This window comes from Sturnira hondurensis, unplaced genomic scaffold (assembly GCF_014824575.4).
Source record: "Sturnira hondurensis isolate 20B ecotype Veracruz unplaced genomic scaffold, ASM1482457v3 Scaffold0019835, whole genome shotgun sequence".
Taxonomy (NCBI): Eukaryota; Metazoa; Chordata; class Mammalia; order Chiroptera; family Phyllostomidae; genus Sturnira; species Sturnira hondurensis.
Window position 1 is genome coordinate 755,026 of NW_028092466.1, and position 144,179 is coordinate 899,204.

Below are 144,179 nucleotides of genomic sequence, written 5' to 3' on the forward strand. Positions count from 1 at the left end.
TAGGTGCCCGTCAGTAAATGAATGGATCAAAAAACTATGGTACATATACACAATGGAATTTTATGCTGCAGAAAGAAAGAAGGAGCTCCTACCTTTTGCAACAAGATGGATGGAACTGGAAAGCATTATGCTGAGTGAAATAAGCCAGGTGTTGAAGGACAAATACCATATGATCTCACCTCTAACAGGAAGCTAAACAACAAAACAAACAAGCAAGCAAAATATAACCAAAGACACTGCAATAGAGAACAGGCTGACAGTGACCAGAGGGGAGAGGGGAGGGAATTTCAGGGGAAATAAGGGAGGTATTTAGAGGAACCTATATAAAGGATACATAGACAACAACTGAGAAGGGTGGAAATGGGAGGGAGGGGGGAGGATGGGGGTGGGATGGGATGGGAGTAATAGACAGAAAACTGTACTTGAAAAATAATTAAATAAAAAAAAGGAAAAAAAAATAAAGTAGGTCACCAGTTCTAATGTGTAGAGGGAGGGTTTTTCCCAAGCCACCATGTAATTCTCTGGACACCAGTTAGGTGTCCTACAATCCAACTTAATTCTGACACTCTACATAGGAGTAGCATCAGATTCCACAGGTTAAGGGCTCAGTCCCACAAGATGTCCTCCCCCAAGCACCATTTCAGACACAAATCACAAGTCCCTGTTGTCACCTGTGCTCTACTCATGGTGGATTGAAGTTTCCAACCACCCTTCTCCTGTTCTCTGCACCCTTCACACACCTTGGGGTTGGTTAATCTGCTAGAGCACCTAACAGAACTCAGAGAAACATTTTACTGACTAGATTACTAGTTTATTATAAAACAATATAACTTGGGAAGAGCCAGATGAAAGAGATGCATAGGACTAGGTATGGAGAAAAGTGCAAGGAACTTCCATGCCCTCCCCCAAAACACCATTCTCTACCTGGTCACCAGCCTGGGAACTCTTCAAACCCCATTGTTTTAAAATTTAATGGAGGCTCCATTTTACAGGTGGGATGGATCATTGCCCATTGTTCAGATTCAGCCTCCATCTCCTCTCTCCTCCCTGGAGGTGGGAGGCAAGTGGTTTCAGGAATGAAGGCTGATTCTCCAGGCAATTTCCTCTATTCTTTGGTTCTCTCTCTCTCTCTCTCAAAAAAAAAAAAAAAAACCTCATTAGCATAACAAAAGACACCTTTATAATTCATCCATTAGGAAATTACAAAGACTTTAGAAGCTCTGTGGCAGGAACAGCAAGAAGGCTAAATATATATATTTTTGTTATAAATCATACTATCATACTGTTTGTGGTTTTCAAAAGGAATAAATGGAAAGTTTAGTATTCTTTTTCTTAAATTTGTATATAAATATACATGTATGCATACCTATATCATATATATTAAATATATACTCTCATAATTTTACAAAGCAAGATAACTTTATTATATACATCATTCTTACTCACTTTTTCCCAAAAGTATCACTCTTAATAGTAGAAGCATTTCTAACTTTACAGAGTGTTTCAGTCTCCTGAAAGGACTATCTGGGCATGTGCACTCATTTTTTAAACATTCTTTAGGACACTTAACTGCCTCTGAAAATAATTAAGTAATGGCCTCTGTTCAGAGCAACCTATCTATATCTCACAGTCAACAGTTCTAAATACCTTAGGAGACAGGGTCTTCTCAGTCAAGCAGGAAAACAAAACCCCTTTCCAGTACATTAGCAGAGGGAATTAACACAGGGAGTCTGTGGAGATCACTGAGGAGAGTTAACACTTGGATCAGCTGCTGCAAGAGGGGAAGGTGGTGGTGTTGGGGACCAGGAGAAGAGACATTAGAGGAAGCCAGGCCATGGAGGGCCTGTCCAATGAGAACTGGAGCCTATAACCAAGGCGGAGGAGGAATCTAGGGGGGCAGCCCATCTGTGATGCAGGGAGAGCAGCCCCAGAGCCAGGAAGGGATCCAAGGGCACAGGACTGGCACAGGGACTTAGCAACAAAAAACTATTTAGTGTTTGGCTTTTGATAGCCTTAGCAACAAAAAACTATTCTGTTTTTTGGCTTTCAATACTAAATCAATTTTCAGTCTATTATACTTTTAAGTCAACTTTGTTGTTAGGTCAGTTTTGCTCTTTTCCCTTAGTTCACAATTGCACTGTACCAAACCAAAGTAGATTCAGCAGGAAGTTCAAGTTCCGGGACCATCACCTACACAAGCACTTTCCACAAGTGGTAGTAGTGGACTTAGCCATGTGTGTACATGGCTTCTGTTTTGTGAAAATGCAAACTCAATCAGCTGCAAATAATGTCTTCCTTCAACTCTGACTTTCCTGTTATCACAGTCACCCTGATGTTAGACAGCACAGGGGTGACATTTTTAGAATTATACTAAAAAATTGTTTAGTTGAGGATACATGTAGGTTTCATTTAGTGGAATGTGTTTGTGGGATCCAAAGTCACTTTCACAAGTGGTCAAATTATTGCTTGTCATTCTGGCATAGGAATAGATTTTAGGAATACTTCTATCATCTACTGTTCTGACTCAACCCAGCATCATGAAATAAAAATATTAAATCAGAGGCCATATATCAATAGATACGTGTCCTGCAATGCTTGATATCAGAAATATGTGAATAGGGAAGAAAATAAGGTCAGGTGCCTTTCAACCTTCAAATATACAAAATTATAAAAGGATTCATTTATCATGAACAACTGGCCCAAACTGAAGTCCTCGCCTGTCCAAAATATATTTAATAATGTGCCATATATATTTCTAACTTATTTGATGGGAATAGTATGAAGTATAATTTGTTAAAATTTTTTGTTTGTAAGGGACAGGCTTATAGAAGAATGCATAATGACAGTCAGTTGAAGAGGGTGCTCAAATAACTGTTTACTGGCTGGCGACCAGGAAGTCACAGTAAGCGATGGCAGCAGCAACCAGGTTACTGTGGGTTGAGGAGCAATTAAGAGATGGGATGTCACATTAAAGAACCTTGGACAGGAAGAGAAGGAAAAAATCCCATGATGATTAGAAAGTAAAGGAGATGTGAGATCAGGCATCAAAGATTTTGTTTACATAAGATAAAGGTGACTTATGCATATATTTATGTTGTGGTTAAGAAGTGAGTGGAGAAGGAATAGTTGAAGATACAGGTAGAAATGGTAATCTCAATAGTATCCATTTCTTGTATGAATAGAGAAACACATTTCTCTGTGTTTATCTGTAAAACAAGGGCCATGATGGCTGTCTTGTCTTCCTCCCAGCATTGTTATAAGAATCAAATAGTGTATTTTAAGAGCACATGCATTGCAAATTATAAAGTACCTCGTAATTGCTAATCATGCGCCTTACTTGGGCTGGGTGAGAACTCTTTAGTAGGTTAGTCTAAAAGATCAACTGTAAATATTAATATGCAATGAATCAAAATTAGTGATTTATAAAGTCAGAGTTTTGCATAGTCTCTAAGACCATACTTCTCATGACCTAATTGAGTTGTTAAACTGGGTGAAAAATAAGGATAATGGTGTCAAATTTGGGCAGTTCTCATCCCCATCTCATCTTCTCTAATGAGTGGCCTGACTCAGACTCAACTTACCCAAACTTTGGGACAAGAATTTAGCTATCACTGGGATGGAAGCATTATAGCCCTCTTATTCTGCTTTCATTAAATTCTTAAGTAACTGCCCACACCCAAAGAAACCATTGACTGACATTTGGCTTCCCCTAAAATTCTGCATAGAAAGAAAGAACATGTTAGCCAGGCCGATTTGAGGTTTTCTGGTATCTGTTACAGTAACCACCTGCTGTGACCTGTTATTATCACTCACCATCCTATACACCAGGCCTACATTAACAGGGCCACCGTGTTACAAAGTCCAGCGGCACCATTTACAACAGGGTCTACATGTATGTATCCCCATGGGACACAACTTCGATGGTAGGAACTGCTGGCTAAAAATCAATATTTTCCTCTTCTTCCTTGGTTCATATCTAGAATACATGCCCAAGCCTCATTTGCAATTAGGTGTAAGTTTTAGCTAATGGAATAAGAGTGAAAATGACTTGCTCATTTTCAGGCTTTGTTCATATAAACCTACCACACATTCTCCTTTACCTTTTCTGCCTTTATTCCTGGCTGGATAAAGACAACTTTCAACATGACCTTAGAAACCATGCCAGGAACTAGAAGAAGCATTTTTGTCTTGGATCTCTGAATGACTTCATGGAGCAGAGCCTTCTCATTGACCTCCTTGCCTGCCCTTCACTTGTTACATGAACAAAAAATGAACTTCTGTTGTGTCTAAGCCATTATATGTTGTTTGGTTTCTTCCCTACAGATTTACCCTAATGGAAATAGCATCATGAGCATTTAACCTGAGACCTAACTGATGAGAAGGAGACAGCTGTTCAAAGACTCCTGTGCAGAAGGGGAGCAGAGAAGTGTGTCAGGCAGAAGGGACAGCCAATAACAAAGTGAGAAGGATCTTAGTGTATCGTCTCTCATTGAAATTCATGGATGTCACCTTAGTTTTAGCTACTGATCTGAAAAAGTTCTATTAATATAAATCAGCCTCTAAAAAGATCATTTATATATTAACAAAATTAAGATTCTAAGGCCAAAGTTTAGACTACAGTGTTGTTACTCACTTAGTTAAATTTAAGTTGATAGGGCCACTTGCTAGATTGCTAACAACTCATCATGTCCAATGTTTGATCTTCTATTGTAACATAATTGCACTAAAATTATTAGGATTAAAAACAAACACACATGTGTTCTGTGCTACAATGATTCTGAAGTCTACAAACTTCTCTGGGTCTCTTGAACACTTCCTGGATAGGAATTGCTGAGTCACATCTCTTTTTGTTTTCCTTATTCAGATTTTGCTGAGTCACTATGCTGTCATCTGGACCATCACAAGCCTGTGATTGTTCTTATATTATACATGGGCTAAAGAGCTCAGAGCCACAGTTAGTAATTCAAAATGTAAGGCAACTCGAGAGGAGCAATGTGTTGGTACAATTTTTCCATCTAACCACAATCAACCTTTCTTACCATACCAGAAAGCCTGTTGTACACTTATAGGCCCACAGACAAAGCCAAGATTTTTACATATAATCTTCCCAGAGAGTTCATCAAACTTTCATTTGAAGGAACTCAAGGAGAATTTTCCCAGTTTTTCATTCTATCTCCCTAGTCCCTTCCTCTTTGCAAAGATAAATCTAATGGAAAGCACATCCACATCATGACCTGAACTCTGGAATGATGGCACAGAGCCAACCACACTTTGGGCCTCAGGCAAGTTGTTCAGTCCAGTGTGACTTAGAAAGAAGGGGGTCCCAGGGGAGTGGGGAACCTGACAGGCCCACAGGGTGTCCTTAGCCAAGGTTACAAGCTTCTCATCACCCATTCTCCCCTTTAAGTGTTTATTGTAAAATATAAACAAGTGTGTACCAGCCTTATGGTCTCTCAGGGTCCCATTATCCTACAAAGCTAAATTCAAATGTTGCTTCCTCCATGAAGCTTGCTTGGATGACCCCCATTGGAATTAATCTCTTCTTCCCCTGTGATATCCTACCTGTTATTCAGGATTACGGCATTTAACATTTTCTCAGATGTCATCAGTGGTTGTTTTCTTTCAATGAATTGGAAGTTTCTTGAGGATGGGAATTGTATTTTGTGATTGTTTGGTCCTGGTAGAATTAATTTTTTTAATAATGAGCATTCAAAAAAAGTTTGTTCAACTAAATTAAAATTATATTTAAAATTTGGTCCCAGAGAAACATTTAATTCATTAAAGGATAGTATTTTTTAAAATATATTTTATTGATTATACCATTACAGTTGTCCCATTTCTCCCTCCTTCATTCCCCTCCACCCTACACACCCCCTCCCACCCACATTCCCCCCCTTTAGTTCATGTCCAAGTGTCATACTTATAAGTTCTTTAGCATCTACATTTCCCACACTATTCTTGCCCTCCCCCTGTCTATTTTCTACCTACCGTCTATGCTACTTATTCTCTGTACCTTTCCCCGCCTCTCCTCCTCCCACTCCCCTGTTGCTAACCCTCCATGTGATCTCCATTTCTGTGGTTCTGTTCCTGTTTTAGTTGTTTCCTTAGTTAGTTTTTGTTTTAGGTGTGGTTGTTAGTAATTGTAAGTTTGCTGTCATTTTACTATACATGTTTTTTATCTTCTTCTTAGATAAGTCCCTTTAACATTTCATAAAATAAGAGCTTGGGGATGATGAACTCCTTGAATTTGACCTTATCTGAGAAGCACTTTATCTGCCCTTCCATTCTAAATGAAAGCTTTGTTGAATAGAGCAATCTTGGATGTAGGTCCTTGCCTTTCATGACTTGGAATACTTCTTTCCGGCCCCTTTGTGCCTGTAAGGTCTCTTTTGAGAAATCAGCTGACAGTCTGATGGGAACTCCTTTGTAGGTAACTGTCTCCTTATCTCTTGCTGCTTCTAGGATTATTCCCTTCATCCTAATCTTGGCTAATGTAATTAGGATGTGTCTTGGTGTGTTTTTCCTTGGGCACAACTTCTTCGGAACTCTCTGAGCTTCCCAGACTTCCTGGAAGTCTATTTCCTTTGCCAGATTGGTGAAGTTCTTTTTTATTATTTGTTCAAATAAGTTTTCCACTTGTTTCTCTTCCTCTTCCCTTTCTGGTACCCTTATAATTCAGATGTTGGAACATGTAAAGATGTCCTGGAGGTTCCTAAGCCTCTCCTCATTTTTTGAATTCTTGTCTCTTCATTCTGTTCTGGTTGAATATTTCATTCTTCCTTCTGGTCCACTCCATTGATTTGAGTCCTAGTTTTCCTCCCATGACTATTGGTTCCCTGTGCATTTCCCTTTATTTCACTTAGTGTAGCCTTCATTTGTTTATCTAATTTGTGACTAAAATCAACCAATTCTGTGAGCATCCTGATCACCTGTATTTTGAACTCTACATCTGATAGGTTGGCTATCTTTTGGTTGCTTATAAGTATTGGCTCTGAGGCTTTGAGCTGTTCTTCTGCTGGAACCATAATGTTTTGATCTGTTAGCACCTGTTATGTATAAGGGATGGAGCCTTAGGTGTTCTCCAGGGTGGGGCAACCCAAGTCACTGGGTTGTGACACTGTATGTGGGGGCAGGGTCTGAGAGGGAACTATTGTGCTTTGCTCCACTCTCTGTTGCACCTCAGTCCCTACTGCCACTTTCCCCAAGCAAACTGGGCCTTTCTGGTGCTGATTTCCATGTGGGTGGTGGGCTTTTGTGCATTCTAGGACCCTGTGGGTCTCTCCAATGAACTCTCCTGTGAGGCTGGCAGTCTCTCCCTGCGCCTCAACCTCCACATGTATTTTCAATCAGTGTCTTGAGGCTTTATTTCCCAGCATAGGATCTTAGGTTGCATGATCTGTCTCGCTCCCCAGTTGTCTGTGCTAGAATGTGGGACCACTGCCCAGTCAGCCAGCCACCCTTGTGCATGTGTCCACTTCTCAATCACCGCCTCACTGGGCCTGCCCATTGCCACCCCATGCCTGGGGTCTCCCAGCCACCACCTGGGTGCCCAGGGTCTGCCTGGTGCCATCTTGCATGCCTGGGGTACCTTGCATGCCCAGTGTCACCACTTCCTGTGCCACAACCCTTCTCCAATTGACTGCCCAACTCCCCGCCACCTACCGGTCTGGATGAATGTGTCTATTTTAACTCCTTGGTTGTTGGACTTTCATACAGTTCAATTTTCTCTCAGTTGTGGTTGTTATTTTGTTTCTAAATTGTTGTCCTTATTTTGGTTGTTCGAGGAGGCAGTGTCTGCCTATGCCTCCATCTTGGCCAGAAAGGATAGTATTTTTTAGCCGATTTAAATACCAACACAAAGTCATTTCCTAATTACTACACAAAATTTCCTATAATTTGGATATTTTTATTGTTGAAAAATTTTTGTTTTTGTATACAGTGCTATAAGGATCAGCCATGTATTTTATATTTGTGAACAACTTTTATTATTCCTACCGTGAACTACCTGGAATCATAGGGTATATGACCAGGCCTTAAATTTATATTACCAAATTGCTTCCAAGAAAGTTGTGGTAATATACAATATCATTAAAAATTGTATGGGAGAGGGTTGGCAACAGCACTAAGAATTATTATTTTTGGTCAAGCTTTCGTCAATTTTGTATGCAAGCAAACAGCATCGTTTGGCTTAGTTTGCACTTCTTCACTAATCATCAGGTTAAATTTTTTCTTGGGTACTAGCTATTTGTGCCACTTCCTTTGTGACTTGCCTGATCATGCTCTTTGCTGGTACCTAACAGCTGATGAGGGAGAGGGGCTGTCTGAGGACTTGAGACTACCATGAGAGTAAAAAGACTTTTAACTCACCTAGATATCTTGCTTTCATTATATCTTAAAATGTCCACCTGAGATTTATTAGTTATTTTCTTTCAGTGGCAAACATCAGAAATCCAACTTAAAGTAGTCAAAGCAAAAAAGAAAACAAAAATGGAATTTACTAATTTTGTAAGAGAAATGCCCAGAAGTACATTGGCTTACCACAGAAAGAAGGCATGTAAATCCAGAGAGAGTGTATTGGATTAAGATAACCAGGCCAGACTTGAAGAGGAGGGTAAAAATTACCATGAAAAGAAAGAGCAGTTTCAACAAGGTGGAAGAGTCTGTCATGATGAGAAAAAGCATGCTCTGTGCCTACGTTTTTATCAGGGAAACACTATGAGTAATGATGAAATTGAAAGTGGTTGCCAGAGTGAATGGAAACAGCAAGTGGAAAATGAAGATGTTGAATCCCTCTTAGTCCAGGGAGCTAGAATGATGACAAATGAGTTATCAGAAGTTACCAAGGATGATGGCACAGAAGAATGCTAAGCCAGAGGGTGAACTCACTGAGGGAAGTTGTTCTGACTTTAGAGAACCATCACCAAAGATGGTGCATCATGGGAATGAATCAGGGGTTTCTGAAGGGGCCAGGACTTTGAGAAGCTATGATGGAACACTGAAGATGTCAGGAGCAAAATTTAAGACAGTCCTCTTCTGTCCCAGAAAGGGAAAAAACAATCAAATGTAATGGAATGAAATAAATAACTCAAATTCATGAGAAAAAATGAAGAGAACTAGTAATTTTTAATAAGGTTAATATAACAAATTCTGTAAATACATTCTTGATCCCCTCTTTTCCCTCTACTTCTTTAAAAGATGTAAATTTTTATTTTTTAATTTCTTTTTGTTTTTTAATTAGTTTATTCCCAACATTATTTTTTATTGGTTTCAGATGTATAGCACAGGTGATTAGGCAGTCATACTTTATGGAGTTCCCCCTGATATTTCCAGTACCCACTTGGCCCCACACAGAGTTGTTTCAATATTACTGACTATATTCCCTATGTGTGCTTTACACCCCTGTGACTGCTCTGCAACTGCCAATTTGTCCTCCTCAGTCCCTTCACTTTTTTCACCCAGCCCTCAGCCCCCTTCTGTCTGGCCACCATCAATTCTCTCTCCATATCTATAAGCCTGTTTCTATTCTGTTTGTTTGTGTATTTTGTTCTTTAGATTTTATATATAAATAAAATCATGTGGTATTTGAAAAGACATAACATTTTATGCAGTAATAATTATAATGATAGATTATTGGGTTTTTAACACACACATGATATGTATGACAATAATGCTACTAAAATGGGAGGAATAGAATTATATGGAAACAAAGTTTCAACACTTCACTGAAATTAAGTTAGTGTAAACCTGAGGTATATTCTGATAAGTTAAGATGTATATTGTGAATGCTAAAGCAGCCATTAAGAAAATAACTCAAATGTCTTTTCACTGAAGACATTAAAGGAATTAAAATGTTAAACTAGAAAATAATAAGGATAAGAAAGTGCAAGTAGGACTTCCAGCCGAGATGGAGGTGTAGGTAGACACATTGTGCCGCCTCACACAACCAAAATAACAACAACGACAACTTAGAAACAAAAAACAACCAGTACTGACAGAAAATTGAACTGTATGGAAATCTGACAATGAAGTTATTAAAGTAGACACATTCATCCAGACCGGTAGGAAGGGCAAAGTCAGGTGGTCAGACAGAGAGGGGTTGCTGCAAAGCAGCAGCTGGTGGACCCCAGGTGCACAGGGCAGCAGTGGGTGAACCAAGCAAGGTGGTGAATTGTGGAGTGGTGTGGCACACAAGGAGGCTGGTGAACTAGGCAGTCCCACTTTCATTTAAAGTGGGACTTGCAAAGATAAACCAGACAAAACTGGGGAGCGAGATAGACCGTGCAACCCAGGGTCCCAGCACAAGGAAATAAAGCCTTAAAACACCAATTGAAAACACCTGTGAGGGTTGAGGTCCCAGGAGAGACTACAGCCTCACAGAAGAGGGACCTCATTGGAGGGACCCACGGGAGCCTAGAATGTACCCAAACCCACCCACATGGGAATCAGCACCAGAAAGGCCCAGTTTTCTTGGGGGAAGTGGGGAAAGTGATTGAAATCTGGCAGAGAGCATAGCAAACTTCACTGTTGCCTCTCGGAACCCCTCCCCCACATACAGAGTAACAACCCAGCGACTGGGTTGCCCCACCCTGGTGAACACCTAAGGCTTTGCCCCTCACTACATAACAGGTGCATCAAGATGAAAAAAAATGGCCCAAATGAAAGAACAGATCAAAGCTCCAGAAAAAATACAACTAAGTGATGAAGAGATAGCTAACCTATCAGACGCGCAGTTCAAAACACTGGTGATCAGGACACTCACAGAATTGGTTGAATTTGGTCACAAACTAGATGAAAAAATCAAGGCTGTAGTAAGTAAAACAAAGAAAAATGTATAGGCAACCAAGAGTGATGAGAAGAAAACTGGGACTCAAATCAATGAAGTGGACCAGAAGGAAGAAAGAAACATCCAATCAGAAAAGAATGAAGGATCAAGAATTCAAAAAAATGAGGAGAGGCTTAAGATCCTCCAGGACATCTTTAAATGTTCCAACATCCAGATTATAGGGGTACCAGAAGGGGAAGAGGAAGAACAAGTGGAAAACTTATTTGAACAAATAATAAAGGAGAACTTCGCCAATTTGGCAAAGGAAATAGACTTCCAGGAAGTCCAAGAAGCTTAGAGAGTCCTGAAGAAGTTGTCCCCAAGGAAAAACATACCAAAGCACATCCTAATTACATTAGCCAAGATTAAAATGAAGGCAACAATCCTAGAATCAGCAAGAAATAACGGGACAGTTACCTACAAAGGAGTTCCCATCAGACTGTCAGCTGATTTCTGAAAAGAGACCTTACAGGCACAAAGGGGCCGGAAAGAAGTATTCCAAGTCATGAAAGACAAGGACCTACATCCAAGATTGCTCTATTCAGCAAAGCTTTCATTTAGAATGGAAGGGCAGATAAAGTGCTTCTCAGATAAGGTCAAATTCAAGGAGTTCATCATCACCAAGCCCTTATTATATGAAATGTTAAAGGGACTTGCCTAAGAAAAAAAAGGTAAAAAGCATTTACAGTAAAACAACAACAATCTCACAATTATTAACAATGACACCTAAAACAAAAACAAATACAAACTAAGGAAACAACTAAAACAGGAACAGAACCACCAAAATGAAGGTTACATGGAGGGTTAGCAACAGGGGAGTGGAAGAAGGAGAGAGGGGGGAAAGGTACAGAGAATAAGTAGACACGGGAAAATAGACACGGGGAGAGTAAGAATAGTGTGGGAAATGTAGACGCTAAAGAACTTATAAATATGCTCTGGGAGAAGGAAAATGGCGGCAGAGTAGGACAGAGTGACTGCAGTTCTCCTACACCTGGTGGAAAATCCTGGCAGATTCACAGAAGAACAGCACAATCAATTCCCCAACCAACAATTCCCCAGCATTTATGAAAATAAGAGACCAGAGATAGTGATGAACCAGACAGCTAGAGGTCCTTGGGGTCTCAGGGACACGAGTAAGGACGGAGGCGGCCAGACCAGCGGCAGCCATTAGCCGGCGCGTAAAGACCTCGGAGCTGCGGCTGCCGCAGCGGTCGGAGACCAGAGGCTTCCTTCCGTCTGTGCCCAGCAACAGGGGTGTCAGCCACGGAGAACTCATCGGGAGCCCGACAACCCTGAGAAAAGTCAAGGGCAGTGGTAGCGGTGGTTGCGGGGGCCGGACGGCAGCCATTGGCCGGCCCATAAAGACCTTGGAGCCTTGGCTGCCTCAGCGGTCGGGGCCCAGAGGCTTCCGCCTGCACCCAGCGACAGGGGCGTCTGACACAGAGGACTCATTGGGACCCCAGCACCTGTGAGTAAAGACAAAAGCAGCAGCGGCAGGGCCGGCTGCCCTCAGGAGCCAGGCACCCCAGAGTAAAGTCAAAAGCAGCAGTGGCGGGACCAGCAGCCTTTGGCCGGCGCGTAAAGACCTCGGAGCTGCTGCTGGCACAGCTTCCAGGGCCCAGAGGCTTCTGTCTATGGCCAGCGTTGGGGCGTCTGCCACAGAGGACTCAGCGGGAGCCCAGCAACTGTGAGTAAAGACAAAAGCGGCACTGGCAGGACCGGCTGCCCTGGGCCAGCCCAAAACGCCTCAGAGCCACCACTGCCTCTGTGTTAGGGGTGTAGAGGCTTCCTTCTGTGGCCAGTGCCACGGAGGACTCGTAGGGAGCCCAGCACCCGGTGGAGCATTGGGCCGGCTGTGGGGTCCCTGGAAGAGCTGGCTCCCTCCCTCACCATCTTGGTGGGGCTGGGTGGCAGAGACCTGTCTGCCTAGGTGTGCAGGGAGGGTGGCAAGGACAGGGGGCCATGTTCAGTTGCGATCTCTATGGTTGCCAGCCCACCAGCCTGCCAGCCCAGGAAATTTAAGAGGAGCATTGTCCTAACCAGTCAGGTTGGGGATTGGGCTGGGCTGAGAGGCACGCTTTCTGGAGAAGTTTTTACCGGAAAGTGGACTGAGGTGTTCCCCCATGAAGGCAGCTTGACTTGCTTCTCACCCAGCCACAGGACAGTACCAGATCCCGTGGGACCAAGGCAGCCTGTCAGGTGTGTGGGCACCCACACCCCAGTCTGGTAGCCTGGCTGGTGGGCGGGTGTGCACCTGGGCCTACAACCCAGTCCACAGAGGGGTCCCACCGAAACGAGAAAAACTGCATTGGACAATTTGAAACCAACAAGGAAGGAGTTTTTGTTGTTGGTTTTTTTTTTGTTTTTTTGTTGTTTTTTTTACTTTTATTTTTAAACTTTTTTCAGTAATCGTATATATTTTTTAATTTTATTGTTGCTGTATCTTTCAGTACTCTGTTCTTCTCCTTTCTTTTTTCCTGTTTTAATCCCTCTTCATTTCACCCCAAACTTATTGCTTTTTCCTCACTTCTCTTGCCCTTTTTTTGTGTGTTTGTTTGTTTGTTTGTTTGTTGCTTTCTATAGCACTGTAAATACTTCACAACACATCTCTCCAGTCCTAGCCCACTTTACAGGTTCCTGAATTCTATTACTGTAGTGATTAACTCTACTTGCTCACACGCTACGTCTATTTACTATTCTTTACTCTCACCTTAACTCAAAATCCAACCACCCGCAACCTCACTGCTTTCTAGATACAACTCACAAGCCTTCCCTCCCCAACAAGAGGCTTATCTTTGGTCTATCCTTTCCTAGAGGTGGCAAATTGGGTTGAAGATTACAGTTAACACTATATAGAGCCTAAAGATCTTCTATCTCTTCTCTACTGGCTTTGACTGTAAATATCATAAAGTACTCTCCTGCTGTCATAAACCATTTTGCCTCCCCCTCCAGCTGATCACACACACACAAAGAAAGGAGTAGGTGGAAGCAGAGAACATCAAGATACCTGCAGGAGACTGTACCACTGAATTTCACAGGAATTCTACCACAGAAGTTCACACCATAAACCTAGGGAGTCAGAACAGATCAATTTAAGAAGCTGAAGCTAACAAGAAGAGTCTCATAAGCAATGGGAAGACAAAGAAACAATGCCCAAATGAAAGAAAAGGTGGAAGTCTCAGAAATAATGTTAGATGAAAGAGAGGCAAGTCAGCTATCAGATATTGAATTCAAAGCACTAGTTATCAGGAAATTCAAAGAGCTCACAATGAGCTACCAGAAACTAGAGGGGAGCTACCATGAGCTCTCCGCAAACTATATCAACATGAAAAAGGAAATAGAAACTATCACCAAAGGACAAGAGGAAATGAAGAATACAATTTCGGAACTGAAGAACACAGTAGAAGGAATGAAAAGCAGGATCGATGAGGCAGAAGATCGGATCAGTGAGTTGGAGGACACAGTAGAAAGAATCTCCCAGAAAGAGCAAGAAAGGGAAAAGAGGCTCAAAAAGAATGAAGATGGGCTAAGAGAAATGCAAGATAATATGAAACGTAATAATATCCGAATAATAGGAATACCAGAAGGAGAAGAAGAAGAACAAGGGATAGAAAACCTATTTGAAAGAGTAATGATGGAAAATTTTCCTAATTTGATGAGAGAAAAAGTTACACGAATCCAGGAATCACAGAGAGTCCCATTCAAGAGGAACCCAAAGAGGCCCACTTCAAGACACATCATCATTAAAATGGCAAAATTTCAAGACAAAGAGAGAATCCTAAAGGCAGCAAGGGAGAAAAAGGAAGTAACATACAAGGGAGCCCCAATAAGGTTAGCTACTGACTTCTCAATGGAAACACTCCAAGCAAGAAGAGAATGGCAAGAAATATTTCAAGTAATGAGAACCAGAGGCCTACAACCAAGGCTACTTTACCCAGCAAGGCTCTCAATCAAGATAGAAGGCCAAATAAAGAGCTTCCAAGACAAAAGAAGTCTAAAAGAATATGCCTCCACCAAACCAGCTCTACAAGAAATACTAAAAGGGCTGCTTTAAGGAAAGGAAGGAAAAGAGAGAGACAGAGAGGAACTGTGGTACAAAAATGGCAATGAATAAGTCCCTATCAATAATAACCTTAAATGTAAATGGATTAAATGCTCCAATCAAAAGACATAGAATAGCTGAATGGATAAGAAAGCATGACCCACACATATGCTGCCTACAGGAGACCCACCTCAGGACAAAAGACCATCACAGACTAAAAGTGAAAGGCTGGAAACAAATTTTCCAAGCAAATGGACAAGAAAAAAAAGCCGGGGTAGCAATTCTAATATCAGACAAAATAGACTTCAAAAAAAGGGCCATAAAGAGAGACCCAGAAGGTCACTTCATATTGCTCAAGGGAAGAATCCAGCACGAAGACATTAACATCATAAATATATATGCACCCAACATAGGAGCACCCAAATATATAAGAAAAATCCTAGAAGACTTCAAGAAAGATATTGACAGCAACACAATTATAGTAGGGGATTTTAACACCCCACTGTCAAAAATGGACAGATCTTCCAAACAAAATATCAACAAAGATATAGCAGCATTAAACGACACTCTAGAAGAAATGGACTTGACTGATATATATAGAGCGCTTCATCCCAAAGAAGCTAAATACACATTCTTTTCAAATGCACATGGAACATTTTCAAAGATAGACCACATGATAGGACACAAAATGAGCCTCAACAAATTCAAGAAAATTGAAATCATACCAAGCATTTTCTCTGACCACAAGGGACTGAAATTAGAAACCAACCCCAAAGGAAAAAACCCAAAACACCCAAAATCATGGAGACTGAATGGTATGCTATTAAACAACGAATGGGTCAAGATTGAAATTAGGGAAGAAATCAAAAAGTTTCTGGAAACAAATGAAAATGAACTCACAACAACCCAAAACTTATGGGACACGGCCAAGGCAGTCCTGAGAGGGAAGTTCATAGCAATACAGGCTTACCTAAAGAAAATAGAAACATTTCAAACAAACAACCTAACCCGACGCCTGCAAGAACTCGAAGAACAACAACAAAGACAGCCCAGAGCAAGTACAAGGAAGGAAATAACCAAGATCAGAGCAGAATTAAATGACATAGAGACCAAAAGCACAATTATAAGGATCAATGAATCCAAGAGTTGGTTTTTTGAAAAGATAAACAAAATAGACAAGCCTTTAAGTAGGCTCATTAAGAAAAGAAGAGAGAGGACACAAATAAACACAATCAGAAATGAAAGAGGAGAGATTACAACTGATACCACAGAAATAGAAGGGATTGTAAGGAATTACTATGAAGAACTGTATGCCAAGAAATTTGAAAACCTAGGTGAAATGGACAAATTTCTAGAAAAATATAATCTTCCAAAACTCAATGAAGAAGAAGTAGAAAGCCTGAACAGACCAATAACAGCAAATGAAATTGAAGCAGTAATCAAAAAACTCCCATCACACAAAAGCCCCGGACCAGATGGTTTCACAGGAGAATTCTACAAAGCGTTTAAGGAAGAGCTAACCCCTATTCTTCACAGACTATTCCAAAAAATCCAAAATGATGGGAAACTCCCAAACTCTTTTTATGAAGCGAGCATTATCCTAATTCCAAAACCAGAGAGAGACACAACAAAGAAAGAAAATTACAGGCCAATATCACTGATGAACATAGATGCTAAAATCCTCAACAAAATATTGGCAAATCGCATCCAACAATACATCAAAAAGATCATACACCATGACCAAGTGGGATTCATCCCAGGGATGCAAGGATGGTTCAATATCCGCAAATCAGTAAATGTAATACACCACATAAACAAAAGCAAGGACAAAAACCACATGGTCATATCAATAGACGCGGAAAAAGCTTTTGATAAGGTACAACACCCATTTATGATAAAGGTACTCAGCAAAGTGGGAATAGAGGGAGCATTCCTCAATATAATAAAGGCCATATATGAAAGACCTACAGCCAACATCATACTGAATGGGCAAAAACTGAAAGCTTTTCCACTAAGATCAGGAACAAGACAAGGTTGTCCACTTTCACCACTTCTATTTAATATAGTATTGGAAGTTCTAGCCACAGCAATCAGACAAGAAAAGGAAATAAAAGGCATCCAAATCGGAAAGGAGGAAACAAAACTGTCACTGTTTGCAGATGACATGATAGTGTACATGGAAAATCCTATAGACTCTACCAAAAAACTGCTGGAACTAATAAATGAATTTGGCAAAACAGCGGGATACAAAGTCAATATCCAGAAATCAAAGGCATTTCTGTATACTAACAATGAATCAGCAGAAGCAGAAATCAAGAAAAAAATCCCATTCGATATAGCAAAAAGAAAAATAAAATATCTGGGAATAAATCTAACCAAGGAGGTTAAAGACCTGTATGCAGAAAATTACACAACACTGAAGACAGAAATCAAGGAAGACACAAACAAATGGAGACGTATACCGTGTTCATGGATTGGAAGAATTAACATCATCAAAATGTCCATACTACCCAAAGCAATTTACAGATTCAATGCAATACCTATTAAAGTACCAATGGCATATTTCACAGACATAGAACAAACACTTCAAAAATTTATATGGAACCATAAAAGACCCCGAATAGCAGCTGCAATGTTAAGAAAGAAGAACAAAGTAGGAGGGATCACAATACCTGATATCAAACTGTATTACAAGGCCACTGTAATCAAAACAGCCTGGTACTGGCATAAAAACAGGCACATAGACCAATGGAACAGAATAGAGAACCCAGAAATAAACCCAAATCTCTACAGTCAATTAATATTCGACAAAGGGGGCAGTATCATAAAATGGGGTAAAGATAGCCTCTTCAACAAATGGTGTTGGGAGAACTGGACAGCTACATGCAAAAAAATGAAACTCGAGCACCAACTTACATCATACACCAAAATAAATTCAAGGTGGATAAAAGACTTAAATATAAGCCATGACACCATTAAAGTCCTAGAGGAGAACATTGGCAGGAAAATCTCAGATATTTCACGCAGCAACATTTTTACTGATATGTCCCCTAGAGCAAGGACTATAAAGGAAAGAATAAACAAATGGGATCTCATCAAAATAAAAAGCTTCTGCGCAGCTAAAGAAAACAGCATTAAAATAAAAAGACAACCAACTGTATGGGAAAACATATTTGCCAATGATACCTCAGACAAAGGTTTAATCTCCAAAATATACAAAGAACTCACACGACTTCACTCTAAGAAGACAACTAACCCAATTAAAAAATGGGGAAAGGACTTGAACAGACACTTCTGCAAGGAGGACATACAGAGGATCCAGAGACACATGAAAAGATGCTCAATATCACTAGCTATCAGAGAGATGCAAATTAAAACTACAATGAGATACCACTTTACACCGGTGAGAATGGCTATCATAAACAAAGCAATAAACAACAAATGTTGGAGAGGGTGTGGGGAAAAGGGGACTCTGGTCCACTGTTGGTGGGATTGCAGACTGGTACAACCATTATGGAAAACAGTATGGAATTTTCTCAGAAAACTAAAATTGGACTTGCCTTTTGACCCAGCAATTCCACTGCTGGGATTGTATCCTAAGAACCCTAAAACACCAATCCCAAAGAACCTATGCACCCCAATGTTCATAGCAGCACAATTTACAATAGCCAAGAGTTGGAAGCAACCTAGGTGCCCGTCAGTAAATGAATGGATCAAAAAACTATGGTACATATACACAATGGAATTTTATGCTGCAGAAAGAAAGAAGGAGCTCCTACCTTTTGCAACATCATGGATGGAACTGGAAAGCATTATGCTGAGTGAAATAAGCCAGGTGTTGAAGGACAAATACCATATGATCTCACCTCTAATAGGAAGCTAAACAACAAAACAAACAAGCAAGCAAAATATAACCAAAGACACTGCAATAGAGAACAGGCTGACAGTGACCAGAGGGGAGAGGGGAGGGAATTTCAGGGGAAATAAGGGAGGTATTTAGAGGAACCTATATAAAGGATACATGGACAACAACTGAGAAGGGTGGAAATGCGAGCTAGGGGGGAGGATGGGGGGTGGGATGGGATGGGAGTAATAGACAGAAAACTGTACTTGAAAAATAATTAAATAAAAAAAATTGGAAAAAGGAAAAAAAAGAACTTATAAATATGACACTTGGACATGAACTAAAGTGGGGGAATGTGGGTGGGCGGGGGTGTGTAGGATTGAGGGGAGTGAAGAGGGAAAATGGGACAACTGTAATAGCATAATCAACAAAATATATTTTAAAAAATGTTTAAATAGGGAAAGTCCAAGTGGCTATACTATTATTACACAAAATAGAGTTTGAAACAACAAAAAAAGGTTATCAGAGTTAAGGAGGGCTGTTTTATGATGATAAAAATGTGTCTGCATCAGGAAGGTACAAAGATTATAAGCATGCATTCACCTCACAACAGTGCCCCCAAAATACATGATGCAAAAACCAACAAAATTGCAAAGAGAATCATAATCAACAGTGATAGATGGAGACTTCAATATCCCTCTTACAATAATGGGCAGAACATGCAGACAAAAGATCAACAAGGATATAGAAAATTTGAACACTGTAACTAGACCTAACTAACATGCAAAGAACACTCTACCCATCAGTAGCAGAATATGTAATATTCTTAAGAGCATGTGGAACATTTGCCAAGATAGACCATATGCTAAGTTGTAAAACAAGCCTCAATAAATTTAGAAGGGTTGAAATGATACAAGTATGTTCTCCAGCCACAGTGGAATTAAATTAGGAGTAAAATGGAATTCAGTGTAGGGTTTCTGTAGAGAGACTTGAACAGGGGTGGTGTGTGTCACCAAGAAAAGCAGAAAAAGCAACTCAGTTAAGGCTGGGGATGGAAGGTGCTCTGGTGTGAGAGGTAGCACATGCATGATCGCTTAGACCATGATCCACGTGTGGGTATCAGGAGGGTTAGGCTGCTAAAGTTGCTATGTTTAGTGTAGGTTCTTCTACAGAGCGTCCACAAATTTATAAGACTTTAAGGGGCTCATTTCCCAAAAAAGGTTAAAAATCCCTCATGTGCTCCCACAGGATACAATAGAAAGAGAGAGTAGAAGAGCCGCTGAGAGAGAGTGATGGGAGACTAAGTGAGACAAGGAACCTGAGTCAGAAAGGGAAGTAGAGTGAGTCTGCTCTGAATTTGCATGTATATTACAGGATCAGAGGCAGCAGGGAAGGGAGGAGGCAGTAGGGAAGATTTTGGAGTGAAAAAGTCCTCACATCACAAAATTCTGTGATGACTGGACAAACATCTGTACACGTCTTTGTTGTGTGCTTTGGAAAACAGTGCCGTCTAAAATGTCCAGTGAGTCATCAATCAGCCATCAAGAAAGAGGCACCCCCTACAAGTCAAACTATTATCTAAAATGTCCTTTTTTATCTTGACATATAGAAGGTGAAGAAAGTTTTAAAATATTTATAAAATGTCAGTAGTAATATCTGAAGCACACAAATGAGGACATGGAAATTATTTCCAGCCCTTTCATCTTCAAGTCAGATTTATTTTTTTAAACATTCAAATATATAAAACTTGGAAGTCAGTTGTTGCCTTGGAACCATGAAATCTGTAGGGCTGTGCAGTTCCTCCATGTAAACATGTGTCCAGCAAATCACAGGGCCCAATTTTCCAACCCTTGGGTCCAAGAAAAGGCTGACAGCAGCTGGGAGACAGTGGTTCTGTGGAGGGCGCTGGGCTTTGGGGAGAGACAGGATTTGCCAAGACACATCCCAAACAATACTGGAGAATATTGGCTCTTTCTTATCAGGGAGGTTTAGCAATTCAATCTAACCAGGAAACAAGCCCACTAGATATTTAAAACAGAGGAGCTTTCAGGCAGGAAATTGGTTCCCCAGGTGATAGATGAGCTGAGGAGCCAAAAGGAAGATGGTGATGCAACTCAAGATCAGCAAAAGCAAGAAGGTCCTCGTGCTCCGAGCTGGGGGGTCAGGAGAGGAGGCAGTGTGGTGGAAGTCCAGGGCTGTGATCACCCACAGAAGCTCCCAGTGTGGTAGGCCTGTCTCGTGGCACCTGGAGCCACAGAGGAGATGCAGGGCTGCCTGAGAGGCTGCAGAAACAGAGAGAGAGGGGAGGCTTCAGAACATACACTTATTCTGGCCATTTCTCTCCTGGAGCCATTCCCCCATCTCCATCACAGAGACGTTTGGTGGGTTTCAGGAGGCTCAAGTGAGACTGTGTAGCAGTTGGGAAGAAAGTTCTTTTCCTCCCTGGCCCTTCATTCCTAGCCAAAGTATTTCCTAAAGGAAAAAATGCACCTCACTCCACTTTTAATCTCTTAAGCCTCTTAAGGCTTGGATGACCTCTGGTTGGTGGAGAACTGCAGGTCAAAGTCAGCCTGGTGGGCCTGAGGTCAGGGAGTCTGGTTGGCTAAGAGGTGTACATCAGGAGTCCTGTCACTGAGGCCCCTAAAGGTTCCGTGCATAGCAGGCACTGGATAACTCTGTATTAGGAGAATTTTTGTAGAATCATTGACCACTCAAAAAGGTACATATCATAAAATATGGAGGACTTTCCCACCATCTGTAAAAAGCAGTTTCCGAAGTGCCCTCAGGTCTCACGGGTACAGCTTTCCTGAAAGGGCTGAGATAGGGACTGGGGGACAGGTCTCACCACTGGTGCCACCAGACTTTTCCGTGCTAGGGTTTCATTATCACACAAAAGGAATCTGTCCTCCAAAGGCCTGCCATTTTTATGATTTGAGGTGTTCTTTCCCTAATCCTCTCCCTTAGCCTCTTCATCAAGATCTACTTGTAATCTAATGATGCAATATGATTATGCACATGAAAGAATCACATAAACTGCCAGACATCACTCAAAGATAAAGTGTTTTCTATTCACTGATATTTTCTATGAGCTGAACTCAAGGGAAAGAGACTCTGGTTCTTTCCACGGCTCTAGGAATAAGAAGATGTGGGCAGAGAACTAGAAAACCCAGCTCTGCCAGCAGAAGGGCAGCTTATTCAGGAGGAGAGAGTTTTAGAGAAGCTGAAACCTCAGGAGGGAAAATGGGAGGGGAAAGATAACAGCTGAGAATATTGATCTCTTCTCACCCAAACTTCTCTGCCATCCTCTCTTTTTTGCAAGAATATTTGATTCTCATTAAAAGCATGTCCTCCAGACCATCACTCCTTCCTGACCACAGGCTGACACAGAACTGTGGGTCTTTTCCAACCAGAGCTCATCCAAGCCTATGGGGTCTTTTTGGTCACTCGTATAACTCATATTTATTCTTTTCCAACTTTATTGCATATTTCCAGCATTGAGAAGCTGGCAGCCCAGGAGAACCACTGCAGGATAGACGGTGTACAGATGAGGGAAACATATAGCAGTATGGGGAGGTGTTGGGACTGGAAGAGGAAGCCCAAACCCCTGACTCCAGCAGTCCAGCTCCGCAATGCAGGCCCCAGGCTCCTCCTGCCTTATTCTACACCTCCAATTCCCATTTTCATTCTAATGATTTGATAACATCCATTTATTTGAAAATTCAGGTATTCCAAGGTAACCTCACTCTAGTGATTGGAAACAATGCAAACACTCCCCCTTGGAAGGAGGAAGCTAACAAACCCATTCCAAGAAGGTGGCTCACTCTAACCAGACTTAATGGAGAGTGAAATGTCATTTCGGCATCAGAAGAGGCTTTCAGACCCAGAGAGATTCAGTGAGTGTTGATATATCATATATACCCTGCCATCAAGGTGACTCAGTTTCCTATCAAGTTCTGCTTGCAACACGTCTGGTGCTATATAGTAACTGACTCACTATGTACTTTCAATTCATTTTGACTTTCACTTACTCATAGTTTCTGATTCTCTATAGTTTCAGCTCAATTTCTGCATCTGCTTACTCATGGTACCTCATTGGTCTTTGCTATAATATGGCTCAGAATTTAGTAATTTGGTTTTATTTTCATAATACCTATTTTTAGGTGACCTTTTATTTATGGCAAGTGATAATACTGATCTTTTATTTCCACAGTAAACTAAAGTTTTCTTTGAAATCAATATATTTAAGTTTAAAACATAATGGATTAAAACAAAAACATTAAGTAAACAAAAGCCCAAGCATTACATAGACACAGTAAAAAAATGTGGAAGTAGATGACAAATAACTATAGTTTGGAAATCACTGTCTGGTTTAGTAGAAATCCATGGAATAAAAATTAAATGTTTGGTTTTCTCCTTTACCCACCAGCAAGCTACGAAATGCCACACCAACTGTTTAAGCTTTTCTGCAACCTTTTTTCCTCTCTATGCACCAAACTTTGGCTGATTATACTGCTTATTTTACCTTCCTGATGGAGAAACTTTAATGAGATAGAAATATTGACAGTGTTCTATAAAGCCCGGGACACAGGTGGGGACTGGTGGAAGTCCGATGTGGGGTACTGGCTGTGTCAGTAGCACAATCCTCCCGTTGCTCCATATCAAAGGGGCTCCTGAGGATGCACCTTGCTGCAGGCCTGTCCCATTCCCCATTCTTTCCTTCTGTATGCAGGAAAATTATTGCTGGCACAATATTTTTTATAGGAACAACAAAGCTATATGATGTCATTTACAACTAAGTGGAATATTAAGGATTCACATACAAATTTCTCTCTGGGAAATTAATATGGGATAAAGTTAAGATGAAAAATACCACTCATCCCTGCACTACACTAGACATGCAAATCTAAAAGGTTAAACTGTGTGACCCTTGCTCTCAGGGAGGTTCTAACTCTGGAAAAAAATGAGATGTGACATGATGAAGGAACAGATTCAATGTTGCAGGAAGACAATGTCTCTGGGTAACAATAGTAGCATGTCACCTACATCATGAAGGTTGAGTAACATTTACAGATGAAGAGAAGGAAATAAAAGCATTTCTAAGAATGGGAGCACTGTGAAGAGATCATGGATTTCTTAGCATACATGGCCAACATGTGAAGTTCAGTCTCACAGTGGTACAGGGTGCTAACGCTAGAGAAGAAGGTTAGATCTTGACTGTAAAAGATGTTGAAGACAAGGCTGCAAGGCTGCATTTAGTTGAAGGTGTCTGAGTAGACTGACATCGTGATCAAAGATTTGTTTTACAATATGGAGTTTCCTCGGGAAATTAAGACTGGAGCGACTGTATGACACCGAAATCCCTCTTCTGGGTATCTACCTGGAAAATTTGAAAACATTTATTCATAAAGATATATCACTATGTTCATTGCAGCATTATTCATAGTGGCCAAGACATAGAAATAACCTAAGTGTCCTTTGATGGATGATTGGATAAAGAAGGTGTGACCCAGATATACAGTGGGATACTACTCAGTCATAAGAGAAGATAAATACTTCCATTTGTGACAACATGGACCGATCTAGAGAGTATTATGCCAAGCAAAATAAGTCATATAGAGAAGGGTAAGAACCATACGACTTCACTCATATGTGGGAGATAAAACAGAAAGCAATAAACAAACAAATAAACTTGTAGACACAGACAACAGTGTGAAGGTAACAGAGGGGAAGGGAAGTGGTGGTAGGGGGAGATGAAGGGGGTAAAGGAGGTAAAAAATATGGTGATGGAGGGAGAATAGAATTGGGGAGGTGAGTACACAGTGAAATATAAGGATGGCATATTATGGAACTGTACACTTGAAACTTAGATAATGTTATTAACCAATGGTACCCCAGTAATTTAATTTTAAAAATAGATTTGTTTCAGAACGATTGATTTAGCTAATGATGTATAGGGTGAATAATGAAGTAAGAGTTCAAGAATTTGTACCAGTCTCAATAAAGTGGTTTAGGAAGTGATAATAATTAAGAAGTGATCATTAGAATGTAATAATTAAGAAATGATGATAGACAGAAAACTGTACTTGAAAGATAATTAAATAAAAAAATTAGAGAAAAAAAATTTTAAAAAAAAGAAATGATAATAATTAGGATGATGATTATAAGCAGCAGTAGAAAAAAGAAAGGAGTTAAACTTTTACTTTTTTAAAGTTTATCTTCACAACTTTTGGAGTAAGTACTCTCCTACATGCACTTTGGATGAAGAAAGAAGCAGTTAACATCATAAAGAAAGTTAAAGTCTTACAAATATTATACAACTACTCAGTAGTAGGGTAGAAAAAAATTAGAAACCAGGTTCCACTAACTATAACTTACCCGTGATGTTTAATTTGTCATGATGCTTTCCAAAATCAAGCCAAACATCATCAAAAAATAGTCTCACGTTGTTTATCCCAGAGAATTATATTTGTATTCCAGTGCTGCCATATACATGGTCAAAACCATAATGCCAACCTTCTTGGGAACAACTGTCATCATCCAAATCCCCTTCTCCCTCATTAACGTGGTGATGAGAATTGCAAGAGAGCAATTGGTTCTACTCAAGTCAACCAGCCACCACCCTGAAACCTCCTGAGAAAGACTGGCTTTGATTATTTACGGACAAAAATAATCTCAGCTTGAAGAGAGTTCCCAATCACAACTTTCTAAATAACAGACACCAAAATAACCAATACTCTAAATAGACGGACTTGACCCCCTCTCTTTCTGCAAGAGGTAATGGATGAACATCACAGTGTACTGTGATGCCAAGGATGTATTATGCTTCCCAGATGCACGAATTGACACACTAAGCAAATTATTTATGAAATGTCTTTTTAGGAGTCAAGAAAAACAATGACCTGCACAACAACCTGCTCCCCCCCTCCAACCATCACCACCAAAGTTAACGAGGCACTCTTCTCAGAGTGGCAGGGAGAGCAGACTCTAGTGCTGTGGCATGGTTTGGTGCAATGGCATTTGCTCACTGTTATTATCTGTGATTTCTCTCCCTAACACTCTGGTTTTACCTTCATTCCAATGTTCCTTAAATAGATGACTATGTTACTGTTGACAAATTGGATGCAAGACTCCCACTGACCCTTTCCCCTCCCCACACCATCAGCAATAACCACAAGGAGCTATTATTCTGTACCAGACCTAGATAAACTAAGTATGGGGTCATACTTCCTCTAGCTTCCCAACACACACACCACCACCACTCCCAGCACCAGTGAGAAACATTTAATAATAACTCACAGATGTCGTAGTCTCAGGACAAAAAAAAAGATGTAGATAAATAGTACTTTAAAAGAGACTTCTTCACTTCATAAAAACTAACCACTATCTCCCACACCACCAGGCTGACTATAACCAGGCGTGTCCAACCTGCAGGCCACATGCAACCAGGGTTGGCTATAAATGTGGCCCAACACAAAACTGTAAATTTACTTAAAACCTTTTTGTTCTCATCAGTTTTGATTAGTGTTTTTGAATTTAATGTGTGGCCAAAGACAACTCTTCTTCTTCCAGTGTAGCTCAGAGATGCCAAAAGGTGGGACACCCCTGTACCTTTTTTCCTCTTATGGTTGCTCTTGAATAAGGAAATAAGTATGAGGGTAGGATGTGTTATAATTTATTCTTGGAACTGGTCCCGTAAGGACAGATTTGTCTGGACTCAGGATATCTCAGGACCATCCTCCCTCCACCCACCAGTCACCCTGAGAAACCAAACTACCAGATGAATTCAAGATTGGAGAGGCATCTACTGTCAAGCCAAGGGATTCCCCCAGGGAACCGAATGCCAGTGCTTTCTTCTTCCACCAACCCTTCTTCTTAACTCCCAAGGGGAGGGAGGAGCTTTAAGCATTCTGTTTAGCTGGTTGCTTCATTTCTGTAGAAACCACAAGCAAAACCATTTTTAACATGACAACCGTGAAAATGAACATAAAGAGAGAAAAAAGAAGTAATTTATTGTCTCATCTAGAGCTGTCTCTTTCAACACTTCCTCACTCTCACTCTCCCAACATCATTGCTAAACTTATTAAGTGTGACTGTTCTTTGAACTAGTAAGAAAGTTAAGAGTACACAGAGTTCAGACTGATCTGAGAAATACAGCATTTTTGTATTTACCTTTCCCTATCTTGGAGAATCACAATGCATGTTATAAACACACAAACTTCTCTGAGAAGTAATCCAGTTAATAAATTTGGCTGCTTCATTTTTGTTGTTTGATCACAAAACTTCCTTTACCTGGCACCAGACACCTCACACACTTGGCACTTAACATTAATCATGTCAGGAAGTAGGGACTACAGAATACTTTGGGAAACAATGCTTTAATAACCTTGAACTAATTATCTAAACTTAAGCACCATTTAAGGAACTGAAACCCTGATCCTCATCTGCATTAAGAACAGCAGGCCCCTTTTAGCAGAATGGGAAGGGGGTGCCTGGCCTTAGCCCTGAACTGCCTCCAGCAATGTTGTTATCACTAACTTCTAAAGTGGTCATCGATCATTGTATATGAGGAGAATCTATTTTTTATGGATTGAGAGGTATGCAAAGAATGTGGAATTCTGTATATTCCTACAAAAAAATCCAAACTCAATATCAAATACACACAGGACATAGTCCAAGGCCAAGATTCAGAAACAGGTCTCTTTCCTTAAAGTTCTACATAAATCTGAAAACTATTTTCCAAAGACGTATTATTTTGTACCTCCCAGAGTATTGAGAAGCCATCACTTTCCCACATTAATAGAAACCACAAGATCCACATCTATAGTATACATTTAACAACTACAGAGAAATTTAGTAACATAAATATAATTCTTCTATTGCCGTGGAAATAGAAAATTACAGTCCTTAAACCCTCAAAATTTTTGCCCTGGCTAGGTGGCTTAGTTGGTTGGAATATCATCCCACATACCAAAAAGTTGTGGGTTCATTCCCAGTCCCCAGTCAGGGAGCATATGGGAGGTAAGCAATCTCTCTCTCTCTCTCTCTTTCTGTGTATATATATATATATGTATAGTGTATAGATATATATATATATATCTACACGCATACATACATACACACACATACATGCATCTATAAGTACTTATATATGTATAAGTACTTCCCCTCTCTAAAATTAATATATATATATTAATTATATATACCTATATAATTAATAAAAACATATTCTCAAGTGAGGATTAAAAAGCTCAAAGTTTTCCAGGAGGAGTACTTTTTAAATTATTTCTGTGACCCTCTTCCAAGATGATCAATGCACTGTATAAGAAAAGGGAATGAGTGTCCCCTTATTGATCAAATATAACTTTGAAGGTCTTCTTGCACAAAAAAATAGGGCTAACCCTGCTAGGCCCTTGGTTCCAGGAAACTAAGATATACACAGAGAAGTGTTGACTAAGTCAAGTATGAAATTTTTTAGATTTCTACCCTAGATATGACAAGTTAGCTTATAGCTTCCATTGAAAACAACTAAAATAGTTAGTTTTTTGAAAAAAATAAGTAATCTGTTTAAAGGAATCCAAGAGCTAACAGGGTAGTTAGGAAATAAACTGAGATCACAGATAGAAAAGAGTCTCAGATCATTTGCTATTTTATAAGCACCATTGGGTTGAAAAACTAAGAAATGAGTTGGCCAAAGAAAAGGACTAAGATCCTATGTAATTTTTCAAACATAGTGCCCAGTGAGCTGTCAAAAAGTATCAGGTTATAAGGACATACAATGAAAAGACCAAAAACCTCAAGGGAAAAAAGTTAATACAAACAGACTCACATATGATATTGGAATTATCATCTATGGCTTCTAAAATTACTAACATTAATATGTTCAGTAAAATATGTGTAAGGTGGAGAATTTCAGTAGATAAAATAAAGTCTGTGAGAATGAATCAAATGTACAATCTAGAACTTAAAAATTAATGACTCAGTGAGTGGGTTAACAGAGGTTAAGCACAGTGATGGAAAAAACATAGCTATATTCCCATACTGAAAAATAGTAAGAAAAATTAATTTAAGGTACAAAAATAGTATGAAAGGCAGTTGGGTCATGGTAAAAAGTATAAGTGAATAATTAAAATCCAAGAAAGAAAAATAAAATGAAGCTGAAATTTTATTTAGAAAGTTAATAAAAGAAAAAATTTCAAAACTAAAGGAAAACATCAAGCTATAAATTCAAGAAACACTATCATATCCAAGTAGAATTATAACAAAGAAAGCCATTATTTGACATATCATGGCACTGCCAAAAACCAACAGCAGAGGAAAAAGTAACCTTCTCTAAAAATGATCAATCATAATACTTACAGACGACTTTTTAAAAGAAAAAATAATAGTGAGAAGACAATGGAATGTTTTGCACCAAAGGAGGGTCCCAATAATGCTACCCACTGCATCTTTCTATTGGAATCACTAAAGAAAACACAATGCAGTCAAGCACTGAACAGAACAGCTCTTTACTTATATGGAAAAGGGGCAGAGCAGTATCAGGTTCAGTAGTGGGCATCAGTCCCCCATGGCCAGCAGGTGTCTCATGTCAGCTGATGCAGGCAATTTGCTTACGTTCACCCTTCTCCTGACACAGTAGAAGGAACCTTGTCCCTTCCCTGGGGAGGATAAATATAGCAGTGGGGTATTCCAAGTCCCATATCATGCACATGTTCTATCAGAGACAAAGAGCATTCATGAGCATAAAACAGGGAAAGATATTCCCATGTAAGTTTATAAGTATGATTTGGCTGTGTGGGCTCCTTCTCTCTCAGCCAAGAAGTATTCTAAGCCCGAGCCCCATTCTTATACAGCTGAGTGAGGACTAAAAGGCCACATCTTCAAGATTGTCTTTCTCACCCTAGCTGGTGTGGCTCAGTTGATTAAATGCCAACCCATGAACCAAAGGGTCACTGGTTCAATTCCTAGTCTGGGCACAAGCCTAGGTTGCAGGCCTGGCCCCCAGTAGGGGATACAGAGAGAAAACCATACATTGATGTTTCTCTCCCTCTCTTTCTCCTTCTCTTCCCCTCTCTAAAATAAATAAATAAAATCTTTAAAGAAAACACTGCCTTTCTCAACAAATATCATCCTTTAAAATACCGAAAGAAAATAATTGTCAAGCCAATTAGGTACCTTATTAAAATATTCCTTTAAAAAGGCAGAGGTAACTCATTTGGTTGGAGCCAGGTGGCTCAGTTGGTTGGAGTGTTGTCCTGTGCACCAAAATGTTATTGGTTCAATTCCTGGTCAGGACATGTACCTAGATTGCAGGTTTGATTCCAGGTCAGGGCATGTACAGGATACGACCAATTTATGTTTCTCTCACATTAATGTTTCTCTCTCTCTCTCTCTCTCTCTCTCCCTTCCTCTCTCTGTAAAATCAATAAACATGTTCTCACATGAAGATTGAGAAAAGGTGAGATGAAGAACATGGAAACAATCCCTCTGCAATAGAGCTGTTTTTAAAGTAATACTAAAGTAAGTCCTTCAGGAAAGTAGTCTCAGAGGAAAGCCCATAATGCAAGAGGGAATGAAGACCAACAGACAGAATATGTATGTGGGTAAATCTAAGTGAATATTTGCTGTACAATATAATAATAACAATGTCTTATATAGTTTAAATATGTGTACATTAAAACATATAAAAATAACACCAAAGAGGGGAAGAATCTTGTGAAGAAATCAATGAAAGTACCAATTTTTTATGCACTTGTAAGTCTAGAAAGAGTGCTTTTGTAACTGAGTAAATGCTAAAGAAAGAGTAAAAAGTATAATTACCATTTGATGAAGGAGAAAAAAATGGAATAATATAAAACCCTAATATAGCACAAAGAGCAAGAAAATAAAGAAAAAATAACTTCACAACCAAAAAAAAGAGATTAAGTACATACACTTCATTCATTAACTGATAAAATAAGCAGACAAAATGTTAGTTAAAATACACAAAATTTTAATAAACTTGACCTGATTGACATTTATAAAGACTGAGCTCCACAGTGGCAGAATGTGCTTTGTTTTTTAAAGTTCACATGGAGCATTATAAAAGTAACACATATAGCCCTGGCCAGTGTGGTGCAACTGGTTGGAGCACCATCCTGTACACCAAAGGGTTGCTGGTTCAATTCTTGGTCAGGGCATATGCCTGGAATATGGGTTTGATCCACACTCAAGGTGCATAACAGAGGCAACCAATCCATGGTTTTTTCTCTCTCTACCCCTTTGCTTCTCTCTCTCTTAAAAAAAATCAATGAACATGTCCTTGAATGAGAATTTATTTAAATAGATAGTTTAATTAGTAAATAAAAGTAAACCATACACTATATGCTAGCCCATAAAGTTTCACTGAATTTTGAATCTGAAGTCATGCAGAATATGTCATCTGAGTTCAGTGGAATTACACTAGAAATCAATACACAAAAGAACAGACTACCCTCAAATGCCTGAAAATTAAGAAATACTCTAATAAATAACTAATGGGACAGAAGAAATAAAAATGGACACTAGAACATATGTTCCATAGAGTGATTATGAAAATGTGTCACACCAAAATTTTAGACTACTAAAGGACAACTTGAAGGGAAATTGTAGCCTTAAACACACACACTAAAAGAGGAAAAGGCTGAAAACTAGTGTTTTAAAGTATTCGTTGCAAGAGCAGAGAAATAAAAGGCATATTACACCCAAAAAAGTAGAAAGATAAAAAATATGAGTAGAGGAAAAAATTCATGAAATCAAAAACAGATGTAAAATCCAATCAATAAAGTTGAGCTGTTTTTTCTAAATGACTGAAACAGCTGATAAAAAAAAGTAATACAACTATTTGAGAGTAAGGTACAAGTTTCCAATGCCAGACATCAAGCAAAAAGGACTAATACATATTCTACAGATAATCAGCAAAGAATTAGAAAATATTTTGATCATTATACAAATACATTTGAAATTTCAGGCTATAGGACACATCCCTAGAAAAATATAATTTACAAAACTAGTGTAATAAAACATAGAAAATCTAAATAATCCTACATCTAGTAAAGAAAGTGAGCCCATCATTTAAAATCTCTTCACAAAGAAAATTCCAATCTCAGGGAGCCTCAATGTCGAGATCCACTGAAAATTAAAGAAAGAAATCTATTGTTGACAGAGAGAAACATTGATTTGTTGTTCCACCCATCCATGCACTCACTGGTTGATTCCTGTATATGTCCTAATGGGGGATGGAACCTGAAACCTTGGTGCTTTGGGAAGATGCTCCAACCAACTGAGCTATCCAGCCAGGGCCAGAAATAACAATTCTAATCAAAACTTCTAGGGACTGGAAAAATAAAAGGGAACACCTCCCAACTGATTTTATGAGGCCAATATAATCTTATTACCAAAACTTGGCAAAAAAAGTTACAAGTAAGAAAATTATAGGCCAGGATCTCTCATGAACAAAGTTGCAAATGTTCCGAACAAAAGAGTTACAAGTCAAATTCAGCAACATAAAATCAATGCATCATGGCACAGTTGGGCTTATTCCAGTAATACAGACTTGCTATAACATTTAAAAATCAATCAATGGGATTTTCAAAAATCATTTGATCATCTGAAGAGATACACATGGCCCTGGCCGGTGTGGCTCAGTTGGTTGGAGCATCATTCAGTAAACTGGAAGGTCATGGGTTCAATTTTCAATCAGGACACATGCCTCCGTTGCAGGTTTGGTCTTCAGTCAGGGCACTTATGAAAGGCTTTCTCTCTGACATCAATGTATTTCTCCCTTTCTCTTTCCTTTCCTTCCCCTCACAATGAGCATGTCCTTGGGTGAGGATAAAAAATAATAAATGAATGAATGAATGAACAAATAAAAAGAGATACATATGCCAAGCCTCAATATTCAATAATGATAGAGTAGAAGGCAATTTTCTTATCTGCCAAAAGTTATCTACAAAAGAATCCACATCAAAAACAATATTTAACAATAACATACCTGGCCAGGTGGCTCTGTTGTCTGGAACATCACACTGTACACCAAAAGGTTGCAGGTTTGATCATCAGTCAGGGCACATATCTAGGTTGTGGGTTCAGTTCCTGGTCTCGTGCATATGGGAAGCAACTGATAGATGTTTCTCTCTCACATCAATGGTTCTCTCTCTCTCTCTTTCTCCCCCCTCTTCTCCCTCTCTGAAATCAATAAATATATCTTCAAGTGAGGATTAAAAATCATAATGATAACAATAATAACAAAATACTGTAAGTTTTTCCTTTTATATGATCTACAAAACAATGATGTTTACTCTCACCATTTCTATTCAACATCATACTAAAGGTCCTAACCAATACAGCAAAACAAAATAACAGAAATAAAAAATGTATAAAGATTGAAAGAGAAGAAATATTGTCATTGTTCACAGATGGTAGTATTGTATGTATAGAAAATTGAAAAGAATCTTCAATTAAATATCGCATTAGAATTATTGAGAAAACTTAGCAAGGTCACTAGATGCAAATTCAATATATAAAAATACATTTTATTTATATTCATTAGCAATGACAATTAGAAAATTAAATACAGTAATACAACAGCACCAAAAATGAATCGAACATCTGGGAATAAACCAAATAGAAGATATAAGAAGCTGCCTGAATATTATAAAACATTACTGAGAGAAATTAAAGATAGTTCAAATAGTAAAATAGAAGGATGCACCATGTTCATGAATTTAAAGGTTTGATATTCTACACTGAACATGTATATTCTCTACAGACTGACCTAAAGATTCAGTGCAGTCCTGCTCAATACACATACCAACAAGCTGTGTGTGTGTGTGTGTGTGTGTGTAAGTGAACATGATGATTCTAATCAAAGACCAAGACAATCTTGAAGAGCAGGAGGATTGACACTACCATTCATCAGTGTGTTATAAAGCTACAATAATTAAAACAGTATGGTGTTTCTATAGGGATTGACAATAGACAATGAACTAAAAGAAAATTAGAGAGAAAAAGAAGAGAGGGGAAGAGGTTTCATTTCTGACAAATATATCAGTTCACAGCAGTGAAGAAGTGCTGATCTTCTCATTGAACAGTGGTCAATAAGATATCAACATGGAAAAAAGTGAACCATTAACCCCTGCTTTATATTATCCATAAAAATATATTCAAGATGAATACTAGCTTTAAATATAAACAGTAAAACAAAAAGCTTTTAGATTCCTTAAATCAGATACAAAAAAAACCCCCATCAGCTCCAAAGGACAACAATGATAAATTGGATTACATTAAAATTAAGAATTTCTGTTTACTATTAGATACCATAAGAGAGTAAAAAGGTCTCACACAATGGGAGAAGGTCCCACACAATGGGAATAGACACATACACACACACACATATATATTCTATAAAATATTTGTGTCTATAATGTATATTTTTACAAACCCTTCAAATCAATAAGAAAAAGATAACCTCCAAAAATGGGCAAAAGAACTAAGTAAGTCCTTTACAAAGCAAGGTATTTTAACGGCCAATAAATATATAAAAGACCATCATTTCACCAATGATCAAAAATTATTCCACAATGAGGAACCACAATACACCATCAGATCAGTGAAATTTAAAAACACTGGCATTATGAAGCAAATGGAACTTTCATATACTGTTAGTATTAGTTAAATTTATGCAATCACTAAAGAAAATTGTTTTTCATTATCTTCTTTTTTTTCAAATCAGTTTTTATTGTTATTCTATTACAGTTGTCCTAATTTTCCCCCCTTTGCCCTCCTGTGTCCATCCTACCCCCTACACTCACAGTCAATTTCCACACTGTTGTCCCTGCCCATGCATCATTAATACATGTTGTTTGACTAGACCCGTCCCCTTCTTTCCATCATTATTGCCCTCTCTCTCCCTTCTCGTCACTGTCAGTCTGTTCCATGTTTCCACGCCTATGGTTCTATTTTGTTCACTAGTTTATTTTACTCATTAGATTCTTCTTATAGGTGAGATCATATGGTATTTGGCTTATTTCACTTAGCATTATGGTCTCCAGTTCTGTAGACTCAACTGTCACAAAAGGTAGGAGTTCCTCCTTTCTTTCTGCTGCATAGTATTCCATTGTGTAAATAAGCCACAGTTTTTTGATCCATTCATCTACTGATATGCAATTAGGCTGTTTCCAGCACTTGGCTATTGTAAATAGCACTCCTGTGAACATAGAGATGCATAAGTTCTTTCAAATGGGTGATTCAGGATTCTTAGGATATTTCTAAAGTTAAATAAGTCCAAATCTCTTATGCAACAATTCTACTCATAGGATACCTGAGCTTTTGTGCAAATTTAAAAAAAAATGTATAAACAGTTCGTAGTAGCACCATTAGTAATAGAAATGAGAAAAGAAGTTTCCTCTCTAGTAAAAGAAATAAATTGTGTATTATGGTTTATTCATACAACAGGTAAATAGCATTGAAAATGAACGAACTATAACCATGTATAACAAAATAAATGACACCTACAAACATAATCTGCATCAAAAAAGTAGACATTAAATATATACTATATAAGCTCATTAATATAGAATTAAAAGCCAAACAAAATGATAGATGGGGATAGAAGTCAGAATAGTGGCTAGTTATCTTGGAGAAGAAAATGGTCATAGTGACTGTAAAGGAAGCAGACAGAGGGCAGAGCATAGTCAACAGACAGAGAGAGATGGGCTCTTGATGATTTTGTTGGAGTCCTTAGATCAAACCCATCTGAATCTACTTTTCTTTACCTGAACTCTTCAGTTCACAAGACTGTGGGGGCGACTTTCCTCACAAGTCCCCCCATGTGCCACGGATGAGAGTAAGCATGACTGAGACATGATGTGATCTGCTTGGGGAGGAGAGGTGGCTAGTTTCCCAGAGGAAAAAGGCCTTGAGCAGTAGCCAGTTTCTCAAGGGAAAAAAGTGTTGAGCCCCCTCCTCCAGGGGCTTTTATTGGGTTCTAATATACAGAAATACAGGCAATAAGGATCAAACAGTAGATAACATTTCAAAGAAACCTGAGGGCTTAGTGTGAGTCAGTATCTGTCAGGAAAGGGAGTTGCATAACTTTGGGGAGACACACTCATTTCCTCTCGGACCCTTATCATATGAACGAAAGCACTCTTAGCAGATTAGCAGATTTCACAAGTTTATCAGGAAGTCTTTATGATGCCAGATTTTTCCCCAGGACATGGTCTAGCAAGGCAAGGAGCTGCATCCCTCCCCAACAGGTATTCAGGCTTAAGGGGATTAGAGCCAGGAAGCACTTCTCCCAGGGAACATGGAGATTCAGGCTATCTCAAAGCCAGGGGGCAAGAGTTCATTGCTCTTTGTTGCAGCCCCCCTCCGCCCCACCCCAGTCTTTCCATGATGGCCTCCCAAGTGATTGTGTCTGGCCTAGGTTGCCCCGCCTCTGAGGGGTCTTACTCATATGACCATGCTGTGGGGACAGGGAGAAAACTCAGGCAGCATTTGCTATCAGAGACAAGCTTTGTCTCCTGTGGCTCCCATTCCAGAGGTTCTTAGCTACAGGGGGTAGAGTTACAATTTCTGAAACCAGGCAGAGAGGTCCACAACACGGGACTTTAGTTTCAAATGAGTTTTTTGCCATTTGCACCATCTTGACCTCTGGCTGGAAGCCACCTCCCATTGGAAATTGAAAGCTGAAAAGATGACTTCATTCCCATTATAAAGGAGAGAAAGAGTGAACTACAGGTCACTAACACAGAGGGGTTTTTTTGTAAACCCAGCTGTGTGAATCCTCTACGCCTCTCTAGGACTTACCTTTCCTCATTCTGTGAAAGCAAGAGATTAGATGGGGATAGCTCTAGTTGTTAAGTGCACTGGGTTCAGTGTGGTAGCAGTGAGTTAATCTTTTCTCCATTGATACTTCTGAACCTGCTCCATCATGTCTTCCTTCTTTTCCCCTGAATAACAAATTCAAGCAGAACCAGTACTTTCTTCTCAGTTCTTTCAGGTTTAGAGAACAGTCTCATTTTTAGAAATTAAGAAGTCCAATCTAAACTAATGCCAAAACATCTATCATGCAGCCACATCTAAGCAACTCCCTTTGTGCAATGCGTTGAATTGCATTTCCCAAAAAGATATATGTTGAAGCTATAACCCTTGACATTGCAGCATGAGACATTATTTGGAAGTAAGGCTGTTATAGATGTAATCAGATAAGATGAGGTCATGTTGGAGTAGAGTGGCCCTTAAGTCAATATGACTGGTGACCTTATAAGAAGACTATGTGAAGACACAGGGAGAGAACAACATGTGATGAGGAGGCAGACGTTGAAGAGGTAGATCCAAGCCAAGGAATACCAACCATTACTGGCAACACCAGAGGCAAAGAGAAAGGCATGGAACAGGTTCTTCCCTAGAGCTTAGAGAGAGCAAGGCCCTGCCTACATCTGGATTTCAGACTTCTGACCTCCAGAGTAACAAAAGAATACATTTTTGTTGTGCTAAGCTACCCAGTTTGTGGTACTTTGTGGCAACCCTAGGAAATCAGTGCATCTCCCCACTGCTGAGGCATATTCTAGGATTCCTCAGACCAACAGCATGGGAGGAGAATGAAAATTTAGACCTGAAATAGGTAACCTTAGATGCCTTAGCCTTTGCCATGAGTCTTTTCAGAGTACACAGCATTTGTCTCTGACTTATTCCTAACCTCCTGCTCCATCATTCAGCCCCATGATAACCACACCAAAATCCAAGACCAGAATCACAGTTAATGATAGACAGTGGGTGGCTGATAGAAAGCAATCATATAGTTTCTTAATTTTCCCAGTGGCTGTTTGCTACTGAATGAGGTGAGTTCCAAAGTGTGAATGGGTCCAAAAGGGTCATAAATAGGGTGACTGTACTGCTTACAGGGCATGAAAGGAAACACTCAAATGCTCTTCATCCAACCCTTCTCCCTTTCATTCAGGGCCTCACATGCTACCTTTAGCCCCCACCCCTGTAGGTTCAAAAATTACAGGCCCTGGGTACAACAGGAGGAAAGCATATTATCAGATGACCCAAGTGAGAGTCTGGTCAGTTTTTTTTCTTTTTCTTTAAAGGGAAAGGCCTCCTAAAGGCAGCCTTGGCCAGGGGCACCCCGGAAGACTGGATGAGAGAGCACATGAGCAGTGGACAGCTTTGGTAGTGAAAAAAAGTGACTTTGATAAAGAAATTTTGCAAAATCCTGGTGTGGATCTTACAACAGATTAAATAGAAGAAATTCACTTTTAAGTAAAAGAAATAAACAAGTAAAGTAAAAGTAAGGCCTTTTTTGCCTGGAATTTGCCAAATAGGCTCAGGGTGGGGGTAATGGAGCTTTACGTTAACTCAAAACACACTTCTTAAGCTCCTATGAAGCCCAAGATGCTCTGAAGTTGGATAGTAAAGGATAAGCAGATAGAGTCCCTGCTCTGGAGATGACCCTTTCCATCTAACAGGGAAGTGAGTCACATGGCTAATTCAGAATGTGAGGCAGAGGGGGAGAAGGACCACTACAGAGATACAGCAATAGCTAGCACTTACATTGAGTGCTCACTATGTACCAAGCAAAACCTCCATCAGTTTATGTCTATTGACTACTGTTATGCTCAGCACAACCCTCTTGTGCTATCACGATCCTTATTTTACCATTTAGACCTGAGAGATCAAGTTACCTGCTCAAGGAGCACAGCCAGCAAGACAGCCCAGCAGAAATTTGAACATCTGGTTGGGGGTGTCAAACCTTTTGGCATCTCTGGGCCACACTGGAAGAAGAGTTTCTTGGGCCACGCATTAAATACACAAACACTTACTAAAATCAATGAGCAAAAAAGAGGTTTAAAGTAAATTTATAATTTTGTGTTGGGGCACATTCATAGCCATCCCGGGCCACCTGCAGCCCAGGGGATGGACACCCCTGCTCCTGAGCCCACATGCCAAACACTGAGAAAACTGACTGGCAGGGCTGGAGGGATCCAGATAGGTTTAAAGGCTGACAATGCCTTGGAGAGGCACTTGGAGACGAAGGTAGGCACTATGGGTCTTCCAATCAGGGGTGAGGGAGGGCCTCTCTCTATACACAGGATTCTAAATAATCACATGGCATTCAAACATAGAGTCTACCTAGAGAAAATAAATCATCAATTCCCCAAATTCCTTCTATTTCCAGAACCACGAATCTTTAAATCCCAGAATGCCAAAGCCATCAGGTCATAAGGGAGCCTGTGTTCCTTATTCTGAGACAAAGGGTGAGTTGGTGAGAACACCGTGGCTTGTGGGCTGAAGAGGGCTTCCGTAGGAGTGAACTAGTGAAACTGCCAGTCTAACTTTGACTTCAAGTGGTACAGTCCATGTCAGAAAATTGTCAGTCTCCGTCATCTCTGACCATTTTCAAAAATAACCTCTCCAGGTAAGTGTTATGTTGATAAACTTTTTCACTTGGATTTTGTTGAGTGTGTGACATAGGCATATACAACATCACCTAGTTTTAAAAGCATGGGTCTGATTTTCTGACAAAACACATCAACTCAGGCATTCTGAAGGTAAATGACTAGAAGAGAAAAAAAAAAAACAGAAACCAGAGGATGTGATTCTTTTGAGCCATTTAGTGTAGACCAGCTCTGATTTGAGAAGGCACGGGAACTGTTAGTTTCTTGTTTTTCCTCCTGGGTCAAGGACCCAGTACCACCACGGGGTTGACATTCGCTCCAGTTCTTTATTTAGCAAAACAAAAACTCTGTGAATACTCTGGCACTAGGAGGCATGAGTTGGCTCCTCCAAACGGAGACCTCTGCTATTTAGGGACTCTACAAAACAGAAAAATGTGTATTACCAAATAACTATTTAGAGAAAATATTGAAAAAATATCTAGAGAGAACTGTTTGTTTTAATATGGTCTGTTTACAATGCATTGCTGCTGGATGGGAGGGTGTGTGCTAAGAGAACAAAAATGCATTTGCATTTTTTCAGGGTCAAAATAGCCATGTTCAGACAGCACACAGAAATTTCTCTTGCAGTTATTTTCCTTCTCTCTCTTTTTCTGGCATTTGATAGATTCTAGAAGTTCATCTAACTTGGCCTTTGGCTAAACTGCCATTGTTGCTATGAAAATATATTCTCCTTCAAATATGGCTTCTTTCTCATAAGGAGTCAGTTTTCCTTAGCCAGTGGCTCCAAACTTTCTCCTGTCCCAGAAATTCCTGAAGGTCTGTGAAACTGCCAATCAGGTCCTAGTCTTTGGTTTTCTGATTTGGTGGGTCTTGGTGAGGGCCCAGTATTTTCTTCCTTACAGGCTCCCAGGTGACACTGATGGTGATGATCTCAGGACCATACTTTGAGACCTGCTGGTCTATACACTGTACAGGAGGGGTGTGATTGTGGACATGCTGAAATGATAGAGAATAGAGTGAGAGGCCTATCTGACAGTCCCAGGCCTGGGTAAACACTGACTGATATAAACTCACTAGCGTACCCCACCTCCCAACCACAGGGATTGATGTAAAAATGTCTTGTGGTCAGCAGGCCAAGTCTGAGCTTTTGCTTCACTGCTGGGAGAGAAAGCTCTTTCTTTTCCTCCCAGTATGAAACTCAGAGAATGTGATAACAGGGCCAAACACAACCATCTTGTGCCTGTGAAAGAAAAACCAGGTGAGAATGAACCAATGCAGCATAGAAAACAGAACTGAGTTAGAGACGAAGAAAATCTGATTCTCTTGGCAACATTGGTACTTGTGCATCAAGCTGAACCCTAGCCTTACCAATTATGTGAGCAAGTGAATGGCCTTTTCTGCTAAAGTAGTTTGGACTGGGTTATCTGAAGTTTGCAAGAAAAGAATCCTGGAGCATCACCTGTTTTCTGGATGTTTTATAGCACATCCCTTTGTTTTAGTTCTTCTGTCATTGTTGCCAAAGAAGACTGCCAGTGCAATAGCCTAGAATCTATCTGTAAGAATTCCTGTTCCCAAGTCTATTGCTTACTTACCTATATCTTTTCTCAGTAATCAATCCAACTCAGGAACTTGTAACACCCGCGCTCATACTTCCTACCCTCAAACTGCATTTTTCTGGCTATAAGCATAGGCATGTTTGAACTCTTATGTTCTTTACTCCCTGGGTTTCTCCTACTCTGAAACATAACACCATACAAATACTTATCAAGAACAGGAACACTCACCCTGATCTGTGTGGCTTAGTTGGTTGGGCATCAACCCATAAAGTGAAAAGCCACTGGTTCAGTTCCCAGTCAGGGCACATGCATGGGGTGGGGGTGTGCAAGAGGCAACTGATCAGTGTTTCTCTCTCACAGAAATACTTCTCTCCCTCTCTCCTTCCCTTCCCCTCTTTCTAAAAATCAATTTAAAAATCTTTAAAAAAACCTGAAACACTGAACATTAGTTTAGTTTGATAAAGCTGAAGACTTCTGCTTACTATATTTCACATTCTTGATTCAGTCTCTTTAGCCAAAAGCACCAATAAAGTTAGCTTTTGAATATTTCTGAGGTTTTTATAATTGCAAATTTTTGTGATTGATCCGAAGACTCTTCTAGCCAAATCTTCTTGCTATGTACATCCCAACACATTCTAGGGTTGGGGGGATTATCTTTGCAGTCATGCCACATGAGTGGGTGTCCATGAGTGTGTAAGATACTATGCAGAGCATGCTGCCCTGAACAGACTTAGGCAGAGTGGAACTACATCAATTTAATTAAGCATGTCCTTAGTGCCTATAAAATACATGAACTTCTAAATACACAGTGGTATAAAGACAATCATTCTAATTTCAAGGAAAAGAGCAATCTATTAAGAAACATGAGATAAAGTATTAACTAAATAAAGGCACTACTGTTGTTTTTAAAATAAAGTGACACAACACATATGATTAAATCAATGCATTCTTGAAATATTCTAAAAAGTCTACCACGGTTTACTCTGACTCTTTTTTGGAACAGTCTTCTTAGCTGCCTACCACCATTCCTATTTGTGAGACACAGTTGGTGGCTTACCACACTTGCATTTCATCCATGTCATCAGAAGCCCTATTCTGTTTGGGAAAGGAATGTGTCTCAATCCAGATGTGGATCCTGATTGGTCTAATTCAATCACGACTTGACTGTCTTCAACTTCCCCAGTGTTCTTGTTGATGGGATGGCAGTGTTACCCTGTCTGACCAATAACCTTGGAGTGATGATTGGTTTTCCCCAAAACTGAGGAAGACACTGGCATAGCTCCTTGTTCTTGCCCTTTCTCCCAGCCTGGCACATAGAAGTTATGCCTGAAAGCAAGCCAGCCACCTTGTGACCTTGGGGCAGCAGTTATGAGTGAGAGACCAAAGAGTCACAGCAATGCCAGTGCTGACATCATGGAGCAACTAAAATGTGTGCCAGCAGCCTCAAACTGCTTAATATGTCAGAAAAATTAATTCACTTGTTTTATCCACCATAAGTGGATTTTTATGTTACTCGAAGCTGAATGTAATATTGTAAGTGATACAACATTATAGTATCATTTTTTATTATTCTGGAAGATCTGGCAAATGTACTCTCCAAACTATAATCCAAAATTTTTAAGACTGTTGCCAAAATTTATATCCTCCTTCAGAGAAATGTATTGTCAGTCCTGAAGGCAATTGGACAAGACAGCTTTGAGAGATGTTTTAAACTGTAGCAATTCTATGACAATGAGGGGCAGAAGTAAATGGAACAATACTCATTTTGGTCATAAAAGTTTCAAGAAAGAGTCATTTATCTTGAGTCTCATGTCACACATTTTATAACTAAAACAAAATGCTGATTAAAATCATAGAAAGATCCTGGCTGGTGGTCTCACTTGGTTGGAGTGCCATCCTGTACATGAAAAGTTGCAGGTTTCATTCCAGTCAGGGCGTGTATGAGAGGCAACCAATTGATTTCTCTCTCTCTCTCTCCCTCTCTCTCCCATTATTCCTTTTGTTCTTAAAAAAATTGGTAAACATGTCCTTGGGTGAGGATTTAAAAAACATAGTAATAAGATTTGTGAGTCTAATAATAAATTAGCTTTAGTTTTAGTTCAGTTGTCAAGAAAAATATTTAATTAGTTTAAAACTATGCGTGAGTGTTGTTGGGCTGAATTTGGACTCAGGTTTGTTTTCATTCTATCTCACAGGGAATGTTGAGTCTTTTTTGGGTTAATTTCCAAAACATAACCTGTGTTTTTAGTTTTCAGTGGGAGATTTTAAATTTGACTAGATGACACTCGTTTGATGTTCTATTGAATTTGTCCTATGATGTTGTCCTAACCTGGTGGTTATTCATTTTATTAGTGCAGAAATTAAATTGTTTAGTCATAGATATAAAATGAGGGAAATCAAAGGTATATCCACATTCCCATTAGAGAGCTATCACCAAGGAAATTTTTTCAAATAATAAAGCATATTGAAGTTCTTTTTTTGTTTTGTTTTTTTCATCCTCAGCCAAGAGTATGCCCATTGATTCTAAAGAAAGAGAGAGAGATGTGAGAGAGAAACAGTAATAGGCCACCTTCTGCATGTGCCCCAACAGGGGATCGAACAAGCAAACTCTTGGTGCATGGGATAACACTCCAATCAATCACGCCACTTGGCCAGGGAAATTTATAATTTTAATGACAAAAAATGCCCTTAAATAAATTTAAGAAGAGGTAGAGTCATATGCAACCAGTAATAATATCAGAGTATCATCTGATCTTAAGGTGGGGGAAAACTAAGCATAAAATTAAAAGAAGAAAAAGTAGAAAGAAATGAACAAATATGACTGCATTATAAAAATATTTAAACTTACATATATCACAAGTTACCAAAAACTGTGAAGTGATAATAACAAAGTAGGAAAATAACTTGTAACAAATAGATTGAGAAAAACATGATATTGTATTATAAACAATAGAAAGAACTGGGCGAGGCCATGAGTATGAATTTTAGCTGAGAAGAAATACAAGTTATCCACAGCATTTATTTAACAAATGCCAAATATGGGAATAGAACAGATCGTGAAGCTCCACCACTTACAGATGATAAAAACAATTATGGTATAAGTGTATTTAAATCATATAGAACACTAATGGAAAAACTATATATATATATATATATATATCTACAACAAAGTGTTAGAAGTAATGAAAGAATGAAAATATATTATCACTGTTATAAATAAGATTCAAAAGTTACTATCTAAAGAAATAAATTAAATATATAAAGTTTTAAAACAAGCATAGAAAAACAGCAAAGAAGCATATTTGAATTATCAGAAGGTACATAAACACTCACATACAAACAAACACATGCAAAAGAAAATTCTACAGGACTTCCAGCCAAGATGGAGGCCTAGGTGGATATACTTTGCCTCTTTGCACAACCAAAAGAAAGGCAATAACAAATTGTGTTATAACAAATAACAAAAGAAGGGCAAAAACAACCTGAACTGCCAGAAAATCGAACTGTTTGGAAGTCTGACAATGAAGAAGTTAAAAAGAAACATTCTTCCAGGTAGGAGGGGCATAGATGAGCAGCCATGGTGGAATATCATGCCTGGTGAGAGGGAGGCCAGAGGACTGGACTAGTGAGGCAGCTGGCTGTCCCACATTTGCATATGGATAAACTGGGAGAAACAAATGGGGAGCAAGACAGACAGGGCAACCCAAGGTTCCAGCATGGAGAAATAAAGCCTCAAAACCTCTAGCCGTAAAAATCAATGGGGGTTGCAGTGGCAGGAGAAATGCCCAGCCTCAGGGGTGAGTTTGTTGGAGAGACCCACAGGGTCCTAGAACACACACAAACACACCCACCAGGGAATCAGCACCAGAAGGGCTCAGTTTGCTTGTGGGTAGCAGGGGGAAGTGATTGAAAACCAGCTAAGACCAAGCAAGCAATGTTGTTCCCTCTCTGACCCCTTGCCCACATACAGTGCCACAATGCAGCATTGAGAGTTGCCCCACCCTGCTGAATGCCTAAGGCTCCAATACTTACAACATAACAGGTGCACTGAGACAAAAAAATATAGCACAAATGAAAAAAAAAACAGATTAAAACTCCCCAAAGAGAACTAAACAATGAAGAAATAGCTAACCTATCAGATGCACAGTTCAAACCACTGATATTCAGGATGCTCACGAAATAGTTCAGTATTGTCATAAAATAGAGGAAAAGTGAAGGTTATAAAAGCAGAAGTAAGGCAAAATATACAAGGAGCCAAAAGTGATGAGAAGGCAACTGGGATGCAAATCAACACTTTGGACCAGAAAGAAGGAATAAACATTCAACCAGAACAGAATGAAGAAACAAAAATTCAAAAAAATGAGGAGAGGCTTAGGAACCTCTGGGACAATTTTAAAAGTTCCAGCATCCAAATCATAGGGGTGCCAGACAGAGAAGAGAAAGAGCAAGAAATGGAGAACGTATTTGAAAAAATAATGAAGTGGAACTTCCCCAATCTGGCAAAGGAAATAGACTTCCAGGAAGTCCAGGAAGCTCAGAGAGTGCTGAAGTCGGACCCAAGGAAGCACACACTAAGCAAGGCACATCATAATTACATTATCTGAGATTAAAGATAAGGAGAGAATCTTGAAAGCAGCAAGAGAAAAGGAGACAGTTACCTACATATGAGTTCCCATAAGACTGTCAACTGATTTCTCAAAATAAATCTTACAGGCAAGAAGGGGTCGGAAAGAAGAACTCAAGGTGATGAAAAGCAAGGACCTACATCCAAGATTATTCTATTCAGCAAAGCTATCATTCTATTCAGCTATCATTTAGAATGGAAGGACAGATGAAATGCTTCCCAAATAAAGTCAAGTTAAAGGAGTTCATGGTCCCTGAGCCCTTATTATATGAAATGTTAAAGGGACTTATCTAAAAAAGAAAGATAAAAAATATGAACAGTAAAATTACAAGCTCACAACTATCAACAACTGAACCTAAAAACAAAAACAAAAACAAACTAAGCAAACAACTAGAACAGGAACAGAATCACAGAACTGGAGATGACATGGAGGGTCATCAGTGAGGAAAGGGGAGAGGGGAATGGTGGAAAAGGTACAGGGAATAAGAAGCATAAATGGTAGGTACAAGATAGGGGGAGGTTAAGAATGGTATAGGACATGTAGAAGGCTAAGAACTTATATGTATGATTTATGCACATGAACTAAGGAGGCAGGGATGCTAGTGGAAGGGAGGTGCAGGGCAGAGGGGAATGAAGGGTAGAAAACATGGGACAATTATAATAGTGTAATCAATAAAATATACTTAAAAAAAGAAAATGCTGAAGGCAAGAGGATTTTAAAAGAGAAGCAAGCACCCCCAAGGAGTTCTCTCTTCTTCTCTCTCTCTCCACTTCCCTCCTCTCTCTCCCTTTCTCTCTCTGTTATGGAAACTCTTATCACCCCTTCTTTTCCATTATATACCTTTCTTTCAATATTTATCCACCAAAATAATACAATGGGCTCCTTTCTTTTCACTTCATAACGATAATACACTATGAGGCACAGATCAGCCATCAATTTAAAATCTTACTGCATGCCTGAATCAAAACTTTCTGTTAATGCAAGAAATTGTTTTGGCTGCCTAACTCTTGAAAAATCTCTTTTATGACAAAACAGTGTTCACTTGCAAAAAGGTTTATTGTGCAAATTGTGGTCCTCTTTCTCTGAAACTGAAGAGGAAAGTATAAAACTAAATTGAGCAAAATGAATCAAGTAAACATCTTTAAAATATGTTCCAACCACATTGGTTACATACATGTGCATATGAATGCGCATATTTATATGTTTGCTCCTTCATAACTTATGTATGAAATGGCCTAAAATGATAACTTTTTCTTAGTTAAAATGAAATAAACTCAGGAGAGTTATCCAGAGTTGCATTAAAAAGTAGCTTTTGGAGGAAAAAATATTTTGGTTCTCATTAGCCAATTAAATAAGACAAAGAGAAGAAATAAAAAAGGACATAATATGAACTAAACCCAAATATAACTATCATATAGATAAATGTAAATAAAGATTCTATATCAAGAAAAAATTCTCAGATTAAAGCAAAGAGCAAAATTCAATTATGTACTCCACTGTATATGAAGGTCAACCCTAAAGCAAAGCAATTAAGCATAGTTGAATAAAAAATGGGCAAGTGCCATCAAGCTATACACAAAATGATCTTTCAACCAAGTAAGTTTGGATTTAGGACAAAAGGAATTAAACAAGACAAAGAAGGCCAATTTATATTTATCAAAGAATAATTCCACAATAAGCTCTTCCAGTAATTAATAACTGCATCAAATAAGAGAGCATCAAAATTATTAAGCAAAACCACTGGGAATCAACGACAAAATACATCAATAAACGGAGATTTTAATTTACTTCTCTCGGTTCAAGATATATTAAGTGTACAAAAAATTACTAAAACTATGGGTAATATGCTAATAAAAAGGTAAGAGAGATCTAACTTACATAGCAAATCCATAATCTGGAAACAGAACAAATATTAGAAAGTCTTCACAAAATTGACCGTAGACTAGCCCACATTGAAATCCTCACTGAAATCCAAAGTATAATCAAAAGTACTTACATTTTCTGATTTTAGTGCAACAATATAAAACTTCATTAAAAATACTGCCAAACCACATTTTTTATTGGTGTACACTATTACTGTCATTATTTAAGTTTGATCTGGATAGTCTAACTAAAACAATTAGATACCAAAAAGAAAAGCACAGCATCAAACTTGGAAAGAAGGAAGTAAGTTTGTTATTATTTGCAAATGATGTGATTATATGCTGAAGAAGACAAAAGAATAACCTTTAAAATTATTGATAGCCAATTAAAAATAAATTAGTTAGGTAAACATATATAAATAATAATAATTGATATATAAACTACAAAGAATTAGAAAACAATTGAAAACTTATTTTACTTATGGCAGCAACACAAATGTAATTTAAAATGTGCAATATCTTTATATCCAGAAAAATTTAGTTCTTGGTCAAGAACATTCAATATTATAAAGATGTCAAGTGTTTCTAAATTAAACCATAACAAATGCAACACATGGTAAAATAGGCTTTTAGTAACACTAGAAAGATATATTCTAAAATTTCTATAGAAAGATAAATTTGCAATGATAGTTGGGGTACTTATGAAATAAGAATGGGAACCAAGACTATCACAATGAAAAAATACATAAAGCTGCAGTGACTTTGCAGCACTCATAATTGAATAGACAAGCAGACTGGTGGAAAAGATTGGGGAGTCCATAAATAAACCGCCCAAATTTGAGTTTTATAAATGATAAAGATATCACCACAAATCAGTGATGAAGAAAATGAGCCATTTATCAAATGTTACTTATAGCCTATTTAAACGTTAAAAAACTAGACACTGAAGAAAACGTGAGAAAAACTTAAAACAATCCTGAAGTGAGAAAGACTTTTCTAATTATGACTACTACTCCTTCCCAGAAGTCAAAAAGCCCTAAAAGAAAAGACTGATACATTTGATTCCAGCAAAATGAAGCATTCTGAAAACATTCAGAAGTCCTGAATGCAAAAATACCATAAACAAACTCAAAATACATGTAACATACCGAGGGAAAAGCTTGTTCACACATACAAACAGTACACATAAACCATAGGTAAAACATAATAATAATAAATGCAATAATAATAATAAAAATAATACAAAAATACAAAACCAAGACACATTTTCCCTGTATCAGAGGGGCGAGAATAAACATTGGCTGTCCTACATGTTGCTGATCATGGGTATTGGCACTGCCAGGAGGAAAGAGATACATGCCAACTTTGGTGGTAGTAGAATAGATTGTTACAACCTCCCTAGTGGGAAATGCAGCACTAGCCAATGAAATCACAACCACCCATGCCCCTTGTTCCAGTGATTTAAAGCACTCAGGTATGAAATGATATACTCAATCGACATCCCACTGGATAAATATTTATTAAGAGCCTACTCTGCATCAGGCACTCTTCTGACTGCTAATGATGCAGCAGAGAATATAACAAAATCCTTCCTCAGGGAAGGAGATAATCCTTGGAGAAGACAGACATTAAACAAAAGGGGCCAACAAAATAAATTCTGGTTAACACATGCAAACCTGTTTTAGAAAATGAAGCAGCTTTATACATATTAACATGAAAGGAAGTCCAAGCCATAGCCAATGAAACAAGCAAAGGGCAGGAATATAGGCATAGTATCACCATTTGTGTAAACACACATGCACACAGTAAAAGACATGCCGGAAGGTAGAAATAGTAAGCTATTTCTGGGTGTATAAGAGTTAGGATAGGAAGAAGAAAAGCTTTGCTGTATACCCATGTGTATCTTTGGAATTATGTGCTATATGCATGTATTAAATACAAAATAATGCATGAAAATTGCTACCAAAAATATCATTTACATTGAAATGATTAGGTGAAAACATGTTCAAACTGTAGTTGAATCTGAGTATACTAAGTAATAGCAAATTTTAAAAGTATAAGGAAAGCATAATCCAAATCTACAAGTATAAACAGTGCTTTGTATCTTTTCTTAAATCCATGCTTGCAAAATTCCAGTTCAACTCCTAGCCACGTGTTTTTTTGTTGATTCCCTGTTCTTTTTTCCTTGGGTCTATTTATATTCCATATCTATGCTATGAAATGAATGATAGCCTGCCCCTAGCCATTTCACCACCACCACAGAGGTCTAGCAGGACTCACGTTGCACTGGCCCTTTATTTTTTCAGTGTCTCTCAGTCACCAGTGAACAGAGGGGTTGTCTGGGTGCCTCAACTACTTGTTTCCAAAACCAGCTGATTTATCTTCTTCCCCAGTATCAGCCCTTTCCTAGTTCTCTAATAATTTTTAGCAATGTCAGGTCTCCATCAGTCTTAGTTGTCTGTTATGAGTTTTTTTTTAATCAATATCAGGTAAATGACTATTATAGACTAAATGTTTATGCCCCACCCATACATATGTTGAAGCCCTAACCCAGTATGGTGGCATATGAAGTTTGGAGATGGAATGTTTGGGAGGTAATTAGGGTTAGACGAGGTTGTGAGGGTGGGGCCCTCGTGGCAGGATTAGTGACCTCATGAGAGGAAACCCCAGAAAGCTTGCTCTCTCTTCATCACATCCATAAAGAGGTCATGTGAGCACATAGCAAGATGACATCTGTTGACAAGCCAAAGGAAGGAGCCTCAGAATGAAACTTACTTTTGGAGCACCTTAATCTTACACTACCCAGCCTTGAAAAATGTGAGAAATGCATTTTTGTTATCTAAGCCCCCCAATCTATGGTATTGTGTTATGGCAGCCTGAGCTGGCAAATACAATCAATTTCTAGACTATACTCTTAGAAATGATTAAAATTGTAATTTTTATTTTATGTAATTTTTACTACAACAAAAAAGTCAACTCAGTTTTTTCCCCACTTGCCCAAAGGACAGACACATCTACAGCCTCTTTGTGGAACAGGATACTATAGGAAAGATGCTCATCACATAGTTATTCAATGTTTGAAAATAGAACTTTGAAAAAAACCCACAGGCATGGCGTTTGGGGATAAATTAACTATCACACTGTAAGTTAATGACTCCCAGGAATCTGGGAAGCTTTTTTAAAACACTGTATTAAGAGCAGTGGAAGAATTTGCGATGAAGATCCAAAATACTAGATACTTGGAGAAGAAAGTGCCCAGCTCACTATCAAAGGCAAAGAAGCTAGAAGAGCATCCCTGGGAAACACTGAGAGAAAGAACAAGGGATGTCTCAAAATGGAGAGGTTTTGGCAGAGAGAAGAGCGGGCAGGGCATTAGAACACTTGTCACCACCATGATAGTAGCTTGTTGGGGGCCACCGGAAGTAAACTGCTAGTCTCTGGCTCAATGCCTTGTTCCAGGTGACTTGTTGCATTAGCTGATTGTATTTCTAATATGTATGTTTCATAGCATTTACATAGCTCTCCTGTGACAGAATATTTAGTAGGTCCTAGCTCCTGGTGGAATTTTCCATTCAGCAGTGTGTGCTTCTCTGCTTCATTCCCTCACTGAAAAAGGATGGAGAAGTATGTCACTCAGAGATAGAAGACAGAGTTTCACACTGTGCCCATGGTCCCTGGTGGGTGGTGTGGCTAATGTGCAATTCCTATTGGGGAAAGCCAGAGAACAGGTCTTTTTTTTTTTTTTTTTTTTTTTGCTACAGTTATATCTGGGAGGACATCCAGCTTTTCTGAACCTGGGCATCCTGGGCTTAGAAATGTGGACAACACTGGATGGCACCCCACACCTGTTCTGTGCTATGAGGAGTACATGAGCCCATGTGCTTACTGAGAGAACATCTTGAAATATTCATCTTTGTGCCTCCCTTTCCCCACACTCTTGATTTCCTCAGCAGTCACCCATCAAGGGGAGCAGCATTGTTCTGAAAACGAGAAGAACCAGAAAGAGCCCAGCAGGGTGCTTCAGGAAACCTTCCTTGGGGTAGGAGCCATGAGTGGGAAAGAGGAATTATGCGTCTACAGAGAATAGTCTTATAAAACCCACTTGGTGATTGTAAACTATAGAGTATAAAATTATAAGATGTAAAGTCTGTAACTAAGTACCAATTAAAATTACAATTGATGCCAAAGGCCACCAGATGCATAATAACAGAAGATTCAAAAAGGTTGAACTATTGACACAAGACATTATACTGAAAATATAATGTACCAAGTAATTTTGTTTTGTTCCATATAGTGTTAGTGGCTAGAAAATATTTGCATGACACTTACCTTCAACTTATGGAGAATTTGAACATTAAGCCAGTTCCTTGGAAAGTTCTTGATTCTGTGTCATGTAATAAAAAAATTCAGTAGTTTGTTTATGGGAAGCTGTCCTGTGAAATTCTACTTTAACTACAATGGTTACTTGTTAAGTTTCATATCATCCCTAAGTCCATAATATTCATTTACTTGTTTGAGACAGAAAATCACATTAAATCATTAAGTGGGTTATGATTAATTTTAACAACATAAAAAATTTATCAGATCCTCTTGAGACTGGAAAAAATGTTTTCTTCCTATTTTCAATTACAATAGAAATATTTTTAAACACAGTGCAAAATCTTGGTCTTTTCCTCAACAAATTCATGCTGTCAATGTTATTATTATTTATTTAATGTCTTTTAATCATCTGTAATATCTTTAGTAAAGCTTTCATAAATTACTAAGTTCATATAGTGTGGGGGAGCTTTGCCCACAGAGCCCACCATCTGCTGCAGATGAGAATAAGTCTACCAAGACATGATCTGCTTGGGGAGGAAAGGTGGCCAATCTCTCAAAGGAGAAGGACCAGGAACCTGTTCCTGAATGGGCTTTTACTGGGTTTAATTTGCATAGGAATACAGGGCATATATGTAAAGCTCATCAATCATTGTCAGACAGAAATGATTAAACAATAGATATCATTCAAAGAACTCTAAAGGCTTATTTTAAGTCAGGGTCAGATAGTTAAAGGGCCAGAAAACTTTGAGGAACAAACTCACTTCATGCTTTGACCCTTATCATTTAAATTGAGGGTATTAGCAAAGTAGGTTTCATAGGATTTTATACATTGTTTCTTAGGCCTGATTGCTGCAGGGATCCCGCCCTTTCCAGCACAGGGCTGTACCCACCTCTGGCATTGTTTCAGGCTTAAGTCAGGTGGGTAAGTAAGGCAGCCAAGAGATTAGGAGACTACTGGCAGACAGAATGAGGACTTGGGCTATGTCAAGGCCAAGGGGTGAGGGTCCATCACGCCCTTTTTCTATAGCCCCTCAAGTCCTTCCCTGTGGGCCCCTTCCTGACTGTGCCTGTCTTAGGTCATCCCTGCTTTGAGGAATCTTACCCATCATTGGCTAACCAGTCATCTGCTGGGGGCCTAGCAGGGTGAGGTGAAAGGGGGCAGAAGTGGTGCCCCTACAAGGAAGATTAGCTTTGTCTCTTAAGTTGCTTATGGTCCCAAGGTCTTTTTACTCAGCCTTAGCCAAGAAGGATTACAGTTTCTGAAACCAGGCAGGGCAGTTCCCAACAATATAAGATTCTTCCATCAGAATAAGAGTTTATAGAGCACATAAAGAAAAGTTCTTGTTTTAAGTGCTTGTTAAAAGTGCTAAGTTGTTTTTTGATATATTTTATTGATTATGCTATTACAGTTGTCCCACTTTTTCCCCCTTCACTACCCTCTGCCCTACACACCCCCTCCCACCTACATTCCTTCCCTTTAGTTCATGTCCATGGGTCGTACATATAAGTTCTTCGGCTTCTACATTTACTATACTATTCTTACCCTCCCCTTTCTATTTTCTACCTACCATCTATGTTACTTATTCTCTGTACCTTTTCCCCCTCTCTCTCCCTCCCACTCCTGTTTTGTTAACCCTCCATTTGATCTATATTTCTGTGTTTTTGTTCCTGTTCTGCCTAGTTAGCTTTTGTTTTTGTTTTAAGTGTGGTTGTTAATAACTGTAAGTTTGTTGTCATTTTACTGTTCATGTTTTTGATCATCTTTTACTTCTTAGATAAGTCCCTTAAACATTTCATATAATAAGGGTTTGATAATGATGAACTCCTCTAACCTGACCTCATTAGAGAAGCACTAAAAGTGCTAAGTTTTAACTCAAGCCTTAAGGAAGGTGAGAGACAAAAGAACTGGTTGAAAATGAATTAGCGAACCACAGGCAAGGTATAGAGGAGATTGTTAAAGAAAGCCACTAAGCCAGTGTGGTGTCCAGGCAAAGTCAAGTCCTTGTTATAAGGTCTGGGAGTGGGAGACAGGTCCAACAACCTTGTCCTGTAACCTGGCTACCAGTTCTAATCAAGTCTTAGGCCAAATTCCATAAGCCCAGAACAAGCAGACATAAACTTTAGCTTGGGGGTAGCATCCCAAGGCCCACCCCCCACCCCAGGCCTCCCACGACCCCCATGCAGAACATGCTCCCTTAAAAGAAGATGGAAGGAATGTCAAGGGTCCTGTAGTCAGAAAAGACAGCAGGACCCATTTTGATGTGTAGATGTATGGCTGGTGGGCTCTAGGTGTTAAACGCTCCACAATCTACACAGGTTTGGGGTTTGGTTGGTTTCTTATTCGTGCAAGGTCAGCAGAGTGTTACACTATTTCTCATTAATCATGTAGCTTAACCACTGCTAATTTCATCAATCTAAAATTATTTCTAACCAACATTCATACTGATTAGACTAAGCTAGTATTAATTCTGATTAGAATATTTTACAGGCTAATTAATCACTCTAGAAGGTTAATAGAAATAACTTGTTGTTACATATCAAACTACTCATGATAAATTACTTAATATGATAATACAGATAATAAAGCCATTGTTTTATATCAAGTAGAGGGGGTCAGAGCTCACAATAATAATTTAAAAGCAATATTTATTAAACACTAGCCATGTGCTAAGTATTATGCCACAGATCTGCTCTACCTTATTTAATAATTGCAACAACCTAGTGAATTGTTTGGATTATCCTCATTTCACAAATGAGGAAACTAAGATTAGATAACTCACTCAAGGTCACCTAATTAACTAGTATTAAAACCACAATTTAAATCCAAGCTTGCTCAACACCAGAGCACACACTATGCACGAAAAGAAAGGCACTCTTCATGCTAAACTGAATAATTTGAATTTAGACCCTTGACCAAGTTGTCTACAGGAGAAACAATTTTTTCCAGCATAAGTAGAGAAATGGGCAGAAATCTGTTCCAGTATATCGGGTATGAGAAGTTGAGGACAACTAAAAGAATAATTCAAAAACTCAGATTTGTGGAGTTAAAAGCTCCCTAATCAGGAAACTATAGACATGGAAGGGAGACAAAGAAGAAGAAATTGGCCAAGTTTCATGAACAACCAGGTAAATGAGTTTTTATTGTCATGTGTTGTGCTTCCAGCTGTGTCTGCCTATAGAATGCCTACTACAGAGTACAGATTCTATCTGGGGACAAGTGTTTCTCCCCTATCCACTGAGGATGGAGGTGTAACCTGGTTCTTTGTTATATGCTCCATAAGACAAATACTAAGAGCCAACAAACCAATAAATACTGAAGGAATGATGGCATTTACTCAATTCAGCTCTAAATGGCATCTACCACAGTGAGATGGTGGAGGAATTTATGGTCTGCAATGCAATGCATTAAGTGCACTGACAGAGTGCCCAGCACATGGAAGAACATAGGATGGGGCAAGCAGCTTGGGAAAGGTGACTCTTAAGTGACCCTTGAAGAATATGCCGAGTGGTCCAGGTAGAGGACACTCCACCTGTGAATGAACTATACCACGGGGCTTGGGGGGAGATGATGGCCAAAATGCAGACTGGCCAAGATGCTGACATGCTTTGGGTTCAAATGTATGCAATTTGAACTTTCACTATGGGAGTGGGGAAGTGTGGGCTGCAGAGCTGGCCCCTGAATTATTTTATGCTAACAAATTTACTACTTCTACAAGGCCAGATTTCTTGGTAACAACAAGGCCAGCCCTATAGTGTGAAGGAAATTAGGTGTGAAGGATTAACAACCATTGAGGATTTCTGTGGATGGACCCAGAAAGAGTGCAAATGTCCTATCAGGAAAGGAAGAGCTTTAGAACTGTCTGCTGCACTGAGCCCCAGAGCAATGCTTGCAGTCTACAGGGTGTGGAGAACCCCTCCTGTGAAGCAGTGGGATCTTTCAGGGTTTGATGCTCCTGCCAGGAGAGCCCCTGGCACTTCAAATGCACACAAGCATTTCTGTGCTTGGATTCTAAATCATGGAGGCCAGGGCTCTTTCTCTCCAGTTTACCCACCACTGTGCCTAACCCCATGGAGCCTGCAATTAGGTACAGACATGCAATTAATGAGAACTACATCCCTCATAGAAGTTCCAAGCCACCAATTGATAAACATATTTGTGTTAACATCTAAAATTTCTGTCTTGTTTTTATTCCTCTGTGGACGCCGCGCAGGAACAGATGTTGTTATTCTGAACCTGGCATGTTATTGAAATGATTTAACTGCATCTTCCATTGCCAGCTTATTGTGTTCAGAGTTTGAAGGCTCTGCAGTGTTTCCTTTTCTTCTTTTGATAAGAACAATGTGCCAAAAACTATATAGAAATCAGAGACCATAAGTCTTTCAAGACCCGATCTTCGCAGAAGCAAAGAGGTGTCTCTGAATAGCAGGGCCTGATCTCCCTCTGTCATTTTTTTCCCCCTTGTCAGAGCTGGCTTCTAACATGCTCTCCTCTGGTGCAACTTGACATGCTGTGTCTAACTGTAGGGACATGGGCTCACATGAGGGAGGGAGGGGCAGGCCAAAGGATCCAGACCCCAGCATTTGGACTTGATATATCTTTTCAACAGAGAGCTTCTGTCCACAGTGGAACACCTAGGAGTGTTCTCACTTTGTCTCTCTCATTATGACCTCTGCCATTTTTCTTCAAACATGCAGCCCTCTCAGTCCATCTTTTGTAGTCCCACATTTGACATAGACACAAGCAGTATATTTTTCTGCTGAGCGAAAACTCAACTGTGCTAGCACAATAATAATGGGCCATGGGCTGTTCACCTAGAGGGTGCATTGAGGGAATGGTGGATGCTTTGGTGAACTAGAGAGAGATCAACTACCACCCCACTTTAGCTAATCTTGGCTTCATGGGCCTGCCTAATAGACACAGTTTTACCAAGTCTTCCCACTGTCTTTTGAAGGAAACTGTGCTTAGGAGAAGTATACTGGCTTTTAAATTTTGGGTTGGGGGGAAGGATTTTTAACTGTGAGGTACATGGCTATGGGACAGATTTTGCCTACAGGGCCCCTGGTGTTTTAGTTATGATCTAGGTCCACTGGCCAGTTTTGCTGATGAGAAAAATAAGGTCAAGAGAGGTGAGCAGACCTCCTCCCAGTCCTAGACTGAGCAAGAAGCCAGAAAAACAGAGCAAGCACCCTGGTTAGTGTATTGTGTCTCAGGCCAATCTTATGCCAGCCCCTATGATTAAACAGCTATTCCTACACATGTGGCTTGCTTTGCAGTTATATTATAAACCCCTTCATATAGCTATAGATAGATATAGGTAGCTCTTTTGTATCTTCTATAGTTCCTAAGATAGTGTTAGGTACATAGTAGATGTTCAGTAAATGCCTGGATGGATGGATGAGTAGGCAGATAAATGGATAGACAAGGATGGATTGGTAGAACAGTAAGTGAACAAAAAAATGAACATGGTTTCATCATGAATACTATCAATTTGATTGTGAGAACAGGTTGATGCAAAAATGGAGAGCTCTAATTTCTGGCTTATTTTAGACTCAGGTTAATTGAGTCAAATGACAATGTATCACTCAAAGTCTCATCAGAGTCCACATGTGTCCTCACCCACCCACCTCAACCCCACACAGGCAACTTCTTCAGGTTCGTTACACTGTGAGATGATGTAAACATGAATGCTTACTGTAGCAATGTTTGTGTAAAAATAATTGGAAACAAAGTGCATGTAACTCATGGAAGAACCACTATACACACTGTAGTCCATCTATTCCATGCAATATTGCACAGCTGCTGAAAATAATAAATTAAAATGGTTTGATGGGCCTGGAAGGAGTTCATAAGTCATAAGTGAGTGAAAATATCAAAATACAGAAAAGAATAGTATCCCAATTTTTAAAAACTCAACCCCCATATATGTATGTTTTTGTACTACAGGGTACAAAACTGTACCCTGTTTTAAGTTATATATGTACAGAGAATATATAAAATGTATGCATTAATACATTAATAAAGATTACCTTGTCATGGGAGACTAATGAGAGGAAAAGAGACATTAAAGGCAGGGATAACCAGGCAAAAAAGTAAAAGTAAAAATGGCTTCTCTTTCAGCCACTTAAGGAAGAAAGGGAACAGAGGGTATCAAGAGCAAAATAGCTCTGTTAATGAAGGATGGAGAAAGTTAGAGTGTTTTTGTTACATATCTGAATAGCTGTTGTTGAACAGAGTTTCTCTACCCAGAGCTAGCAGAGCCAAGCACAAAACACAGAACTGCAATGGAGAAAGATGGATGATTTTATTATGAATGGTGCCACCCAAGAGAACAGGGTGGCTCAAGCTCCCCAATCCAGGCTTTGGGCAGGTTTCTAAGAAGTCCAGGGGGAGCAGGTATGCAGAAGCAATGGTGGGATAAGTCCAATTGGAGGAACGTGGAGTTTGACCGTGCACGTTAGGGGGCGTCAGCACCACACCTTCCTGGACAATGAACCTTCTTCTGAAAGTGTTTCAGTATTCAAGTTTCAGTTATGTCCTGGTCCTCTGGTTCTGTCAGTGGAGGAGAGGGTGGGGAGAAGCAGACTTCGGTTCTGGGTGCAGCTAGGGGTCAAAGTTCTCTCCTGCACGCATGCTCCTGCTGCGTGACTTGTGGTTTTGGTCTGTTGTCTCTGAAGAGCAGCTCAGTGTCTCATTAGACAGTGCAGGACCAATTTGAGCTGGTTCTGTGAGCTGGACTGGCCCAGCTATACTTTGTATTTTCATGTTATAAACTACATCATTCTGTTTTATATTGATGAAACAGTAAGAAGTGCACACAGATAATGGGCCATGCTACAACAATTTTATTTTATGGACATGTCAGTTTTTCCAAACATGTCTCCCAGAGATGTAGAATATTCTAGCAACTTGAAAAAGAAAATACTTCATTTAATACTTGCTTAGTTCACTCTTAGAATTACACAGCAAGTCCCACCTGTGCTAGTTTCATGTCAGTGCACATCAGAACAAAACCCTCTTGCCCTGGCTGGTGTAGCTTAGTGGATTGAGCACCAGCCTGCAAAGCAAAGGGTTGCAGGTTCTATTCCCAGTCAGAGCACATGCCTGGGTTGCAGGCCAGGTCCCCAGTGGGGGACACTTGAGAGGCAACCACACATTGATGTTTGTCTCCCACTCTTTCTCCTTCCCATCCCCTCTCTCTAAAAATAAATAAAATATATTTAAAAAACCCTCTAACAGAGATCAGCCTCTGTCTCATCCATGTACCATACCCTCCACCAAACAGAGCTCCCCCCCCCACCAGGTGCAGTTTGCAGCCTGACCTTTACCTGTAATTGCCTTCTTCCTTCCTTCCCCAGGCTGCAGAGCAGAAACCTTCACTCTGCCCCATCATTTGCTTCCCTGTCCATTTTTTTCTTATTTCCCAGTCTCCAGTCTTTCTCTTAGGTTTCTTTAGTGATGCCTCAGAATCTTTCTATCACTGAAACATTCCTCATCTCTACAACTGGTGGGAGGAACTGAGGTCTCATTTCATTCACTCACCTAAATCTTGGTGCTGTAGCACCCATCTGTTTGGAAACTTGATCTTTGCTGCGCAGTAGCCTCCCAAAATATTGTCAGAGTAGCCAGGTTACCTACCCCATTCTGAAAGTCAGCCCTAGCTCTTCCTGACTGCCCACCAAGAAGCAGCTTATTACAAAAGGATACAGCTCAGGAACAGCCAGATGGAAACAGTGTGTAGAACAAGGTATGAGGAAAGAACACAGAGCTCCCATGCCCTCCCTGAGCCTGTCACTCTCCTGGAATCTCCATATGTTCAGTGACTTGGAAGTTCTTTGAAGCCTTATCCTTTTGAGCTTTTACAGAAACTTCATTACATAGATGTGATTGATTAAATCACTGGCCATTGGCAATTGATTGATTCAATCTTCAGCCCCTCACCCTCCCCAGAGATCAGGAGTGGGATTGAAAGTTCCACCCCTCTAATCACAGGGTTGGATCTTGGATCTGTGGGAAACTAGTCCTAATCCTTAGGTTACCTAGAGGATTTCCAAATCACTTCATTAACATAACAATGTAAAACGTTAGGCTCTTATCACTTAGGAAATTCCAAGGGTTTTGGGAGTTCTGTGCCAGGGACAGGGACAAAGACCAAATATATATTTCTTATTATAAATCACAATATCACACCTTCATTTTCTGTCTTTAACATCAAATAGAATGATACACTGTATCACATGGAAAAAAATTAGTTGGGTTGAAGTATGCACAGTACTAACTGGATGTACAAAAAAATAATAGGCCCTGGCTGGTGTATCTCAGTGGATTGAGCACCGCCCTGTGAGCCAAAGGGTTATGGGTTCACTTCCCAATCAGGGCACATGACTGGGTTGTGGGCCAGGTCCCCAGTAGGGGGGCGCTTGAGAGTCAACTACATATTATGTTTCTTTCCTTCTCTTTCTTTCTCCTTTCCCCTCTGTTTAAAAATAAAATAAATAAAGTCTTTTCAAAAGAAGAGTAACAGAACTTTATGCTTTGTCATTGATTTCATTGCTATTATCAAGGTGTCAGGGGAAGGATGTTCCTGGCATCAGTATGGATTTCTCCACAACTGGTAGCATAGGTAGCTAGATATTAATAAAGGGAAGGAACAAAGGCCGGCTTCACTAGCAGGATGCAGCATTCCTAGGCACTCTGGGATATCACAGCATTTTCCCACTGAGGGGATTAACACTCCTCCCTCCCCTGTGTAAGGAGAAAGGACCAGCTTTCCAATCTCCTCAGGGTACAACTAGTCCATTCCCTGCAGATACCAGGGGAGGGATACAACAATAAAGGGGGAATTCCTCTGCTTGGTGCATGTCCAGGAGAAGCCAAGATGGTGCAGAACAAGGTGCTACCACTTTGAGGCATACATGGTAGGAGCCAAGATGGTGATCGCAGAGGTCTGTCTGTCTAGCCTGGGGAAAGAATCAGATTGGTTAAAGGACACAAGACCCCAGGAGATGTAGGAAATGAATTGGTTAGTGGGAGGATGCAGTGAAGCCTGTGAAAGACCGGGAAGTTGACTGGTTAGTTTGAAAGGGTGTCTGGTCCCTCCCAAGCTCAAGATAACATAATGAAAGCTTTAAAAAGCTCTTGTTCTTTCTCTCCTGGTAACACACACTCACCCCTCTAGTTCACATGTTCTCTCCCCATAGCAGTCATGCAGCCCTAGCCACTGTCTACAGCCCACTGACCACTCAGGGTCCAAACATGGGCCTAGGTAGAGCAGCACAGTGCTGAGCAGAGTACAACCAGGAACAGACTATACTGGCCGAGTGGGGACAGATGTGGATTAAACTGGGCTAATCTTCTGCATGGCACAGAACTTTTGGACCTCAGCATTTGTGCTGGGCTTGTTGAAGACAAGGTTTGACTTATTTCACAGAGTGACACAAGGAGATAGGACATCAGGAACCTGGGGGCAGCCTTCTATTTCCACCTCAATTCATCTACTGCTAGACCTCATTCTCCCATGTGGGTTCCCAGAAACATTTTTCTCACAACACTGTGAAGACTCTATCTCTACTAGCAACAAAACCAGCAGTAAGTCTCCCACTTAGATCCCCTCTGCTTAGGGTTAGTTCCCTCGCAGAGGCTTGAGGGCTTTTCCTACAATTTGGTCTCATTCTGGGCCTACTTTAGTCTGCCAAATAGACCCCTAAAATGCAGTGGGATCAGTGTCCAGTTTATATATTCCCAGATAGGATCCTCAATTTCTTTAATTTCTGTGCAAATGACTCAAGGAAGCTCTACTCCTAACTCAGTTGTGGTCAGAAGTTGAAAAACAAATAAAAAGAGATTGACTTTCCTAGCTGGGTAGATCAGTTGGTTGGAGTGTACACCAATGGGCTGTGTTTTAGATTCCCAATCAGGGCAAATACCTAGGTTGTGGGTTTGATCCCCAGTCAGGGTGCATATAGGAGGCAATCAATCAATGTTCCTCTCTCATATTGATGTTTCTCTCTCTCCACCCCCAACTCTCTCTAAAATTGATAATAAAAAATATCCTTGCATGATAGAGAGATTGACTTCACTCTCTAGTGGTCTCTCCATCCCAATTCCTACCTAGCTGAAGTACCATACCCTATTACCCCCTTTCCACTCAAATCAAAATCTTCAAATGTGAGACAAAAAGTCTATGAAAGTAAATTTTTAAATTTTAGAAATTTGAACAAGAAGGGCCTTATTTGGGGAAGATTATTAGATAATCCACAGAGTCTTAGTGGGCTGAAGTACAGTAGAATGAGGGAAAAATGACGCTTGGGATATGGAAATTCTCTGTAGTATCAGTAGAAACAGCCAGCTTTTATGTAGCGATGGTTTATACACCTTTGCTGGGAACCACTCTGCCTGGTTTCAGGACTTGTAATTGCTCCCCATGGCTAAGGCTGAGTGAGTGACCTTCAGGCTGTGAGCCTTTAAGGAGACAAAGCTTGTCTCTGACAGCAACGCTGCTTCTGCTTCATCCCCTGCCCCCAGTGTTTGGTCGGTTAGTTAATGACAGGTATGACCCCTCAGAGGAGGGGCAACCTAGGCCAGACATGATCACTTGGGAGGCCATCATGGAAGGACTCGGGGGGCTGCAACAAGCAGGGAGTGATGGACCCTCGCCCCCCCCCCCCAGCTATTATGACATAGCCCAAGTCCCCGTTTCCATCTGGGAGGTCCATCTAATCCACTGAAGCCTAAAAACCTGTGATGGGGAAGGCGGTGCATCCCCTTGCCAGCTACAGTGGGATCTGGGGTGATCAGGCACAAGAAAGAGTTCCTAAAGTCCTGTGAAGCCTGCTTTGTTGAAAGTGCTTTTATTTATATGATAAGGGTCCAAGCAGGAAATAAGTATGTCTCCCAAAGTTTTTGCAACCCCCTTACCTGACAGACACTGACTCAGACTAAGCCCTCAGATTTCTTTGAAATGTTATCTACGGTTTGATCCTTGCCACCTGACACTGATTGATGAGCTTTACCTGTATTTCTGTGTATTACAACCCAATAAAAGCCGTTGAAGAAGAGGTTTTTGGTCTTTCTCCTCTGAGAGATTGACCACCTCTCCTCCCCAAGCAGATCATGTCTTGGTAGTTTCACTTTCATCCATGGCAGATGGGGGGACTTGCTGGAAAAATTGCCCCCACACACTGTTGTGAGATTATAAGTATTGCCCTATGAAGTTCTGTGCTCAAACATTTGACCTATTGAGTAATCACATACTTGTACTTTTTACCCCAAGTATTATGACCCTATTGTTCACCAAAGGCCCTCAAATCATCTTAATCATGTAGGAAGATAAAAACTCAGAGATTAAAACTAAGGAATATAGAAGTCTCAAAAGTTATTAATATGTTTTAAAAGAATGTTATATGATGAAAGTAAATTAAAAGGAACATACATAAAAAATACTTCTAGAGCATCAGGCACAACTGAACAGGGAGAGTCATGGGTCTCATCTACTTTTTGGGGAAACCTTACTAGTTGGAGCATCTTTTGAACTGCTCCTCATACCCTAAAATCTCAAAGTTTCAAGAGTGACCAACAAACAACCAGAAAATTCCCTGAGAAACTGACTGCCTGTGTAATAACTTATTGATAAAATTAGAAAAAAGCCAAAATGTATATTGATCATAAAAATTCAAATTTTGAAATGCCATATCCCTCAGCAACCAAGAGAAGGAGGAAAGCAGAGTGGCAGATGTAATCCTTTGTTGTGTAAGTTTGGCCAAAGCATCCATTTTATAAACTGCTAACCTTCAGAAGATAAGAGAGTTATGAGCAATAAAGATGCCTGGGGAATCCCTAAGGAAAGTATTTGCCAGATATCTCTCAGAAAATTATGTATTAGCCAGTGCATAGATTGTGAGGGAGCTATTTAGACTTGTGCAAAGCTCATGATGTTTCCTGAGAAGGGAATACCTCCGTGCATGTGACCATGAGAATTCTCCACCAAGACAGGGTGGCTGGAGAAGGCTTTGGATGCGGCAAGCATGGGGACTTTGAAGTGTGGGTAGATTTGTCCTGATTTACAGTGCCAGCCCTTCCAGACTTTGGAAACCCAGCCCCACCTCCATGAAAGCATTAAATTTCCCCATGCTATTCAGCACAGTTCCACAAACTTTATCTTTACAGGGGGCAGATAGTAAACATCTGAGGCTCTGTGGACAAAGAGACTATAACCAAACAGAAGTTCAGCCATCCGTGGCAAAGAAAGCCAAACTTGTGAGGCTGGTGCAAGAAGAAAGAAGTTTATGCACGTGCCAGGACCTGGGAGAATGGTGGACTCCCATCTCAAAAACCATCTTTTTTCCTGCTCAAGCCCACCATTCTTATCCAATTTTCTATCTAGCTTTTGGTGCTCTCAGAGCCTATGCATTCATCTTTCTAGCTTTCTGGTGCACTGGGGCCCTATCTATTCATCTTTCTAGCTTTTGGCTGCTCAGTGGGAGAACCTCCCTCCTCCATCACTTGGCCAATTCAGGGAGACGCCCAGGTGCTCCCACTGTATACAGTAACAAGACCACACCATTTTTGTCATAGCCAGTCAACTCTGCAATTGGAGTGCAAAAATAGTCATGAACAATATGTGGATTTGACCTGTGGGTTATTCTTTGTGGATCCCGGACTATAGACAGGATAAATTTCAAAGTATTTAGCTTGATGTTGAAGAGTCTCCACTCTCAGGCCCTTATCTGCTTTCATAATCTCATAGACCATCATTTCTTTCTGCAGATAGTGATCAAGTCCCTGTTATGTTTCAGGCACTGTGTTTAGCAGTGGTGATACACAGCGAATACGACAAAGCCCCTGCATTCAGGGGCTTACTGTTGTAGACTGCTCTGCCTGGTTTTAGGAATTGTATCTCAACTCCTTATGTCTGAGGGTGAGGGACAACCTTTGGAATGCCAGCCGCAGGAGACAAAGCTTGTCTCTGGTAGCAAATTCTGCCTTAGTTTCCTCTCTCTGCCCCCAAAGCTTGGTCGGAAGTCAATGATGGGTAAGACCCCTCACAGTGAGGGGCAACCTAAGCCAGACTCTATCCCTTGGGAGGCCTTCATGGAAGGACACGGCTGGGGGGTGTGGGGGGACTGCAACAAAGAGCAATGGATTCTCGCCCCTCCCCGCACCCCCTGCTTTGACATAGCCCAAGTCCCCATGTTCTCTGAGAGAAGGGCTTCCTGGCTCTAATCCCCTTAAGCCTGAATACCTGATGGGGAGAGGTGCAGCTCCTTGGCTTGCTAGAGCTTGTCCTGGGGAAAAATCTGGCATCACAAAGACTTCCTGATAAACCTGTGAAATCTGCTCTGATCAGAGTGCTTTCATTAATATGTTAAGGGTTCAAGCAAGAAACCCTAAAACTCTGTTCCTGACAGACTCTGACTCATAGTAAGCCCTCAGATTTCTTTGAAATGTTATCTACTGTTTGATCCTTGCCACCCTGTATTCCTGTGTATTACAACCCAATAAAACGCTATGGATGAGGGGGCTCCAGGCCTTTTTCTTCTGGGAGAAACTGACCACTGCTGGCCTTTGTCTTCCCTGAGAAATTGGCCACCAGTCCATGGCCCTTTCCCTCTGGGGAAATGACCACCCCTTTTTCCCCAAGCAGATCACATCATATCTTGGTCATTATTCACTCTTATCCATGGCAACTGGGGGGACTTGTGAAAGTTGCTCCCACAGCTTACCATTGTTTGTGGATCAAAAAATTAATACATCTGTATGACACTACAATGGTGGAAACATGTGTCCACATCCACAGAATGTGCAGCAGCAGGAGTGAACCCGTTGGACGATAATTTGTCACTGTAGATTTGTCAGTTGTAACAAGTGTACCAGTCTCGTGGGGGATGCTAACGGTGGGGGAGGTGGTGAATGTGCAGGGGCCGGGGGCATATGGAAAACCTCTGTGCTCTCCACTCAGTTTTTCTGTGACCCCAAAATACTAATAAAAAGTAAGTATATTAAATAATTAAGTATTTCAACTATTAATTCATTTCAATAATAATCAATGTGGTGAAGAAGACACCCACTGGGGTATTTCACCTTATATCAGTCTAACTGCCCAAAGTATAATCTTTACTTTTATTTGTTTAATTCTTACCCCTTCTTCAGATCTCAGCAAAAGTCCTAGGTCTTGTCCAAAATCTTCCTCTGTTAATTCAAGCCTCATTCATTTGTCAATAAATATTGTTCGGGCACCTGTGCTGAATGCCCAGGATAGCAGAAAACAAGAAAGATTCATTCCCTGTCCTCACAGGGCTTGCTATCTAGTCCTCAGGAAGGCTTCTCCCTGGACCTGAACTAGTCCTTACTGTCTAGACCATTTGTTGAGCATACAAAGTAAACTAACATATATTTGATGCCCTCTCTCCAAATAAACTGAGGGAGAGTTTATTCCATGCACCTATTTTCCAGTACCTGATAGGAGGAGAAAGAAAAATATCAGGGAATAGTGAGCAGGAGCTTTGAATATTCAAAAGCAAAAATCCTAAATCCACGTTAAATAAATCAATAGACGACAAAAATTGGTTTCATAAATACAGATTGAGGGTGACTACCTTTTTTAAATGGATAAAGGAAAAGACAGCTATCTAGATCAAGGGCTGGCAAACTTTTTCTGCAGACGGTCTGATAGTAAATGGTTGAAACTGCGTGGGCCACATATAGGTCTCTGTCTCCCTTCTCCTCCTCCTCCTCCTCCCCCTTTTTTGCCTACTTCTCTTTCTTCTTCTTCTTTTACAACCTTTAAAAATGTAAAAACCATTCTTAGACTAGCAGAAGCCTGCTAAGGAACCTGCAGATGGCTGAGCCTCTGATCTATGCAGATGAAACAATACAATGGAGAGCTGTCAATTACTCCTGTCTGATTCATCTGGGAAGGCTGTGGGGAGGAGGAGGTGATATTTTGAGACCTTGAGTGAGAGCCCAGCCTTGGCTTGACCGCGAGGTAGCAGGGGAGCAGGATGACCTAATGGAAAGGAGCTGGGCTGAGAGTCAGCAGACCTGAACAGGAGTCCTGGCTCTATCACCGTCTGTGTGGCTATGGCCAAGTCGTCTCTGAGCCTCCAACGACTTCTGTGAGTTATTGCCATGAAAAACGAGCAGAAAAGCAACTTATTGTGAGAATAAGATGAGATCATATCAGAGCACTTTGGAAACTGACAAGCATCCCAGTAAGACCTTGATAAAATTAGTAAAAGCCAAAAATGTAAGCTAAACTTGAAGATTCCAAATCTGAAATGTCACATTATTTAGCTAGCAAGAGAGGAGGCAAAATGTGAGTCAAATATAATTCTTTATTGTATGGCCTTAGCCAAAATAGCTATTTTATAAGTTCCAAGCCTTCAGAAGATAATAGAGTTGTAAGCAGTAAAGACAGCTGGGGATCCCTGAAGAGGCTACACAGACCCACTGGGGTGACACCACAAGTGTTCAGAAAAGCTCTTCACCCTCACACAGCATGGTCTCCCCAAAATTCTCTAGGCTGTCCTAGAGTTGTGCTCCTCTCGTCCAGTGTCTAATGCAGAGGTGTGTCAGTGGTAGGTCTGGGATGGAAACCCACTGATCTCCAGACAAGAAAAATATAAAAGGCCAGAGAGAGAGAGATCCTGGAGACAAGACAACTTCTGGTTTATAACTCTGGGTTTTTAACTAGCAGAATCTGATAGAGCCCCTCTCCTCTTCCCAGAAAAATACTATTACTACTAAAGACCAAAGAAGCTTGAAATTTTCCCCCCCAAAAAACTTAGTATTGACAAGACTGAAACAGTCTGCTTACAGAATTTGAGAAAAACTATCTACTAACTGAGAAGGCTGATGGCATTAATTGAGAAAAACAGTTGGTGGCCTACCCATCGATGTTGCGTGGCACAGAATCCCCTCAGTCCAGATGACAGTAAGGAAGTCCTTCCAACTTTCTTTCTGTTGGCAGTCTGACTCAGTATTATGGGTTGGATCATGTCCCCCCAAAAGGGTAGGTTGAATTTCCAACTCCTGGTACCTTAGAATGTGACCTTATTTGATATGGAACCTCTGTAGAGGTAAACAATTTAAAGTGGGTCAGCAGGATGGGCCCTGATCCAGTATGACTGGTGTCCACATAAAAAGGGCACATTTGGATGCAGAGGCGGACATGAAGAAGGAAGACAACGTGAAGGGACACAGGACAATGTCATATGAAGGTTAAGTGATCAAGTGGAGCAGCTACAAGCCAGAGAGTGCCAGCCAAAAAACCAAAAGCTAGGAGAGAGACTTGGAACAGATCCTCCCTTGCAGACCTCAGAAGGAACAAACCCTGCTGACACCTTAATTTCAGGCTTCCAGCCTCCATAACTGTGAAACGATGCATTTCTATTGTTCCAGCCACTGAGTTTGTGGTACTTTGTATGCCTCAGGAAACTAATATCATGTACACAAGACTTGTAACAATGAGTCAGTCAAGATGGCAAATAGGGAAATGCAGTACTCACATCCTGCTATGACCACATGAAAATTACAACTAAGTTACAAAACCATCATTGAGAACCACTAGAATCTAGATGATCAGTTCTATCCTATATCTAAGGATACACAGAAGAAGCCATGTGGGGACTGGGAGGAAGAGTGGAGACTTGGAATGAGCTGGTCCCACACCCATGTGTGGCAGTTAAAAATCAGAAAGGATACCTCAGCTGTGGAGATCCCCTGTGAGGATCAAGGAGTCCCAGCCCCATACCAAGATCCCCAGCAGGGTTCCAATGCTGGAAGAGAAGTCCCTATAACTTTTAGCTGTGAAAACTAGTGGAAATTGTGGCTGAGTGAGGTGGAGAACTTCTGAGGTTACAGATATTCCTCTTAAAAGACTGCACACAGACTTACTCAAACTCACACACTCTGAGCTCCAGTGCAGGGGTGGCAGCTTGAAAAGATCAGGGACATACAGGAGGAGCTGAATTGTCTGGCTTTAGGGAAAGGGCTGGATGGGCAGCTTTCTCCCAGACCAAAGTATTGGCAGAGGCCATTGCGTGTTTGCTGAGCCCTCCCTCTTCAGGCATGGGCAGGTGTGTATCAGAGCCTTCACCAACCTAGCTAACACCATTGGCCCACCCTGGCGATGGGCTGTCTGAGACTTTGCCCCACCCAGAAACTAAACAAAATGGAGACAAGCAATGTATTAGATGCAGAACTCAAGATACTGGTTATAAAGATGCTCAATGAACTTAGGGGAAGAATAGATCAATTTATTCAGAACTTCAACAAAGAGATATGAAACATAAAAATAAAAAGAATCAGTCAAAAATGGAGAGTACAATAATTGAAATTAAGAATGTACTCACAAGAGACAACAGTAACTTAGGTGAAGCATATGATTGAAACAGCAATTTAGAAGATAAGGTAACAGAAAATATCTGATCAAAAGAGCAAAGAGGGGAAAAAATCCAAAAACTGAGGACAGTTAAAGGGTACTCTTGAACAACACCAAATGTGCCAACATCTGCATCATGGGAGTACCAGAAGGAGAAGAGACAGAACAAGGAATTAAAAACTTTTTGAAAAAAATAATGACAGAACTTTCCTAACTTGGTGAAGGAAGTAGGCATACAAGTCCAGGAAGCTCAGAGAGTCCAAAACAAGATGAACCCAAAGAGGCCCATACCAAGACACATCATCATTAAAATGCCAAAGGTTAAAGACAAAGAAAGAATTTTAAAAGCAGCAAGAGAAAAGCAATTATTTACCTACAATGGATCTCCCATAAGACTATCAACTGATTTCTCAACAGAATCTTTGCAGGCCAGAGGGGATTGGAGATAAAATATTCAAGGACCTACCACCAAGATTACTCTACCCTGCACAGCTATCATTTAGAATTGAAGGACTGATAAAGAGCTTCCCAGACCAAAAAAAAAAAAAAAAAAAGCTAAAGGAGTGAATCACATCAAACCAGCATTATGAGAAATGTTAAAGAGTCTTCTTTAAGAAAAAAAGATTAAAAATATGAATAATAAAATGGCAACAAATAACTATCTATCAACAATTACTTTAAATACAAATAGGTTAAATACTCTAATCAAAAGACACAGGGTGGCTGAATGAATAAGAAGGACTGGGACATACGTTGTCCACAAGAGACTCACTTTAGATCAAAAGACACATATAGATTGAAAATAAAGGAATATAAAAAGAGATTTCATGAAAATTAAAATCTTTTTCAAAAGCAGGGGTAGAAATTCTTGTACAAGACCAAATAGACTTTAAAACAAAGGTTATAATGAGGGACAAGGGAGGACCCAAAATTCCACTTTGGGGTATCTAAAGAACCTAAAACACTAATTGAAAAGATATATGTATCTGCATGTTCATTGCAGCATCATTTACAATAAGCAACATATGGAAGCAATCTAAATGCCTATGAATAGATAAATGGATAAAGAACATAATGTAATGGAATATAACTCAGCCACAAAAAAGAACAAAATCTTACCATTTGTGACAACATGCATGGACCTAGCAGGTGTTGTGCTGAGTGACATAAGTCAGAGAGAGTCAAATACCATGTGATTTTCCTTATATGTGGAATCTAAAGAACAAAATACACAAACAAAAAAATAGACTAATAGAAACAGAATATTTTGAGAGTTGCCAGACAGGGGAGGTGAGGGTCTGGGTTGAACAGATGAAGGGATTAAGAAGCACAAATTGGTCCTGGCTGGTGTAGCTCAGTGGGTTGAGCTCAAGCCTGCAAACCAAAGGATCACAATTCAATTCCCAGTCAGGACACATGCCAAGGTTGCAGACCAGTTCCCAGCAGGGGATGCATGAGGGGCAACCATACATTGATATTTCTCTCCCTCTCTCCTTTCCTTCCCCTCTAAAGACTAATAAATAAATAAAATCTTTTTTAAAAAAGAAGCACAAATTGTTAGTTACAGAATAGTCATAGGTGAGGAGGAAAGATGGCAGCTAGGTAAGAGGGAGCAGATTCCACTTCCCCCTATACATGGGAGAAAAACCTGGCTGATCTGTAGAGGAATAGAAAGACAGCCAAAAGTACCCCAGCATATATGAAAACAGTAGATCAAAAATGTAGCGGACATTGAAAAACCAGACTGTAAGGAGAGTACTTCAGGACAATAAGGGCCCAGGGATCAGTGCAGCGCCCTCTGGGCCGGCCACAGGGTTCTTGGGAGAGAGCTGGGTCAGCGCTCCTTCCCCAGCCAAATAGGGTTTGAGCAGCACCGGAAGAGATTTCTGCATGAAGTCACAGAGAAGGGAGTAAGGACTGCGTTGCAAACATAAGGAGCCTGTGAGCACCCACGCATAGCCTTCGGAAGAGTGTGCACCAGAGACCGTGTGACCGGAGGTGGCCAGGCCAGTGCACGTGCCTGCAAACCCAGGAGAGAGAGCTTTGTGGAATGCTCCAGGCCCACACCTGTAAACACGGAGTGAGTGTGTGCTCCTCAGGAGGCCTGAAGCCCACACCCAGGGCCCTACAGAGGGGTACCAGGCTAGCTCTAGGGAGACTGTGTGACCAGCCCTGGAGAAAGTGTGCAAGGCTGACTGAGTGCTGAACGGGAAGGGTGAAAAGCATACCACTTGCCCCTCAGCGTGCTGAGGCCAGCAAGAACAGAAAAATTGGTCTGGCCAGTTTGAAACCAGCAAGAGGTTTTTTTATTTGTTTTGCTTTGTTTTGTTTGTTTGTTTCATTGATTGATTTTTAAGTATTTTTAATTTTTTAATTTTTATTATTTTTTATCTCTCAATTCCTTTTGCTTATCGTTCCTTTCTCTCCAATTATCTCTTCTTCCTTAGTCTGCTTTTTTTTTTCTTGAAATACCCACAAGTGAGGCAAAAAAATCCAGAACTGTGAAAAGGCCACAGCTGGATCCAAACACAGCTTATTCAAACAGCTGAGACTGAGAGACAAATTTCACTTTGCTATTAAAGAGAACCTGCAAGTTATTGCATAAGGGTATCATTATTTTTCATTATTCTTACATCTTTTATTTGAATATTTTTTACATTTATTTANGAGTGAGTGTGTGCTCCTCAGGAGGCCTGAAGCCCACACCCAGGGCCCTACAGAGGGGTACCAGGCTAGCTCTAGGGAGACTGTGTGACCAGCCCTGGAGAAAGTGTGCAAGGCTGACTGAGTGCTGAACGGGAAGGGTGAAAAGCATACCACTTGCCCCTCAGCGTGCTGAGGCCAGCAAGAACAGAAAAATTGGTCTGGCCAGTTTGAAACCAGCAAGAGGTTTTTTTATTTCTTTTGCTTTGTTTTGTTTGTTTGTTTCATTGATTGATTTTTAAGTATTTTTAATTTTTTAATTTCTATTATTTTTTATCTCTCAATTCCTTTTGCTTATCGTTCCTTTCTCTCCAATTATCTCTTCTTCCTTAGTCTGCTTTTTTTTTTTCTTGAAATACCCACAAGTGAGGCAAAAAAAACCAGAACTGTGAAAAGGCCACAGCTGGATCCAAACACAGCTTATTCGAACAGCTGAGACTGAGAGACAAATTTCACTTTGCTATTAAAGAGAACCTGCAAGTTATTGCATAAGTGTATCATTATTTTTCATTATTCTTACATCTTTTATTTGAATATTTTTTACATTTATTTATTTATTTATTTATTTATTTATTTTTTTATTTAACTCTTCTTCAAGTACAGTTTTCTTTCTTGTATTCCCAGCCGTACCCCACCCCGTGCTCCCCACCTCCCTCCAATCTCTGCCCCCCACCTTAGTTATTGTCCATGTGTCCTTTATACTTGTTCATGTGAGTCCTTTCCCTTTTCCCCTGTGATTCTTTCCCCTCTCCCCTCTGGACCCTATAAGCACGTTCTGTATTTCAGAATCTTTGGTTACATTTTGCTTGCTTGTTTGTTTTGTTGTTTAGATTCCTGTTGAAGGTGAGATCATATGGTATTTGTCTTTCACTGCCTGGCTTATTTCGCTCAGCATAATGCTTTCCAGTTCCATCCATGATGTTGCAAAGGGTAGGAGCTCCTTCTTCCTTTCTGCAGCATAGAATTCCATTGTGTAAATGTACCATAGTTTTTTGATCCAGTCATTTAGCAATGGGCATCTAGATTGCTTTCAACTCTTGGCTATTGTAAATTGTGCTGCTATGAACATCGAGTGCATAGGTTCTGTTGGTTTGGTGTTTCAGGGTTCTTAGGATATACTCCTAGCAGTGGAATTGCTGGGTCAAAAGGCACGTCCATTTTTAGTTTTCCTAGAAAATTCCATACTGCTTTCCATAGTGGTTGTACCAGTCTACAATCCCACCAACAGTGAACTAGAGTCCCCTTTTCCCCACAACCTCTCCAGCACTTGTTGTTTGTTTCTTTGTTTATGATAGCCAATCTGACTGGTGTTAAGTGGTATCTCATTGCGGTTTTAATTTGCATCTCTCTGATAGCTAGTGATATCGAGCATCTTTTCATGTGTCTCTGGATTCTCTGTATGTCCTCCTTGGAGAAATGTCTGTTCAAGTCCTCTGCCCATTTTTTGATTGGGTTGCTTGTCTTCTTTGAGTGGAGCCGAATGAGTTCTTTGTATATTTTGGAGATTAAACCCTTATCTGAGGTATCATTGGCAAATATGTTTTCCCAAGCTGTTGCTTCTCTTTGTATCTTGATACTGTTTTCCTTAGCCATGCAGAAGCTTTTAATTTTGATGAGATCCCATTTGTTTATTCTTTCCTTTATGTTCCTTGCTCTAGGGGACGTATCAGTAAAAATATTGCTGCGTGGAATATCTGAGATTTTCTTGCCAAGGCTCTCCTCTAGGGTTTTAATGGTTTCACGGCTTATATTTAAGTCTTTTATCCACCTTGAATTTATTTTGGTGTATGGTGTAAGTTGGTGCTCAAGTTTCATTTTTTTGCATGTAGCTGTCCAGTTCTCCCAACACCATTTGTTGAAAAGGCTGTCTTTACTCCATTTTATGTTATTGCCCCCTTTGTCGAATATTAATTGACTGTAGAGAGTTGGGTTTATTTCTGGGCTCTCTGTTCTATTCCATTGGTCTATGTGCCTGTTTTTGTGCCAGTACCAGGCTGTTTTGATTACAGTGGCCTTGTAATACAGTTTGATATCAGGTATTGTGATCCCTCCTACTTTGTTCTTCTTTCTCAAAATTGCAGCAGCTATTCGGGGTCTTTTCTGGTTCCATATAAATTTTTGAAGTGTTTGTTCTATGTCTGTGAAATACGCCATTGGTACTTTAATAGGTATTGCATTGAATCTGTAAATTGCTTTGGGTAGTATGGACATTTTGATGATGTTAATTCTTCCAATCCATGAACACGGTATATGTTTCCATTTATTTGTGTCTTCCTTGATTTCTTTCTTCAGTGTTGTGTAGTTTTCTGCATACAGGTCTTTTACCTCCTTGGTTAGGTTTATTCCCAGATATTTTATTTTTCTTTTTGCTATATCGAATGGGATTTTTTTCCTGATTTCTGCTTCTGCTGCTTCATTGTTGGTATACAAAAATGCCTTTGATTTCTGGATATTAACTTTGTATCCCGCTGTTATGCCAAATTCATTTATTAGTTCCAGCAGTTTTTTGGTAGAGGCTATAGGGTTTTCCATGTACACTATCATGTCATCTGCAAACAATGCCAGTTTTGTTTCCTCCTTTCCGATTTGGATGCCTTTTATTTCCTTTTCTTGTCTGATCGCTGCAGCTAGAACTTCTAATACTATATTGAATAGAAGTGGTGAAAGTGGGCAACCTTGTCTTGTACCTGATCTTAGTGGAAAAGCTTTTAGTTTTTGCCCATTGAGTATGATGTTGGCTGTAGGTCTTTCATATATGGCCTTTATTATATTGAGGAATGTTCCCTCTATTCCCACCTTGCTGAGTACCTTTATCATAAATGGGTGTTGTACCTTATCAAAAGCTTTTTCCGCATCTATTGATATGACCATGTGGTTTTTGTCTTTGCTTTTGTTTATTTCGTGTATTACATTTATTGATTTGCGTATATTGAACCATCCTTGCATCCCCGGGATGAATCCCACTTGGTCATGGTGTATGATCTTTTTGATGTATTGTTGGATGCGATTTGCCAATATTTTGTTGAGGATTTTAGCATCTATGTTCATCAGTGATATTGGTCTGTAATTTTCTTTCTTTGTTGTGTCTCTATCTGGCTTTGGGATTAGGGTGATGCTGGCTTCATAGAAAGAGTTGGGGAGTTTTCCCTCCTTTTGGATTTTTTGGAATAGTCTGTGAAGAATAGGGGTTAGCTCTTCCTTAAAAGCTTTGTAGAATTCTCCTGTGAAACCATCTGGCCCAGGGCTTTTGTGTGATGGGAGTTTTTTGATTACTTCTTCAATTTCATTTGCTGTTATTGGCCTGTTCAGGTTTTCTGCTTCTTTTTCATTGAGTTTTGGAAGATTATATTTTTCTAGAAATTTGTCCATTTCACCCAGGTTTTCAAATTTCTTGGCATACAGTTCCGCATAGTAATTTCTTACAATCCTTTCTATTTCTGTGGTATCAGTTGTAATCTCTCCTCTTTCATTTCTGATTGTGTTTATTTGTGTCCTCTCTCTTCTTTTCTTAATGAGCCTACTTAAAGGTTTGTCTATTTTGTTTATCTTTTCAAAAAACCAACTCCTGGATTCATTGATCTTTAGAATTGTGCTTTTAGTCTCTATGTCATTTAATTCTGCTTTGATCTTGGTTATTTCCTTCCTTCTACTTGCTCTGGGCTGTCTTTGTTGTTGTTCCTCGAGTTCTTGCAGGCGTTGGGTTAGGTTGTTTGTTTGAAATGTTTCTATCCTCTTTAGGTGAGCCTGTATCGCTATGAACTTCCCTCTCAGGACTGCCTTCACTGTGTCCCATAAATTTTGGGTTGTGGTGAGTTCATTTTCATTTGTTTCAAGGAGTTTTTTGATTTCCTCCCTAATTTCAATCTTGACCCATTCATTGTTCAATAGCCTACCATTCAGTCTCCATGATTTTGGGTGTTTTGGGTTTTTTCCTGTGGGGTTGGTTTCCAATTTCAGTCCCTTGTGATCAGAGAAGATGCTTGGTATGATTTCTATTTTCCTGAAGTTGTTGAGACTGGTTTTGTGTCCTATCATGTGATCTATCTTTGAAAATGTTCCATGTGCGTTTGAAAAGAAAGTGTATTTAGTTTCTTTGGGATGGATGGCTCTATATATATCAATTAGGTCCATTTCTTCTAGAGTGTCGTTTAATGCTGCTATATCTTTGTTGATATTTTGTTTGGAAGATCTGTCCATTTTTGACAGTGGGGTGTTAAAATCCCCTACTATAATTGTGTTGCTGTCAATATCTTTCTTGAGGTCCTCTAGGATTTTCTTTATATATTTGGGTGCTCCTATGTTGGGTGCATATATATTTATGATGTTAATGTCTTCTTGGTGGATTCTTCCCTTGAGTAATATGAAGTGACCTTCTGGGTCTCTCTTTATGGCCCTGTTTTTGAAGTCTATTTTGTCTGATATGAGAATTGCTACCCCGGCTTTTTTTTCTTGTCCATTTGCTTGGAAAATTTGTTTCCATCCTTTCACTTTTAGTCTGTGGTGGTCTTTTGACCTGAGGTGGGTCTCTTGTAGGCAGCATATGTGTGGGTCATGCTTTCTTATCCATTCAGCTATTCTATGTCTTTTAATTGGTGCATTTAATCCATTTACATTTAAGGTTATTATTGAAAGGTACTTATTCATTGCCATTTATGTACCTGTGTTCCTCTCTGTCTCTCTCTTTTCCTTCCTTTCCTTAAAGCAGCCCTTTTAGTAATTCTTGTAGAGCTGGTTTGGTGGAAGCGTATTCTTTTAGACTTCTTTTGTCTTGGAAGCTCTTTATTTGGCCTTCTATCTTGATTGAGAGCCTTGCTGGGTACAGTAGCCTTGGTTGTAGGCCTCTGTTTCTCATTACTTGGAATATTTCTTGCCATTCTCTTCTTGCTTGGAATGTTTCCATTGAGAAGTCAGTAGCCAACCTTATTGGGACCCCCTTGTATGTTACTTCCTTTTTCTCCCTTGCTGCCTTTAGGATTTTCTCTTTGTCTTGGAGGTTTGCCATTTTAATGATGATGTGTCTTGCAGTAGGCCTCTTTGGGTTCCACCTGCTGGGGACTCTCTGTGATTCCTGGATCCGTGCGACTTTATCTCTCCTCAACTTAGGAAAATTTTCCGTTATTACTCTTTCAAGTAGGTTTTCTATCCCTTGTTCCTCTTCCTCTCCTTCTGGAATTCCTATTATTCGGATATTATTACGTTTCATGTTGTCTTGCATTTCTCTTAAATTCTCTTCATTTTTTCTGATTCTCTTTTCCCTTACTTGTTCCGTCTGGGAGATTTTTTCTATCCTGTCTTCAATCTCACTTATGCGATCTTCCGCCATATCGATTCTATTCTTCATACCTTCTACTGTGTTCTTCAGTTCAGAAATTGTATTCTTCATTTCCTCTTGGCCTTTACTGATGGTTTCTATTTCCTTTTTCATGTTGGTATAGTTTGCAGAGAGTTCATTGTAGCTCCCCTGTAGTTTCTGGTAGCTCGTTGTAAGCTCTTTGAATTTCCTGATAACCAGTGCTTTGAATTCCACATCTGATAGTTGACTTGCCTCTATTTCATCTAACATTCTTTCTGAGGCTTCCTCCTTTTCTTTCATTTGGGGATTGTTTCTTTGTCTTCCCATTGTTTGTGATACTCTTCTTGTTGTCCTCTGCTTCTTAAATTGATCTGTTCTGGTTCGCTGGGTTTATGGTGTGAACTTCTGTGGTAGGATACCTGTGAAGTATCTTGTTGTTCTCCACTTCCACGTACTCCTTTCTTTATTGTGCATGTGTGATCAGTTGTGGGGGAGGCAAAATGGTTTATGATAGCAGAAGATTATTTTATGTTATTTACAGACACAGTGGGCAGAGAAGAAATAGACAATCTTTAGGCTATGTATAGAGTTAACCGTGCTCTTCGACCCAGCTTACCACTTTTAGAAAAGGGTGGGCATAAGTTAAGTGTCTTGTTAAGAAGGGGGGGCTTGTGAGTTTATCTAGAAAGCAGTGTGGTTGCGGGTAGTCAGATTAGAGGTAAGGTGACAGTACAGGTTAGTAACTGGTTGTAGCGCGTCAGTAAACAGAGTGATAGAATTCAGGCACCTGTAAGGTGGTCTAAGGTCCAAGAGATGTGTTATGAAGTATTACTGTTGTACAGAACAGCTCTTATTTACAATAATATTAGAGCAACACTCACGTGATAGATTCTATGTGATCTGTCTAAATGTGGGTTATAGAGCTTGGGTAGTATGGCAAAGGAAAGCAAGTGAAGTATAGAAAATTAGCAATACACTGTGGAGGAAAGAGCAGTGGGAACCTGTCAGGTAGTACAGCATACCCAGCCAGGACTAAAAACCCTGTACAGAAAGAGGTGAGATACAAAGATATTCTTAAAATAAAAAAGGAGTAAGAATAATGCAAAAAAGAATAATAATACACCTAAAAGAAAACTAAGCAACACACAAACAATCCAACACACACACACACACACACACACACACACACTCTCTCTCAAAAATCAGGAGAAAAGGGGAATAAGCGGAAAATTTGGGAAAAACAGAAGGACTAAAACCGGACAAAAAGGAAAAGAAATGAAGGACAGAGTATTGAAAAATAGAGCAACAATACAGTTTACAAGATATAAGATTAATTACAAGAGGTTGAGAGAGAAAAAAAGGGGGAAGGGAAAACACACACACACTAGAGAAGGAGAAAAAAAAAAGGAAGCACCCTTTCTTTGTTGGTTTCCAACTGTCCAGACTGGTTTTTCTGGTTGCAGTGTCTCTGAGGGCAGGTAGGCAGGTGCGCGCGAGCAGGCAGCCGATTGGTCTGTGGTCGCGCACAGCCCTGGAAGGCACCGTCTTCCTCAGTCCCCTGGCGGGACCCAGGCATCTCCGCCCCTCCCCTGGATGGCTGCTGGGTGGGTGGGCCTCGAGGCAAGCTTTGGCCTTAGAGCCACTCAGTTCACTTTCCAATAAAGACTCTCCACAAAGCCTGTCTCTCAGCCCAGCCCAATCCCAAAAGACCAGCAATGACAGTGTCCTTCTTAAATTCCTCGGGCTGGCGGGCTGGCAGGCTGGTGACCGCAGAGTCCTCAGTTGTCACCCTTTACGTTAACTTAAGCCCACAAGTCTCTGCCTGATATTATCCTGCCTGCCTAGATGGGGAGCGGGGAGTCAGTTCTCTCCCATGGACTGTGTTGCCGACCCACCGGGTGCCGGACCTCCAGCGTTCACTCCGACACAGGCGCCCTGGCCCTGAATTCAGAAGGGGTTTCTGTTTTCCACTGATGGTGCCGGCCCCCATTGCAGTACTCACGCTCCGCTGGAGGTCGCCTGCCCTGGGCATGCCCAGGCGGAGCCCACAGCCTAGGAGGTTGCGGGCGCGCAGCCGCTTTTGTCCTCACTCACCCTCTGGAGTCCTCGCTGACCTGCAGGTGTCTGGTTCCTCTGTCACACTCTCTGGTCTCCTATCTCCACAAATGTTGGGGAACTGTTGGTTGATTATGCTGTTCTTCGGTAGATCTGCCCGGATTTTCCACCAGATGCACGAGAGCTAGGTTCCCTGGGTGCTACTCTGTCGCCACCTTAACCCCCCTCTGAATAATATTTTTGTATTCCTCTTCTTCCTGTTTACCCTTCTTTGCTTGGCTAGTTATATTGTATCCTTTGACAGGTTTCCCCTGTTGTCTCATAGTGTATTGCTAAATTACTGTCCTTCACTTCACCTGTGTTCCGTTAGTACACTACTGAAGGTCCTATAATCCCTATTCTTGGTATCTAGATCTCATAGATTCTGTCATATGATTGTTGCTCTAATACTGTTCTAAATAATAGCTCTTCCATACTATTGTAAATACTACACAACACTCCTCTCAAATCTTAGCCCACTTCACGGTTTCCTGAACTCTATTACTGTAGTGGTTAACTCTAAACAGGTGTAACTCACACATTACACCTATTTACTATCCTTTACTCTGACCTTACCTCAAAATCTGACCTCCCACAACCTCACTGCTTTCTAGATCCAACTCACAATCTTTCTCTCCCCATCAAGAGTCTTACCTTCTTTCCATCTTTTCTAAAAGGTAGCTAGTTGGGTGGAATATCACAGTTAACACTATACATAGCCGAAGGACTTCTTATCTCTTCTCTACTGGCTTCTACTGTAAATAGCATAGAATACTCTCTTGCTGTCTTAAACAATTTCACCTTACCCCTCCAACTGATCACAAAAACAGTAACTGGAAGTGGTGAACACCAGGATACCCGAAGGAGACTGCACCACTGAATTTCATAGGTATTCTACCACAGAAGTTCACACCATAAAGCCGGGGAGCTGGGACAGATTAATTTAAGAAGCTGAGTCTAATAAGAAGAGTCTCACAAACACTGGGAAAACAAAGAAAAAATACCCAAATGAAAGGAAAGGAGGGACCCTCAGAAAGAATGCTAGATGAAATAGAGGCAACTGAACTATTAGACATTGACTGCAAAGCAATGGTTATCAGGAAATTCCATGAGGTCACAGCAAATTACCAGAAACTACAGGGAAACTAGAATAAACTCACTGCAAACTATGTCAACATGAAAAATGAAATAGAAACTACCAACAAGAGCCAAGAGGAAATGAAGAATACAATATCTAAACTAAAGAACACAGTAGAAAGAATCAAAAGCAGGATCGATGACGCAGATCGGATCAGCAAGTTGGAGGATAAAGTAGGAAAAAAACAGAAAGAGCAAGGGAAAAAGAGGATCAGAAAGAATGAAGAGGGATTAACACAAATACAAGACAATATAAAATGTAATAATATCCATATAATAGAGACACCAGAAGGAGAAGAAGAAGAGCAAGGGATAGAAAACCTATTTGAAAAAGTAATAATAGAGCCCTGGCTGGTGTAGCTCAGTGGATTGAGTGCAGGCCTGTGAACCACACGATTGCGGTTCGATTCCCAGTCAGGGCACATGCCTGGGTTGCAGGCCAGTTCCAGGTTTCCAGCAGGGGATGCACGAGAGGCAACCATACATTGATATTTCTCTCTCTCTCCTTCCCTTTCCCTCTAAGATAAATGAATAAAATCTTTAAAAAAAGAAATAACAGAAAATTTCCCTAATTTGATGAGAGAAAAAGTCATATAAATCCAGGAAACACAGAGAGTCCCAATCAAGAGGAACTCACAGAGGCCCACCTCAAGAGACATCATCATTAAAATGGCAAAATTCCAAGATAAAGAGAGAATCTTAAAGGCAGAAAGTGAGAAAAAAGAAATAACATACAAGGGAGCTCCAGTAAGGTTAGCTACTGACTTCTCAAATAAAAATGTTCCAGGCCACAAGAGAATGGCAAGAAATATTCCAAGTGATGAGAACCAGAGGTCTGTAACCAAGGCTACTTTACCCAGGAAGGCTCTCAATCAAGATAGAAGGCCAAATTAGGAGCTTCCAAGACAAAAGAAGTCTAAAAGAATACAGCTCCACCAAACCAGCTCTGCAAGAGATGTTAAAGGGACTGCTTTAAAGAAAGGAAGGAAAAGAGAGAGAGAGGAACACAGGTATGAAAATGAGAGTGAATAAGTACCTATCAATACTAACCTTAAATGTAAATAGATTAAATGCTCCAATCAAAAGACATAGAATAGCTGAATGGATAAAAAAGCATGACCCACACATATGTTGCCTACAAGAGACCCACCTCAAGACAAAAGACCTACACAGACTACAAGTGAAGGTCTGGAAACAGATTTTCCAAGCAAGTGGATGGGGGGGGGGGGGAAGCCAGGGTAGCAATACTCATATTAGACAAAATAGACTTCAAACAAAGGGCCACAAAAGGAGACCCAGGAGGTCACTTTATCATACTCAAGGGAAGAATCCACCAAGAACACATAAACATAGTAAATATATGTGCACCCAACAAAAGAACACCCAAATACATAAAGAAAATCTTAGTGAACTTCAAGAAAGGTATTGACAGCAACACAATTATAGTAGGGGATTTTAACACCCCATTGTAAAAAGGTACAGATCTTCCAAACAAAATATCAACAAAGATATTGTGGAATTGAACAATGCCCTAGAGGAAATGGACTGAACTGATGTATATAGAGCCCTTCATCCCAAAGAAGCTAAATACACATTCTTGTCTAGTGCACATGGAACATTTTCAAAGATAGACCACATGATAGGACACAAAACAAGCCTCAACAAATTCAAGAAAATTAATATCATACCAAGCATTTTCTCCAACCACAAGGGACTACAACTAGAAACCAACCCCAAGGGGAAAAATGTAAAACACTCAAAATCACGGAGACTGAATAACATGTTATTAACCAATGAATGGGTCGAGAATGAAATCAGGGAAAAAATCAAAAAGTTTCTGGAAACAAATAAAAATGAACTCACAATAACTCAAACTTATGGGACACAGTGAAGGCAGTCCGGAGATGGAGGTTCATAGCAATACAGGCCTATCTAAAAAATATACAAACATTTCAAACAAACAACCTAACACCTACAAGAACCTACACCTACAAGAACTTGAGGAACAACAACAGACAGCCCAGAGCGAGTAGGAGGAAGGAAATAACGAAGGTCAGAGCAGAATTAAATGACATAGACACTAAAACCACAATCCCAAGGATCAATGAATCCAGGAGCTGCTTTTTGGAAAAGATAAACAAAATAGACAAGTCTTTAAGTAGGCTCACCAAGGGAAAAAAAAAAGAAGACACAAATAAACACAATCAGAATTGAAAGAGGAGAGATTACAACTGACACCACAAAAATACAAAGGATTGTAAGAAATTACTATGAAGAACTGTATGCCAAGAAATTTGAAAACCTAGGGGAAATAGATAAATTTCTAGAAAAATATAATCTTCCAAAACTGAATGAAGAAGAAGCAGAAAACCTGAACAGACCAATAACAGCAGATAAAATTGAAGCAGGTATCAAAAAACTCCTGACACACAAAAGCCCTGGACTGGACAGTTTCCCTAGAGAATTCTACAAAGCATTTGAGGAAGAGCTAACCCTTATCCTTCACAGACTATTCTGAAAAATTCAAAATGAGGAAAGACTCCCAAACTCTTTTTATGAAGCAAGCATCATCCTAATCCCAAAACCAAATAAAGACACAACAAAGAAAGAAAACTTCAGGCCAATATTACTAATGAACATAGACACTCAAATCCTCAACAAAATATTGGTAAACCATATCCAACAATATATTAAAAAGATCATACACCATGACCAAGTGAGATTCATTCCAGGGATGCAAGGATGGTTCAACATTTGCAAATCAGTAAGTGTAATACACCACATAAAAAAAAGCAAAGACAAAAGCCACATGATTATATCAATAGATGCAGAAAAAGCATTTGATACAGTACAGCACCCATTCATGATAAAAACACTCAGCAAAGTGGGAATAGAGGGAGCATTCCTCAACATAATAAAGGCCATATATGAGAGACCTACAGCCAACATCATACTCAATGGACAAAAACTAAAAGCTTTTCCACTGAGATCAGGAACAAGACAAGATTGTCTACTTTCACCAGTTCTATTCAATATAGTATTGGAAGTTCTAGCCACAGCAATCAGACAAGAAAAGGAAATAAAAGGCATCCAATTCAGAAAGGAAGAAACAAAACTGTGATTGTTTGCACATGACATGATAGTGTGCATAGAAAATCCTATAGACTCTTCCAAAAAACTGCTCAACCTAATAAATGAATTTGGCAAAACAGCAGGATACAAACACCAAATCCAGAAATCAAAGGTGTTTTTGTATACTAACAATGAAATAGCAGAAGCAGTAATCAAGAAAAAAAATTTCCTTCAGTCCCTGGCTGGTGTAGCTCAGTGGGTTGAGCGTGGGCCTATGAACCAGAGGACTGCAGTTCAACTCCCAGTCAGGGCACATGCCTGAGTTGCAGGCCAGTTCCAAGCAGGGAATGCATGAGAGGCAACCATACATTGATATTCCTTTCCCTCTCTGCTTCCCTTCCCCTCTAAAGATAAAACTAAAGATAAATAAAAATCTTTACAAATAAAAAGAAATCTCATTCAATATAGCAAAAAGAAAAATAAAATATCTAGGAATAAACCTAACCAAGGTGGTAAAATACCTGTATGCAGAAAACTACACAACACTGAAGATAGAAATCAAGGAAGACACAAACAAATGGAAACATACACCGTGTTCATGGATTGGAAGTATTAACATCATAAAAATGTCCATACTACCCAAAGCAATTTACAGATTCAATGCAATACCTATTAAAGTACCAATGGCATATTTCACAGACATAGAAGAAACACTTCAAAAATATATATGGAACCATAAATGACCCTGAATAGCTGCTGCAATTTTGAGAAAGAAGAACAAAGTAGGAAGGATTACAATACCTGATATCAAACTGTATTCCAAGGCCACTATAATCAAAACAGCTTTGTACTGGCATAAAAACAGGCACATGGACCAGTGAAACAGAATAGAAAGCTCAGACATAAACCCAAGTCTCTATAATCAGTTAAAATTTGACAAAGGGGGAAGCAACAAAAAATGGACTAAAAATAGCCTCTTCAACAAACGGGGTTGGAAGAACTGGACAGCTACATGCAAAAAAATGAAACTCAAGCAACAACTTATACCATACACAAGAATAAATTCAAGGTGGATAATAGGCTTAAATATAAGTTGTGACACCATTAAAGTCCTAGAGAGAACCTAGGCAGGAAAATCTCAGATATTTCACACAGCAACATTTTTACTGATATGTCCCCTAGAGCAAGGGCCATAAAGGAAAGAATAAACAAATGGGATCTCTTGAAAATTAAAAGCTTCTGCACAGCTAAAGAAAACAGTATTAAAATAAAAAGAGAACCAACCATATGGGAAAACATATTTGCCAATGACACCTCAGACAAGGGTTTAATCTCCAAAATATATAAAGAACTCACATGACTTTACTCTAAGAAGACAAGCAACCCAATTAAAAAATGGGCAAAGAACTTGAACAGACACTTTTCCAAGGAGGACATACAGAGGATCCAGAGACACATGAAAAATGCTCAGTATCGCTAATTATCAGAAAGATGCAAATTAAAACCACAATGAGATACCACTTCACACCAATCAGAATGGTTGTATTTAACAAAGCAACAAACAACAAGTGTTGGAGAGGTTGTGGAGAAAAGGGAACTCTAGTGCACTGTGGGTGGGAATGCAGATTGTGCAGCCACTATGGAAAACAGTATGGAATTTTCTAAGAAAACAAAAATGGACGTGCCTTTTGACCCAGCAATTCCACTGCTAGGAGTATATCCTAAGAATCCTGAAACACAAATCCAAAAGAACCTATGTACCCCAATGTTCATAGCAGCACAATTTACAATAGCCAAGTGCCAGAAGCAACCTAGGTGCCCATCAGTAAATGACTGGATCAAAAAACTATGGTACATTTACACAAAGGAATTTTATGCAGCAGAAAGAAAGAAGGAGCTCCTACCTTTTGCAACAGCATGGATGGAACTGGAAAGCATTATGCTAAGTGAAATAAGCCAGGTGGTGAAAGACAAATACCATATGATCTCACCTTTAACAAGAACCTAAACAACAAAACAAATGAGCAAAATATGACCAAAGACAATGAAATAGAGAACAGGTGGACAGTGTCCAGAGGGGAGAAGGGAGGGAATTTCAGGGGCAAAGGGGAAGGGTTTACAGGAACAAGTATAAAAGACACATGGACAAAAATTAAGAGGGGTGAAAATAGGAGGGAGGGAGGGCTGGGTGGATGGGCTGGGATGGGAGTAAAAGGCAGAAAACTGTACTTGAACAACAATTAAAATAAAAAATAAAATAAAAGAATAGTCATAGGAATTTAAAGTACAGCATAGGGAATATACTCAGTGATATTGTAATAACTATTTATGATGTCAGATGGGTATGAGATTCATTGGGGTGATCACTTTGTAAATTATATAAATGTCTAATTACTAGGTTGTATATCTGAAATAGACAAAATATTGTATGTCAATTGTAATTGAAAGATAAAAAATTATTTTATAAACAGACTTTTAACAATGGCAGCTCTCTTTCCACTGAGTAAGAAATACCTCTTTGAGGCAGCAGAATATTCTTTTCTCAGCTCCATTCACATACAGCAAGAGGACTGTCAGGAACAAACCAACCTAAGCCAATAGTTGAAATAATTTGAGGTCCATTAGAGCTCTTGGTCTGCCCCCACCTCACCTCCTGATTACAGTGTAATCAGAAGTGTCAAATGAAATTCTACCACACATGAAAATATTTACTAATGACCAGGAACAAACACACATATACAACTGGGTAAAGTTCCAGCCCTCTGTTCTTTAGGCACTTGATCAGTACTTAGCATGACATTTTCACTTAAGTCAAAGACTGTGATTCTAGAGGCAGAATTTAGCTAAAGCTCTAGTCTGGCCAAATGATGGAACCATCCATCAAGTGATGGACTCAGATCATAATTGAGTCCCAGTCTAAGGAGACATTGCAGAGTTGACTCAAGTAGTATAAATCCTCATTTGAAAAATAAGCCTACCAAAGAAACTGAGGCAGTTACTATAGCATTACCTCCTAACAAGAAGTTCACCCAGACAGGGTTATTGTCAAGTCAGTTCAAACTTCCAAGGAACAGATAATCCGCATGCAATGTAAACTGTTCCTGAAGAGTTAAGAAATAAAATAGCATTTTAAATGTCTACCGTAGCTAAGAATTATCTTGATACCAAAACCTCACAAAGATAGCACACACAAAAAAAGCCCTATAAACCAAACCAACCATGAACACAAATTCTTAAACACTAAATAAAACATCAGTCAGCTGAACAAAGCTGTATATTGAAAGATGGGGACAACTGTAATGAACAATAAAAATATATAAAAATAAAAAACAAAAGATTATCTATTAGGGTTATCAAGGAATGCTGGAATGTTTTACTTTATATATTTATCTTTAATTGAATTTATTGGGGTGACATTGGTTAATAAAATTATATAGGTTTCAGGTATACAACTCTAGAATATATCACCTGTATATTAAATTGTGTGTTTACCACCCAGTCAGGCCCCCTGCTGTCACCATTTATCTACTCATACCCTCTTCCACCTGCTCTCACCGCCTTTCCGCTGGTAAACACTATATGGTTTTCTGTGCCTATGAGTCGTTCTTTTCTTCTTTGCTTAATCCTTTCACCCTTCTCATCTAGCTGTCAGTCTGTTCTCTGTATCCATGAGTCTGTCACCACTTTGTCAGTTTATTTTGTTCATTGAATTCCACTTTTAAATGAAATCGTATGGTACTGTTTTTCTCTGACTGGCTTATTTCACTTAACATAATACTTTTCAGGCCTATCCATGCTGTTACAAAAGGTAAAATTTTCTTCTTTTTTACAGCTAAGTAGAATTTCTTTGTGTAAATGTACTACATCTTTTTAATCTACTTATCTTCTGGTGGACACTTGAGCTGCCCCCAAATCTTGACTATTGTAAATAGCACTGCAATAGACATAGAGGTGCATATATTCTTTCGAGTTAGTGTTTTGGGTTTCTTAGGATTTATTCCCAGAAGTGGGATCACTGGGTGATAAATCAGCTTCATTTTTAATCTTTTGAGGTAATTCCATACGGCTTTCCACAGTGGCTGTACCAATTTGCAGTTTTTATTTTAATATTAGAAAACCAATTAATAAAATACCTTGTAGATAGATGTGCAATAATTTCAGTAGACACTGAAGAGGTTCTTACTGAAATAAAACACATATTCAGAATGAAAACTCAGAAAAGTAGAAGCAGAAAAGGATCGTAAAAAGTCATATCTTCAGAGACAAACTCTGGACACTTTCCTATTAGAATTAGGAAACAACAAAAACCTGGGCTATCACCATTTGGCTGATTAAATGAGTTATGAGATGGAAATTAGTTATAATCATAGCAGAAAAGTAAAATTATTATAGAAACTTAATTATATACCTAGGAAATCCAAAACTATTTGAATGTGAAAACTTAATAAAGGGACCAGATAACATATATGGATACAAAAATCTGGTTTCCCATGTACCACTCACATGTATTTAGCATGATGAAAAGGTTTGTATTCACAATTAGAAAAAAATGCAAAATATCTTGGAAAAGCCTAACAAGACATGTACAGATTCTTTATGCAAGAAACTATCAAATACTACTGAGACCTGTGTAAATAGTGGCTAGCAGCTCTTCCTACAGGTGTTTTTAATTTCCCCTAAGTATCACAAGAAAAGTGGCCATGTGTGCATTTGGATCTTAATTAGACATACAACAGATAAAACAGGGCCTGATACACAATACTAATCAGCTGTTACTAAGTTCTGCTGCATTAACAAACAATGCCAAAATCTCAGAGGCTACAGTGACAGAGATGTGTTCCCCCCTCCCCATATTACACGGTCTTGATGCTTTGGCTGTAGTGCTCCATGGGCAGTCTATTCAGGGACTTGGGGTAAAGGAGTGAGCCCTCTCGGGACATGAATTTCTTATAGCCAAGGGACTTCTGCCAAGATGGAGGCATAGGTGGAAACACTGTGCCTTCTCCCACAACCAAGTTTGAATACAACAAAGGTTTGGAGAAACAAAGACACAACCAAAGGACAGAAAATTGAATTATACGGAAGTCCGACTACATCTAACCGTTCAAAGGGACGGTAAGAGGGGCGGAGCCAGCAGCGAGCAGGGTCGGGCAGGACAGGGCCCCCGACCCAGGGGCGCAGGCAGATGGGAACCAGTTGGGGTGCGGGGCAGACCGTGGGCGCATATTCGCGCACAGTGAGACAGACCACGCAGGCCCCAGGGGGCGAGGGCTGACGGCGGTGGCACACTCGCGAGCAGTGGGACGAAACGCGTGGGCCCGGTGACGGCAGCAACTGCGGCCGTGGCGGCAGGTGGCGGACAGGACGCCATAGTCCCTCTTTGACCCCGCCCCCACATACAGCGTCACAACCCAGCGACTTAGTTGCCCTTCAGCACCGATGAGGGCCGTGGCAGCAGGCAGGTGGACAGGACGCCAGAGTCCCTCTTTGACTCCGCCCCCACATATAGCGTCACAACCCAGCGACTTAGTTGCCCTGCAAGACCAGTGAGAGCCATTGTCCCTCTTTGACCCTGCCCCCACCTACAACGTCACAACCCAGCGACTGAGTTACCCTGTTCTAGTGAACACTTTAGGGCTCTGATCCTGCTATGGAACAGGCACGAACAACCCGAAAGATGGCACAAGAAAAACTCAAAGTCCCAGAGCCAATAACTCTAAGTGACCGAGAAATTGCCAGCCTCTCAGAAGCACAATTCAGGACACTATTTATCAGGATGCTCACAGAACTGGTTGATTATAGTCACAAATTAGAGGAACAAAGTTACAAATTAGAGGAACGTGTGAGGGCTGGACTGATTGAAATGAAGGGAGATGCACAGGAAACCAATAGTGATGGAAAGGAAACGGGGACTCAAATCAATGGAATGGACCAGAAGGAAGAACAAAACATCCCACCAGAAAGGAATGAAGAAATGAGAATTCAAAAAAATGAGGAGAGGCTTAGGAACCTCCAGGACATCTTTAAACGTTCCAACATCCGAATTATAGGGGTACCAGAAGGGGGAAAGAAACAGCCACGAGTGGAAAACGTATTTGAACAAATAATAAAGGAGAACTTCCCCAGTCTGGCAAAGGAAATAGACTTCCAGGAAATCCAGGAAGCTCAGAGAGTCCCAAAGAAGTTGGACCCAAGAAGGAACACACCAAGGCACATCATAATTACATTAGCCAAGACCAAAATGAAGGAGAGAATCCTAGAAGCAGCAAGGGATAAGGGGACAGTCACCTACAAAGGAGTACCCATCAGACTGTCAGCGGATTTCTCAAAAGAGACCTTACAGGCAAGAAGGGGCTGGAAAGAAGTATTCCAAGTCATGAAATCCAAAGACCTACAGCCAAGATTGCTTTATCCAGCAAAACTTTCATTTAGAATGGAAGGACAGATAAAGTGCTTCTCAGATAAGGTCAAGTTCAAGGAGTTCATCATCACCAAGCCCTTATTATATGAAATGCTAAAGGGACTTATATAAGAAAAAGAAGATGAAAAAGATGAACAGTGAAAGGACAGCAAACACACAGTTATTAACAACCACACCTAAAACAAAAGCAAACCAAGAAGACAGCTAGATCAGGAGTGGAACCATAGAAACGAAGAACACATGGAGGGTTAGAAACAGGGGGGTGGGAGGGGGAGAAGAGGGGAGAAGGCACAGAAAATAGCATAGATGGTAGGCAGAAAATAGATAGGGGGGAGGGCGAGAATAGTGGGGGAAATATAGAATCCAAAGAACTTGAGACATGTGGTTATAAACTAAGGGGGGGAGAATGGTGGGGGAGGGAGGGTGTGGGTGGAGGGGATTGAGGGGGGGAATAGAACAACTGTAATGGTATAATCAATAAAATATATTAAATAAATAAATAAATAAATAAATAATTTCTTATAGCCAAGAAGAAAACAATGGCAGATTCTGCATGGCACTCAAAGCCTGGTGCTGAGATATGGCACATGTCTGATCACATTCTGTTGACCAAAGCAAGTTATATGATAAAACCCAGTTTCCTTGAGGTTGAAAAAATAGTCCTCTCCCAGGGAGGGACACACATACTTATAAATGGTTTCTCATGAATACATATTCAGTGTTCAGTGGAGTCACATGGAAGAAGTTGTCCATGGATATAAATGAATGATTAAATAAAGTATTAAGGAAGAAGCATAAATATAGAAAAGTATGAAAACTCACCTGGCAATGATAACCAAGACTGAACTAGTTTTAGAATATGGTCTAAAGTTCCTCTAATAAAACAGCAACCAAACCAAACTAAGATAAATTAAGCCATGCTGTCCTTTGCACCATCTTCGAGAACACAACTAAAAGACCGTTGGAAGACTGGCTCCACTGAGGGAACGCAGAGAGTGAAACTTGGAAATGCAAGGAGGACTGGACAAAACCATGTCAGGGAGATTGGCTACTATAACGCCTTCAGGCTTTATCAGTCAAGTAGACTGAACACATATACACACATGGGTGAAAAAAAGGAAATCCTGCAAGTTTTCAAGTGGTAGAAACAATGCAGACCGCACTCTCACATTCTCTAACCACAGTGCAATAAACCCAGAAATTCGTAACAGGAAAGCTGTTACACTAGAAATGTTAGACACTATTAAGTGGCTCCTGAGACAAAGAAGAAATCAAAACTACAAGTCTATACTATTTTATAAATTATGGCAGTAAGAACAAAACATATAAAATATAGGAGCTCTGACCACAGATATAGTGAAGAAAATTAACAGCACTAAGGTCTGACTCTTAAATAGGAAAGACTGAGACTATGTGAACTAAATGTCTAATGCATTAAGCTGAAAGAGACTGAGGGAATAAGTCTAAAAAATTCAGGTGGAAGAAATAGATACATATAAAAATATTTTTAAAAATTTACTTATAAAACTGAAAAGTATTTAAATAAATAAAGAACTTTTCAAAAAATAATAGAGCAAGTTCTGCACAAGGTTAATTGCACAAAAAAATCATTAAAGCTCCCTTAGTAAATAGGCATATATTATTTCTATGTCATAAATAAGGAATAGAATTTTAACTTTTAAAAAAGCAAGAGCAAAAACACAAATATAAAACATCAGGGATATAAAAACAACATAGCCACAATTATAAAAAGCAGATTATTTAGAATTGATAAGAAATATTATTAATAACTATGTGCTACTAGATGTTAAAATAATCACTTTATAAAAAAATATTCTAACTATTTGAGCACAGGCCTGTGAGCCAAAGGATAGTGGTTTGATTCCCAGTCAGGACCCATGCCTGGGTTGCAGGCCAGTTCCCAGCAGGGGACCAATGAGAGGCAACCATACATTGATATTTCTCTCCTTCTCTCCTTCTCACCTTCCCTTTTCCTCTAAAGATAAATGAATAAAATCTTAAAAATATTTTAACTATTAAAAATTTTCCGATAGCCCTGGCTGGTGTGGTTCAGTGGATTGAGTGCCGGCCTGCGAACCAAAGGGTCGCCGGTTCGATTCCTAGTCAGGACACATGCCTAGGTTGCGGGCCAGGTCCTTAAGGGGTGGGGGGGGCATGCGAGAAGCAACCCCACATTGATGTTTCTCTTCCTCTGTTTCTCCCTCCCTTTTCTTCTGTATAAAAATAAGTAAAATCTTAAAAAAATGTTTCAATAAAAAACAAACACTTAAATAATGATGAAAGAATGTGTGTATGTGTGTATGTGTGTAATAACTAGTCCCAAAATGAGATCAGGTACAAACAGCTTTCATGGATGACATTTTTCAAGCAATCAAGTTTGAAAAACAAGTATTCCATACAGGTTAAACTTTGCCAACATATTAAAAAACAAAACATGGATTACCCAAGTTTTACTCAGTGGAGCTGAAAAACTGTGCTAGCAAACTGGAAGAGTGAAAGAAGCTGATCTGGTTAGCAGAGCCGCAGTGAGCTGTGCAGCCTCAAAACCCCTGCACACTGGCAGGCCCTAAAGGCCTCGGGTTAGTCTGAGAGCTGGGACAGAATGAGCTGGGACAGAATGAAACCTGAACCACGGTGAGTGAATAGTGCACAGCACATGACAGAGATACACATCTTCAAAGGACTCAGTCAAATTAACAAGTGCACATTCAAAATATTAAAATAGTTATTAATATTTGGGATTGGGGGAGACAGGGAAGAGAACAGGGACTAACTAAACACTACACCAGGGATTATATAAACTTTTTTAAAAAAGGAAAATCTAAGGAAACTACAGACTAAATCCCTTTTATGAATATGGATTCACAAATGTTAAATATTGATAAATATTATACACAAAGCCAAGTAGTGTTTATATAGAAATCAGAGTATAGCTAAATATTAAAAAATTGATTTGTCAAGTTTGTCCTTGATAGATGCAAATGAACATTAAACAATTTTTCTATTAAAGTCAATATCAAATTAGTGCATACGTGGAAAATTAAAGTGAACCAGTTGAAAATCTGTTAGAATTAGTAACTAATACAAAATTAAGTATTTGACATTGTAAATATGCATGTTCTTTTGAATTTATTGCAATTTAACTGCAAATGTAATATAATTCTTTGAAAAATATAATGGATGGAGGATTCATTTTGAAGATTAAAAAAAGCACAAATGTACAAGATAGGACAAAAATATAATAAAGTACTAACTGGCCACCAAAATAAAATTTAATTCATATCCATTAAAATAATATGTTCCAAATGTAGGTCAATACAGAGGATAGAAAGCCCACAGAGAGCTAAATAGACATGACAATTTGGTAGCATATTTCTTGATTGTGATAATACTGTTATCAGGATGTGACTCAAGCATTTTGAACCATTAGGGTTTTTAAACCAGAGGTGAATCTCAAGGCCAATTGCATCTGAGAATCAAGGAAATAAATTAAATGAGATTCCAAACCAAGTTGAAGAAGAATAGATATTGAACAAATGGTTTGGGATAATAGGTTAATCTTTTTGGAAAAAGATTAACGTTCTTCTTTATGACATGCATCAAAATAAATTCTATGTGCTCCAAGGAAGTAAACTTGAAAAAAGAAAAAGATAAACAGGCAACATGCAGTGTCCTTATTTTCATAAGACTAAGTTACTTACCTGAAGAACTTATAGACGATATCAGGCTTTTTTTTTGCTGCCTAGTAAGTGAATGTCACTTTGTCACTGTGTGTTGCTTACAGTAGTAGAGTCCCCTTCCCACTGTGAGCACCAGAAAGTGCCCAATAACAGGGAATGGTGAGGTAAAGTGTCAATATCTAAAACATTAACAGTGTTTATTAACAAGTAGCAAGATTTGGGGTGATTTTTACTGCCTTTGATATTACTTTCTTTTTTTTTTTAAGACTTTTATTTATTTATTTCTAGAGAGAGGGAAGGGAAGGAGAAACAGTTGGGAGAGATACATCAATTGGTAATCTCTCACACATCCCAACTGGGGACCTGGCCCACAACCCAGACATGTGCCCTGACCGGGAATCAAACCCACAACCTTCTGGTTCACAGGCTGGCACTCAATCCACTGAGCCAGGGCTGATACTACTTTTTAAATGTAAAATTTCCTCATTATCTGACCACACCTGAATATTAGAGAAGAAACCAACCCAATATTGCAGCATTTATGGCAGAGCCTGTGTACCAAGCCATGCTCAAACAGAGATAAGAGTTACTGGCTGAATAAATCAGGTTCTCTCTCTGCACAGTGTGAAGTGGAAAATGTCACACAAATGGTACATGGAATGAGCAGTCACGAGGTAGAAAGGGGCTGTGAGTGAGTCACATCAAGCCGTAATATAAGTAATGAAAAGGTCCATGTGAGAAGACACTAGCAGGTAGAGCAAAACTGAGCTTGGCAATTCGTTGTGGGAAGAAAAGCAGACAGATTGAAAGGGCAACAACATGAGAAGAATAAAGACCCCAAATTTCAGCGCTTTGGATCTTACAAGTGCATTGGACTTCATACCAGTGCTGGAGACTCACCAACACCATGGCTAGTGGTTTTAGATGTTTATGAAACATCTTTATTCTCCTTTTGACCTTGACAATTAAAAAACAGAACAGGTTACAACAAATAAAAATGGTGTATTTTGTACAAAAAGTGAAAAAGTCGAATGTATAAACCCACTAAAAAAGACAGGAAACTCTCAAATGTTAACATTAACATTTGTTATCTCTAAGTAGTGAAATTATAAGTGACTTATTTTTAAAATATTTTTGGCATTTTTCAAGTTTTCCACTCTGAACATATAGTACTTTTATAATCATTTATAAAACAAATAAATGCTATTTAAATGGCATGTGTGTGAATGTTCTATTGACCTCACTCTGATAAAAACCTTCATAAATTTCACCACTAGTTTCCTTGCTAAACAAAGACCAAGACCTTTGCCGATATGCATCTATTTCCCACATTTTTTTACAACTAAACTTAATAACCAAGTGTAGTTCTTCTGGGCCAGAGTTTGTATCCAAGGTCAATAGATTTCCCCTGCAGTGACTGAGTGAATCCAACATACTTAGAATGGTCACCCACTGACTCATCTAACAAGCATTGGCATTCTGAAACAGGAAACATGTATCCATTTGAGCACTAAGGGCTCTGTTTATGGAGTAGTCGGCTTGCTCTAAGAATCTTTGTTGAATAAGGTTGTAGAAGCAGGGTTCATATGCATCAGAGAGCAAGGCTCTCTGCCCATGTGACAACCCTCTGAGTCCTTTCCTTCTGAGTCCTTTTTCACCCCACTCTTCCAAAGTGGAGAAGCAACCCCAAACAAACATCAAAAACAGAAACTAAAAGAAGGTGCTTCCTGTGAAAGGAAGCATTCCACCTCTTTCTCCACTTCCCAAAACTGCCACCACGGCCCTCACCAAATGCAACCCTGAGTCCCCGCGCTGTGACCTTGACCCCATCCCATAGGCTTCTTTTGGGGATGAAATGGATGTGCTGAAAGCTTGAAGAGGTTCTAAAACTAAGGTGTGTGAGATCTTAAGAAAGACATTGGACCTTTCTGAGCTTCTCCTTCATCTGTAAAATCCAGGAGTTGAGCTTGTAATGAGGTGGTCCAGAATGTTCCAGTTACTCAAAGATCTGTGCCTAACTAGCTATAAAAATGAGCAGGGCCTACCAGGGAAGACACAGGTGCCATGATGCCCAGGACTCTGTCTCTGGGAGTGTTTGATGCAACCCGGATGACACTCCTATAAACACAGACACGCCTCCATTACCTCTCAGGACAGCTGCTCTCCCTGCGTACTTCTACTGTCCTTGGCCTACCCATTTGCTGCTAAAAATACACCACTGAGAGAGTTAGGAGTTTGCTACACCCAGAGGACCCTCCAAATGCTGAGTTTTGATCTTATTAAAATTTTTGATATGTGTTTTCAAGACACAGTTAGCAAAATAACTATCTGGTTCTAAACGTCCTGAACTTTAAAAGGCTTCTCAAGTACCAACTCATGCTCCAAAGATAAATTTGAAAGGAGTGAAGTCAAAGTGAATCATAAACATGTGGATTAAATTTCCCACAAGTACCCAACCTTTTGAAAACTGAGAGAATTATGCTTGGGGGGAAAAAGTCTTCATTCTACAAAACTCAAAGTCATCTCTACAGGAATGAGGCACTTGCCAAATGCTTGAGTAGAGGGGGCAACACGTCAGTTTAATCTCCTTTGATCTGATCTGCAGAGTCGGATAATCCAAATGGCTGTTTGCTCTGTTTTGCAGATCCTTGTGAATTCCTGCTATCATGAGACCCAACCTCAGGGTCCCAAGATGACGTGAGAACAGGGCACTGGGAGCCCACCCTACCGCACAGTGTGCCAAGCTGCTCATTGGCCCAAGAACCCCACTCATCCTGGGGCAATTCTGAGCACCATAATGGTCAGGTTGGGTCTAGATTACTAAATCCAAGGTTGTCAGTGATGACATAAAGAAATGAAACAGCACCCTCAGGCTTTCAGAGTTTAGAAAACACATGCCACAGCAATGCAATGGACAAAAAGGAACACATCCAGAAGCTTAGCACCACCGGGATCAGGTTCCAGCCACCTTTGTTTTCTTTACTAGCAAACCACTCAGAAGAATCTTCCAGAGTCTGTCTCTACATTCTCATCAGCCACGCATGCCACCCTGTGAAATCTGGCTCCTGACCCAATATTTCTCTGTCATTGTCTTTACCTCTTGGAAGCACTGGATGCATTGAACCACTGTCTACTTTTTGAACCTCTTTCTTGTTTCTGGACAGCACACTGTCCTTCTGGTCCTCCCCTTTTTCCATCATGTTTCTGCTCTTGCTGTCCTTGTTGTTTCTCCTCTCTCAACCATTTTGCTTCCTGGAATAACCAGCATGGCTTACCCATAAAGTCACATGGCTCACTCCAACCTTCAGGGACCTATGTCATCCTTCCCACTCTGTTTCTCCAACCTTAGTTGTTATTTCTTCCCCTACTGTGGTTTACCCTCCGATTACACCAGACCTCCTGCACTTTCCTCCTTACACCACAGGTTGACTTTTATCCTTCATCTGCACTGTGCAAAATCCTACCAATTCACCCAGATCACCCTTAAATGCCAAGTACTTCCTGATAATTACCAGTTTGCACTCCCCCAACAAAGTGTCAATTTCCTAAATACTCAAGCCCAACACAATGCATTATTTATTGTCCTCTCACTTACACCTCTTATTGGACCAAATATTGCAGTTATGTGTTCTAGCTCCTTTATCGTTAATAATGCTCCCTGAGGACAATAACATTGGCCTAGGAAGTGTCATACCTTACCAATGGCCAAACACCATGCTTTGCACAAAGTGGTATTTGTTAAAAAGAAAAGGTCTTTTTTTTTCAGAATATCAATCTCCTCAGCTACAAAAATGGCAGGTTTAGCAGAATGTGCTTCAAAGTCACTGCCAGCACAAGTGTTCTATGGGCCAGAGCCATTCCAGCCATCCCTGCTCCCATCAGAAGCTAGAACACCAAGTGGGACACAAACTTGAAATGGCATAACAAGGCAGTGATAAAAAAGCATTGAGATTTGAAGTCTGCTGGTAAATATTTCATGAAGGTCCCCCTGTTATTTCACAGTGGCATACTAAAGGTGAACTCCCTGCCTATAAGAGAGTGCAGAGTCTAAAATTCACAGTGCTGTTTTGTTGAATGAACCACACGCCCTAGTTGGACAGGGCAAGATAAAGTGAGCAGGGTCCCATTCTGCACAAAAGCAACTTCTCTAAATAGCCTCAAATTGATTTCCTAAGGACGAACCTATAAAAGTTGTTTTCTGAGCCTTCCAGATAGACCCAGTCTATTTTATAAACACTTCCTCAGATTTATGTCTGGCCTATAAAAACCAGGCTGGGACTGTGGTTGAGGGCAGGGAGAATCCTATTTGGCTCCAGTACCCTGGAGCTCCACTATAATGCTATTTGTGAAGCCGATGCTGGGGGCCTTCCCTCTAGGTGAAACTTCCTAATAAGGAGGTCTTTTTTATACCCCAGTAACTATCCCCACTCTGGAGAGCATCCAAGATGGATTGTCCATATACCTAGTTCTATAGCCAAGAGAGATATAGTGAGGTTCCAGTTTATTTAGACAAAGCTTTGATAGCCAGAGTCAACTATTCTTTTTCAGCCCAAGGCTTATAGTGCAGCCAAAAGTCTGCAAGAAACAAATGCACTTGTAAAACATCTACTTTGTGAGCTCTGGGGGGAAATGTCACCTGTAGAGCTGTATGTCCTGCCTGAGTCATCTGGGTTCTAAGAAGGAACTTGGGATCGAAGACGCTGGCTGTGTTAGATACAAGGACTCCTACCTAGTGAGGCCACAGGGAACACGGTCAGGTCTTGAGGGAAAATAAGCCTGTTCCTGCTGGTCTCTGAGGGGATCCAGCTAAAAGACACTTTAGGATGGGAAGATAGAGCAAGTATCACTGACAGAATGACAAATGCGATGTACTTGAACTTTATTCATTTAGGGATTTCTCTTCTTATAGCCTGGGTTGCTTTGTTATTCATTTTAGAAAGCATTAATCCATAACTGTGTGCTCTGGGAAGGCTAGCTTTTTTTTGGGGTTTTGGAAGTAGCTAAGCAGAGAGGAGAACTTGAAACACATAATTGCTGGAAAGTAAAATCTAAATGGATGCTCCATCTCCAGATCTAGATGCCACACTGAGCTCATACTGCAACGATTCCCTCCCACCCCTAACCCTGAGCTTGGCATAAGAAAACAAAGTAGCTTGTAAGTATACTAAAAACCATGGGTGCCCTCCTCAGAGGACCAGAAATTAGTAGAAAATACTGCAAGAGACAAGACAAAGATAATTAGATGGCAGAAGAGCACAGATACAGCCTCCCACTGCCCCACAACCTGCCCCACCCACACCTCACAGTCTTGTTTAAGTTTTAAGACAAAAACTCAAACTCTATCACTCATCAGTTCTCCACAAGATCCCCACCAAGAATAATCTGTCATGCCTCCCACCCCATGTGGTCCACTTCCAGGTGGCCAAGTTAAAACAATCCATTATCCCTGGGACATTTTTCCCTACATTGCGTGTTCTCTCCAACCTGTTGCAACACACCACCCACTCTCTTGGTCTCTAACCCTCTCAAGGTTATCTCTGGAACTCCTGAGGTTTCCCTTGAATGCTCTTCTAAACCCTCAACCTTTCAGGAAGCCCTTGCCTCTTCCTTACCCAGGCAAAACCTTGGTGTCCCCTGACAGTACTGCTATTTCTGCAATTCTTTTCAAGTTGCTGTTTTCCTCCTAAGTCCATATTCACCAAGACAAAAAAAAAGTCTTCCTTTCTCCCATTGCTACTTTCATTTTTCCTGCTTCAAAAACCCAAACTTGATGCATGGAAAAGAACAGCCATTCTCTTCGGCCATCTTTGTCACAGTTCCATCTCTCTAGATAAAACATGAAGGATTTACACCAAAATATTAAAAAGAAGCATTTGTGCATAATGAGATATATGGGTGGTTTTATTTTCTTCTTTGTATTGTTCTGCTTTACTGAACATGCATTGCTTTTATTCACCTTTATTATTTCTCTTTTTGTTCAACTGATTTCTCCTACATATAATTTTTTCTTTTGGTTTTCTCTTTTGATAAATGTATGAGTTTAATGACTAATTCATTCATCTTTCAATGTTTCATGATTTTTTTCTATTATATAAATCTGAGTCTCATGTTTTGACACATATTGTAATAATTCTTATGTAATTCTAATTATTTCACAATTTCTAATACATTTTTTCTTTAACCACTTTTTGTAAGTGTATTTATTTAGTTCCCAAAGAATAGGAGATTTTTATTTTTACTTTTTAATAAAATGTATATTGTGGTTGAGGTATATAATCTATATGATATCAATTATGTGGTATTTGTAGTCAGTAAACATAAAGGTCTCATGGGTTTAAAAAGGGGGAGGGGAAGTTGTGTCCAGGAATATATATGTTGACATTGTGATCTTTGTTAATCACATCGTTCACATCTGGTATAGCCTTACTACTATTTTGTTTTCCATTTCATCAGTTTCTGATAATGACATGCTAACATTTCTTATCATAATTAGAGTTTGTTAATTAATTTTTCTTTGTTGCTCTGTCCATCTATATTTGAGCCTAGGTCATTACACTAGAATTGCTAAAACTTCTGAATATTTTCACTTTTCAACCCATATAATCTTCTTAATCTGCATCAGTGCAATTTGCCTTAAAATTAATTTTGTCTGATAAGAATTTCATCAAATAAATTTCCTTTAGTGGTTTTCTGGTAGATACTTTTTCTCCTCTTAATTTAAACTCTTTTTCTCTTCTTGATTTTTAATAAATGATTGTTACCTTCCTTTTCCTTTTCCATTTCACCAGCTTGAATTTTATATATTGTATTTTATTCTTTTAGATACTTAAAATGCATACTTGACAGTTAAAAAAAATCCAAGTCTCTATCCTCCAGGTTTTGGAACTGTGCAACTCTGATCTCTCTCTTCCTATCTTCCATGTTATTGCTCAGTGTTTTAATTACTCCTTATTTTTAAGCTTCTCTTCCAAATTAGTGCTTTGTTTATTAGTCAATGTGTATTAAGCATTATTAAAATATTCACCAATTTGTTTTATACCACCCTAAATCCAAACCCTCTCCTAAGCTCTATGTTTAGTTGTTGGCTTACTGATGAGAATGCTTCAGTGGTTATTTTAGCAAGGGTCAAATGAGGGTGTTCTTGAAAATGTACTTATTTGGCCCCACTCTTGAATGATACTTTTAGCAGGGTATAGCACTCTAGGATGATGGTTTTTTCCATTAGCTGACTGAAGGCATAATTACATTGTATTCTCATATAGTGGTACTTATAAAAAGTCATATATTACTATTTATAAAGAGTCTACTGACAGCCTGATTGTTGTTGTTTTAAGAATATTCTCTCTTTTATTCTATTAGTATGTTTAGGATTTTTTTCCTTCCCCATGTTTTACAGTTCTACCCCAGTGTGTCTAAGTATAGTGTATTTTTTTATTCTGCTTGGGACTTTTTATATTATTTTAATGTGAACATTTTTTTAAGTCAAGAAAATTCTCTGCCATTGTCCTTTTAAATACTACTTCTTCTCCACTGTCACTATTTTCTCCCTTTGGAATGCCTATTAAATACATGCCAGGCCATCTCATTCGAAGTTTTAACTTCTTTTATATAACTTTAACTTCATCACCCCTTACAGTTTCCTCATGTTTGTCTTCTAAGTCTAACTTATCCCTTATAGTTTTTTTTTTGTATTTAGTTGCTACATTTTTCATTTCTTGAAGTGGTAGTTGTTTTTCAAATTTGGCTAATTTTAAGCATCCCTTGATTTTTTTTGCATGCTTCTCACTCCCTTTACTTTTAATAATTTTAAACATGTATTTTATAGTCTCCTTTATATTTTTCTATCTTTTCCAAATATTTTGATATTACTTCTCTTTATAGCATTTGCTTTTTCAAAAATATTTGAGTGCCTACTCAGCACTAGGCATTGCTCTTGGGACTTAGAATGCGTCAGTTAACAGAAAAGACAAAGTTTGGTGTCTTCATGGGGTTTGCATTCTAGTGGAGGGAGAGAGACAATCTATCAAGATACATGGCAACTATAGTATGTCAGATGATTGTTAAGCTGGGGAGAAACTGAAGCTGGAAAGGAAGAGGAAGGAATAAAGGCTACAGTTTTAAATAGGGTTGTCATGGAAGTCATGTGTACAGTGGGGACAAAAACAAACAAAACAAAGCACCCTGCAGTTATCGGAGAGAAGGCTCCTGGCAGAGGGGACCATGCTTGTAAATGGCCTAAGACAGGATCGCTCCTTGCCTGTTGGAGTAATAATAATGACTACAGTATAGCTGGAGAAAGGGGAGCAAATTAGATGTTAGAAGATGAAGAACAAGCAACAAGGGGCATCAGATCTCCTATAAAGACTGACTTCTGTCTTCAGTGGTAGGGGAAGTCATTAGAGAAGTTTGATCAGAGGAGCAATACAATTTGATTTGTGGTGTTAAAAGCTAACTCTGGCTACTTTCTTGTGAATAGACTGAAATTGGACAAGGTTGAAATTAGGGAGACCAATAAGAGCTATTGCAGTAACCTAGTCAAGAGATGATAGTGGCTCGGACCAGGATAGTATCTATGGAGGTGGTGACAAGTGATCAGATTATGAATATATTTTCAAAGATAGAGCCAACAGGTATTTGCTGAAAAACTAGATATGAGAAAAATAGGGAAGATCATCGTTCCAAGATGCTGCTGCCCTGGCCAGGTGGCTCAGCTGGTTGGAGTGTTGTCTTGTACACCAAAAGATATGGGAAACAACCAATGGATGTTTCTCTCTCTCTCTCCCCCCTTCCTCTCTCTTTAAAAATCAATATACATATCCTCAGGTGAGGTAAAAAAAAAAAAAAAGATGACACCAAAGTTTTTGGCCTGAGCTTTGGAAGGATGAGGCTGTCATTTCCAAAAACAAGGAAAGGCTACAGGTGGAGAAGGTTTGGGGGTAAACAAAGTTTGTTATGGCTGCATTGAACTCATTGTCCATTCTGCATAATAAATTATGCCCCAAATTTAGCAGATTAAACAATTAATCTTTATTATCTCATAGTAACTGAGGATGGGGAATCTGACCTCAGTTTACCTGGATGATTCTGCTTCAGGGTAGTAATGAGACTGCAGTTCAGCTCTGGCCAGTACTGCAGTGAGCAGAAGGTACAGTTCGGCTGGAAGATGTGTTTGCAGAGTGGTTCAGTCACATGCCTGTCAGGATTGTGCTGGCCTCTGGCTTGGACCTCAGTTCCTCACCACAGGGCTGCCTAAGTGTCAAGGTCATGGTAACTGGCTTACTCCAGAGCAAGTAACCTGGCAGAGGGCAAGAGCAACCCAAAGAGAAGCCACAATGTTTGTACAACTTAATCTCAAAAGTGAAATAATGTCACTTCTGATACTCCACTGACCACACTAACCAGCCCCTAGTGTAATGTGTGTGGGTGTGTGGGGGGAAGGGGAGACACAGGGTGTGAACTTGTATTTTCACGGTCATCTTGGAGGCTCGCTGCTGCCTACATTATATTTAAAATTCTCATCAGAAACTTCAGAGGAGCTACATCTGGAAGGTTGTCTGGCGGGGAGGATTGTCTAGAGTTAAGAGGAGAGCTCCAGGCTGATGCATAAACATAGAAATTACCAGTGTAAAGGGAGTATTTAAATAATATTGTATGATACTACCTAAGGAGTGATTTTATATAGAGTATAAGGCATATAGAGAGACTCTCGCTCAAGGTGTATCATTCGCCATTTCCCCCGTGGATATTTTTTGTGCCATGAGTTGTGAAGCTACCCTGTGGAGCAGTATTGAGCTTCTTTATGGTGAAGTCCTAGAGGTTTCATTCTTTCTTAAAGAGTTTTTCGCATTAATTTCTTGGCTTAGTCTTTTATACCAAATGATCTACCACCAATTACATTTATATTTGTGGTTTGACTTTCTCCAGGCTGACTTTACGTTTCTCCCACCCAAGGGCATAACTTCCTTGCTGCTTCCCCAGACTAGTAGGTGGGAAGGTTTAATGGAGGAGTGTCCACTGGAGGGAAGTCTGCTCCAGCTCCTGAGGCCCTCAGGCCCGGCCCACCTCTTCTGCCCCACCTGTTGGCTGCAGCTCCTCCTGTCTGCAGCCCCGCCCCCCTGCCCTACGTGTTGTTCTGGCTTAGATTTATCTCAATTACTTTCATCTTGAACTTTCTTTTTCTTTTACTTTGATTAGGGGTTACAAAGTATCTTTTGCAATAATCTATCCAGCATTTTTAGACGTTAGTGACAGGAAAGGAATCTTGTCCAAGTTAGGTAGATCCACTGTTTCATTGGGAAGCTTTCTACATATTACTTTTCTATTAAGAAAAATTTCATCTAAAACTTGTTTTGTATTTCTAACTCTCTGGTAAAACTATACAACCCACCATTCTTCCCATATAATTCACAGACATCACCTTTAAAAAATACCTTTTTCAGAAATGATCTCATAATCTCTCCCCTTTGTTAGACTACAATTAAGAAGCAATTCATCCTCTGAAGTCATTTGTAAAAGAAGAAATACAAAAGAGATATTTCAACCCTTCTTTTGACCAAACTCTCGTTCTTTTGTTTTTAAGCCATATATGTGTGAAAATTTCTGTTGTGAGCTATATTTACTGACCTACCTTTTCTGCATAGCTATAAATGGTAGGAACCAAAGTTTCTTCTATCAAAGGTTTGTAGGCAGTTTAACGTTTTATTCAGCTGAGAAAACATTCTTTTAGCTTATTATTAAGGAGGAATGGTCTTTTATCTTCAAACCATGAAACAAAATTGTGAATCTATTTGGAGAATTGGAATCTATTTAGATAATGGAACTGAATCTCAAAGCCCATTTATACCTGGCAGCAACCAAACGTCATGCCTGACTTGTACTGCCTGGACTTTACCAATCATTATTGTTCAGCAAACCGCCATTTAAACCAACTTCCAAAAAGGAGACTCACCTCTAGGAGGCTAGTCCCTGTCATTGCTGCAGAGTGTTGGGATGTGTTGTCAGGCTCCTTTTGTGGCCCTCACATGGCCAGCAGCAGGCTGGAAGGAGGGTCCCAGAGTTCCAACGGTAATGTTCTATCTCCAGGCTGCACAACAGCAGAAGCAGAGTGAAGATGGGGGCCTGGAGTCTGCCACATGCTCCAGGGAAAGGCTCTTTCACCATGGCCCCATTGTAAGTAGCCTCACTACCACAGTCGGTCTTGGCATACATAATGGCCTGTCCCCCACTGGAGTCAGTCCCTACAGAAAGCCCATGATTCTCCGGTAATCCTTCTTCACACTTCCACTCTGGACACGTCTCAGTCCAACCCTCTCTCTCACACTGCCTCACCTCCCCACACTCATCCAACACTACCAAATTCCCTATATTCCAAACCCTCCTCTGAACATCCTCATCACTTTCTGGCTGTAACCAAAACCTGGCTCACCCCTGAGGACCCAGTTTTCCCTACAAGCTTCCAAAGTGTTAGCAACTTTCTCTGTCATATTCCTTATATAACTGGACCTGAAGTTAGGATTACATCCTCAAGGTGTTTCCAAGCCATTGTCCCTCTCTCCTCCCCAACACCCTTAACTGCAAAGCTCATGCCTTCAGATTTTTCCCTTGGGTAGCCCTCACCTTGTAGACATCCACAGACTTCTAGAAGACTTCCCTTCATTCTTTGAAGATTGAGTTCTCAGTTCTGTCCAATAATTCTCCTTGTTACTTTGGTATCCAAGTGGATAATCCTTCCAAAATCCTGGCCTCTTATATCCTCATCATCCTCATCTCCAATCTTATTGTCCTCTACCTTTTCTCTGCCACCTGCTTCCTGGTTCTGCACTAGACCTAGACACTACCCATAACTGCACCTGTGGCTCCACGGTCCTAAGTGCTTCTGTCCAGTGACCTCTCATGACTTCCACTTGCTTTCCCATCTTGTTTTCTTGAATTGTGCTGACACCAACAATTCTGCAACCCCACCAGGACCTCCGACCATTCACACAACAAGCCTTCTCTGGCCCTCATTCTTCTCTCCTCCCTAATCCCCCTCTCATCTAGCTTAAATCCCATACTCCATCATTACAATCACTTGCTCGCCTATCACCCCAGCTCCTTTCCTTCTCCTCTCTTTATTTATTGCTCTCTTCCCCTTCTCTGAGCCGGCCTGTGTGTCATGCCTAGATAAAAACACCTGATGGTGATGACCAGAGTCACTTCAAATGAATGGTTGTCTAATTGATTTGATCATTTGGTGCTTTCCAGCCATCCCACTGCATTGTCCTAAAGTAGTCATCCTCCTACGCTACTAGGGGACTCCTTCCATCATCACCTTTGACCTCAAATCTTAAACATCCCCCTTCATTCCCTATTAGTGCCCTTGTTTTTAATTTTCCTGACAAAATAGATGAAACAATCTCCCCCAACAACAAAAAAAAACCCTTCCTATGCTCTTACTACCCCATCTTCCAAGCTACTTATATCCATACCTATTAGAACCTCCCTTTCTGGCCTGCCTTCCTGTTTACATGAATGAGTTACCTGTGCTTGTGGATAAACCTAGTCCTTCTGTCTGATGCTGGATCCCACAACTCTTCACCTATTCAAAGCCTCTTCAACTCTTTGGCCACCTCTCCCCACCATTATTTTCCCCTCTCTACTACAGAAGTCTTTATTCTTCTTCAGCTCTATTCATTCCTTAGCTGATTAAGCTGCAAACCGTGGCTTTAGAGATCATCTATATTGACAACTTCTTTTCTGTTTTATATTCTGATATTCTCCATCAGAATATAAAATGCTATATTATCTTGCATTTTTCAAAAAAAGTGTTCCTCGCTTGGTACTGCATTCACTTTCGGTTACAGGACTTTCTCTGCTTCTCTTAAAGGTAAAAGTTTAAGAGAGTTGTAGACACTGAGCATGGACTGTCACCCTCCCAGGCTCTCTGGAACCCACTATAATCTGGTTTACAGCCTACTTGCTCCCCCCAAAATGTTCACATGGAGGTCACTAGTGACTTCCACATTGCCAAATCCTGTGTTCAGTTCCAATTGCTTGTCGTATGCAACATAGATTCCCCCAACCCATCCAAAAAACCTCTCCAGTTATATCACAGAATCTGATCTTCCTGGTTCTTCTTTATGAATTTCCTGTCTCTTCCCCATGTTCTGCTTCACCTCCCAGCCTATAACTGCTGGGTCACCAAGAATCAGTCCTAAGTCTTTTTCTTATCCAGCTCTATTCATTCCTTAGCTGATAAAGCTGCAAACTATGGCTTTATAGACCATCTATATTGACAACTTCCCAAACTCTAGATTCATATCTCTAAATGCCTACTCACTATCTGCACTTTTTTGCCAAAAAAATCATCTCAAACTTAACACATCTTAAATTAAACTCTTTCTATCTCACCAAAACCTAGTCTCTCCACTCCAACAAATGGCAAATCCATTCTTTCTGTTGCAGGAGCCAAAAGCCTCAAGGTTGTCCTTCAGTCTCCTCTTGCTCTCAGTCTGTTGCCAATCCATCCCCACACCCATTGCCAGTTCGTTGAGGATATATCCCAATCCAACCACCTCTCAACCCACTTCTGTCACCCCAGCTCTGGTCCAGGCTACCATCAACTCTCTCCTGCCATGTCCTCTCTGAGTCCATCCTTGCCTCTTTGATATATTCACAAGAGACGTGTTTGAGGGGTCCTTTCAAAGCGTACAGACAATTAGGGCTCATGGCAACTCCAATCCACAATGGCTCTTCATTTTACTTACAGGGAAAACCCCAGTCAGTCCCCATCTCTCTCCTCTCTTCTCCTTTCTTATCCTCCTCTCTCTCTCTCCTGGCTTCTGTCATACGAATGGGCTCCTGCTGTTTCTGGAACATGAGAAAAATTCTCCCACTCTGGCCTTTGCCTGGAAAGCAGATATTTATATGGCTCACTCCCTCAGTTCCTTCAAGTTAATAGTTAAATGTCACCTTATCAGGTCTCACCTGACCACCCATATAAAAGAGAAGCTCACCAACTACTTAGCTCTTGCTATGGGTTGAATTGTGTTTCCTCAAGCTGTTACAGTCCTAAACCCCACATGGAATGTTTTTTCAGATGGTCAAGTTAGGATGAAGTCATTGGGGTGCACCCTAGTATCACTGATGTCCTTATAAAGAAGAGAAATTTAGATTCAGGAACAGACACAGAGAAAATGCACATGAAGACTGGAGTGATGTTTCCATGAGCCAAGGAACTAACAGAGGAGGGGAAGAGGCCTGGCACGGATCTTGCCCTAGCAGCTTTGGGGACCAGAGCCCTGCTGGCCCCTGGATCTTGGACGTGTAGCCTCGAGAACTAACTGTGAAACAACACCTTCTTATTGTTTAAGTCTTATTGTTTGGGGCATTTTTTACAGTAGTCCCAAAGGAAATGAACACCATCCATCTCTCAGATTTATTTCTTTTCTTTGGACCACACAACCATATGATATTTTATTTTATTTTTGTATTTACTGCCTTTATCAAAAATTATTTTCCTTACATAAGTCAGGAAGGATATATATATATATATATATATATATATATATATATATATATATGTGGCTATGTTTCCAGAGCCTTGAAAATTTCCTACTGACTAGGACATGTTCAATAAATATTTGTTGAATAAATACATAAGGGAATGAATTAATTTCTTCAACAAAATTTGACAGCATTTGTGAAGAGCTGAGTGGAATACGGTGACTTCATTGTGACTCAGATGAGAGAAATGTGCTTAGAGTCAGAGGCACATTCTGCCTTGCTCTCTGGGATCTTTGGTCCTCGGTCTGGTATTTTTCTGAACTCCTCCTTAGGCAACCCGAGGGTTCTTCCCCCAGGCAGTCATGCCTCAATTGTTCTTGGCTTTGAGACTAGACCTACCATTTACTTGTGGTATAAAAGAGAATATGACCCCAAAGTGCTCTTATTTTAATTTTAAATTATGTCTCAGGGCATCTTGTAAGCAAATTAATCTCAGTTAACCTTTTTTCATTTCTGTTGAATCTTGGACTGACCACTCCCTGACCAAACTTCCACATTTCCCACTCATACTTGATGTGTTGAAGGTGTTTTTCTCATTGCTGCTTGCTTTTTAATGAAAATTTAGCTTTGCCTGAAAATTTTCCAGTTGAATTTTTGCTGGAGCACTAGCCCTTTAGTTTCTTAAATTCCCTCAAGATTACTGGATTAAGATTCAAAGATAAGAATTTGGTGAAAAGAAAATACTCTGATATAAACTTGAGTTTTTTTAAAAACGAGAAACTTTGCAAGCTTTCTCCACAACAGTTCCTTCTCAATTGTACTGCAAGTTTGTAACTTGGTTCTTGCCCTCTGAAAATTCTGGGAAAATCAAATCTTAAACCAAAAAGACAAGATAATGAAGGTCAACAGCAATACCCAATTGTACCAGCAGCTAGTTCGTTGAGTCAAAATTTATCTATTTTTTTCTGTAACTGAGAAATCATTAAAGTGCCTTAAATAAAGGAATGTCCCAGGACAGACTCAAAGAGGCATGCCTAAAAATCCAACCAAAAAGCATTCCCTTCTCTGAGCAGGTTTCCCAGACTGCATCTAACTTAAAGACTCCTTCCGCTGCGGTATGCCAGGGTCACTGAGTTTGAACACTCTGGACTCAATCACATCTGCTTTGGCCATTTTCCTCTACATTCTGTATTGTGCTTTTAAATAATAGAAGCTTTGAAAGGAAAAGTCACTGGTCTTTGAAATATTCTTCACAATGTCTTTTACTGTACACAGTAGACTCCCAATAAAGATTTGATAAGCGAACACAGAATAGAAAAGGTACAACTGAAAGAAATATAGTGCTTGGCCATCTCAGAGACACCAAATTATACTCTGAATTTGGGATTTCCTCAGAGGGGCCAGTCCTTCCATGCCATCCCACCTGTACTTCTCCCAGAAGGACTGAATTTTTGCTTAGCACACTTCATGACAGAGATTAAACTTCACTACCACAAATTCCTCCACCACCAACATCCTCCCCTGTTCATCTCTTGAGCTATAATTTTGCAGCCTCCATTCACAAAGGGACCCATCTGAGTCCAGCTCCCTGGAAGCATGAACAACAATGTCTGACAAATGAGAACATTCTGTGGCTTCTGCACTCTCATGTGAAGGAGTAAGATGACGGCAACCAAGCAGGAGAGAACCCACCCCAGTCCCGGGGAGCAGATTTCCCTCCCTCTTCATGCCTGAGGTTTCAGTCCTGTTTTCCTGGTTGAATAATATTTCTTTTAGGAGAAAACATAGCTACCAAGCAAAGCAATAAAAATTCACATTCAATAGCAGTATTGCTCACAGTAGCCAAAAAATGGAAGCAACTCAAATGTCCATTGGCAGGTGAAAGGATAAGCAAAACGAGGTCTATACATAACATGGACTATTATTCTGCCTCCAAAAGGGAGGAAATTCTGCTCTATGTTATTTCAACCTTTAATGCAATATCTGGACTTCTGCCAAGATGGAGGCATAGGTGGAAACACTGTGCCTCCTCTCACAACCAAGCTTAAAGTCAACAAAGTTTCAGTAACAAAAATGCAGCCAAAACACAGAAAATTGAACTATACAGAAGTCAGAACAACAACAAACCATTCAGCCAGACCAGTAAGAGGGGTGGAGCCAGCAGCAGAGAGGGGTCCAGCAGAAAAGATCTCCTGACCCAGGGGCGTAGCCGTGGGCGGATCCCAGGTGTGGGGTAGCAACAGGTGGAGCCAGTGAAGGCGCACGATGGCAGGCTGACCTCAGTCACACATTCGCGCAGATAAACCAGCAAAGGAGCAAGCAGTGAGACAGACTGCGCAGGCCCCAGTGGCGGGAAGCAGCAGTGGGGACCGACGTTGCCCCTCTTGGACCCCACCCTCACATACAGCGTCACAACCCAGCCACTGAGTTGCCCTGCCCTGGTGAACACTTAGGGCTCCGCTCCTCATATGTAACAGGCACAAACAGTCCAAAATATGGCTCAAGAAGAACTCAAAGGCCCAGAGCCTATAATTCTAAATGACCAAGAAATAGTCAACCTTTCAGATGTACAGTTCAAAACACTGGTGATCAGGATGCTCACAGAACTGGTCGATTTTAGTCACAGATTAGAGGAACAAATGAAGGCTAAACTAATTGAAATGAAGGGAAATGTGCAGGAAATGAATAGTGATGGAAAGGAAACTGGGACTCAAATCAAGGGAGTGGACCAGAAGGAAGGAAAAAATGATCAAACAGAAAAATATGGAGAAAGAAGAATTCAAGAAAATGAGGAGAGACTTAGGAACCTCCAGGACATCTTTAAAAGCTCCAACATCTGAATTATAGGGGTACCAGAAGGGGGAAAGAAACAGCCACGAGAGGAAAACTTATTTGAACAAATAATAAAGGAGAACTTCCCCAATCTGGCAAAGGAAATAGACTTCCAGGAAGTCCAGGAAGCTCAGAGAGTCCCAAACAAGTTGGACACAAGAAGGAACACACCAAGGAATATCATAATTACATTAGCCAAGATGAAAATGAAGGAGAGAATCCTAGAAGCAGCAAGGGATAAGGGGACAGTCACTTACAAAGGCGTGCCCATCAGACTGTCAGCTGATTTCTCAAAAGAGACCTTCCAGGCAAGAAGGGGCTGGAAAGAAGTATTTCAAGTCATGAAATCCAAAGACCTCCATCCAAGACTGCTCTATCCAGCAAAGCTTTCGTTTAGAATGGAAGGGCAGATAAAGTGCTTCTCAGACAAGATCAAATTCAAGGAGTTCATCATCACCAAACCCTTATTCTATGAAATGTTAAAGGGAGTTATCTAAGAAAAAGAAGATAAAAAATACAAACAGTGAAAGGACAGCAAACTCACAGTTATTAACAACCACACCTAAAACAAAAGCAAACCAAGAGGACAGCTAGATTGGGATTGGAACCATAGAAATGGAGATCCCTTGGAGGGTTAGCAACAAAGGAGTGGGAGGAGGAGAAGGGGGGAGAAGGTACAGAGAATAAGTAGCATAGACGGTAGGTAGAAAATAGACGGGGGGAGGGCAAAAATAGTAGGGAAAATATAGAATCTAAAGGACTTGAGACACGTGGACATAAAGTAAAGGAGGGGGAATGGTGGGGAAGGGGGTGTGCAGGGTGGAGGGAAATGAAGGGGGGAATTAGAACAAATATATTGGCATAATCAGTAAGATATATTTTAAAAATGCAATATCTGTCAACAAGAAGGATTCTAATGTTAAATGATTCTGAGCTCAAAGCAGGTCTCATAGATGTCACGCCATGGTCTTAGCAATGTTATCCTTACAAGATCCCATCTGCCCCCACATAACAGTGCCCTTTTAGTTATAAATAAATTATAAGTAATTAAAATAAAATTATAAAATATATCACATATATGTATTAAATTATAACACCATATACAACTATAAACAAATAACACTTAATTATAATAGTCACGCAGAGTGTCTTGTGCCATCAAGTTCCTCCTAGTAACAAACATATGAAGATACTTTCCTGTTACACAGAGAAGCAAGGTCCCCGCAGCCTCACACAACGTAAGTGACTGCCATTCCCAGTGTCCCCAGTGCTTTCAGACTTCACGCTGACCCTGACTCAGAAATTCAGTTTGCAAATGGAGGTGCCATTAAGCAGCACTTCCTTCACCTGCTGTAGCCAATGCTCCCCATGGAAGGAGCACGTGCAGTCTGTTCGTCCACCTCACTCCCCAGCCCAGCCTGCCTGATCCTCCTGGTCTCTGCTGCTGCGGCAGCTTCCATCTTGGTGCCTCCCCCAATGCCTCTCAAAGGTCACACACAGCTTCATCTTCTCTGGTCACAATCTCAGTGATGCTCCAAAGGGAGCACATGCAGAGATGGATGAATGCGTGTGTTTAGAAAACAGGCTTTGTATCCAGATCCAGCTTCAGAATCCCCCTTTTCCCTTCCGTGTCCCAGGACTCTGCCCCTGCAGATGACTCCCAGTTCGTGTTTCCTGGCTCATGAGATAGATTTTTGGAGAGATGGAAGTTCCCCTGTGTATCTCAGAATTGTACTGTAATCACTCTACATGGAATCCTTCCTCTGTAGAGACTTTATGAATCATGCTGGGAGGGTTAAACCTGTCTAGTCATTTATGAACACCTTATCTTAAATGTATAAAACACTTTTCATAAACCCTTTCATTTTCGCAGTGAAGAGTAAGCCCTATACATGAAAAGTGTGGTGGCTGTCTAATCTGCTGGTGGTGATTAATTTTCTGGCTTTTCTTCACAAGATCTTTACTTCTTTATCCTTCACCCATTAGTAAGAGAAAATTAAGACAAGTTCATCAAGGAAATGGTGACATGTGCAAAAAGTTTGACTTTAGAAAGTATTAAATATATGGAAGTGTAATAGAATCCCCATTCCTAAAATAGAATCAAGATATGGGCTGTTAGTGACTGTCATTCTGAAAGTTCTGGCTTGTCATGTTAGCACTTGTCAGGGGCCAGGATTCTGTTTAGCAAGGTACTGTAATTGGGGCACACTGCCACCAAGTGGTGGCAACTGTCACACTCACATTGAAATAGAGTTAATCTGTGCCTGAGACCAGTGGGACATCTCGTCAACAAGCACATAAACCAAGAATTGTTTACTCTGGCATAGAAAAAATATTAGTATCAAAATAGTTGAAATTTATAAAAATGTTTTCAAGATAATATAAAGCAAATTCAGAAAGAAAGAAATGTGCGTGCTAACCATGATCATTGAATGCCACATAATTATTGAACACCTTCTGGTTTTAAGGAAAAGTCCCAAAGATAAGCAAGACCATAGTCTCTTGCACTTTAGTAATTAATTAGACATGCACATGAATAAATAAATCACAATTCTGCAAGCATTAGCAAGCACCCACCATGTGCTAGGCTTGGTGTCAGAATGTCAGGGCTATAAGAAAATTACTTCGAAAATGCCATGAGAACACAGAGAATATTGAGATTGATTCAGGCAGACTATAAGATTCAAAAAAGAATCTTGAAAAGACAGGAATCTGTGTGGCTTTCAGCGATAGGTGCTCATTTGAAGACTAAAAATGGCAGAGAGGGGTGTTCTGGACGGAAGATAGTACTACCAAGGCACAGAGGCAGAAAGTGTGTTTGTAGAGGCACCTGGTCCAGTTTTTTCTGATGTGGGACAGGTGAACATGGGGAGGTAAGCTGCAGCAGGCATATGGAGGGCCCTGGACACAAGTGAGGAAACATGCATTCTCCACCAGAGCAATGGAGAAGGCTTGGAACCAGGGGAGTGAGTGCTCTTGGCTGTGCAAAAACAATCAGCCGAAAGTCTGGATGCTCAAGGGCAGGGAGAGAGGTTGTTCTGACTTTACACAAGGACCCAAGACCTCTGCAGTGTCTCACTTCTCTGGGTGTTGTGAACACCTTGTCTTAAACATATCAGATGTGGTGTGGAAGGTGAGAAGAGAAAAGCAGCAAAAGAGAGGGAAGGAGGGAAGGATGGCAACAGGGTGGGAGGGAGGGGAGAGCAAAGGTTAAGGAGAGGGAATGGACAGGGCACGGTCACCACTGAATCCATGATGCCAGACAATAGTTTGAGCTCAAACCTGCTTTCCGTAGAACCCCTTATAATGGATTTCTGAAAGATACTAAACATTAAATACACAATAGCACCTTTTAAACTGCTTTCTTAAGTGGATTTTGGAACTGGTTTCAGTGACCATGATTGGAAATAGCAGCTGACATGTCATTGCAGGACTGATGGTTTGAAAGGGGGAGAAAAGGCTCATTCCTCTGACACTATCTGAGCCTGCATTTACCCTCCAGCAGACCCACAGACCCACAGGAGGGCTCGCCCACCTGCACAGTAAGGAGTTGAGGACACCAGAGAGTGTTTGGGGCACTCCTGCCTCTCACCTCAGTTCCACAGGCCCCATAGTCCCTACAATCAGCCTCTGCCAAAAGCCAACAAAGTCCATGTTTATTCCTGGGATTTGACAGTGGGAGGACTTAAGTGAGGTTGTCTTAGGTAACAGAAAGTCTTGAGACCAAAGGACCCTCCTCCCATCTCTCAATCAGTGAGACCTGTGGAAACCCAGCAGGACCATTGCAGACAGGGATCATGCCCCTCTAAGCATTCATCCTGCACAACCTCTCTACAGGGACTTCCTGTAAGGGGAGGAATGTGGTTTGCGCTCCTCTTTGGGTGCTCTTGCTGCAGGGCCCTGGGAGGGCTCCCAGGGAGGTGGGGCCTCCAAGAGAGACCATTGTTTGAAGTCAGATTGTCCTAAACTCAGGTCTGCCAGAGCTGTGTAAGTTGGACCTGTCACTTCCTATCAGCCTTAGTCTCCTGCAGTGTAAAGTGGAGGCATCAAGGCTACAATTCAGTGGTGCGGGGAGGACTGCGTAGAGAGGCCTGCTGTTCAACAGGGTTCATTTCTTCTAAGGGCTGACAACGGCAGGTGGCCAAGGTCTGGGGGCCACCCCCGCCCAGCTTTGCTACCTTCTGAGCAACAAGCTTTGAAGAAACCTCCAGGTTGGCTGTATGCTTTTGATATTTGTAATTGCTTGCTCCACAAATTATGTCTGCCTATGAGTGCACCCATCAGATATGAAGGATAGCTGAAGAAGCATGGGCATCTCTGGTAATGTTCCAGAGTCTGCTGCCCTTATCTGCTGCTGTACATCAAGGTCCCCGACAGAATGTGCGTGGCTTTTTACATATCATCTGTCCTCTAGGACTTCTGGGAGCCCTCCAATGGTGTCCCCCTGTGACATGCCTGAGCCCAGTCAGCAGGCCCATGCACAAGTCACCTCCCTCCCCATGAGAGGGGGCACTGAATGCAGGGACCTCACCTCCACCCATGTGTCACCTGCAGGCAAGCTGCCTCACTAGGGCACTGCTGCCCTGGGCCATGAGTGGCCACCATTTCCCCTGGAGCCTACTCTATGCAGGGGTGCCCCAAATTCCTGCAGAGCAGGGGAAACGGCCTCTAGGGTGGATCAAAGATGGCCACAAATCCTTTGACCCACCTCCTGACCAGGGCTCATCTACTTCCTTTCCCCTGGACTCTGGGCTGTCCTCTGAGTACTTTGTCCCAGAGGAAGAGTGGGACTCAGCTGACCCCACCATCCAGCCATCCCTTCCAATATGCCAGGGATGTGAATGAAGCCACCATGGACCAGACAGACATTATACCAACATCCTTACATGGTCCAATAGATAGATACCACACAGAGCAGGAAAGTCACTGAGCCAGGCCCTAACCAACTTCCTCACCCACAAAACTGAAAGCTAATACAATGGGCTTGTGTTGAGCCATTGAGGTTTGGAATAGACTGTCAGGTGGCAACAGATCATTGGGCCCACCTCTCCTTGCTTCACTGTCCTGTTTCCCACAACAACAAAGCGATGCTCTGCATGGCCTGACCTAAGACTGCAGGTAACTGGGGTATATTACACAAGGACACCCCTCATTAAAAACCCATACCCCACACACACATGCCCACCAACCATGGGGAGACTGCACTAAGAAATGAGTGTAAGTAACATGCTCTTTTCTCAGAATGAATCCATCCCTCCAACTATTGGGAGTCTATTCAATGTAACAAACGGTGTGCCTGACCTTCCTTCAGGGTAATTTTCTCACCAGAGCCTCCTTAGAATCTCATGCAAGGGCTTCTGCAGAGCAGGCCTGCATCCCAGCAGTGGATACAGCTACAGGTTAAGCTGGGACCTTGCCGCACATACTTTTCTGTCCACTAGCAAAGGGTGACATGGTAATAGTGCCCAGGGCTTCCTCTAGATCTTGGGAGGTTCCACTCTCCCAGCAGCATCTCTTGGAGGAGAAATGAGCCACTTCTTAGGTGCCTTCCCTCCCAAGATGAGCCTCAATGTCAAGGACTTTAAAGGGTGCCGCTAGCACTGTCCAGGCCAAGGGTTTTCAATAGGTTTTGGCACATCAGCTGAACACGTTGGAATATTGTCAACACAGATTCTGGATCCGCTCAGGGCTGTGCACAGGGGCAGCAACAGGTCAGATAAGATCTGTCTGGCATGCAGCCTGATGCAAAGAGGCATGGAGTCCTTTCCACATAATGCCTGTCCTTTTCCAGAGAAACTGGGGATCTGGGTAAATAAGACCTTTCACAGTGACTCAGAGCTAGGGGTGCAAATAAAGACAACTTACAGCAGATTCACTCCACTTGGGGATTCAGGACCTAGGTATTTGGTTCGTTAGAGTATGTTGGCATTTCCATGGACGTTTTAGAGTTATTACGCTTTATTATCAAGTGAGTGTGCACGCTCCTACAGAATCCCTCAATACCCAGGGACAAGCACACACACCTCTGCAGGGTCAGGCAGGTCAGGGAGAGAGGAACGGTGCAGTTTGTACTCGCAGGGTATGAATCGTGCTGTGGCTGGTTATTTGTGTAGAACTTACGATTTCTTGTTTCAACAATATGGTAAGGTAGCTGTGTTTTCCTTCTGCATTACAGGTGAGAAAACAGGAGCCCATAGAAACTGACTGAAATAATATGTGACAGAGATGGAATTAAAAAATGGCTCTATGTCCCTCAGTCTACCTGTAGTGAGTATAACTTTGTTGTTGCCTAGCCAGAATCCACGCCCTATTCTTCAGTATTAGTGCTCTTCTTCTCGGGGGACCCCCGCTTTCCCCATTGGGCAGTCGGGCCCGCACCCCAGGCCTCCTTCAAGGAGTCCCCTCGTTGGAACCCGTGTTCTGGGTGTAAACATAGCTGGAGTGGACCAATGCCAATGGCGGCACTCTGCCCTCTCAGAAGCCTGGCAGTAGCTCCTTCCACCTGGGCTACTCCATATCCATTCAACAGATTTTTTTTTTTGGTTTAAATTAGCCCTTGGGGAAGTAAGTATTGCTTGCAACCAGAGTGTGCAAATGTGGAGCCCCAGTCAAAAGTAGAGTCCATTTCAGCATATGCTACTTTAATTTCTTAGTCCTTCATTTCTCATGTGAAAGTTGCATAAGGTAAAGTAGTATAAGTTTGTTTGTTTGTTCGTTTGCTTGTTTTCTGATAACTTTGTAGCAGGATGTTAGACCAGCTATTTCCTGTTGTCTTAGAATTAATGGCCAGGACCCAAAATGTGGTCGAAGAGTTACGAATCAACACACATTCTAAGACTCAAAAACAAAACCAGAAGCCTCCCTCAGAACTCACTGTGTATGAGCAGTCAAACTGCCCATGTGAACCTTGTCCTTTATTCTTCATATCCTGACGCTTTCACATATTGGGGCTCTGCAAGCCTGAAGGGACTTAATTCCTAGAAATAGAAAACAACTTGCCTGGAGAATGCCATTCAAATGCCAACCAGCCCAACCAAAGACCACACTCCCCGCCATTCCTCCCTCAGGATCGGTCCCTCTGGGCCACTGACCACCTTCTCTGATCACCCAGGGCCAGGCACCAGACCACTGGGGTCAGCCCTGTGTGCCTGGAGACCGCTAATCATTCAGACTAGCCAGTCCTAAAGCTGCTCCCCTCCCTTCCTCTGTGCCTTCCCACAGGTGGCAGCACAGCAAAGGCTCGTGCCCACAGCTTCCCCTTCTCTTTCCGCCTCCTGACTGACAGACCCCAATGCTCTACGTGCTGCCCTGTGCACCGTACCTCCTGTTTGTAGGGATCTGCGAGGATGATAAACATCTTCATGGCAGTCATTTCTACAGTCCGCATTTCTTACTGCACCTAATTAAAACAAATCTCAAATACCCTTTAAGCCACTGGCCTTGAGACACTTCCCAGGCCGCACCCCTTTAGAAGGAGAACAAAAAGGAGCAGGGAGCGGAAGGTATGGGTTGTCACACCCTCAGGATGAACAACAGCTTCCCCTCTGCTGTCGAGGTCCCTTGCGGGGAGTGAATGCAGAGTAACCTCTTCAATAATGAGGGGGCCAGCATCCCAGCCTCCTGGGGGAGGTATCCCTCCTCGGGGACTTGCTAAGCTGCATGTACAGGTCGCTGTGGGGACAGAAGGAAAGAGAACTGGAGGCAGCGCAGGAGGGCCATGGAGCAGCGTGCAACCCCTGCCGGGCGAGGCCAGGGCGCAGACGGTTCCCATGGGTCGAGTGGACACTGGAATGCGGCTGGGCCGGAGCCATCTTTCCGGTACCCCACTAAGAGGGCCGCCTGCCAGACGAGCGGACTTTTCTAATGGACTTGAAGAAGACAAGGCATCAGCCCAGAGCCAGAACGCCTGTCAGGGAACAGGGCAGTGGGAAGGCCCCACAGGGTGTTCCAAAGCATTCAGGCATCACCCCCAGGAAAGCTAGCGTTTGGACACCCGCCACACCACACGGAGCTTGTAACTGGCTGGTCAGTGTCAGCCCGAGGAGCAACGGCAGCAGCCTGCAGAGGGGACTGTGAACGTGCCCCAAGGAAAGTGAGGGGCGCGGGGGAGTGGGGGTCGGAGGCGGGGATGCAGGAGCTTAAGGACTGGGGGCAGCACAACAGGAGCTGCTGGCGCTTTCTGTTTCTTGATCTGGTTTACGCAAGTGTGCCAGTAAAAACTCGATCACCCCATTAGGATCTGTGCACTTTCTATATATATGTTATACTCCAATTTAAAATCGGCTTTCAGAGAAAGCACGGGATACCCAGAATAACCACTTGGCCCAGCACGAGTCCTCCATCACTCCGGTCTCACCCTGGCCTGCTGATTCTCCCGGTTCTTCATCTTCCTACTCCCCGCCCCGCGTCTCTCACGCAGGCGGTGTTTCCTCGTCCTCCCAGGTGGTTCTTTCTCCAGCTTCGGGGATGTTTCTTCGTGTGCCAGAGCTGCTCAACCCTCACCCGCGACCCCCGGGGACCCTCAGCAGACCGCTGGAGCTTCCCCTCCCTCAGGTCCGTTCTCTCGCACGAGTAAGTGCCTCTGATAACACCCTGCCTGGTGTCCCGCAGCCGCGTCCCTGACACCTCATCTCTGGGAGACAAGCGGCTCTGCCTGGGCCCCGCTGGCGCTGCCAGCACTGTCCTCGCAGTGAGCGGGGCTGTCCCGGGGCTTGCCTCCTTTGTCTACCAGTCATGAACCTTGTCTTCTGTTCCCTGATTTCCGATGTGAACACCTTTGATTTAGATATTTCGTTTTGATTTTTAGTTCTTCCCGGTGGAAGTGTCAACCTGGTACTCATTACTCCATCACGGTCCAAGCAAAAGTCCCTGGATTTATGGTTAATCAACGCAGATCTAATTCAACAGCATTTATCATTGAATTGACTTTATAAAGTTCTTTACAAAGCTCCCACTACAGTTTTCATAGCATCGACAGTCCTTGTGCAGATTTCATCCTTTTTTTATGTTCTTGAGGTGACCTTTTTTATTTAATTATTGTTCAAGTACAGTTTTCTGAGATTTCATTCTTTCGCATGATAAGTATCAGTGCTGTCATCAGGCGTGGGTGTGAGCACAAGGGAGTCTTGGGGCACCGGGCGGTGGATGCAGACATGTGCAGGCCGTGCTGAGCTCATCAGCGTTCTGCTGGTATTGTCTCTGTGACTTTCAGAGAGAACGGAGCATATTCGTTTATCCCAGGAGTCTCCTGTAATAAGACCATTTTTATTCATGTTCTGTTTGAATCACCTCAGGAACATCCACATGGAGATGTCCAGTTTTGCAGACAAGAGAGATGTCTGCACTGGAGACATTGACATGGGTCTTAAGCATATAGGAGGTAGCTGAAGCCGAGCATGGGGGCAGCAAAGACTATGGAGAGTGCAGAGAATGAGTCGAGACTATGATGAAGGTAGAGTCCATGAAGCCTTGACATTAACAGACAGTCAAAAGAGAGACATCAGAAGCAAAAGGATCAGTACTAAGGTCCCTAAAGTCTGAGTTATAGCAACTACGAGGATGGGCAACCATGGGCAGTCAGTGAAAGGTCAATGTTCATCAGCTTCTCTGATAGAACATGCTGATCCCACAACATACAGTCAACACAAGAGGTGCGTTCATAAAAGTGGGAGCCCTCCTAACACCAGGACAAACATGTCTGAACAGACCCCCTCTCTGTGTTTGATAAAGATCGCCTTTACTCTTCATTTTGGACAAGCATAAAGTTCCTACCAGAAGAATGAACAAAGAAAAATCACTGAAAATGAAAATACCTAACAACTCAAAAGAAGGGAACTAAAAAGTTAAGTGTGTGTTATTCCAGAAAACAAGAGAAAACTTCAGGAAAATCTCTGGTTTGTCTTCTCAGTGAAATTCAAGAGCACATTACATGCGTAAAAGTAGAGGAAAAACAGGAAAAATCTTAAACCAGGAAAAAAAAAACTTTGGAAATAAAAATACAAACATCAAATTGTATACCTTTTGTTTTTATTTTATTGAATATGCTATTACACTTGACCCATTTTTCTTTTTTTTATATTTTATTTATTTGTCTTTAGAGAGGAAGGGAAGGAGAGAAGGAGAGAAATATCAATGTATGGTTACCTCTCCTGGGTCCACTGCTGGGAACTGGCCTGCAACCCAGGCATGTGCCCTGACTGGGAATCGAACCGTGATCGTGTGGTTCACAGGCCCACGCTCAATCCACTGAGCTACACCAGCCAGGGCATACACTTGACCCATTTTTCTATCCCCTTAATTCCCCTCCACCCTGTACGCCCCCTCCCACAAGCACCCCTCCCCCTTAATTCATGTCCATGGGTCATACATGTAAGTTCTTTGCCTTCTATATTTCCTATACTATTCTTAACCTCCCCTGTCTATTTTGTACCTACTGTTTATGCTTCTTATTCCCTGTACCTTTCCCCAATTCTACACCCTCCCCCTCCCCACTGATAACCCTCCATGTGATCTCCATTTCTGTAATTTTATTCCTGTTCTAGTTGTTTGCTTACTTTTGGGGGTTTGGGGGGTTCATTTGTTGATAGTTGTAAGTTTGTTGTTATTTTACTGTTCATATTTGTTATCCTTTTCTTACATAAGTCCCTTGAACATTTCATATAATAAGAGCTTGGTCATGATGAACTCCCTTAATTTGACCTTATGTGGAAAGCACTTTATCTGCCCTTCCATTCTAAATGAGAGCTTTGCTGGATAGGGCAATCTTGGATGTAGGTTCCTGCCTTTCATGACTTGGAATACTTCTTTCCAGTCCCTTCTTGCCTGCAAAGTTTCTTTTGAGAAATCAGCTGACAGTGTCATGGGAACTCCTGTGCAGGTAGCTATCTCCTTTTCTCTTTCTGCTTTAAGATTCTCTTCTTATCTTTAATCTTGGATAATGTAATGATGATGAGCCTTGGTGTGTTCCTCCTTGAGTCCAACTTCTTTGGGACTCTCTGAGCTTCCTGGACTTCCTGGAAATCTATTTCCTTTGCCAGATTGGGAAAGATCTCCTTCATTATTTGTTCAAATAGGTTTTCAATTTTTTGCTCTTCCTCTTCTCCTTCTGGTACCCCATGTAATTAGGATGTTGGAATATTTAAAGATGTCCTGGAGGTTCCTAAGCCTCTCCTCATTTTTTTTTTTGAATTCTTGTCTCTTAATTCTTTTCTGTTTGGTTGTTTCTTTCTTCCTTCTGGTCCACTCCATTGATTTCAGTCCCAGTTTTCTTTCCATCACTATTTGTTCCCTGTGCATTTTCCTTCATTTCACTTAGCATAGCCTTCATTTGTTCATCCAATTTGCAACCAAATTCAACCAATTCTGTGAGCATCCTGATCACCAGTGCTTTGAACTGTGCATCTGATAGGTTGGCTATCTCTTCGTTGCTTAGTTGTATTTGCTGTGGAGCTTTGATGTGTTCTTTCATTTCGGCCATTTTTTTTGTCTTGATGAGCCTGTTATGTGTGAGGGGTGGAGACTTAGGTGTTCACCAGAGTGGGGCAACCAAGTCACTGGGTTGTGGTGTTGTAAGTGGGGGCAGGGTCTGAGAGGGAACAATGGTGCTTGCTCCTGTCTCTGTCAGATTCCAGTCCCTTCCATTGCTTTACCCAAGCAAACTGGGCCTTTCTGGTGCTGATTCCCATGTGAGTGGGCTTGTGTACATTCTAGGACCCTGTGGGTCTCTCCAATGAACTCTCCTGTGAGGCTGGGAGTCTCTCCCTGTGCCTCAACCCCCACAGGTGTTTTCAATTGGTGTTTTGAGGCTTTATTTACCTGCACTGGGACCCCGGGTTACACAGTCTGTCTCGCTTTCCTGTTTTATCTAGTTTATCTGAGCACAAATGTGTGACCATCTGCTCAGCCAGCTGCCTTGCACTCAGTGCCTCCCTTCACAATTGCTGCCTCACTGGGTCTGCCCATTGCCAGGGGTCTATCAGCTGCTGCCTGCACACCCAGGGTCTGCCCCCTGCAGTCTTGTGCGCCCGAGGTGTCTTGCATGCCCAGGGTGCCTTATGTACCCAGTGCCACCACTTTTTGTGCCTGGACCCTTTTCTGATCAGCAGCCCAACTCCACCCACCTACTGGTCTGGATGAATGTGTCTACTTTAACTCCTTGGTTGTCTGACTTCCATACAGTTCAATTTCTGTCAGTTCTGGATGTTATTTTGTTTCTAAATTTTTGTTGTCCTTATTTTGGTTGTGCTAGGAGGCAGTGTCTGCCTATGCCTCCATCTTGACCAGATGTCCAAATTCTTGTTTCTTCATTCTTTTCTGGTTGAATGTTTGTTTCTTCCTTCTGCGCCAAGCCTTTGATTTGAGTCCCAGTTTCCTTCCCATCACTGTAGGTTCCTTGTACATTTTCCTTTATTTCATTTTCATACACTTTACTTTTTCATCTATTTTGCGACCATATACAACCATTTCCGTGAGCATCCTGCTTACCAGTGTTTTGAACTCTGCATCTGATAGGTTGGCTATCTCTTCATCACCTAGTTCTATTTTGGGGGGTTTGATCTGTTCTTTCCTTTGGGTCATATTTTTTTTGTCTTGGCCCTCCTATTACATTGTAAGGGGTAGAACCTTGGGTATTCAGCAGGGTGGGGCACCCCCCATTGCTGTATTGTGGTGCTGTATGTGGGGGAGAGGTCCAAGAGGGAACAACGCTGCTTACTCAGCTCTCTGGAAGCTTTTAGTCACTTCCCCCAGTTCCTACAAGCAGACTGGGCCCTTCTGGTGCTGATTCCTGGGTGGGTGGGTTTGTGTACATTCTAGGACCCTGTGGGTCTCTCCAAAGTACTCTCCTGTGAGGCTTGGAGTTTCTCCCACCACTGCAACCTCCACAGGTTTTTACAGTTAGGGGTTTTGATGCTTTCTTTCTGTGCAGTGGAACCCTGGGTTGCCCTGTCTGTTTTGCTGCCCCATTGTTCCTCCCCATTTATCCACATGCAAATGTGGGACCATCCACTCCACCAGCCAGGACACCAGTGAGCCTCGTGTCCTGTCCACCCCAGCTGCCCATCTCCACCCCTCCTACTGATCTGAATGAATGTTTCTTCTTTAACTCCATGGTTGTTGAACTTCCATACAGGTTGATTTTCTGGCAGTTCTGGTTGTTTTTCATTTTTAAATTTGTTGTTGTCCTTCTTTTGGTTGCGTGAGGAGGCAAGTGTATCTACCTACACCTCCATCCTGGCTGGAAGTCCCATAAACATCACATTTTAAAATGCAATAAAGGTAATGAGCAACATTGCACATGCTGAAGCAAAAAGTCAGCTCAAAAAAATCTTCCTAAGATTTAAAGAAAAGGAAAAAGAAAAGTTCTACTTAGTGTATGAAGAAAAAAATATATACGCATATTGGAAAGGAGTGAAAAATAACCATAATTTGAAGATTACATAATTGTCTTCCCAGAAAAACTAAAAAATGATTTAGCTAATAACATGATTCAATTAGCTGGCTATTTACAAAGTGGTTTATGAAATAAAAAACTGGAAAACACGAAAAGGTATTTTAAAACCCACTGAAGTTAAATTAACCATAAACAAAAATTTTATCATCAACACTCACCAATTAAGTGCTTATTAAAACAATAATATAGTATTTTTTACTCACTAAATTAGCAAAAAAAATGAATAATTTATCAGCTTGTCCAGTATAGAAGACTTGTGGGAAAATGAATTTATGAAACTTGTAGGCAATTGTACAATATGTTCATGCGTGTTTACAATGTTTGCATAATTTGATCCATCAACCCTACTTCAAGAAATGTATCTTAAGGACATATTCATGATAACTACAATGACTGGCATCATAGTATTGTGGCACTAGTAATAATATTGAATTATTTGAAACAATCTAAATTTTACAACAATAGGGCATTCATGAAATATTATGTTATTTCTATATGATAAAATCAAATTAACACATTAAGATATGGTGCAAAAACTAATAAAAGAAAAAGTTTATAACAGAGTATGTGAAAATGACTTTTGGAACACCATTGTAGATGATTCCATCACATAGATAGATACAGAGACAAAGATAAAGAGATATCGACATAGAGAGATCTCTATGTCTCCACATATCTTTATGTGTATCTCTACTTCTTTCTGGGAATTGTGTTACCAAAAAGTTAGAGCCTTAATGGGGAAATCATGGATGACTTTTGGTTTCTTAACTTCTGTCTTTTGTGTTTTCTAAAAATTATAAAAGTAATATTAGTAATTTTCAGGGTTTTTTAAAAACAATTTTAAACTTCTCCCTGAATGAAGTCTCTCTCACAGTTTCATTTTAAAATTTGGATGCAGTTGTGACAGAATTTTGAACACAGAATAAGGACCTAGTTAACCCTAATTTAAAAGGTTTTACACACATTTGAATTTTAGATGTGAGACTCATGAAGAAATAAAGGACTCTCAAAGATGACAGCATGAAAATTATTCCTCTCTATGCAGACTTGAACTTACAGGCAGGCTTATGAGAAGCACAAAAAATATGATGATAGATAAGAGGTTATAGAGTCAGAAGAAAAGAACTTTAAGACTTGTTGGGTTTTTATTCTGTTTAAATATTGGTTGAATAAGTAAGCTGCTAGATAAGGTCCATGAGTAGGGGAAGTTTCCTGTACTTATATAGCAGATGAAAACATTCACAGAGCCCAGCTGAGTCCTGGCCTGGGAAAAACACTCATTTCTCTACATTTTTGCCCTGTTCTCTCCCTGCCCTGCCTCATCCACACCCTCATTTTTTCCTGAAGCCACAGAAATTAGATTTTCTTATCTTGTACACATAGCTGCTGGGCATAGGGGGAGGAGGTGTTTAGAGCCAACTTGTTCCAAACAGTCAGAGTTACGCTGACCCACTTGTTTAATTGAGTGCATGCCTTTTCCCTTTCCCACTAAAGTTTGTGCTTATTTTTCTAAAGAACTAGAATTTTCTTTGTGCAATGCAGCCTCCACCCATCTCTTGCATACCTGGGGTGCAGAAGCATCCCTCATCAGTCAACTTGTCTTAGCCAGAGTTGGAAGAGGATATGGGGACAGACATCATTTCAGAAAGCCACCATGGTGACTCTGAGAACAGCTTTTACACAACAGAGGGGACATTCTCAGGGACGGCACCTTTACTTTTATTTGTGGCCTCTAGGTTTGCATTTGTGTTAACCAAGGCCAATAGAGGTTTACATCAGGAAGTATACATCATGGGCCATCAGGAATCATGGAAGCAGTTGGTGCTGGAGGAAAACCCTGATCTAGTTTGGGTTTCATGGCAGGAGCCCAGTATTTGGGCTCTAAAATCAATTACACCATAGTGTGGCTTCACAGACAGGTGGAATGCAGTAAAAACCAATCAACAAGCCCCCGGGTGCTAGGGGGCGAGGAGAGACTGAATGGTCTCCCCTTATAAAATTCTTGTTCTCCCATAACTGCATAACATGACCTTAATTTGCTTTTGCATTTCCCCTAGTAAATCTTCTGGTGAAGAGTGAATTCAAATAGGCACTGAACATACCCTCTGGACCGTAGGTGGGTTTGTATGAGTCCTGCCCAAAGCAGAGAAAAGGAACCCTCCTGGGCTAGGCGGTCGACTGCTCCCCTCCGTCAGTGTCTGAGAGGGAGCCAAACAGACTCTCAAATGTTTGGCTTCTGCACAAGGGACATGTTCAAGCCTGCTCCTCAGGAGTGCCGTCAGACATAGCAGCGAGCCTCCTGGATCCAAGAATGGCCCTTTTCCACCAACGTCAAACGCATTTCACAGCTGACCTGCCAAGAATGTGGATCCTGCTTCAAGATATACAGACTGAGACAGCACACAGAGGCCAAAAGAGGGAATCTCCATTCGCCTGAATCCTAGTATATCCCCTACAGATAGACAGTGTGTATACGAGCTGGCAAGGATCCCAGCCATTGGCCTCCAGCACTAAGTTCAGAATTGCTTCAGAAGTAGATTGAAGAGAAAAATAAACTCCCCCAAATATGCTTTGTTTCCTTTGGGGACTGGTAACAGGCAGCTGAGGGAGATCCACAAGTCAATCCCTTTACAAGTGGTTCGACCAGGGCAGGTCCTGTGCAACCATGTATCCCCCGTAAACAGGGGAGAGACACCAGGCTATGAAAATCTCCCTGGATTTAGTGTCCTTACACTCCTCTCCAACTATCTTTATGGCCTCCAGGTCTGCCGGATCAAGATGCAGGGAGTGTGGTGTAGGGGAAAAGCACGACACCAGGAATAAAGAAATTTGGGTGCCACGGCCAGGTGTCGCCATTGATTTTCCACAGACTCAGGAAATGTATTCTGCCTTGCTGAACTAACCTCCATTTTTATATTCTTAAGATGAGGAGAGTAGGATATAGCAATAAGCCAGAGGTCCCACACAGATGACATTCTATAATTTTTCCTGCCCCAAATATCCGCATACACTAACTGCCATTAGTGTAGTGGCACTAAAGGGCAGTAATTCTAAAGCTGGTTGGAAGTCTTTTGGAGTTGGCATAGATCTGGTGTGACGGTTAACCAGATCTGGTGGGACGGTTAACCAAGATGTGAAACACCATGAAAAGACTTTTATTTTCTACTCATAAAAAGAAAATACACTTCATATTAAAAATCAGGCCTCAGCTAGTGTGGCTCAGTGGACTGAGCATCAGCCTGAGAACCAAAGGGTCACTCACTGGTTTGATTCCCAGTCAAGGCACATGCCTGGGTTGTGGGCCAGGTCCCCGGTAAGGCGGTGCATGAGGAGCAACCACACATTAATGTTTCTCTCCTTTTCTTTTTAGTTTTGCCTTCCCCTCTCTAAAAATGAATAAACAAAATAGAAAAAAATCAGGGAGGAAGGGTTTTAAATACAGAAGAATAGAAAATGGTAGGCAAAACCATTTGCCTACTAATCAACTTCAAAATCACAATGAAATGGATCATTTTACTTCTTTTAATTACCAAAACAATTCTGATGTTCAGAAATATAGAAGACCTTAATAGACAAATAGTTAGGGAAAATTGAAAAATCTTTCAAAAATTATTTCCAAAAAGTGTTCAGGCTTCAATGGTTTTACTAGTGGATTGCTTTGAACTTTCATAGGTAAAAGAAAAAACAATTGTCCCAAACATTTCAGTTTGGAGGTGAAAATTACAAATCCCGCTGTGATTTAATTCCAAAAGGAAACAGAAAAAAGAAAGGGCAGATAACCACTTTACAGTGGAGGGACGCGGCAGAATGGCTGAGCCCAGTGGCCACCTGTCTGGTGATGCCACGGGTCCCTTCATACAGTGAGATGAGAAGGTATTTCAGTTCTGCAGTTTTCTTTCCAAAAACCCACAAACCCAATCAAATCATGAGAAAATCATCAGGCAATCCTAAAGGGGGGAATTCAACAAGATAGTCAGTACTCTTCTAAACTGTCACAGCCATTGAGAACAAGAAATGGTGGAGAATCTAGACACAGGAGCCTGCACAGACATAGAAACTGACTGCAGTGTGGTGCCCTGAACTGGATCCTGCAACAGAAAGAGAACATTAGTGGAAAAATAGCTGAAATCCAAATAAAGTCTCTTGAGTTAATAGTACTACTTCTTAGTTTTGACAAATATACCAGATAACTACAAGAAAGTAGGTGAGGAGCACATGGGAACTCCCTGTACTATTGTCACAAGTGGCATGCAAGTCAAAAGCTATTCCAAATGTAGGAGTGTAAATAAAAAGTTCAAGGGGAAAATGCTGACGATCATATTGATAGACACGGGGGAGATTTAGAGCGAAATTTTTTACAAGTAGTGGCTTAGCTGCTCATGACTGTGTTCTGAGGAGCCCTGGTCTCTGACATAAATGGTAGCAAATACACATGAGGCAAGAAGCACCAGATGCCCAGCAAGGGGTGAGCAAATACAAGCACTGCATTTGGGTTTCCCCTATTAAAGAACAAAAACTTAGGGAAATTACGGAAAACAGTTCTAAGTTAGGAACCCAATACCTACTCTACTCCCTCAACAAATTTTCATCAAAGAAAATCTCAAATTTTTCTCTGAAGAGTGTAGGATTCCTGACACTCTCCTATAAAAACTGACTTCTTGTTAGCCCCAGGTCAAGGACTGCCACACCTTCACCAACCCCGAATGTCCCTCTGATACAATTCCCTATTTAATAGCTTACTCACTCCTGTGTACACCTACTGGCAGAAGCCCTCCTTCACATGGCCCACTTAATCTTTCACCCTAGACATCTGATCCCATTTATTACAGCCAACTCAGCCTTCACCACACTCTTTGCTCATTAAAAAATACAGTGGTATCTTGGTACTTGTTAATTCGTGCCTGAACTCATGATGAGTACCAAAACCAATGAGTACCAAATGATGAGGCATTTTCTCTTTCAGAGCAGCATCATGACTCACGCAAGTTCTAGCAAGTGTGACGAGTCCCAAGCAAGTGCCGAGTGCTGAAACATTTTTTTTCCTATCAAAATACGATGAGTACAGGGTTTGAAGAATTCTGAAGCCGATGAGGAACGAGGTATGATTGTACCTAGTTGCTCAATTTCTGCCTGAAACCCACATTCTGACTCCACAGATGTACTTGGCTATCAGGAAAAGCTGTGGAAGACTGGATAATGGGCAAAAATAGTTTATTGATAGTTATTGAGTGCCCTTTCAATCAAACACTAAGAAACTCTTCTGAGTTACTGCTTCTACCAGGATCTGTGCCTGATTTTCATCAGCTATTCGAGCATTCTGTGAGTAACACAAATGATTCTTAACCTCAGAAACACAAACAGATTTTGCCTGCTGAAGATGCAGCTGATCATTGTCTGTGGATAAAGACCAGCCTTGCTTCTGATGGAAGATGTACATTAGTGTTTCTCATGGCTAACCCACATGGGCTCTTCGTTGGACTGATTTTATCCTCTTACTGGTTCCTTCATTAATTAATGAGTTAAATAAAACTTTTGCTACATGTTCACTTTATGCTTCTTTGGTAGCTGTGAATTTTTCCCTTCTTAAAAATGTAGTTTTTTAACACAGTTTCTCATCCTCATAACAACGATCAGAGGGAGTGTGTAACCTACGTATTTGGAGAGAGCCTGTCTCACTATAAGGAGTTGCTTTGTGCACATGGCAGAGCTGAACTCTGCACACTGAAGTCCCAGTTGCAGCAAAGACTCTCAAAAACATGCCAAACCATCCAATATCAAGGGACCACATAAATTAGAATAACAAGTATCTCAACAGTAACAAGGGTATACAAAAATCCATAGAGACCTTGCCAGCACTCTGCTTTGTGCAAGGCATTCGAGGCCTGAGAGAAGGTGCTGAGGCAAAGGTGGAGGAGGAGAGGACAGGCAAAGAGCCCTCCATTCTGTCTGATGAATGTCTTGCCACAGAGGCAGGAGGAGACCCACTGTTGGTGTTGATTGGAACCCATGGACTAGTGACCATGCCTGCTGCATTGGCTCTATGGAAGTAGATGGAACAAAATTCATGCTTTGGGTGAATTTACAGCTTTCAATCATGTTCCTCCTTAAAGAGCTGGGGTTCTTTTGGCCTGACTGCAACTGGGAGCCCCAGGCCCACCCTGTTCTGTCTTTCATCCAACTTTTCTTTCTTAAGCAATAGTGACAGGAATCTGTGCACAGCCTTGGGAGTGTAGATTTCAAGTGAAGCTACTTGCTTTATTAACAAAATCCTTCCGGACCCTTTGTTGACTATTTGCCCACATTAATGTGGGCCACCAGCTCTAGGCACTGTGAACAATGACCTTGGGGTCCTTTAACTAAGTGGAATGGATTTAGGCGTAAAGGAATTACAGTGTGTTTACCAGAATGAACCTGGCCTTTGTTTTCATTCTCAATTAGTTTGCACTTACCCACCTGGAAGAGATTGGTTTCATATCAAGATGCCTCTCTGTGCCTTTCATAGAGCAGCATGGTGCTTCCTAAAAGTCCTTTGGCAACACGCCCTGAACTCCCATGCAGCGAACAGTGCCCACCCCTTCCCTCCTCATCTACATTGTATTCCCTTATCTCTCAGAAAACAACCGTCTGTTGACGCTGAACATTTCAAAGCTTATTTGAATGTCAAATCAGATATATTTTAACAGTGTTTTTGAGATATAACCTTACATGCACATGTAAAAACCTTAAGTGTCAGTCAGATCATAACATGCATTTTACTGTTCTAGAAAATTCTCATAAACTTTACGATGTCGTTTCTGGGTTTTTGCCTTTCCCCCCCTTGTTTGTTGGCTTAAGAGAAGTTACAGGATTCCTCACTACAGGCTTGGTCACCCTTGTAGGGGGCTACCACTCCGCCTGGGAGGCAGCCATCCCTCAGGGCCCTGGCCCTGTCTCATGCTACCCTTTACCCTCAGAGCTGCAGTCAGCACCGCACCAGTAATCACAGAATGAAGAGGGCAGACATTTTCCCACTGAATGTTCCATTTAATCTCTGGGCAACAGCCAGACTTTGAAGTGGCTTTACCCTTTATATACCCTAGAGACTTAGTCAGAAATCTCTTCAACTATTTAACTTAAAAATGAGAAACAGCGTAGTGTAGTGCTTAAGATCATAGATGCTATAGCAAGGATTCAAATGCTGCTGCACTATTGAACAGCTAGTTGACAAGGGCCTAACCTGTGATCCCCAACCTCGCTGAGCATCAGCTTTCTCATCTGGAAAATGGGCTGACTTTAGTACCAGCCTCAAAGAATGTCTTAGAGAATCGAGTGAATTATGTATGTAAAGCTCTAAATCAGTGCCTGACATATAGTTACCTCTTTAATAAAAGATTAAAAATCCTCACACAAACCACCATACTATCCAACATCTTTAACTTTTTAATTTTAATTGATGTCCTCTTAAGAGAGACAGGTCAGCTCAGCAAGGAGAAATCTTCTCACAGACTATATCCTCTAAGATACAGAAGCCGCTTCCTGGTTGAGTAAAAAATAAATGAATTGTGCAGCTAAGAAATCATCTGACTGATGTTTACATTTCTCAGTCAGTTGTTTTGAGCAGAAACATATTGATGAATTCTATCAGTAAGGCTTATGTAGAAGTCAGCAAAATGGAGCCCCAAACTGATTCAGTCAGATACCCACTTCAAATGTTAAAGAGCCAATTAGCCCTCTAAAATTTTTTTGAAGATTTTTTCTGACTAAAAGTCTTTTGTCAGTGCTATTTCCAGCTAGCCTACCCACATTTGCACACAAAAAAAATCTTCTACAATCGTCACATTCTTTTTCTTTTCATTTAGTTAGTTAGTTATTTTTAGAGTGAGGGAAAGGGAGGGAGAAAGGGAGGGAGAGAAACATCAGTGAGAGAGAGAAACATCTATTAGTTGCCTATCATAGGTGCCCCAGCCTGGGACCAAACCCCACAATCCAGGCATGCGTCCTGACTGAACCAGCAACCTTTAGCTTTGCAGGAGGATATGCAGCCCACTGAGCCACACTACTCAGAACCACAATCGTCACATGCTTGTGTCGGGAACTCAAGTGGCTCTCTGACGCAGGCATACCAACTCTGAGCTCCTTACTAACACCCAGGGCTGTGGCTCCATCATCCTCCCCCACTCGCTCCTCCTCTCTTCAGTGTGCCCTCCCCAACCAGCTTCTCTGCTCATCCCTGACACCAAGATGCTCACTGTGATGTCCTCATTCTGCAGCCCACCCTTTTCTTCTCTACTGGTCTTTTTCTACTCTGTCTTCAACCCAAAGCTCTCCCAGCAAGGTAGTAGGCACGGGTCAGGCAGAAGAAACTGATGTTTAAAAATAAACAAAAATTAAAAAGTCATATTTTCTTCTCATCTGTACTCACAACACCCTGACACCAAATGTGCAAAGGATTTCCCCTCACTAATCAGTGCTCCCACTCTCCAGGCACCAACCAGGTGCCCAGCAATTCAATTTCATCTTGACACTACTCAGAGGAAGAGCAGACCCCAAAATATAAGGGCTCAGTTGCTCAAGGCTGCCCTCACTTCCTATGTTAGCCACACACCCCCAGTTGCCACCTTAACTTCTGACCAGCAAGTTGTAAATCGCTGGACCCCTTCTCAAGTTTGCTGGAAGGGCTCCCAGAACTCAGGGACAGTCCCTGACATCTACACAGATGAACATCCAGGAAAAAAAGGTACCGAGAACTGGGAAGGTCCAGAAAGCAGGAGTTTCTGTCCCCAAAAGCTGGGGCACAGCCCATGCATGTGTTCACCAGCCCAGAAGCTCTCAGTACCCCTTTGTCTGGGGATTTTTTGTGGAGGTTTCATCACATAGGCATGACCAATTATTGACTCAATCTCTAGCCTCTCTTCCCTCCATGGAGGGTGGGAAGCAGGGCTAAAACTTCTGAACTTCTAAGCATGGTTTAGTCTTTCTGGTGACCAGTCCCTGTTGTAAAGCTATTCAGGAACCCACCAAGAGTCACCTCATTCGGAGAAAAGACACTCCCCAAAAGTCCCAAAGGATTTCGGAGCTCTGTGTCCACAATTGGGGGCAGAGACCAAATACGTCTTTCTTGTGGTGTCACAGGTGGTCAGCAGATAGGCCGGGCTTCAGAGTAGGGGGTAAAAGAGCAAAGCAGTGAGAACCAAGCCACGTAGTAGGTAGGGGTCAGCCTCCCGAGAGTGGGGACCAAGAGGAAGACAAAGCTGCTGCAGCGTCCACCTGGGGAGCACGAAGATTGCGTGATCCCTGTCTGTCTTCATGGTGGGGACCTCCCCTGCTCCTTTCTGAAAAAGGGTGGCCTGGTTGAGGACCAGGTGATGAGCAAGTTATGTGCATTGGGGTCAAGTCTACTTCAGAGGGCAGAGCTCAGTCTTTATGATCCAATAAGATACCCCCATTGCCCACTAATTGTTCCTTTTCTGTGTGAATAGGCACCTTGCTTTCTCTATTTATTCATTCTATTGTGCCAGGATACATTGTACTTTTTTTTTCTTCACCTGGCTATGATTTTTTTGAAAAAAGGGAGTGCGCTTTCATTTACCTGGCTGTATCAATGAATAATACATTTAGCTGCAACTGATAGAAAATGTGATTACAGTGGTTTAAAAATGTTAATTTTCCTCACGTAACTAGAAGTCTAGAAGTAGGTGATCTGATGGCATTGCTTGAATACACCCTTAGAGACCTGGGTTCTTTCTTTTTTATCTCCCTCAGCATGCTGTCCTTTGTCCCCAGGCTGTGACCTCATAGTCACAAAATGGCTGCTGTACCTCCAAACATCTTAACCATGTTTTAGGCCAAAAGGTCATCTTAACTCCTGTTTTTAATCCAAAAAACAAAACACTTCCCAGAAGACTCAGCAAGGAGATATTTATTTGTATCTTATGACACAGAAGGCTGGCTCATAGCCAATCGCTAGACTGATTGCCAGTCCAGGGGAATAAGATGATTATGACTAATTTTGAGACACAAGACAGGGCTCTCAGCCATGACTCAGAACCAGCTTTGCCAAACAATAACTCTGAAATTTACTTGTAGAGACAGTAGCCTGCCTTTTCCAGGATCAAAGCATCCCCACCACTATGTGTCCACTGTAATGAGTAACATTTATTAAGTACTTACTAAATGTCAGACACTGTTAAGACAGTGTTAAGACACTGTTAAGACACTGTTCTTAAGCAGTTATATGAATTCTCACTGAATCGTCACAACAACACTATGGAATCAGTACTGTTATTAATCCTGTTTTACAGAGGAAGAAACAAAGTTGCAGAGAATTGAAGTAACTTTTCCAAGGCTACACAGCTAATGGGCCACAGCACTAACAAGATGCAGGCAGACTGGCCTCAGAGGTATTGCCTCTGCTGCTTCCCACCACAGTCATCTCCCTCCTGTGCCTTACAGGGGTCTTTGAAGTGGGTCGAAAGGATGAATAATTGAATCAATGAATGTGCCTCTTCTCAGAAGATGCCCTAACCTGCTCGGGGCTTCCAGTGCTATTTAAATTCACTGTTCTCCATCCATCTTCTTAACAGGGCCAGAGTGTTATTACATGTACAGGATTTATGTCAGTTCATTGTGCTCTGAGAAAGAACAAAAAAAATATGATTGTCTTGCTGAGTTTCCTGCATAACAGAAAGGAAGAAAAAGAAGTCTGCAAAAGTCTGAGCTTTATCAGCAGACTGAAGTAAAACAACTGTATGTACGTGTGAGTCTTGGGCCAAAAAATGAACAAAATGCAAAGCATGTCCAGACTTCAGCTAAATCCTTGAAAATTCTAGTAGCATGTCTTGGGTCCGACTGGAAAAGGAGGGGAAAGGAGACATGGGGTCACCGGAGATCAGAGGACTGAGTTGCAGATACTGGCCCAGGACGGGATGAACTCGAAAACTGCGGATGCAAGATGCCAGACTTCCAAAGGGCAATCGAGCGATTCTGCCAAACATCTCGATATTTTGTCTACCCGGTGCGAGCATCCAGTCTGTGAAGAAGTGATTGAACTGTCCTGGTTTCATATCGAGATCGGCACTGCTGCAGATGCAGCTACATCCTAAGAACTCCCAGAAAGTGCTCAGACTCTGGCTCTGAGCACAGACCCAGGACAAGCTTTCACAGCCGTAATTCAGTCAGATAAATATTTTTGATGTGAATTTCTTCCTTGTAGGGTTGCCAGGCTTAGCAAATATAAATGTAGAATTTCAGATAAATGGTGAATATATGTTTAGTGTAAGTGTGCCCCAAACCACATATTTGGAATATACTTATACTAAACATTTATTCATCGTTTATCTGTAATTCAAATTGAACTGGGTGTCCTGTACTTCACCTGCCAGCCCTAATATCCCAGGACCCACAAACCCAGTTATATTTATACCACCTCATTCTATCCTGGCTATATAGGTGGGACAAACACCCTTCTTTCCTTATGTTCTCCTCCCAATAGAGGTGAGATGACCACTTGGAGCAGCTATCAGGGGTCCAGGCTCTCTTCCCCAGCCCTGCCACAAGCTATTTACATGAGCTTCAACAAATGCTTCCATGGCCTCCTTTGTAAAATAGAGGCCGAAATTCAGAAAGGACATGACTCGTCTCTCGAGTTGCTCTGACCCACACTCCATGCTGACCACCAACATGCCCGACCAACTTTACTTCTCAGGACAGTTCACACCTTTGTCAGATGAGGAGGCTGAAAGGTCAGTAGCATCTCAGGGTCCAGCCACTTTGAGCAGTGGTGCTGTAATTTGCCCTTATTTTCTCTAACACAGAAATCTAGACGCACCCAGCCGGAATGGTCTAAATTCCAGTGCACTGCAAATTGTTTTCCTCATGACGACAAAAGGATGAAGGTGTTGGGGGAGGAAGCCAGTTGCCTTGTCTGAGAACCTTCCGAGTCTAACAGACCACCTGGTTTCAAGCAAGGCAGATGCTGCAATATCCCAGGCCAGCTAGAGAGGTGGGGGAGGTACCACACAGCAGGCACTTGCCCTCTGCTGGAAATGTTGGAAGGGTTTTCAGCATCACTGTTGCCTCTCCCCGACCCAGCTTACTCCTGTGCCTCTTCATGATTTCCTTGTTATCTTTCTGGCTCCTTGGAGCTGCTGGAACGAAGTGTTAAGAACATTATCTCACTGACTCCTCAGTTGCCAGGGTCCCCTAGCAGTACTCAGAGAGCACTCAGAGTTTGCACAGCTCAGAGTTTGAGTCTCACAATGATCTTGATTCAGCTCTGAGATTGGTTGGGTCCTCTGTCCATTTCAAAGATATGAAAGGAATATGGTGAGAAAGTGGCAAAGCCAGGACTCCCAACCAGGTGTGCAGGCCAGAGCTTAACCTGCTGCACTGTACCTCTGCTGATCGACTGACAGGGTGGGCTGTGCCGTGAGCAGGTGACCACTTGCAGTAGCTGACATCCACACAGGCAAGTGACTACACACAACAGAATGCCATCCCAACAGAGTAGCACATGCAAACCAGCCATTGCCTAGATCACACACGCATACCCCCAGCAGCTGGGCGGGGGCCGGGCTGCTGGAGATGTGTTGTTGAGAGGTGTCAGCGGGGAGCAGAGCAGACTTCGGCTTGGCCTGCTTTCACATCCAGCCCAAGTGAGAACCAGCTGCAACAAACCGTGAGCAGAGACGGCTGTTAGAATTACACTCACTCCAGACAACTGCTTTTCTAAAAATAATGTTAACTTCTTACTGTCCAAGTGGAGGCAGAAAAACACTCAATTACTCAAGTCCCATGGTTTTTGTGGGGAAAAGAAGGCGTGGGGAGAAAAATTATTCACTCTGAGAAGCAGTATGCACAATCCAGCACAGAACCCATGAATGTATCAAATAAAAAGGGGCAATGTCTCCCTCCTGAGAGCTCATGGTCAAAACTGCGTCCTTTCCTTCAGGGAGGGAGCTGCTGGCTGAGGTTGGCCATGGGCAGAGCTGACAGGCACTCTGCCCTCTGATAAGGACGGGCACGGTGCTTAGATGGGGGAGGCCCCCTCTGAGGTTTGAGATTAACGCTAAGAGTTAAGCTCGGGGAGCCAGCTATTCTGGGAGTCTGATAAGGACAGAATTTTCAAAGTTCTTTCAGTGCAGGAAGGAGCCAGTCCTAAGGTTTGAAAGCCATCATAGATAAATACTGTCTATCGGTCAGTTAGATTTCATCAAGACTTGGAATTCTGTCACTTTTGTTCAAAACCCATTTGGGAAGGAGAAAGTGCCTTTTCTCTGTCCTTGACTCTTTAGAAGGAGTGGAAACTAACCTTTTCCCTTCCCTGAGCTTGCTCTTTGTGTGGGTTGCAGGCAGGCAGCCTCCGCTGTATTATACTAGTTCATCCTCACCACAGCCTCCTGAAGGTTAAGGTGCAGGCATGGAGCAGGACACAACCTGACCCACAGTCCATGCTTCTCACAAAGGAAAGAGAAGACTAGGGCTTCTCCAGGCTGGAAAAGCAGGATAGAGAATGCTGCTATGTGTCCCACAAGGTCGGTGAACCAAGCAGACCCTGGAAAGAGGAGCGGGGAGGCAGGGCATAAGAGGAACCCACTTGCAGACCAGGCTGCTTCAGATTGAACTGACAAGTTAGGATAGGTGAGTAGAACGAGAAACATTGCTGCTATAAAAACAAATAACCTTTGCCCAGCAAGCCTGCACCCTAAAAATATCACTCTGTGTTTATTAATTTTTTTATTTCTCCACATTAGTTTCTACACTCAGTTTATCCCCCAGCCTCAGTGGCTTTATTCAGGCTCTATGCCTGAAATATGTCAAACAAATCATTGTCTGGGGACAGCTGGACTCCCAGATCCCTTGGCCTTGGACACTCTGCCCCAGATATTTCATGATGGTCACCCCCAGCCTTTTGAGGATCAGCTCCATTGTCACCTCCTTCATGAGTCTTCTAGAAACATCTACACTAAGTTAGCAAACACCATCAGTCTTTCTTCATCACATACCCCACTTTCACCCATAGCATATTTCATGCTCTGAAACTGCTCTGGTTATTTTTATTCTATGGCTTAGTTACTGTCTGTCCTCACTCCTCAACTAGAACATAACCTCCCCTGGACCAGGGATTTGGTTTGTCCTTTTCATCGCTATATCCCCTGTCTCTTGAACCATCCTTGCCCACAGAGGTGGCACTTGATAAATAATGGTTAATTCAATGTTGATCACTGATTAACTGAATACAAATACCCAGTTCCAAAGCTAAATAAAGAAAAAAGGAAAGAAAGAGAGAAAGAAAGAAGGAAGGGAAGAAAGAAGGCAGGAAGGGAAGGAAGGAAGGAAGGAAGGAAGGAAGGAAGGAAGGAAGGAAGGAAGGAAGGACTGATTGATTTGTACTGAGAGGGAGACTGTGGATCCGGTTTTGCTTCTGTTGAAAGCTCTCAGGTGACCGCAGTCTGCAGCCAGCACTGAGAACCACTGCCCTGAAGCACACAGAGATGACTTAAATGTCTGTCTCAGGGGGAAAGCACTACAGTAGATTCTCACCCACTTTGGCAGACACAAATGGAGCCATATTGTATTTCTCCACATTGCTACAAACTCAGCTATAGGTACTCATGATGACAAAGGTGAGTTAACCTAATTAGCTAGCTCTCATTTTGGAAAATAAAGAGCAGCGCTTCACCATCAAAACATGACAAAGAGACAGGTGAGTAGTGACTGGGGCCAGAAAAGCAGTCTGCTGGGAGCGTGGGCATGGAGGGCTACCTGGACAGTCTGAACTTGGAGTAAAGGACAGAGTTGAGCCAGCACAGTACGTAGTGACAATCAGAGACATCAAGAGGGACTAGAGGGGAACCATCCCTGTGACTGGAGCGCTGCCACCCTGAGCACACGTTCAGGTGGAAGGCAACAGTGAGAAGGGTGCAGTCGTGAAGGGGAACTTGGATTTTCCTGCTTGAAAGTGTAAACCAAATCCAAATTTGTGCTCCGTCACACATCTACCAGTGGGTTCTTCCTCCCCTACTCTCTCCAGTCCTGGCCAAACAGACCCGTTGTTCTGGGCTCTGAAGACACAGGTTCAGGGTAAGTGCTATGTTCTGCTTTATATGGAGTAGGAGCACAGAAACTATTAGAAGGAAGCGGGGCCACTGTGACCAGGAATGCGTTTTCTGTGTGAATGCGCCCTGCCCCAGATGTCACTCCCTATATCTTTGTCTGACCGAAATCTGTGTCATTCCCCATTTACTCACCACAGCCATCAAACATGGAAATCCCATTAAACCATCACCCTGCTGGGGTCATTGTTCTTTCAGGGATCATGTCTCTACTCCTGTTACTCCTCCTGTCATATGATAAGCACTTAAATGGGTTGAAAGAAAATAAAAGAAAATGTGGAGAATTTCAATGCAAAACAAAGAATTTTTTTAGAACCTCACATACACCACATGACCTCTACCTGGAATTAGTCTAAATAACTGAAGTTGTGCTGTGGTAACAAACTGACCTCAGAAATCAGTGGCTTGGCCCGACGGAGATTTATTTTGCCTTCACACTGCACGTCCAAGGCAGGCTGGCGGCTGTCTTTGCTCCACAAACACTCACAGGGATGTGGGTTCCTGGAGGCTCTGCTGTCTCGTGATCTCAGGCCTCAACACCTGGCTTTCAGGATCATTCCACCAGAATACCACCCTCTTCCATCTTTTTAAGGCCCTTGTGATTACATCAGGCTCATATGAGTCATTAGCTTAAACTCTTCATCTCAGAGTTCTAGAGTTAATCAATGTGCAGCATCTCTTGAAGCATGTGATATAATGGTCACAGGTCCCTACGGTTAAGTCTCCACCCCACTCCTAAAACGTAGAGCATTGTTTTATTGAAAGAGCCCTACCTAATTCTCCCAAATTTTGCTCTTTGCCCATCTCATGAACCCCACTTGCACCTCCTTTATTAAAAGAAATTCACAGCTAAAATGTTAAAAATACACAGTGAACGTTATATAAACAGTTGCCTCAGGCCTCCTTGATAGCATGTGAAATCTGTTTTTAAGAACTTAGGATGTGCTATTTTCATGTTAACATATTAATCTCCATGCACTTCAAGTTCACATTTTTAGGGAGTAAATTCCTGGGGTTATTCAATCTCAGAAAAAATAATGATGTATTATTTCTATAGTTCCAGGGAGAGGGGTCTTATAAACGTCACTGTTTTCTTCTATGTTCAGAACAACTCTCGAGGTCAAGAAACTTCATCTTAGATCTCATATTTTCTTCTTTTCTCTCAATGAAGTTGGAAAACAACCACCACTCTCTGTGTAAATATTTTTCACACATGTGAAAATTACCCCTAGAGTCACTGAATTTAGGGCTGGAAACAACTGTGTGGATCATAGAGTTAATCTGCTTCACTTTTGAGAGGAGCAAGCACAGGGCCAGAGAAGGAAAACCTCCCTCAGAACCAAACTTCCACGCCTGTTGTCCACCCTTACTCTCCTCTCAAGGAGAAGCATCCCAATTCTTTTCTATTTCTCCCACCATTCACTCCTTCATCCCTTCCATCACTTCTGCAAGCTTTCCTTGACCTCCCGGCAAAGGCTGTCTCTGGCACGGGCTAACAGCAGCCAAGAGATCTGGCCACCAGAGAGCCCCCTGTACACCGCTGTGGTTGTTCTTCCACCCAAGACCACACTCCTTGGCCACTCTGTGAGGAGGGGAAGCTGGAGATGAGCATGGCTTTCCCTCTCTTTCAGCAGACACAGTCCAAGGGTGAGTCAGTGGACATTTATTTCTTTTGCCATACTCCCCTTCGTGGTCAAGTACAAAAAAGCCATCATTGGTCCATGGAAGTGGGCAAGACACAGCACAGGGTGGGTGGGGCCTGAGGCCAGGAAGGCTGTAAGGGCATCAGGTCCATGGGGCCACAACATAAGAAACTGACAGGTACAGATTTGATGCAAGAGGAAGTCCAGTGCAAAGGTACATGGGAAATTCCCACACCATGTGAAATCCCAGTTCCTTAGTTCCCAGCTTCCACAGTGGGTCTGTGGCACAGGCTTCCCTGCCTAGCCAATCAAGGGTGGGTTTCCATCCCCTCTTTAGTGCCCAGCCCACTACCTTTTTAATTTCTTTGCATGCTAACTGCACTTATTTGTTTATGTTTACTGTCTGTTCCTCCCTCCTTCCACTCTCCCCACAAGATTCCCCTGCATTTGCTCATTTTTTTCATTTTACCCATATCAAGCTCATCCACAGGTGTGCTTCCCTCATAATCGTAAAGCACCTGCCAGCAGCAGAAAGTGGCACTTAACGCCTTCTCCTAGACATTCACAGACAGGGATCTACAACCCACAGAAAGACTGATTTTCCCATGACCTGGGCACTGTGAACCGACCCCTGCAGACACAGGAAAGCTCAGGGCTGACGGGCTGACTTGCTGATGCAAAGGCAATGGGTCCCCTGGACTGGCTTACTCCAAGCAGGGCTCAGCCCTGGAGCTCTGAGCAAAACTCAGGGCAGCCACACAATGCAGGTGGTAGGTTCCCCAAAGGGACATCAGGCTGCCACTTGGAAGGGACAGGAAGAGAAATGGGTGCCAAAGGAATGCCCACAGCAACCAGCCATCCCCATCTGCTTCACAACTATTATTTCCCAACTACCCAAGTCCCAGATTGGCCACACAAGTGTCTGGCCAAATTATTGGCATAAACACACGTATATCATATCTTAAGTAGCATAATCTTTTAAAGCAAAGGATTGATTTTATGAGAGACTTCTATAATGTAATGAACACACTGGTACAAAACCCTACTTGGAATGTCCCAATCCACATGGATCTGCAGTTGTGTAGCATCTTCAAAAAACGTATTACAGATTTTACACCCCGCCCCTTCTTCATTAAGTAAATGAGAAGAACAATCTCATTTCTGAATGGCTTTTTGCAGCATCCAAAAATGCTTCTTCCAACTTTGAATCATTTAAAAAGTTAGCTTTGATTTAGAGAATTGCTTTACAGGGAGGAAGAAATGTTTGGGTGCATTCCTCCATTCCTCCATAGATCAAGATATATCTGGACAATACGTTCATATGACAAAAAATTAAGACTGGCTCGTGTGTTCAGGGAGGAAAATTAAAATGAGAATTTATAAAGTTCGATCATCTTAGACTTTCCAGAGTCCTATAGTTTTTTAAAATTTTCTGTAACTAACTCTAGATTTGCTTCTCTCCTGGACTTGGCTAGAGTGAGTGTTATTACAGAAATAAAAAGTCACTGGATTTTTCTCTGGCAACGAAAACATGTAAACATTGAACTGGGATATAGATAACTAATAGGGTCAATGTGTTAATGCAATTGGTAAGATTATGATCAATTTGTTTTCATTATTAGAACATTAAGGCTAAGAGGATTTTGTTGGCCAACCTCCCTTTTCATCTTGCAGATGAGCACATGGAAATGGAGAGGACTTTCCTCAACTGCCCACGCTCAGCCAGAGTACTCACAGTCCTGTAACATGCAGCCTTCCTCTCCTCAGGAAAATGCCATCAGTGCTCCTGGGTTAACCTGAGCTAAAAGCTTGGTGTATTTTTTCCTAATATACTAGGCTTACGTGTTGCTAGTGACTTTGTAGATCCACAAAGGGTTAATCGGGTCAGAGGTTTGGACTGGTCCTCATTTGAATCTCATACACTCCACTTGGAGGTTTTTTAACATTAAATGTTTCTCCAACAGCTTTCCTTCCCCTCTACATGCTCCAGTCCCTGCATGCTGATAAGCGTGTGTTGCTGCCTTGGCAGCCCCAGAGGACAGATGCTGGCAGTCCCTGGGATCCCAAGCTCCAGACATGGCCAAAGCGGGTCCTCAAGCAGGTGGCCAGATGGTCCAACGGGTGGTTTGATCAGGGAGGTCAGAGAGGAAGGGAACTCCGAGGCAAGCCTTCTGGACATGTGAGGCTCACTGTGTGCTGGGATCAGAGCCCAAGAGGCAAGATATGGATGTTGTTGGGAGTAGAAGGAGGGTCAGGGTTGTAGCTTTGTCTGCAGGCCCAGTGGAGCGAGGTGTGGGGCCTGGGAGGGATCACGAGCAGGACTGGTGCTGGGGACCAAGGACCTGGGACCTAACGTGGGGGTGAGGGAGTGGCAGGGAGTCTTCAACATTGGGTCACCAGATCAGGAAGGAGGTTCAGATCAGGAGTCTCTGAAGGAGGAAGTTTATACCAAAATGTTGTTGAGACCGTAAAGAACTAGACCAACCAAATAGAGCGGAAGCAAGGGTGATAAAAGCGTAACCTGAGAAATTGATTTCTCCTCCTTTTAGTGGCTCCCACCCCCTTCACTTTCTCCCTCTGTGTTATGGGTTCAGTTGTGTCCCCCTAAAATGATTGACATCTTAAACTCTGCATCACAGAAACTGACCTTATTTGGAAACAAGGTTGTTGCAGATGTAAATTATTAAGGTGAAGTCATCCTGGAGTAGGGTGGATCCTTAATCCAATAGGCCTGGTGTCCTCATAAGAAGAGGGGAATTTGGACGCAGACACACATGGAGAGAAGAGCTCCATATGAAGATACAGATGGAAGACAGCTGCATGGAGACAGAGAAGATGCTGCCACAAGCCAGGGAACACTTGGGGCCACCAGGCGCTAGAAGGAGCCTCTGAAGGGAACACGGAACCAACACCTTGAATTCAGACTTCTGGCCTCCAGAACTGCAAGACATTACATTTCTGTTGTTTTAAGATACCAAATTTGTAGTATCTTGTTACAGAAGCCCTGGAAAACTAATAAACATGACTTTCCTAATTTTCAATTACAGCCAATTTAGAAGAGAAAGAGACAAAACACATTGCTGTGTCCCAATTTTTCAACTAATTGGCCAAAATCTACCATGGGGGCAATCACTGTCCCCATGGAGAAGTCTTGCTTTTGCATTCTGTCAGCTTTGATGCCCCTCTCTGGGGAGGAGAGAAGACAGAGCTCTCAATAGAACCTTCTCTAGAGAGACCGGTGTCACTAAAAACTTTTCTTTCTGCCCTCTTAATCTCGTTACAGCCTCAAAGTAGTCAAAAGGATCTAAGTGTTGCAGAACAAATTCTCAGAAATTCCTGATAAATATCTGCATGTGGTGATTTGTCACTTCTGTTTGAAAGTTCATAT